Source organism: Scatophagus argus, chromosome 3 (assembly GCF_020382885.2).
Source record: "Scatophagus argus isolate fScaArg1 chromosome 3, fScaArg1.pri, whole genome shotgun sequence".
Classification (NCBI taxonomy): Eukaryota; Metazoa; Chordata; class Actinopteri; family Scatophagidae; genus Scatophagus; species Scatophagus argus.
Genome location: NC_058495.1, coordinates 25914000 through 26043126, shown reverse-complemented (window position 1 = coordinate 26043126; position 129127 = coordinate 25914000). Strand labels below are relative to the sequence as shown.

At 43.9% G+C, this 129127-nt stretch overlaps 2 protein-coding genes across 9 annotated transcripts; one reads left to right on the top strand and one right to left on the bottom strand.

Moving 5' to 3' along the window:
- Positions 1-13665: 13665 nt before the first annotated feature.
- chd6 (chromodomain helicase DNA binding protein 6) lies at positions 13666-89409 on the top strand. Of its 8 annotated transcripts, none has more exons than XM_046385034.1 (46): positions 14745-14929; positions 30562-30611; positions 46001-46637; positions 48455-48572; positions 52225-52378; positions 52519-52668; positions 53177-53242; positions 53406-53467; positions 54962-55079; positions 55643-55729; positions 55901-56038; positions 57058-57179; positions 58230-58473; positions 60142-60318; positions 60700-60843; positions 61058-61156; positions 61329-61485; positions 61652-61862; positions 62010-62205; positions 62307-62471; positions 62607-62786; positions 63174-63284; positions 63801-64003; positions 64438-64518; positions 64614-64732; positions 65315-65474; positions 65567-65656; positions 65895-65998; positions 66745-66874; positions 68643-68721; positions 69436-69493; positions 70903-71275; positions 71705-71913; positions 72808-72905; positions 74270-75097; positions 75410-75664; positions 76032-76332; positions 76730-77377; positions 77561-78172; positions 78709-78860; positions 79277-79540; positions 80971-81621; positions 81864-82103; positions 82196-82336; positions 82452-82556; positions 82749-89409. In XM_046385034.1, the coding sequence occupies exons 2-46, from the start codon at positions 30582-30584 to the stop codon at positions 84015-84017; spliced, it is 10536 nt and encodes a 3511-aa protein (XP_046240990.1). In that variant the 5' UTR covers positions 14745-14929; positions 30562-30581; the 3' UTR covers positions 84018-89409. The 8 variants fall into 8 exon arrangements, with proteins under 8 accessions (XP_046240983.1, XP_046240985.1, XP_046240984.1 ...); XM_046385033.1 differs by having other exon boundaries at positions 77558-78172; XM_046385032.1 differs by having other exon boundaries at positions 76730-77416.
- Positions 89410-90767: 1358 nt separating this feature from the next.
- Positions 90768-124469, bottom strand: rspo4 (R-spondin 4). Its single transcript, XM_046385035.1, has 5 exons — positions 124000-124469; positions 115297-115485; positions 114037-114174; positions 111191-111397; positions 90768-93141 (listed from the first exon to the last, which is right to left on the bottom strand). The coding sequence occupies exons 1-5, from the start codon at positions 124082-124084 to the stop codon at positions 93008-93010; spliced, it is 753 nt and encodes a 250-aa protein (XP_046240991.1). The 5' UTR covers positions 124085-124469; the 3' UTR covers positions 90768-93007.
- Between the last annotated feature and the right edge of the window lie 4658 nt (positions 124470-129127).

The following is a 129127-nucleotide window of genomic DNA, read 5'->3' as shown; positions in this document are numbered from 1 at the left end:
CATGTGAATTAGCAGTACATCTGCTCGCATGTGATTGGCTAAAGACAACAGAGTCAGAGTAAATGCGCTTGCTTTGGTTCCGATATGCTCTTGTTTTGAAATGCTGGCTCTCCGCTTCCTGTCACATTCGCTTTTTGTTTGTTATGAGTTTTTCCGTCATCGTCGCGGCCACACGAGACACTCGCACAGCCGTCACACAGAAATGCTTCAACAGAAAGTAAACTATGCAGGCTTGTTAAAAGCAAGAAGATTTCCCATGATGCTGTGCGAAATGTCCTTGAACTCGCTGTACTTGTCAAATTCAGCCTGCGGGGACGAACTGATGCGGGGACGCTGACCCCAGTTTTAGGGCCCCTGTGGGACACATTCATGTTCTCATCTTCTGTTGGGTTTGCTGTGTGATGGCTGCTTTGGTATTTAGCAGAACACCTCAGAATCTGAAGAAACTTGAATGAAGTTTGGTGCAAAGTCGCAGGAAATTTAGCTTGTGGTTTCTCCACGAAGCAGATTAATAATAATAACAATTTGAATGTCTTCCTCACACACATGCTACATGACCAAAAGTATGTGGACTCCCAAACAAAGAATGTGTGCAGTTCAACATCACAGCAGAGATTGTTTTTATCTGTGGATATGCACAAACAATAAATGAATGTAGAAGCAGCTTTTGTCTAATTTTATTTAAAGCACGTACGACAACTGGAGCAGGTTCATCTGAATGTTATGTGTACCTGTGTTTGAAAAGTCAAAATGTCCAAAAAACACTCCATCCAGGTTTAAAGGACCAAACCGACTCTTTTTCCATGTTTAAATATGAATTACATATAAAATGAAATATTTCATGAGAATAAAAAGTTAACTGCGGTTAAGTTTGTCCTGAGGTGAGGCAGCTCCAAAGCCCCGTCGGCTGACAATTTCCAGCCGTCTCCATGGCAACCACATCTGATATTTTTGACGTTTTCCATCCATTGTTGTCACTTGTTTAACAGTTTTCATTTTACTTGTTTTATGTCTAAATCTAAATGTCCATCGCTCCTCGTCTGACTTCACTAAGAAAAACAAAAACACTTTTATTTGTCCGATCATCGTCTGCGCTCTCAGACCAAAACAAAGTGACTGAACAAACCAACACACTGACTCCACAGTACAATAATCAGTCACTAACTGTGGGGAAACAGTAAGCAAAGGTCAGTACATCCTGGAAGTCCAAATGATTTGTGGTTAATTGGCTCAAACACAGCTGATGTGTTGACAGAATGGATCAGTTCTGCCAGTCAGACACACACACACGCACGCACGCACGCACACACACACACACACACACACACACACACACACACACACGCACGCACACACACATATGGAAGGCAGAGATAAGAAGGAAGAGACGAGTGCATCCTGTATATCTGGAGGCGTCTGCTGCTCCACTCCCTCATCACACACACTCACAGCTGACTGTGCATGTGTGTGTGTGTGTGTGATGACTGTGCCAGCTGAAGTAAATATCATTTGATATTTCTGTGTTAGCAGCCAGCTGAATGTGTGTGTGTGTGCGGGTGTGTGTGGTATGTGCATCTGTGTATGAATGTGGGTGTGTGTGTGTGTGTGTGTGTGTGTGTGGTATGTGCATCTGTGTATGAATGTGGGTGTGTGTGTGTGTGTGTGTGTCTGTGCGCACACACTGGTCTTCTTGTCTCGGTTCAGGATTGTACTTCTGAGTTACACTGAAGCGTAATCACAAAGAGCCCAAACTTAATGTGGTATTTAGACTGAACTCAGTGAGCCAACAGACAGACTGAAGCGTCTAAATGAGCTGCTGACAACATAATGACGTAAATTACAATTTAAATAAAGTTGACAAAACATTATATAAATATTATGCAGTGAAATCAATATGACAGTCTGGATACTCTGGATACTCGCACACACTTGCACATGCATATTTATGCTGCTATATACTAAAACCAGCTTCTTTATTTAAGTGTTTAGTTTTTATATTCTTTTTTATATTCTACTTTTATTTAGCTTATATTTCTATTTTATTCAGCTCTTTATCTCGTATTTTTATATTTTTATATTCTACTTATTGCTCCCAGGACCTGAGTCCTAATTTCGTACCATAAACGTGAATGTGAGCTGGTGAAGTTCCTTGAATCCCTTGAATCCCTTGGATTAGTAGGAACCACCAGCAGCAGCTCCACCAGCAGCTCCAGCAGCTCCACCAGCAGCTCCAGCAGCTCCACCAGCAGCTCCACCAGCAGCTCCACCAGCTCCACCAGCAGCTCCACCAGCAGCTCCACCAGCAGCTCCAGCAGCTCCACCAGCAGCTCCACCAGCTCAACCAGCTCAAATATTCAGGATATTTTGATTCTGAAACATATTAAAGCTCTAACAAAGAATAATAAAGTGTTCCTTCTTCTTTTGAATCTTATCTCCACCTCTCAGCCTCCTCTACAGCAGCGAGGAGGTTCCTTCTGCTCCTTCTTCTCCGGTATTGAGGCTCTGAAGAGGGATGAACTGAGCTGGTCCTCCTCCTGTAGCATGATGCCCTCTGCTGTCACTACGGTGCTACTGAGTGAAAGTGTCTTTTTACAGCCAAAGTTCAGCATGTCAGAGGCTTCAGGCTGAACACTCCCACTGTCATCGCTGAGCTCTTTCATTATAATAACTTCTAAACAGTCGCAGAGCGAAAAAGCTTGTCAGGAACCAACGAGGCCACAACAGGTTCCACCAACGCCTGTTTCAGGACAACAGCCTGATTGATAACGTGAGCTGACAGGAGCAGTTTTCTTCTTGAACCGTGAGTTTTGTTTTTGGTGGGTTGAGAAGGTCAAACCACAAACTTTGCACTCGGCTACCGCACAGCAGTGAAAACACAACTGATTTGGTTTAAACGGTTTAGAAAGTGAGGCCTCTTCCTGATCTGAGCTCTGCAGGTTCAGGATTTTCACTCAGAAAGCAGTTGTTCCTCAATCTCATCGTGTTGCTGCTGTCGCAAATATGTTCCAGTGTCCTCCGCAGCGGTGCCAGGGCGAGATGCCCGCCACTCAGCAGATCAGCATCAGTTACCATGGCAACAGCCTTGGACCAGACTGTGGAGCCAACATGGCTGCCAAAGGGGAACTGCAGCAGCCAGGCTGCGTCTGTCTGTGTGTTTTCACACATGAGCGACGAGCACAGCGTCTTGGCACGGACGTCTGTAACCTTCATGCGTTTGGAGGGCCTTGTTCTGTCCTCTGTCTGCACAACGCGTGTCTTCACGCACATGAAAAGAGCCAAAGTCTTCTGGTTACACATTTCACCTGACACGTAAGAGCCACGCGACACGTAGCCGGAAACCTCGTGGTAAAATTAGAACTGTGCTGCTGAAACTGTTCAGCCTCAGGGGGTCTCGCTGGTCGGCTGGGTTGAAGCACGTGCAGTGATGTTGAGTGCTTTTACACACACACACACACACACACACACACACACACACACACAATTCAGAGCACAAAATGAAATACCTGTTTGATGATAATGAGCTGGCAGATCACACCTAAATATCTGCTCAAGTGATTTATGCAGCAGGTCTCAAACTTCTCTTTTACAGAGTTAATCAAGAAAATGTGCCTCAGACTGACTGTGCACACAAAGTACGTTACGATCTGAGGCTGTGGACTAAAATAACGCTGGACGTGTGAAGGATCTTTGGAGCTCAAGCAGCCCACTAAAAATACATGCGCCGTAGCGTGAGTGCACATTTTTAGCATGTGAATGTGAGATGCTGACAGCGTTAGCATGTTAGCACCAGGCTGGCTCTGCCACGGTTTGTGTGCCGCTCCACCTGGACGAGCGTGAAGCCGAGATGAGTCGAGCTGTTCGGCAATTCTCGGCAGGATTCCCTCTAACGTCGCCACAAAACATGAACTCAACAGCTTTCAAGCTCTGAGGACTGAAAATGACTTCAGCTCGTTCGTGTTAGAGACGCGCCGCGGAACGATCGTGTACAGAAGCCTGCTGAGATCTGAGACACACCGAGTCAAAAGTCGACGTTATCATCTCACACTTGGCTTGTTTTTCACAGCATCCAGCTGCATCAGAAAAGACTTTCAGCCCAAATCACACAGCAGAGAAGTTTCAGGTCTTCAGCTCTTGTGTGGAATGTTTTCAAGCTTTATTTCTGCCAGACCACCACTAACACTTTAGATACAGCAAAGGTACAATAAATAATAAATAAACATGCCATAATGTACTGTGTAATGAGTGTTCAAGTTTCCTGTTTGTCTGAAGCTGATAACTAAAGTTGATAAATAAACGTAGTGCAGTAAATTTCAATCTGAACTGTGGTTGAGCAGCAGTATGAAGTCCCTCAAAGCTGTGCTTAATTACTTGAGTAAATGTACTTACTTACCAGCACTGAAAGACCTGAAAAGACTTGCAGAAAGGTACACTACATAGACAAAAGTAATGGGACACACCTCTTTATTATTGCATTCAGGTGTGGTGTGGGTCTGTTTCTCAGGGTTTGTTCTCGGCCCCCGACGTCCAGTGAAGGGAAATCTTAATGCTTCAGCATACCAAGACATTTTGGACAATGCTATGCTTCCAACTTTGTGGCAACAGTTTGTTGAAGGCCCTTTTCTATTCCAGCATGACTGTGCCCCAGTGCACAAAGCAAAGCTCCATAAAGACATGGTTGGATGAGTTTGGTGTGGAAGAACTTGACTGGCCCACACAGAGCCCTGACCTCAACCCCATCCAACACCTTTGGGATGAACTGGAACGGAGATTGTGAGCCAGGCCTTTTGGTCCAACATCAGTGTGTGACCTCACAAATGCTCTACTGCATGAATGGGCACAAATTCCCACAGAAACACTCCAACATGTTGTGGAAAGCCTTCACAGAAGAGTGGAAGCTGTTAGAGCTGCAAAGCTGTCTGTGTGTTTACAATGAGACGTCATTAAAGTCCCCGTTGGTGTGATGGTCAGGTGTCCCAGTACTTTTGTCTGTATAGTGTAAGTTATATTATTTAGGATAACAAGACTTTACTTACGATTGATTATCAAACAATACTTGGACCAAATAATGGAACACCTGACTGTCTCATCTCATCTGTGGAGCTCTAATGTGCTCCCACCTGGACTGTTTCATACCTTTTCCAGTCAGCTGATCACTTGGTTGTGGTTGGTCTCAGACTAATCCGCGTATCGATTCAAACTGCCCCAGCAGAAAGTGACAAGTTAAACAAATTTTGAAAAACAGATTAAATTTATTCTCAAGTGCATCATTGTTTATTTAAACGGTGTCTTCAGCCGTACTGATGTCTGGCTGTGCTTCAGGAGGCTGTGGGGGACATTCGTTCAGCAGGAGGTTGATGGTTTGATGCCCCGCTGTGTACTTGAGCAAGACGCTGACCCCTGAATCGCTCCTGATGCTGCACCATCAGGGTGTCGATGGTTAGGTCACGTCTTTCTGACGGATAGCAGCTTCTGTGTGAATGTGACGACAGTGTAAAAGCACTTTGAGTGGAATGTAAGCACAGTTCATTCATTTATAAAATGTGTTGCATCTTAATTCGATCTGTTTATGCAATCTCAGTCTTTTTTTTTCTTTTCATTACATTTGCTATGCTGTCCACCTCATTATTATGTTTCAGCGTTGTCGTCTTGTAGCCGAAAAGAGCAGAGAAGTACAATTACATTCTCTTAAGACATTAAGTGTTTCAGAGCTAAGGACAAACAGAGAAGATGGACTGCGGTTCACCATCACAGTAAATGATGTGTGTGTGTGTGTGTGTGTGTGTGTGCGTGTGGGAAGGAGCAGCGAGTTCACGAGCTATACGAAGCACACAAAGATGCAGAAATGGCCTCACGTTGTTTATTTCCTCCAGCGTCGACCACGAGAGGAGACGGAAACACAAAAGGAAATCAACACTAACAAAAACTCTCGAAACACAAGATCTGCGAGGGAAAGAAAAAAAAATCAGTTCCTCCTTCCAGCCTTCACTCTGGGCTCAGGGCCAAGCAGGGAGAGGAAGGAAGGAGGAGGAGGAGGAGGAGGAGGAGGAGGAGGAGGAGGAGGGAAAGCAGGCAGGATCTGTGGGGATTGCAGGGGTTCATGGAACAGATGCAGAATAATTTAACTCTTCCTCAGCCAAACGCTGCCTTCAGCTCTGCTCATCCACAAACACACCTCAGAGGTTTGTTCTGCTCCGTCTCACGCTCGCCAAACAGCCAGTTTTATCAAATTCATGTCACTTTTCACTTTCATTCCTCACTGACAAAATAAATAACAAATAAACAAACAAACGAAAACGGGGTTTGGGTCCCTGATCTGCAACATGCAAAACTCTGCAGGTTAAATCTTTCATCCTGACTGATGACCTTTAACCCTTTAACAGATGTCTTCTGAATGGATGCTGAGCTGTGGGAGGAGTAAATAAACGTCTGAAAACGTAATGACAGACTTTCTGCACTGAAACACCAGAGAGATTCAGAATGACTCATTTTCATCCCTTTTTCTGTTTTGTGAGTAAACGTCAGCAGTTTATCGGCCGCAGTGAAGGATGAAACTTTGAGCCAACATGGTCACGTCAAAGCTTTGAGCCTCCATTGAGTCTTTGGTGACATTCATGGGCTCGATGCGTCTGTCTCCTGCTGTCTCCGTCTCTCTGGAGTCTGAGACATGACATGACTTTGAAGGTTAGGACTTTCTATAAAAGACTTGGATTTGTGATGTGCAAGACAGGGCTGAGGGGACAGTGCTAACCACTGTTAGCACTGAAACTCGTTTTATGTTAAATAAAATAATGTTTCAGGTTAGCCTGGCGCCCACTGAATGGCAGTCGGGATGTTGTGAGGCCTCATTTGTCTCCAAATAATCCCAAAAATTATCTTCACTGATAACTCTGTGATGAAGAGTACGCAGAGAGTCCACGCTGACCTTCTCATGGCCTTCCCGAGCCCCACGAAGTACTGCATGATACTTCGAAAGTCACGAAAACAAGCAGCCTAAACAATGAAGTCATGTGTCAAACTGATAATACTGACAACCTGCTCTGGAAAAAAAAATGTTTTCTTCAGTAAAGTATCAATGAGACAATGTGAAAATACTCCAAGTTAAGCAAACAAAGTACCAGTATTGCAATCTTCCTAAAAGCATGAAGGTACTGTGAGCTAAATGTACTTCAAAGTATTCATTGTTCACTGAAAGTGTTTTATGTTTGGATTCATTTTCCTGCTGCATTCATGTGTCTGTTTGGATGCTTCCTGTCGGATAGACAGACTCCTGGTCACCTGGTCTGACTGCTCACCTGTTCGTCAAGTGGAGACTGACTGAGTATATTTCAAGCTCCAAACCACAGAACAATGTGAAATGAAACTTTTGCAGCCCTCTCACCACTGGATAAACTACAGTGTGACAGGCAGTGTTTCAGTGTGCGTTCAGCTCTGTCAGACGTGGTTGTGTTCAGTGTGAGCGAAGGCTGTCGAGCTTTTCTGATGCCTTTTGTTACCAGACGCAGCAGGAAAGGCACAAAGATGGCAGCACCATTGATATTCAACGGGAATGGGAGATTTTTGATGCAGCTCCGCTCTCGTCTCTCCGCCCGCCACAGTCAGGTGACGCCATGCATGCATGCGTGGATGGATGCTCGTCTGCCTGAAACCGCACTGAGCTTTGAAATCTCATCCTTCACTTTTGTACAACGCGTGACGGTTCTAAAACTTGAATGAAATGAGATTAGAGAGTTGAGCGTGTGATCAGTTTAAAAGCTCGCAGCCACACTTTCATTAAGCAGCAGGTTTCCTTAATCCATCAGTGTGGACTCGGTTTTTCCAACTGTCCCTGAAGCAGTCAGCAAAATCACTTCTCGAATGGAAACCATCAGAACTTCAGTCAATGCTTTGGTGTGTGTGGTGTGTTTGTGTGTGTGTGTGTGTGTGTGTGATGTGTGTGTGTGATGTGTGTGTGTGTGTGTGTGTGTGTGTGTGTGTGTGTGTGTGGTGTGTGCGTGTATATGTGATGTGTGTGTGTGTGTGTGTGTGTGTGTGTGAGAGAGAGAGAGAGAGGATGTTGTGGATTTGAGATCTGTTGCACATGGTGCAGTTCATGATTTGATGTTTATTTTGATGTGGTTTGATTTATTTATTATTTCAATTTATTTTCAGTTTATTTATTTTATTACTTATTTATTTATTTAACACCAGCTGCCGCGTGTTGCACCACAGTCACTCCGACTGATTATTGTACAAATGTTATGTATGAAAAAAGCCCCCTCCTCCTTCACGGCTTCTTTACTGTTTGTACACAACATGAACTGCTCACACGTGTGTCATTCACTTCTACTGTGATACCAGTTTGAGTACATTCACTATCAGACAGTTTCAGAATTTAAGAAATACTTTAGTATTTTGTATCTTTGCTTTTACTCAAGTAAAATGTCAATAAGATCAAACACTGTAGATCAAGAGAGGAAATAAAGATTTAAATCTTGTTATTTCACAGAAATTGAAAGTCAAGATCGGGACACTTTTACTTTAATTCTTTTTCTGTTTGACTAACATGATATTAGTGATGACACACTTGACTATTAAACTGTGTAACCTCCCAGTGCAGACAGGCAGACAGACAGGCAGGCAGATGGACAGACAGGCAGACAGACAGGCAGACAGACAGGCAGGCAGACAGACAGGCAGGCAGGCAGGCAGACAGACAGGCAGACAGACAGGCAGGCAGACAGACAGGCAGGCAGATGGACAGACAGGCAGGCAGGCAGGCAGACAGGCAGGCAGACAGACAGGCAGATGGACAGACAGACAGGCGGACAGACACCTGTCTGTTGGACAGCACAGAAAACAGAAGTGGAGTTTCTGCATATTCTGTCAGGAAGTAATGAGTCACACTGATAAGACTGTGAGAGTTAAACGGTGCTGATTACTGAAAGAGGAACCAAATAAACTGAAGGCTTCACAGGCGTGTGGGCGGGGCTTAAAATCTCTTCTCAAATACAGACTTTGATGGGCCTTCCATGAGCCTCCTACCTGTGAGACGATCAACACAACCGATTAGCCAGGTGTCTCGATAAAACAACTAGTTAACAAGTTGTTTCAACCAGTATAACAAAAAAACGTCACTCACAAACATTAAGATAACAAGATTAACAAGCACCTGAGTACCTGTTTTCCTGGCTTTTAAATCACATTTAGGTGATAAAATTGCAGCTAATTTTATCTGATTTGTGACATCACAGGTAGTTTGGTAGCCAATCCTGGTCCAGCGTTCAGCGCGCACACGTGACGTGGAGACGTGAGGCCTTGGGTGCCATTTTAGGGATTTAAGTCTGCTTCAATGAATGCGTGGAGAAATAATGTTTTTTATTGTTTTGTCGTTGTCATCGTGGTGCCAAATCTTCTGAAAAATCCTTGAACAGGGACAGATGAGAGTCGACATTTGTTCTTGCCGGTGAAGTTTAACACGAAGGCCGATGCTTTTACAAAACGTAAGCAAAACTTTATTTTATTTATTCAACAATAAAGCGTGAGTGAGTGGAGACGCAGATGGCAGGGCCTGTAATCAGGGCAGTCGGAGGCCTTTTTTGTGAAGCAAAAGGCTGAAAATGTAAGCTCTGTGTTCAGTTAGCAGGCCACACATTTCCCACATGCACATGGAGGGAAGTTCTGTTCCCTCCATCAGCTCTACACTTAAAGTGAGACCCACTGACACGAGAGACAATGTGGGACATCTGGACAGAATGAGCTCAAACACACAGACTTCAACAAAGAAGTGAAGACTGTCAGCTGCTCTGCATGTTGTTCATTCATTTCAATGAATTCAGTCTCAGTCTGTTGGTTGATGAGGGTTGAGTTTCTGCAGGTGGAGCTCTTTTCTTCTTTCTTTCTTTCTGACGTTACATTAGCAGGAAACGCACAACGCAGCACTTGAACCAGAGCTGGTCAGGTGTGAGGTTCAGTCAAACCAGGCGTGGGGTTACTGGACCGTCATTTAACATTAAAAGTGTGTTAATCTGTTTTTGACGTCACACACTCTGTAGCTTCACATGTGAAAATTAAGCAAAGCAAGGCAAAACTACAGGTTTGAAAAATGTGTCTCTTTTGTCGTTTTTTCATCGGAGTGTAAAAGAAAACTTCCATCATCACCCGGGGAGACGAGATCGTCTGATTGTGTTAGTCTCTGCAATGACTACATAATGAAATCTAGCAAAACATTTGGTCCTAATGAGGCCTCTCAGATCTGCAAATGCTGATAAACACAGATCTTGGAGTAACAGTCTGTGGACATCAAAAGACAAATGCGAGTCTTTGAAAAGCTGAACTTTATTGTGTTATCACGATAATCCCATTTAGAGTAATAGTGTTTATACAGTGCTTATGAAAAATCAGAGTTAACTAAGTGCATGTTAATGTGAAATCAAGGCAAAGTGTTGAAAAGAGTGGGGATTAAAAAATGAGCCTTTAGAAACAGAAAGTCTTTGTTGAGCCCTGAAAAGGACCGAATGTGTTCTCAGCAGAGTTTACTGGCAAGTGGCGGAGGTGTGCGAGATTTCAGAGTTTTCATCCGCACATTCACGTGGATCACCGCTCGCTTGCTTTGTGCAGTATTCTTATTGTTCACCGTGCAGGTCGGAAAGCCCACTGAGATTCTGGCCTGGCCAGTTTGTGCCGTTGCCACAGACTGAAGAGCTGAGGCTCAGCACACGACTCATCGCTGATCACCTGACAACCCGCTACGCAGACACAAACCTCCCAAAACGCTGGCCTCAGGTCAGACAGGTGAACAGGCAGCATCTGCCTCAGCATGCAGTGAGGGCAGCAAGCTGTGGCGACAGGAGCAAAACGGCTTTTCCGACCGGTTTCACTGTGCTGTGAGTGATCAGTCAAACTATGAAGAAGGGAAATTTAAAAATCTAAAATCATGAATATGAAGAGATGATCAGTAGAGACAACTGTCATGTGATCTCAGCTTTGCTTTGGCGAGGAGCTGCCTGTCCAGACGTCACGGTGTGGATACCTCCAGTTTCAGATTTATACTCACTGATTGCACCACTTCAGCACCTGACGGTGACGGTGGGAAATTGGACCTTGTCTCATCGCTGAAGAGCAGACTACTGCTGTGCAGTAGCTGTGATTACGTCCTTTCATTCACTGTGAAGAAGAGTCAGATGAAGGCTTGTTGTTTTTGCTAAATGGGTGACACTGAAAAGGAGAAGATCTGATTCTCAATCAAGTGGCACCACATTGTCTTCAATATCAGTGAAGCTAAGGACACGAGGCCTCATGTTTCAGCTTCGTAATGCTCTGACCTTTAAATGAACAACCATGAGTCCAGCTTTTGTTCATCATTTGGTTATTTTTCATTAATACACCATATAGACAAAAGTATTGGGACTCTGAACTCACAGACAGCTTTGCAGCTCTAACAGCTTCCACTCTTCTGTGAAGGCTTTCCACAACATGTTGGAGTGTTTCTGTGGGAATTTGTGCCCATTCATGCAGCAGAGCATTTGTGAGGTCACACACTGATGTTGGACCAAAAGGCCTGGCTCACAATCTCCGTTCCAGTTCATCCCAAAGGTGTTGGATGGGGTTGAGGTCAGGGCTCTGTGTGGGCCAGTCAAGTTCTTCCACACCAAACTCATCCAACCATGTCTTTATGGAGCTTTGCTTTGTGCACTGGGGCACAGTCATGCTGGAATAGAAAAGGGCCTTCAACAAACTGTTGCCACAAAGTTGGAAGCATAGCATTGTCCAAAATGTCTTGGTGTGCTGAAGCATTAAGATTTCCCTTCACTGGAAGTCAGGGGCCGAGAACAAACCCTGAGGAGCAGCTCCATACCACACCTGAATTCAATAATAAAGAGGTCTGTCCTAATACTTTTGTCTATATGGTGTAAGTCAGAATCTCCGCAAAGTATTTCAGCCATCTGGTTCTCCTGGTCTTCATTCCTGCTCTTCCACCTCAGTAGACAACGTAAGTGTGTTTGTTGGGCCGTAGCCAACAGCACGGATCAATTTTATGAGGCAACATTTTATTAAGCTGTTAATAAGCGTTGCCTGGTGGATGATGTGTATGTCTAATTTAGAAGCCATTAATGATGCAGCGAGGCTTTCAGTTCGTGTTCTCTGAGGTGGAAGAAACTCACCACTGCGAGGTTATTCTTCCATACACAAAGAGGTCGTGTGGGTCGCACACCCAGCAGTCACACACCTGACGGGTATCACTACAACGAGCGTTTAATGTTGATTTTGTAGAATCAGGTCTGAGAAAATACAGCAGGACATAACAGCTTGGAAAAAGTCAAATCTCAGTGCTCAGAAACTGCATGAAGCGAACTGCAGGCAGCGAGCTCAGGATTACCACCTGCCACGCTTTAAACCAAGGCTGCCCAATTAGACACTCTATTGATTTAAAAACCAGGAAATGTAGACGGGGACAGACACTTTCAATGCCCGTTTAAAATGAATAAAATAAAATAATGACAACATGCAAACAAACACAAATGAGTGCGGTTACAAATGGAGATGTTCATTCTGTTTGTCCAGAAAGTTTGATGTTTCTCAGTGTGGCGTCTCTGAATTCCCGCTGCTCCCTGCGAAGTGGACGCGCTTTGGGTTTGGAAATGGCGGTAAAAGGAACAAGTACTTGCCGGTCCAGACAGGGAGACATATTACGCAGACATGCTTTTAGAAGAGCACTTGCCTGCTTGTGACTGTCAGCTGCCAGATGTTTTGTTACTAAAAGCTACTCGTCACGGCTGGAACTGCATCACATGACAGAGTATTGATTTGTGATCCGTGCATCCTGTCTGATCGCTACTGAGGCGAGAAATAAGCGAGATGGCTCACTCATCAGCTGCCGTCGTCTTCAGCTCAGGAATAAAGCTGTTTTTAATTCAGAGTGTTACTGATTGAGACCATTGACACATGTGAAGATGGATGACGCATGTCCACTTCCTCCCACTGTACAAAAACAAAGCCAACAGATCCCAGATGCGAGCGCTGCCATCTTGTTCTGGTGACTTCGTTTGGAGCCAGAGTGGCTGGTGGAGCTGCAGTATGGAGCTCCTGCCCAAACACCAAACCATCTTCAGACTGTCCGCCTCCACAAACCAATCAGATTTTTAAAATATCATAAATTATCCAGATGTTTCACTGTAAACAGATACAGCGGTTTGTCACTATATAAATCTCCAGTCTTCATGAAAAATGTTTTGGAATAATGCAAACTGTGGCAGTCAATGGGAAATAGAGCAGCTTTAAACATCAGTTTTTCACACATGGAGCGACCAATCTCTGTCAAAATAAATTACAGACAAGAACTGAAGTCCTGACACTAATTTGATTAATTTTGGGTGGTTGTCTACGGTCCTGTCCAGACCTGAACATCTGTCCTGAGTGATCCGATCACGAGGACAGCTTTAAGTGCAGGCCAGGAGGGCTGGAAGGGGGACATGTCAGGACTGAGACACACTGGACAAGAGACAACTGGATTTCAAAGAATTTTATGTCACAAAAATGTGCCTTTAACAGTTTGAATTCTTCCAAAAATAACAGGAGACAGTGACAAGAGGGTCGAGAAGAAAGCCCAGACTTCAGGTGAAGTTTGAAAAGGGAGACAAGTTGTGCGTCAACCCACCCACCCACCCACACACACACACACACACACACAAACAAAAACAAAACACGACAGCTTTAGCCCAAAAGACTCCTGAAAAAACAAGCGCACATTGCATCCAGAAACACCGCAGCCCGCGAACGTTTGGTCCAGCAAACAGACTGAACATCCGGGAAACGCAACCTGATCTGCAAAAGACGTGGAATGTCTCGTTTCTTTTCTTCCGCCCTTCAAACCCGGTAATGATGGAGGAGTAAAAAGCGACATGATTGGTGGATGCAGCCAGTGGAGGAGAAATGTAAACCCCTTCGTTTTGTTGCATCGGGGGGGTTGAAAGCCGAACGCTCCCCTCTTGTTTTTCCCTTTCCTTCAATGACAGCAGGAGCCAGCCGGGCCGTGCGGTGGGAAGCCTCCCCCAGTACGAGAAGGATTTCCCTGCAAGTCTGCGGTAAGGACAGCAACAGAACAACACGAGCGCCTAGAATAAACACCAGGCAATGTGCGTGAGGCTCGCATCAATGCGAATCATCGGGAAGGGAGGAAAAAAAGCACACAATACACAATGGTGTTGCCTGGGGCTGCCGCGATAGCTCTCAGACAAACCCGGGAGAGACTCGCTCGCTTTGCTTGCTTGACAGCTGCAGGGCCAATGGAAATATGCATGGGGCCAGCTGCGCTAGGCTGCAGCCAATGGAAAAATCTGAAATGCTGAGCTGCTACTGGATCTCAAATGGTAAGGTTAGGCTGGCTGCAGCAGCCACACCGCCGCCGCTGCTGCTAAACTTCCACCAAATGAAAAAAGCTTGTGTGTGTTTTGGCTGCTGCAGTGGCCATTTTAGGTAAGAGGCGCCCTTTAACTTTTGGATGCGGCTTGTGTTTGTGGGTACGTGTGAGCCGGGAGGAGATGTGAGTGGTGTCTAGACTGGATTTGACTGTGGTAGCAAAACAGTGCAGGACTCCGGCATCCAGACTGAATAAACTCCGCGGGGCTGGAAGCTTTATGTGGATTAAATAGATATTGCACGGAGTTCCACTCCTCCGACCTCCTCCTCCTCTTTCCATCCCTCCCCCTCCTCCTCCTCCTCTTCCCTCACCCCTCCCTCCTTCCTCTCCTCGCCTCACCTCCCCATCTCTCTCTCTCTCTCTCTCTCTCTCTCTCGTCTCTCTCCCCTCCCTCCCTTGCCTGCTAATTTTTTATGCATTTTTCTAAACTGTCATGGCGATTTTGTGTCCTTGGAAATAAAAAGCGCCAGTGTTTTTCGGGCTAACCGGGAGGATGTCTCGCCGGTGAGAGCGTGTGTCCGGTGTCCGGAACAGGTGAGCACTTCGCCGGGGAGGCTTTTTCAGTGGAGAGATGTCTCCGAGAAGGAGTTTTAGAGGCTTGTCCGCACGTGTAAGGAGAGGGCTGTTATAATGTTATTTACAACAGCGATGCAGTGACATTACAGCGCTAGCGGAGAAAGCTAGCTCGGTAGCAACGGGCGCTAACGTGAAATAGGACACAGTGTCTCATTGTCTCCGTAGGGGTGTGTTGCTTGTGTGTGTTTTTCATCTCAAGTCGCCGTTTTGCTCGCCGGGAACTTCTTTTTTCCCCCCCTCCAAGCTAGCTCTCCCAACTTGTGGCAATCCGGTGGCTTGCAACAATCCAAGCTAGCAGTGCGTTAGCCCCTGCGTCTGCTAGCCTTCGTTACAGCCAAAAGCCTCAAAGAGGTGTAAGCTAGGCTGCTAGCCCGTTAGCCCCTCGAAACATTTGTAGCTAAAGCAACCAGGTATGTGTGCGGACATGCAGTGAGTCATGAAGTCACAGCGTGTCCGTCTGTCCGCACACTTTCACCTGGCCAGGTGTAACGCCCCCTGGGAAACAGACAAAGGTTGTGCCAAGAGAAACCCCAGTCTGACTAATGGGTAATTGTTCTAATTGTGAATAAGAAATCAAACGCTGAATAGGTTATATTTAGACTCCAGGCTCAAGACCTTGTTTTTTTTCCATACCTGTCAGGATGATGTTTGGCTGGAAATTGTCCTCCACTGATTTTTTTCCACAAATCCTCTGTATTTGGCATGATCTCAAGTCTCTAATCTGCAGCTGGAGATGGGAATGTGTGGAGTTTTCATGCCTAATGTGGACGTTTGGGATGAGCTGAGAGGTTGCCGGTTCGATTCTCAGGTCTACCTGGGAGCTTCCAGGTCGACAGTGTTGCAGTGTTTGATCAGCAGGCGGCACGGTGACCCAGCAGTTAAACACTTCACAGCATGAAGCGCAGCGGCTTTGCTCCAGTCTTGTTTGCATGTTTGTCTTGTGTTGCTGCGTCTGTCCTCCCACAACAATAAGACGTCCAGCCGAGCCTATCTGGAGACTAATGAATGTGTCTGTCTGCCTGCCTGTTCGCTCATTGTGGTAGAGTTTTTACCAAGCGTTCGCAGAGCTGCTGCACTTTGACTCCATCATCAGAAGTTAGTCTGGCCGAGCAACAAAGAAAAAACTACTTTTGCCTCCCTTTCAGCTGAGACAGTCAAAAGCACGGGTGGAGGCAGCAGTGCACATTTCTGTAATAGCACAGAAGGTTAGTTATACTGTATCACATTAATTAAAAAATAATAATTAAAGCAGTCATTTGCAGTGTCATGTTGATGCTGAAGGATAAATACACGGTGGGATGTGTTTTCAGCTGCTGTTTGTAGAGAAAACACTGAGATCATAGAACCAACAGAAAGTTAAATACCAGCAAGTGTTGACATTGAGTGTGTGACCTTTCTGCTACAACACACCTGGTAATTTATTTGGTCATAATAAGTGTGTTAACAATACTTGCTCATTTTTGTTTGACTAATTTGAGCACATAAAGTTCACAGCTGACTCTGTGTGCATTTCTAAAAACCTCTTGTGATAATTGAAGGGAGTAGAAGACCCTTTTTTGTTATTGTAGAGAAACGTTCACTTGTGACCACCGTGTGACACGTAACACGCGAAGCTTTCAACATCCACCTGTTGTGCAGAAATGCAAGGGAGGGCAGCGATGTTTGAGCACGTTCTCACCAAACTGCTTTGACATGTCTGCCCCATTTGGAGTAAGGTGGACGAGATCATATCCTTAAGTGATTAAAAACCACTTAATTAATAAGTCAGGACAGAAATTCATAAGCAGCGACACCTGGCCACTTTATTAGGTAGACCTGCACAGTTCAGTTCAGTCCAGTCCAATGCAAGACACAAATTCTCTATTTAGGAGGATTCTGATGGTCAGCTTTTTGATGTTAGTTATCGAGGTTGTTGTTAGTGCGTGACGTTGCACTTTTCCAGTACCAAACTACAGCCTTGATAATAAACTTGTAGTTAAATGAACATCTCTCTCTGACAGCCCCGCTCAACACTGATCATTGTTATCTTTGTAAAGGTGGAGTGTAACTTCAGTTGATAAATCACTCTTTGAAGTTACATGCATGATATTTCTGTGGTGAAATGAAAACTGATTCAGTGTCAGAGTGACAAAAGAAGTTATGGGATGTCGATATGTAGGGCTGAGCAGTAAGGTTTTTTGCAGCAAAAGCATGTTATAGTGGTTCACTCTAAAGATGCTTCACAGCGAGCGATAACCAGCAAAGTTCCATACTAAATTACTAAATAAATTCCATACTACCTACTAACTGCTATCAGTCAGATGTCATGAATGAAGAATGACACTGCCTATTAAACATCTCAAAGAGAAAATTCTTTGGAATTGCCAGTCTTCTTCTTCCTCCTCTTCCTACCATGAAATCTACCTTCCCATGCATGAAAATAAATCAGACTTTGCACAAAAGGTCCAGTCCCATGCTGGACTTCCTCAGCTGGCATTCCGGGCTAATAGACCTGATTGTGGCTTGAAAATTCATAAGAAATCAGCCGTATGTGTTAGGACTTTGCAGCTTTCACCAAAAAGTCGGCCCAGCTGAGCGGAAATGTTCAGATGCTTTGAGCCGGCAGGACTTGTTAAGTTTGTCGCTGTGTTTTTCTCATAAACTGTAGAAGTAATTAAAGCATCCGCTCCTACTGTTTTTATTCAGTTGACACCAAGCTTGTTGCATCTTCAGACTGTCCTCCGCAGATGATCCAGACAGATTTTTGAATGATGGAAAATTTGCCACGGTGCATCAAAATGTTTGACTGTAAACAGACACTCCAACTCTGTGCTAATTAAATCACCAATCTTCATGAAAGAAAAAAAACAAAACAAACTTTGATAGTATCATAGATGAAGTTTGGTACACTTAAAAATATTTTTGACAATATTTTGAATTCCATCCTCAAGTAAACTGTTGCAGTCAATGGGAAATAGAATATCATCAGTTTCAGTTTGGAGCGATTCATCTTTGTAAAAATTACAGACATCTCCAATTCATTCTCTTAATTTTTCCTTAATAACTGGAATTGTGGCACTAGTTTGAAATTTGTCTTTATGCACAGCCCTGGTGATTGTCTAAGTCACAATGTGAAGTCACCTGTGAGTCTTCTCTTGGCAGGTGTATGAACAGGTTCATGACTTGTCCTTGGTGTCAGGGGTTGTGGGTTTGAGTCCTAATTTATACACAGCTATGTGTTGTGCTGGGGACCCCTGCCTTGCAAATTTCGCCAGATTGGATTAGAGGAAGTTGATTCGATGGAATTATTGAATTTGAGAAATTTTAAATAATTATGGTCTGAGTTGTTCCGCCTATGGATCACTCATGTATTTGTCATAATTACACATGAAGCCACCTTATAAGTCCTGCCAGCCCACAGCTCTGTTCTGGGCAGCTCAGCGTGATCACAGTGGTGAGTTCAAGACCCCATGGACATCTTTTTTCTACTCGGGGAGTGCACTGTGTGGATTACCTGGACTTGAAGGTTTAATAACTTTGGGCTGGACAGTTCATACATTCAGTGTCTGATAAGTTATGATTCCATATATGTATATATAGATATCTATATGTATATATAGATATCTATATCTATATATACATATAGATAGATGTATGTATCATGATTTTATTTTAGAGATGCACAGAATTTATCAGACCAATATTTTAGCGTCTTTATAATGGGAAATTTCATATTAATACAGTTTTTACAATTGCATTACATGCTCAAAGACAAAGGAAAAAGTCTGCAAGTCTTTTTTAAGAACCAAAAATATGACTCTACCTGTTGTATTATCTGCAACTGCCAGTAAGAAGCAGGAAATGAATGATTATTGGTTGAAAAAAACACGCATCATGCTAAAATGTGAGTAAAAGCATACATACATAACAAGTTCTTGTTATGTAAAAATCAGTCGCCTTTTTGAGAATCAGTACAGCATCATGAAACGCCATGATACCCCAGTGTACCAGTACTTTGTTACTCCTCTTGTATTGACTGTTTTAGATGAACTTCATTTTGTAAGCAGTACACACCAAAAGCCTGCTCTGAAGATGAGGTGGAGAAAATGCGATTACATAATGATGAATGTCCTAACTTTCCACCTTATATATTGATGTATCTAATCCAAACCAATAAGTGGAGACATGATACCGTCAAAGGGCTTTTGGTTCTCAGGCTGCCTTCCCCGATCAAACTGTAACACAAGCCTTTATTGATGGCTTATCACTTAATCAAAGTGTAAATCAACCAGAAAATTGAATAACTGCACTAGTTTGTCTGAAATCCCCGTAATCACCGACTGAGTGATGGAGTCCTTCCAAACAAAGCGACAACAGATTATATAAGATTAATAACATTCAGAAATATGTAGTGTAAAGTAGAGGTGGGCGATCTGGCCAGAAATACCACCACCATCGACTCTCAGTCCAGTATAAGATATTGCAATTGCCCTGCTGTTGAAAACTGGGCTATACCCACTTAATCAGTATTAGTCCTTCACTTTGGTGTCGTAGGGACAATAGGAGGGCCTTGCTTCAAGTACCTCTGGTCTTGGCCGACTGTCCACGGCTTTATTGACAAAGCAGATGCAGTCAAATGATATGTGTTATAATCTTGTCTACGTGGCCCACAGACACCACAAACTCTGTCAGTAAAAATGTTTTTAATACATTCACCCTGGCAAAGCATCATTACATGCTCTTTAATATATTATCCCATTATTTTTCCTGGTGTTTTATGTTTTTGTCATGCTATTGTTTTCATATTTAGCGACGCGTTGTATGCGAGTCATAATTTTGTTATGGCGACAGCTCTGCTGTGCTGTGGACCCCTTAAAGATGGATCTCGAGCTCTTCAGAGCTGTAAGAGCAGGTGAATGCATGCAGGTTCCCGTAAACTCACAGCATCGTTTATTCTCTCGTGGACACCATCCTTTCATTACAGGGTCGCAGGTTGGTGTACAGATGTTGGTTGAGCCACTCTGAAGAAGTTTAATTCTGTAAAATGACACACAGTTCACACAGCAGGTTTCACCTGGCCAGATATGAAGTTTTCTTGGAAAACCAGAGGGGGAAAAACACACACACACACACTCAGCGCTGTTTGCGTGACAGCTTTTCACTTTCAGTTTGTCACTCCTGTGGGTGGAGATGAAATTTGTTTAAAGCAGATGGGGTGAGTCTCAGCTTAGCTTCAGCCCTCCTCTTGTTTTGTGCTTTAGGCTGAGAATGCAGCTTTACGTTTACATGAAAAGTCCAGATGCAGCAGTTTGTGTTATGCTGATGATGTGTTGTTGGTGGAAAAATGCCACGTGTGGCCCTGTTATAAAAGCTGTTGATTACCAGTGGAGGTTGAATAGGTGTTTACTTAAGTTTCATCATTACGCAACTAAATAAGAAGAATCATTGTGTGAATGTGAAGTGTGTTGCATGTGCTTGATGATTTAACTTGTTCAGTAAATGTGGCAAATGAAGGAAGCTAACAGAGCAGGTCTCCAACTGTCAATCATTTTCACTGCTGATGAATCTTAATTCGTCAGTTAGTTTTTTGGTTCATAAAATGTCATAAAATGGTGAAAACGTTTCCAAGGTGTCGTCTTCAGGTGTTTTGTTTTGTCCTCAACCCGAAGAAATTCAGCTTCAGGGCTTATGAAAGCAGAACATAAGAGAAGTTGGAGATTTTTTCTTCAACTCAGAACAACTAATCAATAATCAAAATAGTTGGTGATTAATTTAACAATTGCCAACTAGTTGATCGTTCTGCGTTTTTGGTGCCTTCGTTTTATGATCAACCACTTCATCCCCAAAATCTATAAAGGGAAGCGGTGCTGAAATGATTAGTTCAATAACTGATTGACATGTAGGGGCCCTACATGTCAATCTCCCATAAGATTACTTTGTGAAAGAACATTTGATCCATTTGTTCCGATAAGATTTTGAACTATAGAAGAGCCGCATGATTAAAGTAGTAGTCCAGTGTTATCCCCACTCAGGTCAGGAGTGGGACACAAAGGAAGTTGGCGTGTCAGCTGGCGGGGGTCCCTACAGTGTGGGATGTATGTAAAAGATCCTGGTAATTGTATACCTGGGAATGTGTTTGGCTTCATGTGCCACTGAGCAGCTTTCATATGAATGGGATCCCGCCTCCGGTGCTCTATCAGGTTTTCCCTTAATACATCTGTGGGAAATCATGGCACTTTTTGTACTCTAAATGAACATTTTGTTAGTAGTATGGAGGTCTTCAGTGTACCAAGACCCCTTTTTTTGTCACAGGGCCCCATGTCTGATAAGAATTGTACTTTTAGATGTTTTACTACAGAAAGCGTATGGAAGTAGTAGTGAAAAGAAATTATTCCCCTTCTTGCCGAGGACCCCCTGGAACCTGCTAAAGGAGCCCAGACCCCACTTTGAAGACGGAAAAACTAAAAAACTGACTCGGGCGAATGGTTTCCGTGTGATGATTTGGTTTAGCGAGTGGAAAAAGCTGGATGACTGAGTTGTGACCTTAAATATAGCACACAATAGTCTAAATATGTCAATGTCACAGAAGCAGCAGACGAGGTCAGCTGGATGCTCGGCATGAGGAAAGGAGGAAAAACGTGTCGGCGCCAGGCAGGAGATGCTGCGGAGGTTGGGATTAGGAGGTGATTAGTGATTAATCTAATTAATATGAGAAGTCTGAGTGTGTTGTAGCCCAAGCGGCCAGTGACAACGCTGTCTGCTCCTTTGTTTGTTCCCTCATGGGAGCGTCGTAGAGCCAGAAGAGCAGGGATGGAGCGAGGAGCAGCCGCGTTCCATTTAAAGATGCACTCCCCTCTTTTTCTGAAAACACACACACGCACACACACACGTTTGGGAATAATGGGGCTGAATTTGGTTCCGATTTAGCACAGCCGTCCCTCAGATGAGTGGACTCCCGATGATTTTTCCGACGCAGCGACCGTCAAGGCTCTTCTGCTCTTTTGTGCAAGGGCAGGTGGCTGAGCGAAGGGAATAAGGTCATTGAAAAGAGAACGTGTGTCTCCACCGAGACGGCCAAGAAGGATTTCTGTCTGTCGCTGCTTAGCACAGTCTGCTGTGGCGCCCACTTTCACAGGTGACAAAAACACGTCCCAGAAGCTATTTATTTCTCAAAGAGGTTTCACTAGCAACGGAGAAACTGCACATAAACAAAGAGTGCATTTAACAGTGTTTTATCTAAAATAGTCTGTTCCTTTTAAAGATATTTTCACTATTGATAAATCCAATGACATTTCAAACATCCTGTCAAAACAATTAAGATCCTGTGAAAATTTGAAACATTTTTTGCGTGTGTGTGGCTGCTGAGTTTTCCTGCTGAGATGAGTTTAGCTTTCAGACGTGGTCTTCCTTGTAGACATGCGCTGTTTGTTTATTTATGTGTTTGTATGTGAGATCTGCCACATAAGGCTGCAAAATGAGTGAGCAGCAGACAGTTGTTTCATTTCTGCAGACGGCGTCCTCTCGCATCAATATTCATGGGTGACAGGTGTGTTGGGATAAAACAGCTTGGCTCACATTTTTCTGTGCGTCTTTGTCCGTCTTTCTCACTTAGATTTAAATCATATTGTGGAGTCTTTTGGACTGGAACAGTGAGTCCACGCGCCTTTTATCTCGTTATTTTCCTTTTCTTAAGAGGCCACATGAGCATTTCAGTGTGTTTTACCCTTACGGCATTAAGGCTGTCAGTGTTGTGCTCTCATTTGTGACGTCAGTGAGAAAGTTTGTTTGGCAAGCAGTGGGGAATGACAAACAGGAAGTAGCTCTCGCAGTAGCAACGGCAATTTCATGACGTCCAACGCAAAATGAGACAAATGCAGATTGTGATGCGACGTCTCCTGTTTGATGTTGCCTGGTTGCTGTGATGTCACTTGGTTGGTTTCGTTTCGCTGTGTCCCTCCTGTACATGCGGATGACCTGCTGCTGAAAACTTAATCCTGGCTGATTTTTTTTTTTTTTTTTTTGTAATTTCAAAATTAAGGAATGAATATGTTTTTTAAGTAACAAAAGATTTTTTGGTGTTCCTAGTCAGCCTGTAAAATTATGGAGGGAAACTCTGCGTGAGACTTTGTCATTTTCAAAGGTCATTTTATGGCATTTAAACTTTGTGGATTGCTCGCCTTAAACATGGACTGACAGTAAAGATGAGGGTAAAAGGTGCTGACATGCTGTAAGGCTGCACAGTTGAATCCAAAATTGTATTTTCTGCAAACAAAATGCATCCAAACTGAGGATAATGAAGAGGTTTTTATGTAGAACCTCTGCAGTCCCTGGAAGCGGTTGAGATTCCTGCAGTGTTAATTCAATATTTGTGTTTATTGTCTCTGTAGACAAAAATACAGCAACAAAATTCTCACATTGAGTTATTGTCATTCACAGATCTGATTTCTTTTAATTTACATATTTAAAGTCGTTGAACAGAGGCACAGCTCTGGAGAACAAACTGGTACCGTGTCTGTTTCTCACTTGTTTGGCGGCCTTTATTCAATCTTACATCCTCTGTCCAATATCAGATCTTACATCATGTACCCGATCTCCCCCGGGATCGATAAAGTAGTCTGATTCTCATTCTGACTTGGTGTTAAGCAAATATTAATTTGCAGCACTCAACAGGTGTACAGTTTTGACATTATTTTTCATTGACCCCGCAGAAAACAAATGGACCTGTTGACCTTGTTCCACACACTCCTGGTCTTTCACACCTGGACAGTAGACAACAAGGCTCAGGACAGACAGAGGCACACATTATTACTTACATATTGGATGTGTTAGCATTAAGGACTTGCCTACTAGCCAGTTTCTCCAGTGTATGAGCAAATGCTGGAATACAGATTGTCGAGATGAGGAGGGATAAACCTTGGCCAACAAGCTAATATAAAATGAATACAGAAATGCAGCAGTGGCAGATCAATAGCAAAACTAATTCAGGATAATACCTGTTAACGTGAAATAGATTTGTGGCTGAGTTCGTTCGTACCGTTCATATACACAGTGCTTGATTGACAAATTGCACACAGTCACTTAGTGTCTCTATGGCAACAGGAGGTGAAGTGATGGGGGTGTGATGCTGTATTGTCCTGTTGTGATGCTGCTTTACTCTCCATCTGTGTTCATTTTCACTCCGTGCCCTCAGCATGATGCATCCTCTCACGTGACAGACGTAACGCATCACGCAGGCCCCGCCCCCTCCCGCGGGTGTTAGTGTTTGCGGGCCTCAGGATGTGGAGTGTCTCAACATGTCCCAAAAGCTTTTAACCCATCGAACTGCTTGTTTTAGTCACCATATATGCGGTTGCTGCTGTGGTGTTTCTGCACTACATTTCCCAGAGTTCACCTGGGAGTTTGTCAGTACGGGTGGTTTGTGTGCACTGGTCTTACGGACAGGTGTGTATGAGAAAATTAACTGGCACAGTCGTCACAGGCAGACTGTCTTCTTCACTTGCAATAAAATCACTTCATGTACAGTGTTTGGTTTATGGATGAAGTGTGACACTTTTAAAGACGGCAGTTTGTGCAGATGCTGCAGTTACCATAAATGTTACAGGGAGACAGGTGGAGGAAGTGTCTGCTGCTGCGGAGCAGTTTTTATCGTCCATGTGTCGAGCAGCGAGAGGGCGATTGTGCTGAATGTCATGTACAAAATATGAGGAGCGCCTGTTCTTTCCGTGAAGTCAGTGAAAAGAATGTCACCTGTTATGAATCTGCTCCGGCGCTTTGGTGGAGAATCTGATGGGGACGGGAGAGCGAGTGGGAGGCGGTGGCATAGGAAAAGACTTTGGTCACATCGATTGTGCTTAAAGGTAATCCACGCTAACATAAAGGTGTCTGTAACTGGAGAAAAACTGATCAGCTGCCAGAAAGGCAGTAATAAAATCTCTAAAAGAGTCTCATATCTGCAGTGCCGCTCGTTAACCCCTCCCCCTCCTCGTTAGCAGGTGGACCATGGGCCACTAAACTAAAACCTCAGAGTACACGTCAAATACGTTTTTCCCATGAAAAATTTCTGTCTTTTCAGGTGGTTCTTATCACACTGATTTGCGGTTTTAATTAGTTATTTGATGCTGTGATTGACAGCTGAGTGCTGCTCCTGATTGGCTCAGAGGGTTGTATGGGCGGGAACTCGATACCATGGCTCCACCTCCCGATCATTACTGCACAGACTCTGGCTCCAGATGACGTCGTCAGAAGAACATGGCGGATGGCAGAACTTGTATCCGGGATATTTGGGCATTGTGGGGTAAAGTGGAGACTCGTCGGCCATCTTTATGTATGCCAGCGCTCCAAACTCACACTTAATGTGGTTTCAGTGTGATATGATAGTAACACGTGATGTTGATTGTGCCGGTCTCATTTTACCGACCTTAAATGTTTTTAGTTAATGCAGAGCATCAGTACCAACTCCCAGATTTCCATCCAGGGGATTTGTTTGTCTGAGACAGCACACACTGTTCCATAAGACAGAGGAAGAATTGTAAGATTGATTTAGTTGTCTGTGCTGCACCTGTTCTGTGCCCGTGTGATGTATGGAGTGTATTGTTTTCCAGTGAAGTACCTGAAAGAGCACCGTGTTCCTCTTAATGTTGTAGAGAATTTGTTAAAGCAACTTTGGCAGCAGCCAGTGAAACCAGATGTGTTTGGGTACTGCAAAAAGCACAGTGCATGAACAAAAACATTTTGGTTAAAATAATGTGAGTGGACGTACAAACTAGCTACACCTGTCAGCGTTGTGGTCGGAGGAATTCGATGCAGACAAATTCCAACATCCAGTGTCTGAATGTAGTACTCATGTAGGTCACATGCCTCGGGATCTGGTTTTATGTCTCACGTCCTTGTGGTCCAGATAGGAACATGTGACTCAATGCAGATTTCTGTTGCTCACTGATGAGAAAACATCAGTCCTGCATCACATGGAAGAGGGGAAAAGGCTGAATTGTAATTCTTTCAGCTGTGTTTCTGCTGCCTCAAACAAAAATCTGTGCAAATAAAATAATATTACAGCACCACAGGGACAATTGAGAAAAATATGATTTAGTATCTTTAATAAGCAAAGTAGCTTCGATTCTTATGAAATGCGGCCACTCTGTTAGCTACATGTAATCATAATAATGCTCAGTTTTGATCGATCCAGTCAGAGGTGATTTACCTTCACTAACTGAGGTTGTAGTTTGAGGTGGAGTTGAACATGGCACACATTTCAGCATAATGTAGTCCAGTTCAGCTCCACTGCAAACTACATCCTCAGTAATAATCAGGGAGTTAAAGTGAGTGTGTCTGCACCAAGCGCTGTGTATATGTATGTCATGGCGTGTTTCGTCCTGCAGTGATTCACCTTCGTTATGGGAGAAGCACGTGGAGATTCAGCATGACAGCATGAGAGAATTCACTGAGAGAATGTGACTGAAATAATTCAGTGATGGGGAAAAAAGTTCTTATCAAAATAGTTTCTGTTCAAAGTAATTTTTTCGAGTTTTAACACTTTGCCTCGTTCCAGCTTCTCAAGTACTCATGTGATATCAAACTGCATGGCTTTAGGACATTTTAACTCCTATTTTTCACTGCTTTATGACATTTTTTTCACATTGAACAGTTGAGAAAATATGCATCTTATTCTAAAATTTAAAAAAAATAATGAGAAATAAATAAATCAGAATAATGAATAAAATGAGAAATGATGGCAGCAAGCTTCAAAGTCAACATGTTCTTCCAAACGTTTCACAATAAAAGCCTTGTTGAAACGAAGGATTTCTGTCCGCTGTAACGCTGGAGGGCTTTTAATGTGAAACTGATACAGGAGATGTTGATTTGTATTAACAGCGTGTTGCAGGGCAAACGGAGTGCATCAAAACGAGGCTTCGTATCAAAGTACTGTAGCGTGTAACGTAAGGTTGGACAGCGTTGGAGTCGCACAACAGCACTGTGTGCACACCTCTCACCTGCAGTACATCACAGAGAACACACAAACGCCTGACAAACGCCAGTGCACTTGGTTTGCATGAAATTAAACTGGTTTAATATCCTGCACCTCACCAGCTCCAAACCCTGCTGAAGCTGAAGCCTGGTGAAATACTTTAAACTACTGTAACGTTAGTGGTATTTGCCTGTCGGGCAGAGAGGTGAGCGCTCAGTGGAGTTTCACTGGTTGAGAAGCCTTGTGGAACCAGTCGACGTCCTGACGAGACTCAGTAATGTGAGCGTGACACAGACGTTGTTATACACTTTGGTGCTGGAAGGATACTTTATTAAGTGTGTGCATGTGTAAATACACCCAGCAGAGGTGAGATCTGATTTCTCCCTGAGGAAGTTAACGCTTCAAAAAACATTTACTCTTTCATTTACCTGTGTTTGAGGTTTGGTTGGTGCTTTTTGTCCCTCGATGAAGGGTTTGTTTTCTGCTCTGTAAATATTGGTTCCCATAATCTGAAGTTCATTTGAATCAACCTGTGCTGTCTGTTGAATAATTTTCTGACTGTATGAGCTTTTGGATGCTGTGTCCTGTCTGTGGCTCTGAGGTGTGCAGGTGGTGCAGGTTGGTGTAGACAGGTGTAGACAGGTGTGGGAGTGTAGCAGCTAAATTACTGGTCTAAGAAGGGGAACCTGCCAAACTAGACAAGTGTGATGGATGTTACTCAGATGTTTGTTGTTAACCAGATTGTAAGTGTCCTGTTTCTCTTTTACACCTGGCTAATGAGTCTGTTTTTGTAGACTTTGAGTCGTTGAGTGCACATTATGTGATGATGATGATGCAGGAATGCTCTGTATGAATTTTTGTCAGATGATACCAATAACTGATAATTACCTGCTTGTCATCGCTGATACCAGTCAGATAACCAATCATTTTCATTGATCATTTTTGTTCTTTATTAAGGAGTTCATAAACTGTAGTTAAGGCACACCTGAGAGAGGCTGAAGCTGAAATTATACTTTGTGTCCGCGAGTACACAGGAGTCTTCAGGGCCCGGTTTTTCAAAAGTAATCCGCTCAGGTTTTGGGTAACGGATTGGATCAAATCTTGAAAATGGGTTTTTCAAAAGAAAAAACGGATTACGTAATAGGATCAGATCACGTAATCCAATCTTGGTTTTGATCCGGATCAAAGCTTTAGTTTGGGCTTTTTAGAACCTTTTAGTAGGATTGGGATCACTTTGATTCAAAAACTCTGGTTTATACTGATCCCATCAGAAGGGTGGATTCAGCACTACTGAATCAGGCCCAAAATATAATGTATCAAATAATACTGTATTTGAATCATGCAGTATAGCCTACAAGAAGTTGAAGTTTTAATTTGATTTGTTCATCCATCAGGCTACAGTGATTAGGTAGGCTATAACGTATTCAGCCTTTCAGTACAGGCCTGCAGCAAAGTAGAAAGAGTTTGGCCTCATAAACTAATCCCCCAAACAGCTGTCAATATTGACCACAAATAATATATTTAATTCTGTCATTAATTAATGTGTATTCAGCACAATCAGAGATATTTTTGTTTTGTTTTTAGATTATTTTTTAATGATGCCTGCAGTGATAAAACAGAATAACAAAGCAATGGCATCACTGGTTTTTGAAATCCAAAACAAATCCGAATCAGAAATAGTGTCTAACTGTTGTGTCCCTTGTTGCACGTCCTGTTTGCTTGTTCTGGCAGAATGCAGGAGTCTGTAGTTCTACATTGTGATTTCCTATCCTATCTGAGCGCTGGATATCCAGATTTGGTGTTCCTGAAAAGTTTCTATCTGGATCAGATTGATCCAATCCGATGTTGCTTTGAAAATCAGGCTCAAAAGTAAAATGGATTACGTGATCATGGACAGCAGAAAAAAGGTTTACCAAATCTTGATCAAACCTTTTGAAAAACCGGGTCCAGAAGATGCACATGTGTGGACATTATTGCGACCTGTCCTTGTGTCCTTGTGCGAAGTGGAGACACGTCGTCCATCTCTGTATTTGTCACTGGTCCATCTTAGTTTTTTCCCGTTTTAGCAATCGGTTACAGATCCCCTGCTGAATGCATCCATTTCACCTGAAATGTGATGTTTTATGAGAACCATGCAACTTTCATAAACACAGGGAAACAAAAGACACATCGATATACTTTGATAAGGAAGATAAAAATAGTTAAAATCCACATCCTAACCCTGCGTGTTAACACCACGCACCACAAGGACTTTTATTATTTTATAATTATTGTGTTTCGTCACAGTCTGAAACAAACCCCAGCAATCTTCAGTGAAAGTCAAAGTGGCAGCCACTGCAGAATGGCTCTCTGCTTTAGTGTTAGTAACAGTTCATTCTGGACCTGTTCTGAAAAACTCACTGCAGTATGCTGGTAGTATCTCACCAGCATGTTGTCCTGCCAGTAGACCTTACCTTGGCATTCCTAATAATATTACTATACTTTAAAAAATGAGATTGATTCAAAGTCTGTACAGCTGTGGGTGTCAGCTCTGTCCAGTGAGCAATGAGCACATAACTGTTTAAGTGAAAATATGCCATTTCAGTGTTGAATCACAAACTGAACTTGTGCTCTGTTGCCAATTCATTAAAACGGCTTCAGTTGTTTTATTTATTCACTTCTTTTTGTGGATGGTTTCCAGCACGCTGAGATGTGTGCACGCGAAGTCGACTGTGTATTCCTGCCTTGGTTGTTTCGAGATCTGCTTGTCAGATTCCCATTGTGCCCTGTTGATGGAAAGATGTTTGAAGACTGCTTCCGTCCTCAGTTTCCTGTTTCGGGATGGGAATCAGAAACAGACCAGTAATGTGCTTACTGACAACTTTGTTTTAAATGTGGATTAGTTCAGGGTTAAGGGCAACACAGAAGTTCAGTCAAATGCAAATTTGCTAAGGTAAACACAGCAAACATTGGTGGGCTTGAGTTAAAAAACTGGACCTTGTCAACACCACGGTGGATACATCTGAAAATGCATTTTCTGTGCATAAAACATTACTCTTGTTTTTTTTTTTGTTTTTTTTTTTAAAAAAAGAAACATAGAAATATGAAGACATGACATTTCAGGGTAACTTATGTCATTTAAATGTGTCCTGTAGCAGCTGAGCTTAAACTTAAAGCCACTGGGGGGCTGCACAGACAGGCTGATAACACAGGCTGCAGCACTGCTCAGCAGAGAAACAGTGTGAAATCTATATTAATAGATAAATAGAATTCATAACCAGTGTCCATAAATCTCCATGCAGCCAAACATTTCACTGATACAACATTCACTAATTCACTAGCATAGCATCAAGAAACCACTTGTGCTCCTCCATCCAGCAACACCTGTCCCCTGAGTGGAAGTTCCCACCTGTGCTGTAAGGGAGCCAAAACACAAAGGTGACACCTGCTGGACAACATGCTTTTCTACATACAGAAGACTTCTACAAATGTCTCCTACATGGACATTAATAGAATAATAATTGTTAGTATCTGTGCTGCAGACTAGCGAGGGCAGCAGCATTTAAATAACTGGTCCTCTAATCGCACACGTCCCTTTTTAAATGGCATTAAAAGTTTTTGTTCTGTGTGCATTTCTTGAACTAATGATGTCCTTCTGTGTTAACAGATGCAGTGACGGGATAGAAGATGAAAATACACAAGAAGGACAAGCAGCAGGTTTGTGTACACACACGCACACATTAGAAAAGTAGGTCATTTATTAAAGTCTTTGTACGGAGCAGCTTTGATTCAAGACCAAAACATGACAAGAACTTTAATGTAGTTTCAACGCTGCTCATCTCTTCAGCCAGATGCTGACGTGTCCCCACACAGTATGCCTCTTGGTATAAATCCCAACATGTAATACGGTGGATTCAATGATAAATCAACCTCCCAAATGAGTTTTATCTCACTTTAAACATTCTTCCAAAGTTTTGGACAGTCTGAGAAAAGATGTGCACGCGTTCCCCAGCCTCTCCAGCATTTTGGTGAGGACCCTCCAGGAAGCCCAGACACCATTCGAGGGCTCCTAAAATACCCAACCTTTACTCTCCAGTCAGACTCCTTCCATGTTGTGAAAGTGACTTTCCTCCCATTAAGCCAGCTGGGGCGCTGACAGGAGGCAGCAGTTTTGACAGCTGGAGTTTTACTGTACTGCAGGGTGGAGTGAGAGTTAATTTGTCTTCCACTGATTCACAGAGTTCTGCACTTTTACTACCTGATTCTGACAGGAGTTTAAAACAAAATAAACCCCCCCCAAAAATAAATTAAGCATGGCAGAAAGTCTCAGGATGTGAGGATGTGGACGCCAGGTTAAAAGAAATACTGCTGTCATTGTTTACATTCTGATGTCTTTTCTTTGTTGGATTATGTGCTGCTCTTCCTTCTGGGCTTTGCCTCACACAAATTATTTGCTCTTGTGCCTTTGAAACTCCCCCTTAAACATGTGGTATTTTATAGTACTGAAGTGCTACTTTGTCTTTGGTCATCTGTTGTGAACACGCACTTCAAAATATCAACATATACAATCTGTCCTGTGTTGGGGAAAGGGAGTTTTCATGGAAGACTGTGCTGTGGTTTTAGATCCCTTCGGTAGTGCTAACTGCATCGTAATCTGGTGGTTTGTTTCCAGATGGGGCTTCCTGCAGCACAGGAAGTATACTTGTTTTCACTTCTAACAAAACACTCCTCACTTCTCTCCACATTTCTCAAACGGAGTGGAGGAGAAGATCAACACACCGATGGGACAGCTTAGCTTTACTGCTAATGTACAGTAAGGTTTTCAGCTGTTTGGGGCAAATAAACACAAACGATCTCTTGGTCAAACTCGGTGTGTTCAATGCAAACACTCGCTTTTGCTTTTTCTGAACACAAGCACAGTTTGAGTTGTTTTTTTTAAGGAGAAACGTGGTTGATTGTAAAGTCTCATTCCGAGGTTGTCGCATATCAGCACTTTGGGCTGGTGATGCACGACATCCATGAATTTCTGCGATTTATCAGCAACATCAAAATGTTGGTTTCCAGGGGACCTCTAACCTTCGTCCTCTTGGTTTCTCAGAATTTTTCTGCTCTGGGTATTTTGGTATTCCTTGCTGCATTTCCGTGATGGCTTAACTGTTTGTAATATTTATGCTGAGCAGAGTGATGAGTCAGAGTTCTGTCAGTGTGAGGTGATTCTGTAGTCTCTCAGCTGAGCGTGAGGCCTCCACACTGCAGAGACAAGCGGGTTAGCACGGTCATACCAGGAAAACACTGACTTCTTATCATCATTATTTGGTGCTTTTACAGTCGATACTTAGATGTTTGATTTTTGATCATTTCATGTTTCCTGCTGTGGTATTTACTCACAAAGAAAGCAAGCAAACAAAGAAATAAACTTGAACACTGACTGTTTCTTATCAACATGGTTCTAGTCAAATAGGAATATTCTAATATATAGAAGAAAAACAAAATATATGATAACAATAATAAAAGCAAGAGTAACATGAGGGAGGTTTTGTAAAGACGAGAATAAAACCCATCCAAACCCAGGATGTTTTTCTTATACACAATCAGACTTAACAAACGGGACATTTGCACAAATGGATCACATGATTTGGCTTTGCTGCTTGTGACAGCTGAGATTGTACAAGAATTGAATGCATTGAAATTTGAATGCCCTGAAAGTTCAGTGTGCTGATGAGTTGGGTCATAACCCTCTGAGAGCTGGTGCTCCTCTCGGCTCAGCAGGGTGACGCAGAGCATGAAAAGAGGCCACTCTAAATATCAAACTGCAGCAATAGTGAAGAAGTTTCTGGACGAATGCATTGAGCGTCTGGTTGTCTGTGATTCTGCCGTACCTGCTGAGTTGTGCCAACATGTGTGCACTGAGTACTATGGAGAAAAGAGAAAGAAAAGAGAACCAAGCGTTGGCACAGTGGAGCTTTGAGTGAACTTCAGCCTCACGAGCTGCCAGCTGTGACTCTTGTTAAATCAGATTCCTGTTGCTAAAACTGGTTTAGGGTGATGCCATCATCTTTATTTAGATATGTTTTCTCACTGGACCCATGTTGTAGTTGGTGTATTGCTGTCGGTTGCTGCATTTTTAATTAGTGTACATATTTGACTCGGGTAGAATAATTTATAGAAGCTTGAAAAGGATGAGCTCAAATCAATAACATATCAAGTAAAGTGAGTTGTTATGAGCTTGTACTTGTACTGAACATTTCCTCAATCACATGAGATGTATTGTCCCAGCAGGGCGAAGTTTGGCTGTGATCACCTTTTAAACCATTAAGTGCTGCGTTAAAACATGCTGTTAAAGGCGATGAGATTGTCACTGATGCAGTGTGTCTGTTATCTTGTCTACATTTCAAGAGGCTGCCAAGTTAGCCGGTTATCTGCCTGCCACATCAGCTTGATAACGTCATCGCTGGTGTCTGTCTGGAAATGTTTAGAGAACGCTGTATGTGAAAAGAATGATGGCAAACGGAAGACGGGGATGTTAAGATCTTCTCCTGGTGTAAACAAAGCATTGCTATGATGGTAGGTTGTTCAGAAGGAGATAACAGTAACTGTTTTTAGGCTGTGTGATAAGCTGGTGGGTCTCTTTGGACCAGCGAAAGCCCTCTGTTGGTGTGTTCATTTCTTCTCGGTGTTGACTTTGTTTGTCAATTCTGTTTGAGAAGTTGACATGTTTTCTTGACTTCTGGTCATGTCTGCGACACTTCCTGGGCTGTGGTTGAAATGGTTGGACTGTACAGTAATTTGTGTCAGCTGTGTCATGCTGTGCAGGTCTGAGGGAAATGTACTATGGAAATAATGCTGAATATCGTTCATGCAGATCAGATGCATCATTTGAATGCTGTTTTTTTTGCCCTTTTTTTTTTAAAAGGCTCAAGAATGTTATTGGTGTTTTGCATGTAGTTTTTTTTTCCAATAAATAGAACAATAGTTTCTTTTTGAACAGGCTGTGCAGTCCACTTTGCTGTCGGTCTGCACAAAAGACGGACAAAGAGTCGTGTGCTCAGACGAGTTTGTGGTGACAATGCGACACCTGCTTCCAAGAAGGTAAAGTGGATTGTGGGTACATTCAGCATCCTTCAAACATCTCTGTGCCGATGCCTTTGAGGGATCCTGGACATCTGAACAGTTCTTCAGTGTCATTGGATGACGTAGCATCCTTGAAATTCAGCTGTTCGACGAACTCAAAGTGTCTGTCCATCAGTCCAGAAGCGCAAAGATTCGCAGTTTACGGTGATTTGAAACTGAGAAAAGCTGCACGTGCTTACGTTTTAGAAGGACGAACTTTCCCTGATGATTCACTTCAACATTTAATCCATTATTTATAACAATTTATTTTATGTTGTTTGACACATTCATTAATCCACTGAATCAGCACTGAACATAAAGGCTCTAAAGATGCTGTCTGATGTTCTGTACACTGAAACATGAATTTATTTTTTCCTCCAATATTTTTTTTTTTCCCACCACAAGTCATGAATCAGCGCAGCGTGAAACTGGGTTGTCTGCACTTCAAGGTAAAGCAGAGAAAAGACTGAATTCTTTTCTGTCTGAGGCCTACATTCAGTCACTTTGATCATCTCTTCGTACTCACCCAAACAGCTGAAACGTCCGTCTGCAGCACTCTCCCCCCTCCTCTTCCTCTTCGTCTTCACATTTTTTACGCCTTCGCGCCGGTGACAGCCGTGGCCTGAGGCGTTGTGTCTGGGTTGTCCTTCCGTCCCTTTCTCTTGAATGCAATATCTCACGAACGCCTTGAGGGAATTCCTTCAAATTTGGCACAAACATCCACTGAGACTCAAAGATGAGCTGATTAGAATTTGGTGGTCAAAGGGACCTTCTCACACAGAAGAGAGGGTGAAATGATGAAGGGGTGACATTTTCTATCCAGAAGGTCAAAAGGACGCTAATCTTGGATGAGCACCTTGAAACTGTGCTGACTGCATTGAACTCGTGCAGCTGGGTTGAACATGTGTGTGAAGCCTCCATGTTCTGTAGCTTCTTTTCAGCAACATCCACACTTGAAGCTTTGTAGTCCATCACAAGCTCATTTGTTTGGGTAATGCTGAGCTTCAGGTGACAAAGCTCTCAGTCGGACCGTTTTCTGTTTTCTTACGTTAATACTATAGTCTAAATTTAATCTAGTTTAAGTTTAAACCTGTTTAAACGTTAAGAAAATTAGCCGTCAGAAACATCCCTAACAGGTGTAAAAGGCTCATGTATGCATTATGCTGAGCTTGTTGTATCTCACTTCAAGTTAATGCAAAATTCCCACAGTGGAGTCTCCATTTGTATTCTGTGTGTATCTCTGCTAAACAGGATTGTCACAATTACTGATAAGCTTACACTGAATCATTATAGGAGCCTATAAACTTATTAAACAGACTAACAGACTGACTGTTAAATGTGACTGATCCACAACCTACAGCTTATTTCTTTTCTAATATCACTTTAAAAAACAAACTGAATAATAAATAAATGAATGAATAATAATAATGATCAGAAATAAGCAAAATTAGAATTTGCTAATAAATCCGAAGCACGCTGGTGTTTGTGTGTAGAGACTCCTCACTTATTGCAGTGGTGAGTAGCTATGGCCTCATGTTACCCACTCATAGATGAGTGGTGCACAGTGCATAAGGGCGTTAGCCTAGCATGAGTGTTAGCCACATTCTCTCATCCTGCTTTCTGTTTTAGCTGTGAAAGGAAGTGACAGCATTGATGAGACTGCAGTGCTCATGGTCCATATTCGTGACAGAGACACAGACACTGTGTGTGCGTGTGTGTGTGTGCGTGCGTGTTGCTTGTTTGTGAGGCAGTGTTATTGATTCATTGGCAGTGTGATTGCAGGCAGCCTCTCGGCTGCGTTGGGTCAGCTTCAGTGGGCTGGCAGAGCGTGCTACACTGCAGCATGTCACTGGCTGCTGAGCGTGTGTGTGTCTGAGATGTTTTTGTGTGAAGAGAGAGACTGCGTGTTAGTGTGCGCATCCATGTAAGCACATCGAGCCGTGAAGCATGTGAATATGTTTGTGTCAGTGTGTGTGTGTAGGGGTTTGTGTTTATGTGTGGCTGTTGTCACGTACGTGTATGTAGTCAGTCATGTAAGCACATTGAGCCATGCAGTGTCAGTGTGGGAGTGAGGCAGAAACTCTGTGTGTGTCTGTGTAGCCAGTCATGTAAGCACATTCAACCATGACGTGATGCCTCTATATGTGTGTGTGTGTGTGTGTGTGTGTGTGTGTGAGAGAGAGACCTGCAGTTGCGCCGTTGTTGTGGAGATGGATGGCGGCAGCTTGGGTCATTACTGAGGCTGAGTTAGCTTAGGGGCTAATTTTAGCTGCTAGGTTAGCAGTAACCGTGTCTACAGAGTCCATTTTTTTTTTTCTGTCCGAGGAGGCAAAGCAAGTGAACATGGAGCGAGGTGAGTGTGGATTTGTTTCCTGTGTTAAAGCCACTCTTTATAATGCATCATCTGAGGTGAAAGGGTTAATTGACATGTAAACATCAAAGTTCCGACCTGATGAGGATGTCTGTTAAAGGGTCATTGCATCCTGCTTTTAAGTTAGCTTTTCTTCTGCAGCCAGAATGAGTTGTTTTAGTCAGAGTTTTTGTTGCCTGGTAATTATTGTTTTATTACCTGGGATGATCTGTTGAAGTCCAACATATTTAAATCTTTCTACTCATAATGTCTGGTGTCAATAATTGCCTTGTGTTTTATGCACAGTCCAAATATTCAGCCAAAGCTGAAAAGTTGAACAGCTGGAGGTTCTGGAGGGAAGAAGAAACGTAAAGTTTCTGCTCTGATGCGGAGATGTTGACAAGCAGGAGGAGAACTCAGGAGGCATTTTTTTCCACTCCTTTGCGAGTAACATGATACAATAATTCTCTTTGCTTTCTGCATGGACACAAGCACAATTTGAATTGGGTTGAGTGTGATTTCCAGGTTTTCAGATCTGGACGTTTTTGGGTTGGTATCATGGCAACGGTTTCTGTGAACTGTTTGTACACACAGGTGATATTTAGCGAGAATGTCCACCATTTGACTGAAATCTTCCAGGACACGGGGACCGGAAACTGGCATATTTCACATAAATGAGACTTATTCTATGAGTTTCTGTGTTGAGGAGAGAACGTGAAGTGTTACCGTTAAATACTGTTATCACACACTGTGGCGTAAGAGGGTCGACTGATACAGATGAGGATCAGCAGTGTTTAACATATAAAGGAGCCTGTAGTATGTTGACCCTCGGAGTACATGCAGTGAAGTGTGGTGGGACCGTTTGTACTGAAGAGTGAAACAAAGCCTTTTAAAATGGGGCGTGGGGAGATGACATTTACTGAAGATGAGTGTCATCGATTTGTAGGGAATTTGGGTCATTACGGCTGCAAGGTGGTAAAAGGCAGATAACAATTTAATGGGTAAAAGTTTAAAATAAGAGCATCCTCGTCGTGGCGTACAGGACATAGTCACCGTGTTGCTTGTCGAGAGATTCAGTTCTCTGATGTACGGCTAAGAGGTGTTCACTGGAAGCACTGAGTTGACAGAAGGGTGTGCAGGTTGCTGCTTGCTCTGTGATGCAGTCTTTGCTTTCTGTGTCAGGTGAAGTTTGTGGCATCATGCAAATGTGGCCTACTTGGCGAGCAGGGATTCTGTTGTGTTACTCGTTCTGGTGCTTGTGGCCTACTTACAGCCGCGTCCTTCATCATTTCAGACAACGCACGCATCGTTTTGAATGGCTTCACTACGTTTTCTGTGTATTTTAATTGAAAACATTGCTAATGGTGTCTCTAAATATCTTGATAAATAATGAAAACTCCTGGTGTCAGCTCTGCTCAAGGAATTCAGGTCAGATGAGCCCCAAGTAGACTTTTTGGGCTTTTCTTGGGGCCTTGTTGAAACTGGGCTAAAATAAGATCCTGAACGGGCACTATTTAGTCCTCCAGTTTGGTGGCTGAGCTATGGTGGCGTGAAGTGCAAATCAAAAAAAAAAAATACAGCAATTCACAAAACAGCAAAGCAAACTACCAATCAATGACAAATCAAAAAGTGACGGCAAGTAGGAAAACATGACAGCAACTGACAAAACGACAAAACATCTGAAAACCCGACAGCAAATCAAATGCAGCAAAAAACAAAAATCACCAAACTTATGGCTTCCAGCTTTTGCTGAAGTTGGTAGAAAGTTGTAAATTCAGTTTTGTAATTTTGTCCTTTCATATAAAAACATCTGAACGTTAGAAACACCTCTGAATATAATGCAGTCCTCCACGTATGACCTCAGTAATTTAATCAGTTAACATCATAGGCATCATAAAAGTAAAGCTAATAGCAGTTGTACTGTGTTGCATTAGATTGTACAGGTGTACCTAATAAAGTGTCCACTCAGGACCTGTTTGTTATGAGCTCTCTTTATGGCTGTCAAGTGAAAATGTAACTCTGTGTGTGTGTGCTCCACTAACATAAACAACACAGTAGTGCATACACACTTTAACGCCACTGTAGAATGTGTGAAGCAACGAGCACATGGAGATATATGGAGACATTTCACACTGATGTGTTTGTTATGTAACATAAAAAAATTCACTTTTTTTTTTGTTAAAGAAAAGCTCAGATTAAATCCTCCTTTTGACCTCCACTGGTCCTCACGCTCGTCTCCTTTCACACCACAAACGGCTCACAGTTGACCTTAGCGGAGGAGTTTCTCACCTTTTTCACCTGGCCAACTCACCCTGGGATTCAGACTCATTACTGTGCTGCTCATGTCGTGCGGGGACTCGACAGAAGTCTGCTCTCGATCCTCGGGCTCCTGACTCTTAGTTTAACAAGATCACATGGACACTTTTCCTCTGTCTCAACAGGAGCGGAAAAGTTGGCTTTGTTTTGTGTGTGTTTTTGTTTTGTGGAGGTCGGCTACAAGAGAACCACAGTTTGGAAGCCAAAGTCGTATGGACCGTTGACATGCATGAATGTGGATGATGTGTCTGCAATCTGAAGACACCACGTCAGGCTCTGAGAAATTGTGATTTGGTGCAATTTTTTTGGTTTTGTTTTTTTAAATTGACTTATTGAATGAATAATATTCAGATTACTGCTTTATCATGTTATCTTTCCTTTCATGGTATCAGATGTTTTTATTTTTTTTTTTAAAAGCAGGCATAAACTTTACTGCTTTTTTTTTCCCCTTGAATTTTTCTCTTTCTCGATCTCAGGTTTTCTCTGACTTCTGACAAATGTCAAGTCAGTCAAACCAAATGAAACAAACTGAGTAAAATACGGTTGATGTTCTTTCCTTCTCATCAGATGGTCAGACAGGTAGCTGTGCAGACAGACAGGTGCGCCTGTATGTAGATGTTTCAACAGAGGCAGGTTTGGAAACGCAGCCTGACATCAGATACAGAGTCATCGACAGTCAGGAGCCAGTGGCAGCGAAAGGGTTACCATGGTGACCGCGTGTTTACGTCTGCCTCCCCGCAGCTTTGGCACAGAGAGCCAGTTTCCATGGTAACGACTCTGATACCCCCCCACACACACACACACAGCTAGCCTCACCAGTTGGTTGGGATGGGGATGGTGGTGGTGGTGTGTGTGTGTGATTCATTGAGATGATTCTTCATACCTGTGTGAGCAGCAAGAGAGTCAGCTGGCGCATCTGCATTGGCCTCACGATACCAGGTAGTCATACTCCCTGCGTCAGAAACACACATGCATTTGCGCCATGTGACAGTGTGACACACGCACACACTTTTTGCAGACAAAAATACACATGTAGACACAAACATGCTTGGACGTCATTCCACATAGGCCTGCCTTGCAGTGTGTGTGTGTGTGTGTGTGTGTGTGTGTGTGTGTGCTTGCTGTTCTCTGGTTTCTAAATAGAGTCAGAGCATCAGATGGAGCAGCAGCCACTTTTAGCCCCTTTATCACCCTCTCTGATGTTCTGTCATGGCTGCCGTGCAGTCATTTTCCTGACATCCTGCATCGGATACGTAGGGTAGGTAGGGAGTTGAGTGCGATGGGTGGGATCCTCTAAAGCCCATCTTGTTGCTACAGGCCCTGCATTTTCATCAGCAGAGCTCTTGCTCATTCAGAATTCCACATAATCACAGTAATGAGCCGATGCTGGCTCGTTTTCAGAAACACATTCGCTGGCTTTGCCAAGCGCAAAGAAATGTGCCACAGTTTGTGGCGGTGACATTGTGACGGAAAACATACGGACGACGTACAGTCTCTCACATTGCATACAGACAGACTGAGCCCGTCAGCAGCCGTGTGAACAGGACTACAGACGACAGACCATGATGTACATAGTACTGCAATCATATGGTAAACGCTGTGTGGATGCATCTGGGACCAGGCTGCCAGTCCTGATTGGCTGATTGCTTTTTGTGAGGGTTTTGGGCTTTTTAGGGCCCATACTGATTATTAAATAAATAAATAAAAATCTTATGCATGCTTGTATATTTTTCAGGTACTTGTACTTTTCTTCAGCATTTCCATTTTCTGCTCCTTTATACTTCCACTTATCTGCACTTTAATTTGGTGTCATGTTGTCACAGCTGTGTGGACATGCTGTTTATATCAGTGTTCTGTCAGCTACCTGGTTACATGCAGAGAGTTGCATGTTGTTGTTGTTGTTTGCATTCATTAGGAACATGTTATTCTTTATGCCTTCTCTCTTTGAAGAACACAGTGTGAGTTGTTTGTCAAACATCCAGAACGCTTTGTTTACAGGATAGACTGGGTTGTATTGTTATATTTTCCATAGCACAAAGACGTCTTTTTCCAGTTGTTTTTTCCAGTGCTTTTGCATGCTGCTAATACCTGGTGGTTTGGAGGAGCGACCTGAGCTCCCTGAACTGAAAAACCTTTAACTCATAGGGAAAACGTTCCAGATGCCTTTTGAGTTTTACTTTTCTCATTGTCCAATCAGATGGCTTGAGAGGCGGGCCTTCTGCGGTGGTGTCAACAGAGTTTACTGTTGCTGGGAAACCACAGTCATGGAGGACAAACTTGTGTAGGCTGTTTTCTGTTCTCCCTGGGGTGATATCACTTTACCAAACATAAATGACGCGATTTGAACAAAACAGCAGGCCTGGAGGCACAATAGTGCGACACTTGAGGATTTGAATGAGTTGGTTTCATTGTTAGAAAAATAAAAATCTACATCAAAAAAGGCTGCGCTGTGTGCCTCGTGTTTTGTAACCTGCAAAGCATGCTCTGTGATTTGTTATTTCATAGTCAGCCATGTTTGGATTGTGTAGAACTAAGACTGCTTTGGTTGGATTTTTTTAGATCTGTTCACCCTGGTGAATCTCAGCTTTTATTGATGCATACAAGCGCTTACAAGGAGCACGCTAGACACAGCAGGATACCTGTGCTGGCCCTTATGTTGCTGAAATACATTAAAACGGTTTGATACATCAAGTTTCACATGTTGAAATGTGCAGTTGCCAGAAGAGAAATTCTCCAGTGCGGCTCCCCTTCTTGTCTGTTAGTTTAGAAATCGTATCCATACAACACTATCGCGGTGGGATTGATCAGCTGTGTATGTGGCCATATGAAACAAACCACTGTATGGGGTTATGATTCAGTAAGTTTATCATCTCCACCATGTTGGCGTTCATGTTGGCGATTACTACTTCCTGTCTCAGGTGATGTTGGGGTCTAAGGTTGCAGCCACGATTCACCTCCACACAATCCGATTGGTTGTACACATGATATTTTTGTGTGGCCTCCCCACAGGAGTCGAAGCCTTGCCTCCGCAGCCATGAGACTTTTTCATGTAAATTATTAATTAAAAATGTACACAGCCTCAGTGTTCCTGCAGAGTGCTGATGTATGTCACGATCTGCAAGACACAAACACAACAAACAGCAACAGACAACACGAGTCAGTGATTTAAGTCAAGCTGACATCAACGTTAACGTGGCCTTTAATGCAAAGTGGATTCAGTGTGGCCAGAACCAGAAGGAGATCTGTTTTACACACACACACACACACACACACACACGTACACACACACACGTACACGTACACACACACACACACACACTCTGTTGTCAATCAGAACTACAGTATCCCAGCTTATTGACTCCCTGTTGTCAATACGACCTTCAGATGGTGGATAAAGGCACATTCTCTCAGTTCTTTGTCATCCAGTATCGATCACTTTTAATTATTGATACTTTGGACGATCGTTTGATCGTAACTCTGTCAGTACTAATTATTTTGCTGTTGTTGTTTTTAGACTTATGGCTGTTCCTTCCATTCTGATGGTAGATGTCGCAGACCTGGATTCAGGCTCCATACTGTTACACCAGAAAAGCAGTTATTTAAGTTATTGCCTTAATGGCAGGTTGTTGTGCTGTCTCCTGCAGAGGTGATAATTTACTGGGGCGCTCTGTGCTTGGTAACAGAGCAGCACATTTTGCTTCGGATTTAGTTTCAAGGTTGTGAGTCCCCTTCCATCGTTTAGCTGAGCCCTACTGAAGGGTTTATGAGCAAGGCAGCAGCTTCTCACCAGTTGCTGCGGGAGGTTTAATGGTTGACCCGTTGCTCTGACCTTCCTGCCATGCAGCACAGCTAAGGGATCAATCAAGTAGCACATTATTATTCATTATGAAGCAGGGGTGTTTATACACACACACTCGGAGTGAGCAGAAAACTCTCACCTTGAAGTTTGATTCCATAATGCAGTTTAATCCAGTCTCTTAGTGCTGCGGTCTTTGAGTTAATTGAGCTTAATTCATTCAGCAGCGCTCGGACAGAGAGCTGAGATAATTACAAAAGCCGGGCATTAGTTACAGTGACATTAGAGAAATCACTGAGGAAAAACACGGGCTTTGTGCTGTAAATAAATACCTAAATATAAAGTAAACAGTAAACAGGAGTCAGTGGTGTGGACAAACATCCCAGCACAGATCTGCTGCTGTTGTCAAATCAGCATGGCAAATAAAACCTCGCTGAATTAACGTGTGGACTCAGTGACAACAAAACATCACGAGAAGCAAGATGTCGATTGACAAACTAACAATAGCGCTGAAGGTGAAGTTATGGAAAACATAAGTAACATAAGTGCAGCAGCAAATCTTAATAAGCAGCACTTTGTAGGGTTCACGCTGTTGCATATTGAGTTTGTTTGCAAATGACTGCAGTGTCCCAAGTTTTGTTTTTAAACAGTCAGGGTTGTAATCTGGACCAGGTGAAGATGGTCAGGGTCAAAACCATTTCAACACTAAACTTAAATGTTAGCTGTGGGTCTAATATTGATGATAATGTTTGTGAGGAGGGGATTGCAGCCTTTTACCATTAGATAGTTTCTGTGAAGCTTTATTTCATTTATAGTCTAAAGCAGTTCCGTGTAGCAGCCTGAAACACCTGTTGAAATGTTTCTGTGAGCTCTGTGTGGAGGCTGTAGTTAGCAGTGATGTTGTATTGGATCACACCACAGCAGTTGTTGGCTCTGATGTGTGAATCTCTGGGCAGCAGTTTATTTGCATCATGAACTTGTTCGCTGTTCATACGTTTTGTGTGATGAGTAATGATGAGTCAAACCTCTGCAGGGCGGCGTTGGGTATGGCTGCAGTCTCATTTTGCATATCCAAGGAGCTGTTACTGTGACACAATACAGAAGTGATGAAAAGTGATACATACTTAATTTTAGACGCAATTGTGATTCTGATTCAGATTCTGCAGAACTCATTACAAGCTGTATTTATCCTGGCAGAAGTGCAGCCTCGTGTACGTGACATGAAGTCACTGGTGGATGTTGAAGCACCTCTGCATGTTTAATTGAAATGGATGGTGCTGTTTGCCCACATGGTACGCTGACCTTGAGGTCCGCCTACTACTCATGAATATTTATGGTTGCAAGTGTTTATGCAGATGTCAGAGACTTGTGATATCCAGCATTTAAGCTCTGCTTCCCACCTGATGTTTTTGAGTTGACAACCTGATGTAAAAATCAGAGGCGGATGGAAGAAACTTCCCTTTCGCCGGCATCCGTCCTCCATCAGTGCATCTGCAGTACCGCTGCAGGACTTTCCCCATGGAGATGATGAGCAGGAAGCATTCATGCACCTTTTTCATGAGCATAGGAAGTGTGGAAGCACTTTGGAGGATGTAGGTCCGATGCTGTGGTTTCAGGATGAGGATGGTGGAAACGGTGATGTCACAGAGCACCGTTTGACTGCTCAACGTCTCCACCTTCCATGGCGTCTTTGTGGGCTGGAGGGGAAAAGTACACACTCAAATAGAGTTTGCTCAAACTTAATATTATGAATGGAAGCAGATGTTCCCTGTTTTTGGTGTGTTTGTGACATCAAACTTGACACACCAGAAACAAACAAACATACAACTTCCACACCAGTCGCCTGCGTTTTCATTCCGGCTTCATAATTTTAATTTATTCCTTTTTTGTCATTTATGATAGCAGAAGATGAGTCTTTGGGTTTGGGTGTAAATTAAACAGTTAATCAGCAGATGAATTGATTGAAAATAACCGTTATTTGCAGCCTTCATCACTTCTAAAGCCTTGAACGACAGCATTCGGAACGCTTGGCTTTTTCTGGGAAAATCTCTCTGTTATCCAGGAAGTGATAGGTTTCATGTTTCATGGATAAAAGAACATCAGCGCACTGAGCAGGGCAGGAGTATGTTTTCTTAACCTCACCGCTTTACCGGATTAACGTACAACACTGTGAGCTGAGTCACGTGACAGCAGCACTGATGTACAACACCACTTCCTCCTACTGTCCCACTGTGACGAGAGGAGAATCATCAGCAGAAACACACCGTGAGGCTCGTTCAACCTGCCAGCCTGCCCTCTGTGAACCGCAGGGGTTTGTTTTGTTTGGGGAAATCTGCACCGGGGCATTAAAGAGCATTAGTACTCCAGGTGTGTTGGTGGTTCAGCTGTCACTTCCTGGGGTTGTGGAAAATATTCTGCATCATTATCAATTTAAAAATAAGAAATCCATAGTTTCCCTCTGTCTAACTTCCTTTTCTTTGATATAAAATCAGAGGAATAACGATGTCCCGTGTCTCCCCGTTTCTGTTTCTCCTGATGATAAAAGTTTGTGGTTCTTATCAATGGAAATAAAGGACCTTAGTGCCGTGAGGTCCAGACGTATTGATCAACGTGCATTAGGGTTTCCTGCGTGTGGGCTGCCTAACAAGCTGTTAACACAACATTGTTATTGTTTTCACCTTATGGAGTTGATGCAGCTGCGTCTTTACAGGTCCAGCAGACACGGAGCGACGTTAGCATTTGAGTGCAGTTTATTAGTCCAGTTATCACTCTGCTTTGGTCTGCACTTACCTCTTCGAAAAATGTCTGGTTCCTTAGTTGGTAGATGCTCCACCATCTTTACCAGCTAATCACCAAATTTGTCAAAGCACAGAAGGTGACACCTACCGGACCAGTGTGGTGTCCTGCACACACTGAGCTCTAGAAGTGGCTCCTACATGGACATTAATGGAATCATAAAGATTTAGTTTAGTATTTCTGGTGCTGACTAGCAAGGGTAGCAAAGTTTAATCGACTAGTCGACTAAAAACGCACATGCCTAAATAGGTTGCTGTGAATTGTCAAGTAAAAGCTGGTATTCAAATAATGGACAGTAATCAGTAATTGACTAAAGGCTTGTTGCTAATCAAGACAAAGTAATAAAAATCATTTAAAGGTGAGGAAATGATGAGGTGAGGTCACTCACGCAGAAGCTTTGTTCCTGTCACAATGCTGACTTTCTCCCCCTAACAGAAATGTTTTCTTTCACTAATTAATTCCTGTTTGTCTTTTTTTTCCCCAATAAGTGTTAAAGTGCTTGCATTGAAACTCAACACTTCCTGCAAATGTTTCACATTAAAAGTCTAGCAGAAAATGGAGGGTTGATATCCTGCTGGAAAGCTCTTAATGTGAAACATCTGTGCAGGAAGTGATTGTAGCTAAACAGCAGTTGGTTGTTAAAAATGGTAAAACACAAGTAGCTGCAGTGAATGAATGAATGAATGAATGAATGAATGAATGAAAACAGTATGATAACGATAAAGTTTTCTTTTTCAGATGTTCACTGGCCTCCTGAAGCACACGCCACCTCCGGCCTCCGCTGCAGCAGCCTCCTCCTCTGCCTCGGACCAAAACAGCAACGCACAAACCACACTTCCCACAATCCCACGGGGACACCTGGTCGTGGGCCCCAAGGACCAGCTCCGCCTCCTCACCCCTGTGGGCAGCACGGCGACATCCAATCACTGCGCGGTGGCCGGGGCCCATGCCGCTAAGCACTCCGGAGGGGCCCCGCGACCTCCTTCCTCACTGAGCGAGGAGGATGACGGAGGAGGAGGAGGAGAAGGAGGAGGCAGGGTGAAGAAGAAACGAAAGAAAAAGGACAAGAGGGAACGGGAGAAAGGAGGAGGGGAGGCAGGGGAACGAGAAAGCAGCAAACCAAAGAAACGAAAGGAGGAGAAACAGGCGACGACGGCGGTCACGCTGAGGAAGAGCAAGGAGCCCAAGGAAAGCAAGGAGCGAAAGGAGTACCGGACCAAGGGGAAGGAGGGCAGGAAGGGCAGCGGGGCCGAGCTGAAGAATGTGGCAGGGGGGAAAGTGGCCCCCGGACCAGCTCAGGTGCCTGTTAAGGTGCCCGGCAAAAGAGGAAGGAAACCGAAAGTCAAAGTCCTACCTCTTGAACCCGCGAATGAAGGTACAGTGTGTGTTTTCACTGTGTGTGTGTGAGCATGTTGTGACGTTCATTTAAACACAGAGTTTTGTTTTTCTGTTCTGTTTGATTCCTGCCCTGTTTCACAGGCTGGTAAACTGCATATCTGTGGGTCTTTGACTGTCAGGATGTGATGTTTCACATTTCATTCATTTGATTAAAAGAAAATTATCAATCCGGTTCAGTGTTTCCCCAAGGCTGACAGCTTCGGGGTGCTAACAGTTGTGTGTGTGTGTGTACATGTAGAAACGCGTGGATGTTTGAGTTTGAAGTTTGTCTGTCTTTGGTTTTGGACAGTTTACGTTAATGATTTACTCGTGAGAAGCTTTTATTAGCCTTACAGTGAAGTAAAGAGTCAACTCCTGTCTCTCCTTTGCTCCGCTCTGTGTAGGAAAATATTGGTACACTGGTGTCGCAGTGTTTTCTTTTGTAATTGTACAGTATTGATTCTTAAATAATAGCTTATATTCAAAGATTCATGGCTGTCATTCATTTTGTGGTGTGTTTGAGTGCCCCTAAACCTGGTTGGGCCTCTGCTACATTCACACTATAGGTACACCTCATTCAGACTTTCAGTGGCCCATTAGGTGTGTGTGTGTGTGTGTGTGTTGATGATGATAATAACAGCCAAAGAAAAACAGCCAACCTGCACTGAAGCTGGAACATTTCAGCACTAATTGAAAGACACAGACGGCGACTGTTGTGTCATTAAATGTTCTAAAATTGTGATCAGATGTGTCGGGGTAAATTAATCTGCTTGCAATGTGACTGTTAGATATAATTAAGACTGAGTATGCACACCTGTGTGTGTGTGTGTGTGCGCGCGCGCGCGTGCACATGTGTGTGCGTTCAGGAGCAGTTTTTAAAGCAGGAAAACCGACTTCTTGAGAGAATCACAAATTGCATCAGTGTGTGTTTGAAGAAGACTTTCCTCATTATGATGCCCAGTGCCTTCAAAACGTGAAGGATAATGGAATATAGGAATTATTTCATATGTTTATAAGTGTGTGAGACATGGTCGTGGTCGATAGATAGAAACTGACATTTTTCAGTAATTTCTCCGTCAGTTTATCGAGAAAATCTCATAAAAATGCTTCTCAGTAGAGCCTCTTCTTTCCCGCATGCCTTCATCCAGCTGTCAACGTGTTGAGTTTTGAATATTACACACATGAATAAAAAAAGTATTTCTGAAACACATCACATGAGTAAACTTCAGAAAACATACACAAATTGTGCCTCATGCAATAAATCGATCAATTATTAAAACTCACTTACTTATTTAATGACAAAAAAAAGAGACTCTCAAAAGTCCCCTTTAATTACATAATACCATTTTTGATGGCGTTGGCGTTGTCACCTCTCGGCCAACCACCTGTCACACGCCTCTTAAGTTAGCTCAACAACTGCCACTGGAGTTAGCCAGTTAGCAGCTGTGCTATCAAAGTACGTGTTAATGTTGCTGTAAAGACACACAGAAACGAACATGTTTGATTTGTTTGGCTAAAAGGCGGGCTGCAGCTGCTTGGTTGTTAATTCAGAGTGACCGGGTCCTAAAGATCCGAGTCGGGTCCTCAGAGACGAGGACATGAGAGACAGAGTTTTTCTGTGCTTCTTTCTGCTTAAGGGAACGGCTAACATTTGTAACACAGACTCTCTTGCTGCTTTTCGTCAGCGCCAGTCGGTTTACTGGGAGACGATGATGGAGAACGAGCAGGTGCCGTCAAAATTGACTGAAGTTATTTCACATGTCTTTCTACGTTCTTAAGGAGTTAACGTCCTGTCACTCCTCTGTCCTCCAACAGCACCCACCCCAGGCCTCCACTCTAAGCTCCCTGCACAGGGCGTCGGCAAGAACCACGGCCAGTCCAACAGCAAGGCTCCCGTCCCCTCGGCGCCAAAACAGAGGGGCCGCAAACCCAGGTGAGACTTCCTGACTCGCCAGCAGTTCATGTGAAAAGAGAGAGAGGGAGGGAGAGAGGGATGTATAATGAAGGCAGAAGGGGAAAGAATTTACGGGAAAGACAGTGAAACAAGTGGACACTGATGAAGCAAAGTGAGCACGACAGACCGAGGTGGCAGTAAAGCTGTCATTCACAACAAATTATGCACTTCCTCTGTGGGCTACTTTACTGGGGAGTCAGAAAAGAAGGGAAAAAGAGTTTCACTGGGACCCAGGACAACATGGATACACGGTGTGGTACCTGCGAAAGAAGCTTGCAATTCATAGGGTCGGAAAGGCGAAAGGATGAGTTGCCTTGGCAGTTTATACCTGAGACGCTGCATGCGAGGGCGACTTCAAAGGAGATGAGTGAAAGTGAAAATGAAGTTGAGTTCAGTGTCCTGTACGTCTGCAGTCCGTTACAGGTAGACGTGCTGTGTTTGTGATGTGAGTGCATTTATGACACACACTGTAACAGTGGACAGCCCAGCCTGCGTCTGAGCTGCTTGGTTGGTTGATTAATTCATTAAAACTCCTGCGATCTTGCCTGCACTCAGAGCTCCCAACTCGTTTGCCAGCAGAAGTCTGTGCCAGATGACGCACTTCGCATGATGCACGGCTCTTTTGCAGACTCTGTTGTATGACCTGCAGATTGTCCTGTTCACTGCTTCTTTCCCGCCTAAAGTGTTTGCAGAAACATATTTTGATGAACCGCTTTTGTGTTTCCCGTTTCAAAGCTGACGAGCTGAAACCAGAATCATGTAGCGTCAGTATTAGCATCTTCCTTCAGCACTGACAGCCCAGCTCTATGACAAGCCCATCTGCCCAGCGGTGAAATACTTATTTACTCCTAACGTTTAAAATAGAGTGTCTTGCCTGAACATAACCTTCTGTTGTGCCCAAGTGTTTCCGTCCCTCGTGGTGTCGGTAAGTTCAGCAGGTGTGGACACACTGACACGCTGCTCGAAGTCTTCTGGAGGCAGGAGTGTTTTTTGCTTTAACAAACACTAAGGGTCTCCTGTCTCTGTACTTTTCTGTTTTCTTTTCATCCCCGTTTCTCTTCCTCAGCGCCTCTTTTTGTTTTCCCTCAGCCTCTTCAGGATGGCTGAGTGCTGTTTATCAGGCGGAGCAGCAGTAACTCTGACTTCTCTTACTCACTAACTGTGCTGTCGGATCCTCGAGAGCAGCAGATCTTGCACTTATTTTCTTTGCTTCTGTGACAGATAAATAATAGTTCAGCCTAGCACATAGTAAACATGAAAGTCCATAAAAGGAATACAATTTAATGTTCACTCACTGCCCTCTGGGTTGCTGTTGTGCAACCAAAGTCAGTTTTTTTTATGTATAAACACTGCATTAAAGTAGGCAGAAAATATCTGTAAACCGAGACGAGTAATTGGTAGTTCCATAACTCCCAATAACTACGTGACTTCGTCAAGTGCGAACAAAGCTGAGACAGCATCACAATACGGTGATGTGGAGGAGAGGAAGAAGCCCGCTATGAAAGAAAGTCGAAGATAAAAGTGGAGTTTGATGATTCAGATTGTGGGAAGAGGAAGAGAAAAGAGGAAAGGCTTCGTAGATGAAGTGGAGGGAGAGAGAAGAGATGAGTTTCTGATGTGGAGTTTTAGAGCGAGACAGGAAGTGCCAACAGGAATCAGACAAAAGGAAAGAGAGAGAAGATGGATTTAATGAGGATCAGAAAAGATGAAAAGCAACAGAGGGAGAAGAAGAACACAGATGAAAATGGAGAGATGCCGAGGAGGAAGAGAAGGTCACCGACTCGCGGGTCATTTCCAGGTCGGCCGCTGTTATCAGGCCACGTTTCGTTCACGTAACCTCAGTCACAAGAAGATTAGAACGTCTTTTTAATTCCATCTCAATCTGTTGCTTTGTCTTTCCTCACCGCTCGCTTGTTCAGAGACAGAAAACCACTAAGTGGGACTGTGAGCACGGTTTCGCCGGCCGCTTCCTGCACTTCACTGCACCTACCGGCTTATTTTTTAGGAATACGACTTCTGAGAGCTCGATGGTTTCGCACTAAAGTCACAACGGTTTAAAGATGTGGCAACTTGCTGCAGGTGTCATGGAGAAAAATGGAAAATAATGAAGTGCTAATTTACGCCCTCAGATTGACCCCCACGCATGTCCATGTGTCTCCGTATCGTTTCAGTAATGACTGCGTATTTTCACTCCTGTGCCTGATAGTACAACAGTTACTTGAACTAGTCAGCAGTCTGACTCATCCTTTTTTTATTCTCTCTTTGTTCTTATGCCTCTGTGCCAGCAATAGCCGTGACAGGAAGTGTTATGTTTTCAGGATGTCCTCGTGAACGTGAGCGTCACATTCAGGGACACCTTGAGAGAATTTCTTCAAATTTTGGCACAAATGTGTGCTTTAGCTCAGTTTGGAGGTCAAAGGTCACCTCACTGTCACAAAACACGTTTTTAGCCATAACTCAGGAATTAATGCACTAATGAAGATAAAACCTCGCACAAAAGGTTTTGTAGCTTCTGTGCAGCAACATCCCCATTTGCTTAAATCCTGTTTTCAAAGTGGACTTATAACTGAACATTATTTAGTATGTGTTTTGTGTGATGTGGTTGTTTGTGCATGCGAGGAAACAGCGTAGCAGTGATGTGAGACACTTCAGTTGCAGACACAGTGTGGGAATTATCAGTAACAGCAGTTCTCGGGGTCAAACGCAGGTAATGCTGCATGTGGGTCTTCTGTAGAAAGAGAAGCCTGAGTTGACCGCAGACACACGGAGAGAAGCTCATGTGATGTGTGTGCGCTTGTGCATTCATGTCACACTTTCAGTGTTTCCCATTCAGCAGGCGGCTCTCAGACACACACACATTTTAGGGACAGATTTGAATACAGAAAGAAGACTTGTGCTGTACTGTGGCCACACTTTCATGTCTGTGCTGTGAGTTCCTGGATATTAAATGTTTTCTGTTGTGGTCTCAGTAATAGTTGTTAGTGGACTGGAGTAGCAGATCACATGACGTGACTCAGCTGGGTCATAATGCAGCTGCCACAGCAGTACTTTGCACTCACATCTTAAGATTTTTGATTTGAAAGACAGTTTACTCTGATTGTGATTATCCTGATCATCTAATAACTCCCTCTGATGTGTGCGATGCTTCTCTGTCCTGAGTGCTGTTTTCTCACCTGCTCTGCTGTCTGCTGGACTGTCTGGACCAGTAGAAATATAACATCACATAAAAATACTCTAACTGCCTTACAAGGTAATCTTTGAGTTTATTTTGCTGCAGATATACAAATAGTCATTAGTTCACCTCCTCTGTGGATGCTGCTGTAAGTCCTGCTTCTTCATTAAGGTCCCCTGTCTGAGGATTGAGTGCTGCATGCGCCAGTCTCTGTGGCCAGCATTTCACCAGCTGGTTGGTCTCAGTGACTGGTTAGTATCTTTGTGATTGGGAATAACTGTACCCGGAGAGATTAGAACAACAGTGAGGATAAGATCTTTGTGTTAGATATACATGCCTCAGGCAGCCCTGTACAAATCCTCATGGTGCGGTGGAGTTTGCAGCCTCTGGCTTGGTAAGAAACCATCGCTGCAGTCTGGTAGAGCTGCTAATTACTCATCAGAATTCCTCTCCTCACAGAGATCCTGGTGCAGCGCCTGTGGAGAAGAAGAAGAAGGGAAAGAGGAGAAACCAGGTTCTGGCTGTCCCGGAGGGGGCCGAGAGTGACGACACTACCTCAATGTCAGCCCTCAACATGGGTGGAGAGGACAGCCAGGACCCCCTGGACAACGCGGTGGGTGGACAGAAAGACGCTGGACACACAGGGCTACAGGAATGACTGAGACATTCTCACTGTTTTATGTCCTCCATTTGGATGTGGTCTTCGTAACCCTCTTCTCTTTCTTCTCCGGCCGGTCTCCTTCGGCTCTTTAGAAGCGGCGCTCGGGACGTCAGGTCAAGAGGAGGAAGTACAACGAAGATTTGGACTTTAAGGTGGTGGACGACGACGGGGAGACGATCGCAGTTCTCGGAGCCGGTCGCATCTCGGCGCTGAACGCCACAGCGCTGGCGTGGCAGGCTGAGGTAACGAAGGACACTGATGACAGTTTCTGTTCTTGTTGTTGTTACACTCAACAGCATTAGAAACATTTTTGTTTTCGCTCCCATTCTGTGTTAGCTCTTCTCCTTTGCCAGATAGTCCACCTGACAGGTGTGGCAACAACATGCTGATCATACGACATGATTCCTGCACGAGTGTGTGCTCACACGGCCACTTTAGGCCGCCGGTTGGTGCTCGCTTACGGGCTTTTTAACAAATTTGTGCTAAAGTCCTAAATGTTTTAATTCAGCTTGTAAAAAATGAGGATGAAAACAAAAGGTTGAATGTAATGATAACTCGTACAGGAAGTGAGGGAGGTCAACGCTTTCCAGCCAGTCACTCGTCTCTGTCTCAGTGTTTGACTGCAGAAAATCCGCCTTCATTGTCAGTGGTTGTTTTAAATGCCAGCTTCGAGTGAAAGGGAAAACAGATGATGGTCATCAGTTTGAAAAACTGCAGGCTGCTGATCTTCTGAGTCTTCCTGTTCCCCAGGAACCTCCCGAGGACGAGGCCAACATCATTGAGAAAATCCTGTCTGTCAGAATAGTGAAGAAGGAGGTGAAGAAGAGAGAACACACACACACACTTTCATGAATGAATGAAACACGTTTGTGGATTATAAATCTATTATGTCATTTTACTCCCCTCTCCTTCTAAAATCTGCTCTCTTGTTTATTCATTTCTTCTTCTTCACTTAATCGGTTTCTCTCTTCCTCTGCAGACTTCATCATCAGAGGACCAAGCGGAGGAGACAGAGGAGTTTTATGTCAAGTACAGAAATTTGTGAGTCTCTCTTCATCATTTACGTGTACATACTCAGTGTAATGCATTTCAGTGCAACACCAGCATGAACTCTGGAAACCCAAAAGGAGCAGAATTCCGGACTGGATTCTGGATTGGGATTGGAGCCAACATATCGTAACAATTACTGGCTGAATTTTCGCGACGCTTCGTACAGGCGTTTGCGTCACCGCGTTGATGAACTCCCCCACGACTTTCCCTTTGTGCTGCTTGTCTTTGGGCCCCCTCGCAGAAACTGCAGCACGTGCAGCCTGAGAGGCGTTTAAAGTCACCCTCCTGATTGACGGAAAATATTTCATAAATAGCCTTAGTCAGTAGTTTGCATGGCATTGGTTCTGACTCAAAGGAGGCGTGTTTTAGCAGTTTCTCCAGAGTCGGCATCAGGCTGAAGGAGAGTTTCTCAGTCTGAGAATCTCTAGAGACTCCACCCTGCATCCTCCGTTTATTCCAGCACTTTGTTTCTTTAAGAAAGGCCCTACACAGACTCTGCCATCATTATGATCTAATTTATTCCCAGGGGGATGAAGAAAACATCGTTAGCTTCAGCTGAACAGAATTGTACTTTTCCACGTCTTTATTTAAAATAATGTATTCACAATTTGTGAAGTTAGAGGAAAGTGCACCAAGTAAAATATTTGTAGTGTAAAAATCATCGTTATGCATAATGCATCATGAAGTGTGTCTGTGTGGTGCACCGCTGTGACATTTCGGTTTGTCCGATTATGGATGTGGTTTATGGATCACATTGTGCACGTCAGACTGCAGCCACGCTAACATTACTTGTCCACCTTTTTTCCCCACAGACTAATGATGAGGGGAGCCTTTGTGAGCACATACATCACCGAGTGAGAAGCCTCATTCGTCCTCGTAGGTTTAGATGTTGGGGGCATCAAGATAAAAGTGATAAACAAATGAACTGAGCTCAGAAGGGCCACACATCATCTCTTTGTCTCGTTGTTTAGAAATCCTGTTTCTGTCTGTGCGCTGACCTCAGATCTCTGGTTGAGTTTCTCATCATCTCCAGAATGAAGGGAAAAGAGCAGAAGCCGAATTTCTTTTGAGGCTCGGTTGGCATTGTGTGTCCTCTGCAGTTTCACGCACACACACCGACTGCCTTTAGAAAGTCCGATGGGTCGTTTGTGTTCATGAGGGACTGAAATTGAATGTTGGTTCGAGAAGCATTCAGATTTCTGAGTTCCTCTTGGAACAGTTAAACTATCCTGTGTTGGGTGAGGGAATTTGGGTCTGTAAGTCATTGAAAAAGTCCTTGAATTTGTTGACGTTTTCACATTGTGAATTTCCCCTCTGTGGTACAATAAAGGAAATCTTAATCTTAATCTTACTTTGAAGTCATCTCAATGACCTGATTATTAAATTATGCAGCACTTAAGGTAACTAATGACCCGCAGGCAAACAAAAGTCACACCTGCCATTCAGCGAAAGCTGTGCTGATTCTGTTGTTGTGTGTTATTTTAGTTCTTACCTTCACTGCAAGTGGGCCACCCTGGAAGAGCTGGAGAAAGATCCCAGAATCCACCAGAAGATTAAACGCTTCAGGACCAAACAGGCCCAGATGAAACATCTGTTCACCGAGGTAACCTCGTCCTCGAGGTCTGCTGTTCAGGTCCACGCTGAAGGCTAACCTTCTCATTTTGAGTCATGCTGAACACATTTGGATTCAATTAAGCAGCAAAGCCGTTTTAAAATGTAAAGGTGATAACTTCAGGTGTAAAATGAGTGGGATGCACTGCTTGATAATTCACGACACACTCGTCCAGGGCTGCTGCCAAGTGTTGAAAGTGCCATAAAGATCAGCAGGTTAACTCGAACATACTTGAACCAAGGCAACACGTTGACGTTGTTAATTTTATTTATGTCAGTTAAAATCACCAGACGCCTTTACACTGTGGTGGGAAATAACTGGTGAAATGACAGTAAGCAGAAACATCCTGTAACTACACTGTTAAACAATTGAAAAAAACTGAGAAGTGAGCACACAATGTGACACCGAAAACCGCTGACGTGAGGTGTTTTTAGGGTTATTTGTTTGGCAATTTCACAGCTTTGCACAGGCTGTTGCTCTGTGATCTGATTAATAGCTAACAATCAATCATCTCTCTTTCTTTCCCTTCCACTTCTCTTCGTCTCTTTTTGTAGCCCGATGAGGACTTATTTAACCCAGACTATGTCGAGGTGGACAGAGTGCTGGAGGTGGCTGTTACCACAGATACTGAGACTGGAGAGGTGGGCAATGCACGGTCACTGCAGCGTTTGTCTGGTTTCAAAGCACTTATTACTGAAGCTCCTCACTGTGTTGGTGCACTCTTACTGCTGTGGCACACACACACACACACACACACACACACACACACACACACACACTCTCACACACTGTTTTCCTGTGTGTTGTTGCAGGAGGTGACCCATTACCTTGTTAAGTGGTGCAGCCTCTCATACGAGGAGGCGACGTGGGAGCTGCAGGAGGACTTGGACCCTGAGAAGATCAAAGAGTTTGAGGAGATCCAGAAGCTGCCGGCAGACCTCAGACACGTGGTGAGCTGGAGCATGACATGAGAAAAGGGTGGAACGGTGTGGTTTGATGTTGTGGTGCCAAGGAGGAAAACGTTGTTGGGTTGTGCCAAAAATCAGAACATGAAGGTTCAGTTTCGGGGATCAGTTTCAAACATAGGAAGAAACATAGAACAGGATTTCACCAGACTGTGGAGGGCAGACATCAGAGGGGGTCGGGGTTCATGCTGTCCAGAAGAAAATACTCCACATTTAAAGTTAAATCTGGTGCACATTAAAAGTTTAAGAGATCATAAATTCCATGAACATGAGTGAGAAACTTTAGAAAATAATCAAATTAAATAAAATATTTCATCTCCAAGCCCTCCCTACAGAACAGACAGCCCACATCTGACAACCACTTTGCCTCAGATCCACCATCTTGGCCTTGTTTACTGTTTCTCGGTGCTAACGAGTGCAAACACAATCAATGCTGTGAGGTTTTCTGTCTTGTCGTGCTGCACCGTCGGCTCTGCTTTTGTGTTTGTTTTTGGAGGTGACATTGAGGTTTTGAAAAGTCCTCACATTCATCTTCTCCACGTCTGAGCTGTAGAGTCCAGCCACAACAAAGCAGAGCCCATTTAGTGTGAGCAGAGCAGAGACGCATTTTGTGCAAGTCATCAGTGTCCTGCCCAGTCGTCGTCACCGCTGGATGTTGAACACGAAATTAACTTAAATATCAGCAATTTTCTGAAGTCTCTGTGCACTCCTGGCAGACCTGACAAAATTATTCTTTCTTCTTAGCTGTTATTTATTTCAAAACTATTATTATCACTATTATTATCACTTATTATCACACCACATCAACTACTTACTTCAGTATTTGTCCGTTCAACCTGCAAAAGCAAAGACTCCCAGAGTCCTTTGTTTGCTTTCAAAACTGGGACGACTCGTTCATTTCCATTCTGATTTATCAGCGGAACCAAACATGAGATGTTCTTCCAGCTCTTTTGTCGGTGATGACTGTGTGTGTGTGTGTGTGTGTGTGTGTGTTGTTATTGCAGGAGCGTCCTACTCCAGAGAAATGGCAGAAGTTGGAGCGCTCCAGAGATTACCGGAACGGAAACCAGCTCAGAGAATACCAGTTGGAGGGAATGAACTGGTTGCTGTTTAACTGGTACAACAGGTGAGTCTGTGGACAAACACACTGGAGCCAGTCAAAGCAATGCTATTGGTTGAGTTTTAATAAGTGTAAAACCCAAAAAAAGTGAGGCGTGATTGTAAGCCAAATGTGGTGTGAAATGAAACAAGACTGTGAACTAAAACTGACAAAAACAAATGATTCCCACTGACCACAAATAAGCATAAAGTAACCGTAAACGCAGTGAGAAGTACAGCTCAGCTACAACACTTCAATCTGAGGATCCTTCTGTCTCTCCACCGCAGCAACTCCAACAGCTTTCTCCACCATTTTAACACTTTGCTTTGGCCTCGACCTTTTATTTAGTCCCGTTGACTTCAGTTCTTGCTGTGCTTCATACGTGCAGCTGAACAGTAAAACCCAGAAAGTAAGCTGACAAAGTACGCATCAACCTCAGCATCAAACAGACCTATTATGAAGTTCGAAATTCATCCAAACTTTTGTTTTCCAAAAGAGGCTGATCGGCCAAAAAGTGTTTGTTGGGTCCAGCTTTTTGAATGTCATGTCATTCATGGCAGTAAATGAAGAGTCTTTGGACTGTCGGTTGGACAGAAGAAGCACCTGAGAAAACTGGGATGAGAAGCTTTTGACATTTGACACACAGACTGATTAATGGTCGTATTAATCGGTAATGAAAGCAGTTGTTAGTTGCAGCTCTGGTGTTCTGCGGAGGGCCGAAGCTGCTCCTCATCCAGATTCTGTTCTGATCAGGAGACCGTCGTCGCCAGGAGGGGAAGCTCACAGCTGACTTTGTTAAACTTTATCTTCATTCTGGTTTTTCAGCCCGTCTGCTGCAGCGACTCACACTGTAATGCGCTGTGATTAGTTTTTGTCTTAAATGACTTACGAGGTCATTTAATTCCATTTTTTAATTTTCTGATAGATTCGACTTTAAATTGGCATTTTAATAAGGCAAAGCTGCTTTTCTTGAAGCTTCTACAACTCGTTTATTCCTCAAGATACAAAGTTCACTTCAGTACTGCTAATGTGTTAAAAAGTAGTGCATTAATTAGCTTAACTATTGCTTCTTCCTAGAAAAAACTGCATACTGGCAGACGAGATGGGGTTGGGAAAGACAATCCAGTCCATCACTTTTCTGTACGAGATCTTCAACATGGGGATCCGAGGCCCCTTCCTCATCATCGCCCCCCTGTCCACCATCACCAACTGGGAGAGGGAGTTTCGCACGTGGACGCATATGAACGTCATCGTGTATCACGGCTCGCAGATCAGCCGGCAGATGATCCTCCAGTACGAGATGTTTTACAGAGACCCACAGGTAACGTTTGAATCACATCACACGTCACATCGTGTGTCATCGCCTCTCGCTGACCGGGTTTGGGCGGGTTTCTGTTCTTTCTAGCACGTACCCCCATGGAGAAATAAATATGAAGGAAGTGTCAACTTTTAGCTGCTGCTGACTTCTTTGAGGGAAATATACCAGTGACTCTGTTGTGACTCATCTGTCCGTTTGTTATTTCGTGACAAAGCTTAGTTAGGTTAGTCATTTATTTTACAGATGTAAGTTTCTAACGTTTTACAGACAAATCAATTCGTTGTTCAGTAGGAAGTAGAGCTGTCACGGGCTGAAATACCAAATGTTGCCACTAGGTGTCACAGTTGACTCAACAGCTGCACCCATCAAGCTCATAAATGAGAGTGTAGCGGCTTCATCAATAACAATATCGTTATAACGAGACTCAGTGATTACATGTCACTGTCATTGATATCAGTGTGATGTCATGCCAAAAGTAATTGACAGGTTAATCAGTTATGAAAATAATCATCTGTTTCATCCCTGTGCCGACTTAATTTTTACCTTTTGAGCAACTTGCCTTCATGAAAAGCTGTTTTGTCTGATTGTGGTGTAATGAGGACTAAGTGAAGATTCGGGAATCAAACCTCAGGGGGAACAAATGCCGACTGTGTGCAACAGGCCGACGCCTGTTTTCGAACACGCCTGATGATGGACTTCGCCGCGCAGTTGACGTGTTTTGTGGCTGCGTAGCGTGTTGCTTCGTTCTGTTGTCTTCTGATTACTGATGGAGACGAAGCCCTGGAGGGTCAGCGGCCACTGCACAGTGCAGTGAGGCTGGTGTCATTATAGGTGGAGATAACAGCAAGGTCACGTAGGAGAAGGACAAGGAATTCAACTTTGTGGCTGTTTTGATAAACTCCAGTTCCTTAACCCTCAGATACTGACTCACAGCACCTCATATTTACTGTTGAGATCTTGAAGAGCTTAAAAACGTCCACTTTTGACTCCTGTTTGATTGTTTGTTCTAATCAGGCAGCTTAGTCATTGTGTTTCACTAAGGTTTCCTGCTACGCGAGTGCAGTTGTGATCATTAGCTGCATTTGTGTGCTGTGTCATCATGATGTCAGGATGAGTCTTCAGATTTAAGATCCTACTGGCTTTTCCATCTCCTCCGATCCAAGCTCTTTGTCTCCTCATGTGTCCGATAGACAGAGACATCCATAGGACATTAGTCACATCTTGTCTCATTGTCCTCCTTTCCCACCTGACCTCCCTCTCCCTGCAGTGTGGCTCCGTCTCTGGACAGGAAGTGATCAGCACCTTTAAACGTTGCTAGTTAGTAGTCCTTCAGAAGGACTCTTTGTTTCTCTTTAACCTTGTCTGGTATGAACGCTCACAGCACAGCAGGGCTCTCACTGCTGCTTGAGCCATCTCAGAGGACCAGCACATTACTGCATTCAGCTAATGGTTTTGAATTTGGCTTTCTGCAGATATCCAAGGGGAGTGAATATTCATTTTGGTCACGCCTGATAAATTCCTCTGTTCAGCAGTCTCAACGTTTTTGGACTTCATTGCTTTCGCTGGAAGGTTAAAAGTGAAGGGAGGCTGCAAAGAATGCAGGAGTGAGACGTGACTTGCAGTCGAGGTCTTTGAATCCAACCCTTTCTGAAGCCCGTCTCTCGCCCGCAGGGTAACACTATCCCAGGTGTGCTGAAGTTTCACGGGGTGATCACCACCTTCGAGATGATCATGGCCGACTGTCCGGAGCTGAAGAAGCTCCACTGGCGCTGCGTGGTGATCGACGAAGCCCACCGACTGAAAAACAGGAACTGCAAACTGCTGGAGGGGCTCAAACTCATGAACCTGGTAAGTTTAGCCAAACTTGATGTAGTTTTCAGCAGTGGTTGTTATCTTACGTCACCGTTGATTGTTGTGACCAGAAGCTCTGTTGGTCACTTGCTGCAGTTTCGTGCCCTGAAATTTGGCATGAATGTTAGTGAGGGATGCCTGCCTGAACCTGCTCACAACTGCTGCAAGTTTAAGCTTATTTAGTCATGGAATGTTCTTGTTTATCTTTGAACCTGCCCTGCTTTCATACTTGTACACTTTTGTTGCTCCGTGTGTCTCTTCTGATTTGCTCTTTCATTTATTTTTCAGTTCAGTTTGAATAAATGTTGTTATAAGAAGCAGGCTCGGTGTGACGTTCCATGTTTGCATTTAATATATTAGTGTTTGTGTTTCTCACAGGAACACAAGGTTCTGCTGACGGGAACCCCTCTGCAGAACTCGGTGGAGGAGCTGTTCAGCCTTTTGAATTTCCTGGAGCCGCTGCAGTTTCCTTCAGAGAGCACCTTTCTGGAAGAATTTGGAGACCTGAAAACAGATGAACAGGTAAGTGGAGATAAGTGTTCTCACGTGCGTGCTTCAAACAGCACTACAGCCAAGCTGAAAAGCAGCTGCAGGAAGTGACTTATATGATTCAGGAAGAAACACTCATGGACATAAAGAGGACGGAAGACGCTTTGCTTTTATGCAGACAGAATGAAAATGTCTGCAGCATCTGCATTCATGTCAGTCACGCCCCCTCCTGTGTTCGCTCCGCCAGGTGAAGAAGCTTCAGGCTATTTTAAAGCCCATGATGTTGAGGAGGTTGAAGGACGATGTGGAAAAAAACCTGGCGCCTAAAGAAGAGACCATCATCGAGGTACGTGTGTGTGTGTATGAACAGTCACAAATATATAACAACAGAAAGCATTGCCACCGGCTAGTAAACAAATTGCTTTTTTAAACAGTCGGTGCATCCCAGGTGTGTGTGTGTGTGTGTGTCACCACCTACCTGTGTACTAATCCACCACATGTTGGCTTTCTTCCTGCAGGTGGAGCTGACCAACATTCAGAAGAAATACTACCGAGCCATCTTAGAGAAGAACTTCTCCTTCCTGTCCAAAGGAGCCAACCAACACAACATGCCCAACCTCATTAACACCATGATGGAGCTCCGCAAGTGCTGCAACCACCCCTACCTAATCACAGGTGAAACAACATGCATGCACACACGTACACGCCTTCTTTTGAATTAATGTGAGTGTGTGTGAAAACCAGAATCAAACAGAGTGAAGTTCAACATAAATGGTTGAATCTTCCAGGTTTTGCCATTTCAGAGAATATGAGAATATTGAAACATTTTCTTGACTTTCAGGTGCGGAGGAGAAGATTCTGGAAAGCTTCAGGAAGAGCCACAGTCCGGATGCACTGGACTTCCAGCTGCAGGCCATGATCCAGGCAGCCGGTAAACTGGTGCTGATCGACAAGCTGCTGCCCAAACTGCTGGCCGGGGGACACAAGGTCCTGGTCTTCTCCCAGATGGTCCGCTGTCTGGACATCCTGGAGGACTACCTCATACAGAGACGGTGAGGACAGGGAGCATGGTGGGGGAGGGGAGGTGGGAGGTACGAGTGAAAGAGAAAGCAGAAAGGAAACAGAGCAAAGGAAAGAAGAGCGAGGAATCTGACATTATGACATGAATTTACTTTTGCATTTTTGCACGTTTTCTCCAGCTACACGTATGAACGCATCGATGGCCGTGTGCGAGGAAACCTGCGGCAGGCGGCCATCGACAGGTTCTGCAAGCCGGACTCGGACCGCTTCGTTTTCCTGCTGTGCACCAGAGCCGGAGGGCTGGGAATCAACCTGACGGCTGCAGACACCTGCATCATCTTCGACTCGGACTGGAACCCCCAGAACGACCTGCAGGTGGGCGCAGAGCAACAGCAAGCTGTGCTTCTGCTTCATTTTTGTAACGTATCATAATCTTGTTGTATTTCGTATCTTTTTCCTGACACGCCTCACGTCAGGCCCAGGCACGCTGCCACCGGATTGGCCAGAGCAAAGCGGTAAAAGTCTACAGGCTGATCACCAGGAACTCATACGAAAGGGAAATGTTTGACAAGGCCAGTCTGAAGCTGGGGTTGGACAAAGCCGTCCTCCAAGACATTAACCGCAAAGGAAGCCTCAACGGGGTCAGAGATCACTTCCTGTTTCAGTTATTATCAGATATGATCAGATCGTTGCACCGTACAGAGTTGGCTGTTTTGTACTGTCTCAAAATGTACGTGGATTTGGGATAAAAACAGCATAAATTCTATCCTTTGCAGGTGCAGCAGCTTTCTAAGCTTGAAGTGGAGGATCTGTTGAAAAAAGGAGCATACGGAGCCCTGATGGACGAAGAAGACGAGGGCTCCAAGTTCTGCGAGGAGGACATCGATCAAATACTTCAGAGACGCACTCAGACCATCACCATCCAGTCCGAAGGGAAAGGGTCCACGTTCGCTAAGGTAGAAACCATTAAGCAAAACCTTTCACAGACGCTCAGCTTTTGTACTTTACTGACCTTCTTTGTTCTTTATGAGGAAAATGACAAAACCTGCACAGACGTTGGTTTGGTACCGCAGGATCTGTCAGTCTTTTCTTAGTGCGCTTCACCTTAAATCTCAGCTTCAGACGGTGTTTTATTTCATCCCACACTCTAAATACTGTTTCAGAGTTTTTTTGCAGCAGAGCACCGAATACTTGGAATATTTTGGCATGAAGATCAAATGTGAAAATCCGAAATGTTTTTGGAAAACATCAGCAGTTGGCAGCTCCAGTCTAAACCTTTGGTTGAATGAATCTGACTGTTGTTTTTCTTTCCTGTCTGCGCGTTTCTGTTTTTCTTCCCTCAGGCCAGTTTCATCTCGTCTGGTAACAGAACGGATATTTCTCTGGACGACCCCAACTTTTGGCAGAAATGGGCCAAGATCGCTGAGGTGGAGATCGACTCCAAATCTGAGAAGGTACAGAGAAACGGAGAGAAGAACAGATCTAAGAGGAGGAAAGGAACAAAAATGAAGAAAGGAGATTGAGCGAAAAGCTTACGGAAAATGAGAGGAGGGAACAGAGAGAGCAAAAATGAAGTCCACTGAACTGGAGATGTACTTCATCATGCTAGAAGAGGGTAGGAAAGGTAGAGGACGAGTAATGGAAACAAGGGAAGGAAAGAAATGAGGGTGAGATATCAGGGTAAAGAAAATTTCCTTCCTTTTCACTCCTCTCCCCTCCCCCCTTAACAGATGGAGTACCTTAATGAATGAAGCAGACTGCACACAAAGCACTCATACTGTCCTCATACTTGTCCTCATACATGTGTGTGTGTGTGTGTGTGTGCTGTGACTCGTGCATTGAATTCTTAATAACTGACACCCCCGGTGAACAGAAGTCCTTCTCTTCTGAAGGCATCCGAGGGATAAAATCTGGCAGCTTGTTTCTACGTCTTCACTTGTTTCTTTTATCCAAACTTCTCTCCGTTCCAGGAGTCCTTGGTGATCGACACGCCTCGGGTCAGGAAGCAGACCCGGCACTACAACTCCTTCGAGGATGACGAGCTGATGGAGTTCTCGGAGCTGGACAGCGACTCTGAGGAGCGGCCATGTCGGACTCGCCGCCTGGGCGAGCGCAGCCGGCGGTACCTCCGAGCCGAGTGCTTCCGGGTTGAAAAGAACCTGCTTATCTTCGGGTACGACCTGAGACAATTTCTTATGTCCCGTCCCAGACCTCATACCTGAGGACATCCTCAGCTCCTCAGTCAGCAGTCGTCCTGTCATGCTTGTTTCTGCACTTCGGATGAGACTGCCTGTATCCATGACAACGGCTGTAATGGACAAGAAGAGACAGGCATTCAGTTTTAGCTTTTATGAGTCTGAGACGTTATTTTTGTTGGTGGAGGAGAAGATATATACTCATGAAAACATAGTCAGGGAAGCCTTTCTGTCATTATATTTCAGTGTTTCTGTTGTTCTCCATCTTCACTCTGACTGCCTCACAGACCCAGCAGCAGTCGTGCTGCTGTTTTTGGTGATCATTCGGAGTTAAGACCAGGGTCTGGCTGTAGATCATTTCTCTTTTGTTTGTTTTGCTGCTACAGTTTTACTCCACTCTCCTTTCTTCCAGGTGGGGTCGGTGGAAGGACATCTTGAACCACGGTCGGTTTAAATGGCACCTGGCCGAAAGAGACATGGAGGTGATCTGTCGGTAAGGACAGGATGTCTTCCTACTGGGAGGGAGTGAAACAGTAAAAAGGAAAATTCCAAGTCATGCAGATTTGATTGTGGTCATTTGCTGTGCAGGGCTCTGCTGGTGTACTGCCTGAGACACTACAAAGGTGACGATAAGATCAAGAGCTTCATCTGGGATCTGATCTCACCCACCAAGGAAGGCCAGGACCAGGCTCTGCTCAATCACTCTGGTTGGCATCTCACTCTTAGCTATGACGTCGGCTGTGAAACACAACTCCACAGATGTAGTTTATTTTTTGTGGCTTGTTTTTTGAGCTTCACCTTTTCCTCTGCTCCATCCAGCTCCTGCCTTGCTGTGGTATCACTCGCACCATGAGTGTGAAGTCTGAAATAAATAAATTGGGAAATGATTAATTAAATTAGAAAATATCTATGTATACAATAAGGGTCACAATAGATGCAGCAGAATTTTCTTTCTCGTGAGAAACTTGGATTGGGTTGTGTAATTCTGTGTGAAGCTGAAGTAGCCTTGAAATGCCAGCTTCAAGCAGAGCTGAGGTGTGAGCTACAGGGGGATTGTAAGCTCACTCTTTCCAAACTCGTTGTCTTCAGACCAAACTGATGCTGACTCACTTGAAGACGTTCATCAGGTTTGCTCTGGAGCCACAGAAGACTCTGTGTTGACTTTCGTTGTGAGGTTCCCTCTCTGTGTGGCGCTTTTATTGCTCCTTTTCATTAACGTGTTGGCATGCTGTTAAAACCCGTGGTTAGCGGTGAACTCAGCGGATCTTCTTCCTTCCGGTCTGTCCCAGGTCTGTCGGCTCCAGTTCCTCGGGGTCGGAAGGGGAAGAAGCTGAAGAACCAGCTGAACGTTCCTGAGGTGAAGAACGCCGACTGGCTGGTCCACTGTAACCCTGAGGTGGTGCTGCAGGATGAGAGCTACAAGAAACACCTCAAGCAACACTGCAACAAGTCCGTTCACGAATCATTTTATCAGCTCCAATAGCGGATGATGACTACGAGTACAGGCAGTCTGTTCTTACTGTGATGATTCCTCTCCTCAGGGTGCTGCTCAGGGTCAGGATGTTGTACTACCTAAAGGTGGAGGTTTTGGGTGAGGCTGCCAATCAGGCTCTCGAGGGGATACCTTCCAGGTATGGAGCAGCAGCGTGTCCTTCATGCTATGCTAACTAAGCAGAACTTTATTGGTCATGTGTCGATCCACCAGTCAAGCGATTTGTGGATTGTTTTTTGTCTTCCTGGTGGTTTACAGTAAACTGAACCGTGTTTAGACACCTTGTCAACATTCTGACTCGGTGGTCTTGGTGTGTCCTGACTCGACACTGTCAGCACTGGCTGATCGTTTGCATGTGTGTCTGTTTGCGTCCACAGTAAACTCGAGGTGTCGCTACCCGACATCGACTACATCGAGATTCCAGCCACGTGGTGGGATGCAGAAGCTGACAAGTCTCTCCTCATAGGAGTCCACAAACACGGTGAGTTTGACCTTTTCTCGACATCGACCAAATTTGTAGTTTTTATGCCTCATAGCCGGCAGTATCTGCGACTGGAGGCATTGTGTGTCCATGTTGTCCATCCATCCTGTCCTCATCAGTGTGAAATGTCAAAGGTCAGAGGTTTTTAGCCTGAACTCAGGAATTGTCCTGTCAAAGGTCTTACGGGATAAAATGATGAAGTGATGACATTTTCCATCCAGAAGGTCAAAGGTCGGCTTCACTGTGACATCATGATGTTTCATATCCACTCATCAGCAGCAGAACTCAGGAACAGAAGGGCAGATTGGGACCAGATTCACATGTGGTCACAGACTGAACTGGTGACTCTGATCTTGGGTTTCCACCCTCAAACTGAGCTGATCGTATTGATCTTCTGAGCTGCCGGCTTGAAAGTGTGCGTGAAGCACAGGATGAGTCTGAAGCTTCTGTGCAGCAACACCCTGAAGACATATCTGAAGCTTTGCAGTCCACCCCAGGCTCACTGCTTTGGATGAGACTGAGATGTGTGATGAAGCTCTCCGTCAGTCAGTCTGATATGAGTCATGGATGCGTTTCCTTCACAGCAGGTTTCATGAGCACAGTTGCCTTACACGTTGTGATTGAAGATAATTCAGTGTGAAAAATGTGGCATCTGTTATTTATGTATGTTTATGTGGTGTGATGTGGCTCCAGCGTGTGTGTGTGTGTGGTTCTGTGTTTTAATTATGGTGTGTATCCTTGACCAGGCTACGAGCGATACAACGCCATGCGTGCAGATCCAGACCTGTGTTTCCTGGAGAGAGTGGGAATGCCAGACGTCACGGCGCTGTCTGCCGAACAGGGAGGAGGGGAGGGAGTCCCCGACCTGGCAGACAGGTGCTCACACACACACACACACACACAAGCAGGTCACAAACCTGCATCTACAGACGGTGAAATCTCACATGCATGGGATTCCCCTGTCATGTTTTCGCCACCTGTCATGTTTTTCTCGTTGTATATTAATGCAGAATTACAGTTTTTATAGAAAAATGTTTGACGCCAGCCCCTCGGCGGGTTGCCTGTTGTTGCTGCGGCCTGTCAGTCGGTCCGTCTCGCTCACACAGCACAGACAGTCAGTGAATCAGCTTCTCTGCAGACCTGCAGCAGGACCGTCGCTTCATTTACTCCCTGTAGTAGCGTTCGCAGCAGGTGCGAAAAACACATCCTGTCCCCTCTGATGACACGTCTGTTGTCGTCGACTCCGCCACCTCCCCACCCACACACCTGCTCTACATGCCGAGTGTGAAGAATGAGATTATAAACACACACTCAAGTAAGAAATAAGGATGCTAATTATGTCAACAGCAACCAGATCGGTTTTTAATGATGTAAATTTGGCAAGAGATACGTTTATTAGACCTTCACACACAGCTGCATGCTTATTTCCATAAAGTATTTGATTCTGGTCATAACCTTCCACGGATCTCTAAAAGGCACATGGTTTTTTTTCCTCACAAGAGCTGTGAAAACCATCCTCACAAGTCATTTTTCTGGTAGTTTCACTGTACTTGTGAGAAGAAGCTAAAGGACCCGGAGAGGAATAACTGACAGAGGAAAAGAGGAAAGTGAAGATGGAGTGTGGGAAATGTATTTTATGGGTGCTGCTGCTCCGGCTGACAGCTGAGCTGTGAAGATGAGACGCACGGGAAGCTTTGATCCTCTTCCTGGAGGTAATTGAAGTTGTCATTCGCTTTGTTACCTGCTCAACCCGAAGCAGCTCCAGCTGAGCACAGCGCCTGTGTGGCAGGAAGGCTTCCTGGCTTCCTGCACAGGTTCGAAACAGCTCCAAACGTGTTCACGAAAAGGATTACGCTGCTCCTCGTTGCTGTCTGAGGGTCGTTTGCCTCCTGTGAAGTCCGGCCAGATGCTGCAGAACCCCATTGTTGTTGTGATGAAGACTGAAGGTTTTGTAATTTGTGTACAAGCCATTCGTGCTAACAGAAGCGCGCAGACTTGAGCTGTAGAATGACTTTCATTTCATTGTTTGTGCAGTGTTACTGCAAGTCCATCACAAAGGTGTGGTTAAAAAGAATTAGCGTGTTTTTAAAAACGCATGTAAATAAGCAGAATACAGTTAAAATAAGAGGTTCATGGCTTCTTAGGTCCTCCTGTGTTTCATTGCCCTTCAATAGGGTTTTGACAGGTTTGAATGTTTTTAGGTTCTAAACCTTTTAATATTGTGATATTAACCGTATTGTTAGTCTGTTGTGCTTCCTGCGTCTTGCTGACACCATGCAGTAATTTAAAAACGATTGCTTTCTGGCAGAGTTACACGGAGCCTGACGTGCTGTCATGTTCAGCTGCTTCATCACTGGCTTAAAAACCTTTTCTCTTTGTAAATCTTTGTGTCTCAAAACATTTTCTTCTTTTAACACGTAACAGCAGCTGATGTTTAATCTGCCTTCTGATCACATTTCGACAGGTCGTATTCTTTGTTTCTGCTCTGACGTGAACTTCAACGGCGCTCAGTTTGTCACTTCCTGTCGCTTTATGTTGCCCCTCAGTCGTACGCTGGGGGAGGTCGATGGTAGACTGTGTGTGTGTGTGTGTGTGTGTGTGTTACTGATGCTTTTTCGCTCCTGTGTGTCGTTTCTTTTGTCAGTGTGTGCAAACCCGAGGAGGCGAAGGACGACACGGAAAGCAAAGCTGACGGAGGGGAAGACCGAGACGAGAGCAGCAAGGTGAGGAAGTCTTCTCCCGAGACGCGACATTTAAAACCTCGGAGATTCACTCTGTTCCTTCATGTACGCATCATTTCTGTAGCTCAGTGAGTCTCCACAGATACAAAGTCTAATGTTGTGGGAGCCTCTGGGAGTTTTTAAATGTTGGATCCTTTCAAGTTGATGGGAAACAGAAGAGTTTGGCCTCCAGGTGCTGCAAAAAACAATAGTGTGCAGTTAATGACGCATTTTAATACACAACAGTTTTAATAGCAGAGCAGATGATGTGTAAAACGTAATCTCTGCTATCTTTTTATTGCTCGTTTTATTAGGTTTCATCTGTCTATTAGTGTTCATGTTTTCTGCAACATTTTACACTTAATCTGCGCCAAAGTAAGAACTTTAAACATCACACTAAGAAGTTTCTCGTCTTGCTAGATTTAATTAAATTCTCATGAAAGGAGAAATTACTGCTTTTAAATATCTGCAGTGTGAGATGCGACAGCAGTCAGACAGGAAACTTCTCTCTTATTACATTTTTATGTGTTTTTTTTTTCCTTTGGTAGGGATGGTTTGGTTTGTTTTTGTTCTTTACTCAATGACACGATCCTGTCCAGTCTGAGGACGCGCTTTCCGTCCGCCTGATTGGCTTGTTTCAGGCAGTCTTGTGTCAGAGTTGTGAGCTGAAACTCCTCGCTCGTGTTTCATACTGCTGGTGTGTGTCTTCGTCCACAGGGAGAGGAGACCTGCTCCAGCACGGATACCTCAGACAAGCCTGACAGCACATGTCCAGGTGAGACACGCGGTGCACTTAACACTACATAAACACGTTCACGTGACGAATGGCGGGATGGAGCGGACTGATCGGACAGATCGGACTGTCCGAGTGTCCGTCACAAGCCTGCACGCCCCTGGACAAACAGGTCTGCTGTTTGTTAGCTTACGTGTCCTTACAGTCCTGATCGTCTCATCTTCCTGCACGCGTGTTGTTCACACATCCACCATTCTGTCATTTTCCGCGGAGCCTCGTGGGGTTTTTGTTTAACTGGAATGTCACGAGTAAAGAAGATTTTTGTTTGGAAGATGTTTGTTCGTCTCAGGTTTCTACACCCATCAGCTTTTCTCCGGCACCTTTTCCCGCCTCCACCTAACTGAGCTCTGTCACCTGGGTTGCCAGGGTGCCAGTCAGGTCTTTGTCTGACAAAATGTTATTTATTGTGTATAGACAGCAGCCCCTACAAAGGAGCTGGTACAGCACCAGCCTCTGTAACTACCAACACACACACCATCCAGTCCCCCCCCCCCCCCCCCCCCCCCCCAACCTGAGGCACCTGTGAGTCAGTCTGCTGAGTCAGTAGTGACCTCACCAGCTGATTCAGTTTTAGGAGTTTTTATTGGAGTGGTCCCTCTTGTCAGTCACTCACAGCTACGTGTGTTTATCCAGCTTTGCCTTTGGTATTCTGGAGTAGACGAGGCAGCAGGTTAGACAACCTGAACATGCAGGATGATGAAAGGAGGGAAAGTGGACCGTAAGGACAGGTAACCTGACCGACCAAATTAGGTGTCATTCTGTGTTTGAACTCAGTCGAATGACCGTTCAGGGGTGTGTGTGTCCATGCAACGTGACTCCAGTCGCTGCCACAGTCAGACTTTTGACTATGAAGACTTCCCTTGATGAATCTGAACCCATTTCCCCCTTCAGCTCCAGTCTCCATTCGCACCACTGCTCCCAATGTGTGAAATGAGTTTTGATAGTTTGAATGGTGCTCGCTGTCTCAGTGGGTACATTTAATGGACATCTAAGTGTTGAACAGCACTCTGGAGAGAGATGGAAAGACATCCACACACTTACCCATTGTTCTGGTGTAAATGAGGTAATATTTTAAAAATCAGCCATATTCTTTCAAAGTTTTCTTCTTTTCAGTATTCAGAACACGCGCTTACATTAAGGCAGGATATTTAGAGAAAGCTGCAGACTGAGTTTACATTTCCAGAGAGGAGAACGTTTCAGAACCTCAAGGCCCACAGGTACAAGAGCCTAAACGTCTGCTTTGAGTGGCAGTTTCCACCTCAAATTCTGTGATTTCTAGTAAGAATTAGGAATTTGTTCTTCTTTTTCAGAGAAACTTGGTCATAGCAGCAGCTTCGTCTCTGACAGGCTGTGCTGTTCATGATTCTCAGAAACTTTTCTTTCTGCCGCAGACTCCCAGATGTCAGGGGACTTGTGCGCTCAAGATGGAACGTTGGTCACGACCACGACGACAGGAACGGGGACCGGGGTGGCGGCTCTCCACGTCGTACAAGCCCGGCCCCTCTGGCCCACCGGCCCCGCCCTGACGGCCCGTTTACGCCGCCTGATCACCGCCTACCAGCGCTTCACGCTGCGCCGTGAGCCGCTGCTCAGGCACGACTTCCTGCTGCACGACGGCCTCGTCGGCGTGGGGATCGGGGGAGCCGGAGCAGCTCACGGCCATCAGGCTGGTGGGCCGTTGTCGTGGCAACTGGGTGAAGAGCTGAGGCGGTGTTCTGTGGTCGCCACGGAGCCCGACCCCCTGTTCCTGGAGTGGCAGAGAAGGTAACAACGTTTCAGAGAGGAGAGACTGATGGATCTTTATTGCGTCAGCTGGTGTCAGGTTTTAAGAGCAATATTTTGTCAGTTTGTTATTTTTATTGCTCATACTTTTGGATCTGCATCTGAGGTCTTTTACTTTTTACAAACTTTTGTTGGTTACAGATTTAAAACTAAAAGATTTTTGTTTGAGGATAAAAAAATCCTCTTTATTTTGAGCAACAGCTGTTGTTTAAATGTACGTATCCAAAGCAAAAGTCCTCCTGCGGCATCTTGTTTAAAATAAAAGCAGGTTGTGTTGAAGTCCTAACATTTCAGCTTCAACACTCTGTTGTTTCCTCTTACTAAACATTACTGACATTACTCTCCAGATTGCTGCTGAAAAGTACATTCAAAACACTGCATCTGACGTTGTCCTCCTCCATCGTGTTTAAGGTGGACTCGTCGAGAACAGGCGGATTTCTACCGCACCGTGTCGTCGTTCGGTGTGGTGTACGACACCGAGAGGAAGGCCTTCGACTGGTCCCAGTTCAGAGTACTGGCCCGGCTGGAGAGGAAGACGGACGAGAGTTTGGAGAGATACTTCAACTCCTTCGTCAACATGTGTAGGACAGCCTGCAAACTGCCTCCAAGGAAGGAAGAAGGTATCGTGTGTGTGTGTGTGCACGTTATTAATGTTATTTAAACCTGACAGCCAGACCTTGACAGAATTATTAGCTGAGGACTGAATGTAACACCTGGAGAAACCTGCTCTGGATTTCCAGACTTGCTTTATAGTTACAGTTGGCCAGTCTGACAACATAAGTACAAGAGTCCAACCCTGCATCAGTTACAAGTCGAGGTTCTCATTGGAGTGCGGCTGCAGATGTCGTGTCCCTCTGAGGGAACATCACTGCCCCCTGCTGGTGGGATGATTCATTTACTCTTGACTGACAGTTCAGTTCAGCTCAGTGGTCAGTTTTATTTGTGGAGTGTACGACTCTGTCCTTAGACCATCGGTTCAGATCAGAAGAACTCCCTCAATAAAGCCTGAACAGGGAAAGAAATGGAAGAAACCTCAGGAAGGAACCAACCGCAGCACAGACAGACGGACAACAGGTGGTGTGTGTGCAGAACACACCAACACGATGAAGTTACAGTACGGACAGCCAGGGAGAGGAAACCATCCGCTGTATACGTCATATGAAAGCTAAACTCGTGGAGGGTGAAGATTCACACCCAAATGTCTGGAGTGAAGAGAGAGAAAACAAATCAGAAGATTACATATTTTAAATAAAACAGTGAAAGAGTGTGAGCATGCAAACATGAATTGCGTGTTTGCTCGCCTTGAAGATGAAAACAGTCAGCATGTGCAACACACACACACACACACACACACATAAGAACATCCCAGTTCATGTCATTGATTTTCTCTAACATTCATGTGAAACTTTTGTTAAACTTACGGGACCTTCTGAAGTCCCACAGCTCCACTCCCACTCCCATGTCTCCCATGTCTTCTTCATGCCGATGTCGACCGTCTCTCTCGTTTCTTCCAGGACCTGTGGATCCAGGTGTGTTTGTCGAGCCTCTGACTGAAGAGAGGGCCGCTCGGACTTTATACCGCATCGAGCTGCTCCGCAAGATCAGGGAGCAGGTGGGCAGAGCGTCATCGTTAACACCAGTTGTTCACTGTTGCAACTCAAACCCAGCAGGTTCACTTGAACTGTGGCCTCTGGCACAACAATCGGTTATGCACAAGTGAACCTGATTCATCAGTCTCGCCTTAATCTGTCGCATCTGATTGATGCGTGTTGTGTCAAAAACACCTCCTTTTGGTGGCGTAAATGAAGGACGGACACCAACAGATCTTCCTCGAAGTCAAAAGATTCGTTCATAGCTGCAGTGCAAACAGGAGACGTTGATGTATAACCCAGACTTTCTATTCCTCGCAGCCTCCAAAATGTAAACAGCCTCAGGCTTAATAAACGGGGCTCAGGTGATGCCCACAGCTAACGCTCAGCTGTTGTTGCATCCTGTTTGCATCATCCACAGTCAGATGGGAACCAAAGCGCCAGGGCTCAAAATGGATTCGAATCAGAAAAACGTGAGGCAAACAGTTCAGGAGAGTTAGCTTTTGTCTTTGTTAGTTTATGTTTTTTATCATTACTGAGGCTCTGAATGTCCCATCAACATGGTGGTAATTGACTACAGGTGTGTTGGAGGTTTGCAGGCGTTTACAGGGCAGAAAGTCTGGTTTTTCATGCAGGCAGGAGAGCAGCGGTGAAAGGAGCTGAGCAGAAGGTGTCAGTTTAGCAGTAAGTGTACAGCACACGTTACACAGTTTGTAAATAATTAAAGGGAAGGAAGACCAAACAGTAAAGGCTTCACGGCTCAATGGATTGAAACAAACAGGAAGAAGCTGTTTGGTCTCTTAAGGCACGTGTCCTCAGGGTCCATCGTTTACATGCTTCTCACTCATTGTCTGTGTGAAACGCATTGCAATCCGTTCTGGTAGCATCAGCTTGTGTTTCGAGAGAAGGGAGCGCTGGGCTCATTTTAATAAAGTTTAATATTTTCAACTTGTTGCAAATGAGCAGCGTCTGGCGGGACAAAACCTGATCGATCTGACGTGAAAGCATGTTCAGAAACAGCCCGTGTTCAAAAACACCTCAAATGTTTTCAGAAACACATTTAGCTGAACTGTTTGAGATATGAGCAAAGGTTTCCAAACGAGCCGCCATGTCGGTCTGTTTAGAAATCCCGCAGCAAACAGCCCACACGTGAAAGCGTTCAGCCAATCAGGCGCAGAAGGTCAGAGTTTCCCTTTGTGAATTGGTTTCCGGTTTGGGCTCATCATCGATCAGTAGCACCTACTGGCCCGCCCACAAGCTTTTCATTTCAGGAAGCGTTGTGAACCCTTACATTGAAAACGCCGCCTTTAGAGCTGCGTCGATCTGATTAATGGTAGATTAAAGGTGACCACCACTTTTATTCTGAAACATTGCATCCTCCCTTCAGGTTCTCCGTCACCCGTTAATCTCGGCCCGCCTCCAGCTGTGCCGCCCCTCCCTGTACCTCCCGGTCTGGTGGGAGTCTGGCAAACACGACCGTGACCTCCTCATCGGGGCGGCGCGACACGGCCTGAGCCGCACCGACTTCTACATCCTGAACGACCCCCAGCTGAGCTTCCTGGAGGCTCACAGGAACTACGTCAGGGGACACCCCTCTCATCTTCATCCTCAAAGTCATCATCACCCTCACCATCCCGGTTTGGCGACTCATCCTGGCATCTCATCCTCCTCCTCCTCCTCCTCCTCGTCTCATCCACAGCTGCCTCATCCTCACTGCTGTCTGTATGACTCAGGACTCAGCCATCACTCCTCACAGCCTCCTGAATATCCCCACCAGTCCTCTCACCACCACCTCCATCACCACCAGCACGCCCCCGCGCCTCCATCGGCTCCGTCTCCTTCCTCCTCCTCTCACCCGCACCTCCACCCTCCACCACTGGATGCCCACAGCTCTGCCTCACCGAGTCTGGGAATAGTTTCTGGGTCACGGGGAGATTTCCTCGACTGTCCTCCTCTGGATGAGACCCTGGAGCTGGGTTCTCTGCACCACGACGCCATGTCTGCAGATGCTTTACACGGAGGGAAGGCCTCCAAAGACGCCCTCAACGGTTTCCCGTTCAATTCGGCTGCAGGGGGTCAAAGCATGCTCAACTCGTACGGCGTGGGGGGAACCGATCTGGATTCAAAACTGAGGAGCGATGTGCTCGTCGGTGAGCAGGGCTCTTCGGAGGAAACCGGGCTGATGGCGCCATCAGTGGAGCTGGATCAGTTACAGGTACACATTGTGCTTTGAATCTGCATTCTTCTACTGTGTATTAATTAGTTTAGGTTAAAAAAAATAACAATAAAAATTACAGAGCCCATGGAGGGGATAACAAACAAACAAAATTTATGAGACAAAAACTTGACTCGATTATAATAAAACACAGATTTTTTTGTCTTGTAAATTTGAGACTTCATGATCATTTCAGTATGTTGTGTTTGACCCGCCTGACGTGCTCTCATTTTGTTTCTGCTTGTTTATGGCTGCAGGTATTGATTATTCAAATTATTTATTAATCCAGACTGTTTTTTCATTCGTCTGCAGGCTCCCTGGGACGGCACAGACCACTCCAGCCCGGCTCACCACATGTTCAATGAATCCGATCCGATCCTGGGTCCTTCCACTCTGGAGGCGGGCTTCCTGGAGGAGGAGGACGAGGAGGCGCAGGCGGGGGACAGAGGAGGCGAGGAAGGTGGAACCCTGGAGGAGTGTTTGGGCCTCCCACCCTCATCCTCTCCTTCCCACCCGTCTGCAGGAGACCCTGTGGAGCCGCTGTCGTCCAGTTACATGCTCTTCAAGGTTTGTGTTTGTATCCCGAGCCATCGGGGTCACTTCAGGGATGTTTTTATGTCACGAGAGAAAACAGCAGCACTGTTTGGCACAGTGAATATTATTTTAACGTGACTAATTTTCTGAGAGATCATAACGTGACAAATATAAGCACAGTCACAAGTAAAACATTGAGAGAAATGTTCAGTGCAGCGATTCATGTTCTGCTGGTTTCCTGTCCACCAGACTAAGGTCTTTATACACACAAGACAAAAGTGGCTCATTTAGCTTTTCAATTATTCGTCTTCTCTTGGTGACTGGTGTTAAGTAAAACAATGACATGATGAGATCATCGCAGTGTGATAAGTCTGATTTTGACTTGATTTTATGTTTTCAGGACATTGGTGTGAGCGAGGAAACCAGCGCAGACCAAACTGACCTGTCGGCGAGCCCCCCTCCTCCCTACGTCCCCCCTCCTCCGCTCTCTCTGTCTGACATCACTGCCCACGAGCCGCAGGACAGGCTGGGCCACTCTGACGTCGCCGACAGCCTGACCAATCCTGTGGAGGACGCAGAGATCCAGGAAGGAGGCGTCGAGTTTGAGTTTGATGACAAAGAGGAAGATGAAGTGTCGGCTATCGAGCAGAACAAGCGAAGAGATCAAAGTCTGGACAGACAGGACTGTGATGCTGACCAGGGTATGTTATAAAGTGCTATCAGTGTTCACAGCGTATCCCCCGCTGCTCCCTAACCACGTGAAAGCCACAAAATGATCGTAGGTCACGTCACAGCAAAACACATTTTCGTCTCATGTTTGTTTTGTTCTTGCAAATTTCCTGCCTGCATCAATGCTGTGTGAAAAAATACAAAACCTTTGTTTTTAATAAATTCATTTGCTATAAAATGTCAATCAGTGTATTCCAAAACTCAAAATGATGTCCCCAAAAGTATTTTTCCTCGAAAGGCTTAAAAAACCATCAGAATAACTTCCTTCACGCAGCGGATTTAATTTAACTCTGCTTTACTCCTGCCCACACTTGAAATCTAACTTGTTTTGCCAGGCAGGTTTCACTTCTTGATGTTTTATTGTCACAGGCCAAAGTTTGGAAGTCTTGAATCCATCCATGGAAGTACCACAGATGGATGGGATAGAGCCAGAGCCAGAACAGGACGAGAGGATGGAGGTCTCGGCCCAAATGTCTCAAGACCTGCAGGAGACCTTCGACCAATCAGAGTGCAAAGAGGAGTTACCGCAAGACGTACACCCTTTTCTGGAACCGGAGGGAAGTCTGGCATGTCCCGAGTCCATCGAAGAGCCCGAGGAGGGAGTGGACGGTCTGATTTTGTATCAAGCTGTGGAGGAAGAGCCGATGGAAAACTCTCTTGACACCGAAACATTGATGGGGAACACGGCTGGAGAGTTTGTGCGAGCCAGCGGAGAGGACGGTCCAGTGGACCTTGCGGATCAAGTGGATGAGATCTCAGAAGGGCAGATGGATCACGTGTCTCTCATGGATGTTCAACCCTGTGACGAAACCACAGGAAAAGCTGGAAAACAACTGGACACCAAACCCAATGAGATGGAGATGGAGAGCATTTACTCTGAATACACACTCGTCCCGTGCCCTGCTACTTCTGTCTCATCCCCTACACTCGCGTCAAAGTCTGATGAAAGCTCCGCAAAGAACCATGACGGAGCTGCAGTCGAAACTGAAGTGTCCATGGATCAGGAAAACTCTGAAGGTACAGAAGATCTGACTTCATCAGGTGGCAGCAGAGACCGTAAGAACAGAACCTTGACATTCTCCCTTGATCAGGACAACAAAGACAATCTGCTTGAACAAAGTGAATTTGAAATGGCTCATACTCTACCTGCTAACAGCACTGACAGGAAGCCGTCTGACCTTAAATCTTCTCTTTTAGCAGACAATGGTGGGGAGAAGAAACCACAGCCACCGGAGCTGCCAATCAAAGCAGAGGAGAACAAGATGGAGACTGCTGTGGACGTCTATCCTGACAGCTCTGAAGTCAAACAAGGAAAATTCTTTTCCTGCACCGTCAAGTCTGAAGAATTGGTGACCAAAGCCGAGCAGTTTGACTATCCTGTCAAATCAGAAACACTTGAGACCAAACCTGAACATCTCAGCCTCCCTGTAAAGCCTGAGAGTTTAGACAGTAAACCTGAAGTCCTCCAGCTTGCGGCCTACTCAGATGGTGCCGAAGTCAAAGGTGAAGCGAAACCCGAAGCTCTCGGGCTGGCCGCTTATCCAGATGGAGCCAAGCTTAAGACTGAGACAAAGCCAGAGGGCCTGAAGTTCACCGCCTACCCAGACAGCTCTGACATTAAACCTGAGGCCAAGCCAGAGGGCCTCGAGTTCAGGACGTTACCCGACATCAAAGCTGAGACGAAGCAAGAGCTGCTGGAGGCGGACAGCACAGTCCTGACCCCGAAGCTGGAGCAGGTGGACGGGCTGGTGGACACCTCAGGAAATCTGGTGGTGAAAGGCCAAGTGAAGGAGGAGAGGCCAGCTACACCCGGTGAGAGCAGTCGTTTTAAAGCTCGACACACATCAGACGGGTCACTCATGCTAATTTAAAGAATAACTCGTCTATTTATTCATCATCTAATCTGTTGTTTAGTAAAAGACACAATACAATGACTGATGCCTATCACATGTTCTCAGAGACCAGTTCCACTGCACAAAAACCCATCAATGCCGGCTAACGTGGCTTTTGTCCTCAGTGGGAAAAGCTACAGGTGGCATTCAGTCGCAGCTGTTTGTCAGCTTCAAATCAAAAACTGACCCACCCTAACTTTGTCACTCGTCATTTTAAGGAACCAGCTGATGTGTGACATTCACTTGATAATCTCAAACGATAAATCCAGTACCGAAACAGTTCAGTTGGTTATCTGTCTATTGACGAATCCGTTACTCGGCTAATCGCTGAAGCCACTGACTGTATTGTGCGCTGATGTTTGCTTTCATGTTGTCGCAGTTTCGATGCGATTGTAAGACTGTATGTTTAAAAACCAGGCGCGTTGTTGAGCTTTAGCCTGTCGTCCTCTTCTGCAGTGCCTGTGGTGGAAGGTTTCGTGGGCAGCCCCAGGTTTGCAGCTCCCATCTCGGTGTGTGAGATCCCCGACAGCCTCCACGACACCAGGGAGCCGACCATCGCTCAGCTGCTGCAGGAGAAAGCACTTTACTCCTTCTCCGACTGGCCGAAGGTACTGAGGTGTCACTTACATCCACAAAGTTTGTTAGGGTATTTCTGGGACAGGCTGCATGTTAATCCTCTTCTGCCCTTCTTTTCCTTCACTAAGTTATGGTAGGTAAGGTTCATTCTTACTTTTTAATGACCATTAGGCAGAAGTTCTTGTGTTTTGACATATTCCCACCTGAGTTAGCTACAGTTCACCCACAAAGTTTTGTTTTGTGCCGCCAGAAGACATGTACAGTGCAGAGAATCCTCCTGTGACGGAAAATTAGTTGACAGAAGTGAATAAAAAGTGCTTTGATGATCTTCTAATCCAGCTTTAACAACGTTTAGTTTGAAAAACATAAATTGTGCTGTTGGTTCTCTTTTTGTTGATACACGTGTTGCATCAGACTTATCCACGCTTACCCATTCACCTCATCTTAGGACCGAGTCATCATCAACCGCCTGGACAGCATCTGCCACGCCATCCTGAAGGGGAAGTGGCCTTCATCGAGTGAGCAGTACGACTCGCCCGCCTCTCTGGCTGCCAACTCCTGCCTGGCCAACAGTTTAGCCCAACACCAGCACCACCGAGCAGGCTTCCTCCCCACCACGGCCTCGAGCTCCGTCCCGGGCCAGCCCAGGGTCCAGCAGGCCAACCCTGGGCTGGGCTTCTCCATCCCTCCTCCTCTCACAAGACTCCCCAAGGTGAGAACATCCCGGTGACCCACTGAATGGTTGAATGAACTCCCTTTGTTGTTGCATCTGTCACCTGTCTGCATTTATCTCCTCTATCTCACATCATGGTTCATGCGAGTGGTGTCCAGTTTGCTAATAGTGAAGCTAACGGAGCGGAAAAGCCTCCTCAAGGCGCGTCATCTCTTTGATGACTTTTACTGTTTTTTTCAGTCAACTGAAACACATCAAACGTACACATAATTTATGACACATCCGCGTGATGTTTCTCTTCCTTATCAGGTATTCTCATAGAGTACATCAAGTCAGTATATGCTTTACTTATATGTTAGAGGTGTAACAGTCCTGAGGTCGAAGCTGCAAAACAGTCAACCGCCGTCTACAGCATCATCCCATCGCAACTTCATTTCTGTTAGTTTTGAACACTGACAGGTGAAAAAATATGAACAGAAAAGTGAATCCAATGCCTGATTTCAAAAAGAAAGTTTATTATATTATATATGTAAGCTTATGAGACGATGAGTCTGCTTGTCAGTTGATTTATGACCTCGCTAAACGGCTTCCTAATGATTTTACAGTCTCAGTTTTCAGGTCTTCTTCAACACAGCATGCACTTAACTCTGTAAATTATGCTCCCATTTTGAGTAAAATAGACTGCGCCCTCTGTTGGCATACAGACTCAACAACAACTAGGGCACACATGGGCAAAATATGACTCCGGGGCCTGAACCGGCCTGTGGACCACCTCGATACGGCCTGCAAGGTCCCCTAAGGAAAAATAAAATCATCCACATTTAAAAAAAATAATTTAAAGGCATCATTCTGTATTACATTCACATCCAGAGGTCCAAACTGAACTGTAGATTTGGAGACTCGTCACACCCCAAATATACACTAATCAATGCAAGCTGAGCAGGTTACAGGTAGAACTGGGCACCTCTAGTTCACACCATTGCTTTGTTGCTTTTTGTAAAGTTCCCTGTGTCTGTAGTGCGTACTGTTGATATTATACATGTTGATATCAGACTTGGGAAGGTAGTCGTACTGTTTCTGCGTTAAGGAGAAAAACTGAAATGTGAAAACTACCCAGTTTTTAGTGTGACTAATTGTCTGCACACTGTGTTTTATCCTAAGGCATCGTTTCCAAAATGTAACTCGGCACAAATCAGGGAACAGATGGACTCTGAGCTACTTAATTGACTCCATATCTTGTACTTTCTGAGGTGAACGAACTGCATTGGAAGCTTCTCCAGGCGACTCCAGAATCACACAGAGAGAAATCTAATCTTTTACGCATCAGATCAGAGGTGTAGATGTTGTGTTTTTGCCCAGGTCTGGTTGATAGCCGCCACTGTGTTGTGTCTCAGTCCATATGTATGTTTAACAAAGTCATCTCTCTCCCATTCTTGTCTACCCCTCACCCACCCTGTCCACCCTGACAGTACATGCAGCGGGGCGGGGCATGCGGGCGCGGAGCTTGGCGCCTCACCTCCTTGCCTCTCTTACAGGAGAGGCTCGTGGCTCCTCCCTACCTCCCCGAGCTAAAACGAGCGGGAGGTCGGAGGTCTTTCGACTACGAGGCTGCTGCCGCTGCAGCGGCTGCCGCCAAGGCTTTAGCCAGCAAATCGGCACCGTCGTGCCATACTGCTGCCACCACAAGCTCAAGTGGTGCTGCTCCGGTGGTGGCCCCGCCCTCTCACCGTACAGGAGCCATGTTGATAAATGGCTGGCAAGAATCGGCCATTGATCTAACCAAGACGTCCGCTGAAATAAGCACCACCAGTGGCATTGGGACAGGAGAAGCTGTGGTCGCACCTGGAATGGGCCACCATGGTGCCGGTGCTGGCAGCAGTCACAAGCTGCCGCCACCACCACCACCGCCACCCATCACAGCACCACTAACGGGCTCTGTGGGTATCGACATGGCCGGGATACTGCAGGCCGGCCTCATCCATCCTGTAACGGGGCAAATAGTTAACGGAAGCCTGAGGGGAGATGACTCACTGAGGAGGAGGAGAGGCAGGAGGAGAAACGTGGAGGCTCTGTACTCTGAGTTCACCAAGAGCAGAGGACTGCACCTCCCAGAGACACAGGTGGGTAGAGGGAGGAGGGCCTGGTCAGTGTACGAGCAGTTCTAATTGTTGTCAGTGTGAGAGGGAGAAGCCGCACCGAGGGCTTTATGGGGGAACAGCACATTGCCTTCGAGGGGAAAATCCTTCTCTCTTCCTCAGAATTTCAAAACACCTGCACCTGTGTGTGTGTCTGTGTGTGTGTGTGTGTGTGTGTGTGTGTGTGTGTGTGTGTGTGTGTGTGTGTGTCTGTCTCTCTCCTGCAGGGCCGGGTGGAGGTTATCAGCCACTCCTCGGTCTCGTCCTCCACCTCCTCGCCGTCCCCCTCTCCTTCAGAGCGACCCGCTGGCCCTCCCACACCATCCTCCTCTTCTACGCCCACCCCCACCCAGACCCCTCCTCAGCCAGAGATCGTCGCCATCGACCGAGAGGCAGCCAGTAAAGGTCTGATCGAGTGGCTGCGACAGAATCCGGGCTACAGCATGGATCTCCCCGCGTTCGCTCACGTGAGTCTGACGGACTGTTGCTCTCTGTGTATAAATGCTGTTGTCAGGGAGGCGTTTCGTCAGCTCCGTCCTTTTTCTGTCCTGCTCTGCAGTCTGGAGCGGGTCTGTTACATGGTTTTGTGGAGCGTCCCAAGCAGAGGAGGCATCGCTGTAAAGACCCCACCAAGCTGGATATTAACTCTTTGACAGGGGAGGAGAGGGTGCCTGTTGTGCACCGAGGCACCGGACGCAGGGTAGAAAACACACACACACACAATAATAAAGGCTGCTGTAAGGTTGAGAAAGCAGGAAAATTCCAATGAGTTGAAATCCTTGTTGTGATATTATGCTGCTTCTCCTGCCTTACAGCTTGGTGGCGCTATGGCTCCAGCCATAAAGGAGCTCTCCAGGTGGTTGGATGCCAACTCAGAGTACTATGTAGCTCCAGACTGGGCTGACGTGGTCAAACACTCTGTGAGTCTAACAGACTGGGACAGTTTCTGTCAATCTGACCTCCTGCTGCAGGCAAAAACACTCGGGAGTTTTATTTATGAGTTCATTTGTATTGTTGTTACTGGTGTTCTGCTTTAATGTTTTTCCCTCAGTCTTTCTGGACTTAACTGTCTTCCACTGTAATCTGCTGATGTGTACCTCTGTGGCCTGCAGGGTTTCCTCCCTGAGGGGAAGTTCTCTCGGATCCTGACGGAACCAGTCAACAGAGACCCGGGCTCTCGGCGCCGTGGACGGCGGCCTCGCAGCGAGATGCCCAAGCCCCTCCTGTCCGTCTCCGATTCCGCCTCTTCTGGCCTCGGCCCACCGCTCTTCATGAATGGCGGGTTGATCGGCAGCATGGACTCCATGGTGGCCATGCAGAACCTCCGTGGCGGTATTCCTGGAATTCCCATCTCGGGGATCATGGCGGCGGGATTCCCACATGGTTTCCCCGCAGCCGTCCAGGCAGGAGGAGCTGGAGCTTCGGCAGACGATGCCAAGAACGGCTTGAATATGTTACCCATGATGCTGCACGGCATCCCGCACCCCCATGGGGCTGCGATCCCTCAGCATGCCTTGTTTAGCGTTGGTGCAATGATGGCGCACGCGCCACCGCCACCCTCTCCTCACCCCTCCTCCTCCTCCTCTTCTTCACTGTCTGCTGCAAAGGTCACCACAACAACGGCGCCGTCTACGTCTGAGGCAGCCAGTCCCTCGTCGACGACGCCTGCGGAGCGAGAGGGCGCCGCCTCTTCTGGCTCTGGTGGAAGTGAAAAGGAGAGGAGCCGGGAGGAGAAAGCGGCAGCAGAAGCCAGCAAAAGAGCGGGAGGGGCGGAGGCGGCAGCGGCAGCCATCATTACCTCCAGCAGCAGGGCACACCTTGGCTCTGCACACCTCGGAGCTGGCGCCGGCAGCCATCTTACCTTCAACCCCTTCCTGATCCCGGGCATGTCCCACGGCCTGCTGTACCCGCACATGTTCTTGCCACACGGTGGCATCATGGCGCTGCCCGCCATGCCTCCCGGCGCTGTAGACGGCTCCCCGGGCAGCCCCAAGAGGAGGAGGAAGAGAGGGAGGGAGGAAGGGGAAAGAGAGGAGGAGAGGGAGAAGGGTGCGACGGGAAAGGAAGAGGAGAGAGAAAGTACAGTTAAAGCTAGCGTTGCCTCCCACCCGGCCTCCTCCTCGTCTCCCTCCGTTCCCTCTACCTCGGCTGCAGACCCAGGCCCGTCTCCACCCGAAGAGCCCCAGACTGAGCAGGGAGACGCAGAGGATGGGCCTGCAGAGCCCCAGGAACCAGACTCCCATAACGAGCTCGACGGAGCAGCAACAGAGGAGACAGAGGAAACATTGGAGGATACAGGAGGAGAGGCAGCGGAGGAGGGGGAGGAGGAGGAGAAACAGGACACTGAGGAGCAGAGACGGGCAGAAGGAGAGGAAGCGTAGAGGAGGACAGAGAGACACCCACTTCCTGCTCCTCTCTCCTCCGTCACTCTCTTTCTCGACTGAGTGTAAAGTTTGTGCCGTGTCTGTCAGTCAATGTTCATGTAAAGACTTTTATTATGATGATGACTAATAATAACGATGATGATTATATTCACCTGGGTTATGTTTATATACCAAGACCCCACCCGTCCTCGCCACACCCTCCTTGTATACGAAAAACTAGTGTAAGAAACGATCTTCTGTGTATTCTTCCCTTTCATTCTGCATCAAGACTGAGTCGAGAGGGACATCAAGAGGAACACACACACACACACACACACACACACACACACACACACTGCAGGCGATATGTGCTAACCAAGGAGCAGCTTTGGCAGTAATATTGTTCCGTTAAAAGACAAAGTGTTGCAAAGTCGTGGACGTGCAGCTTTGGTGTGGTGTGTTTGCACGAGGATGATGACAGAGTTGAGGCTCAGCTGTCAGACGTGGTTGCCTAGAAGCCGTTCGAATTTCTTGCCACAGTTTGGGAATTCAGAGGAGCACTTGAGTGTCTTATGTTCAAGGCCCAAAAACCGAGCCGGTACTCTCTTTGTTTTTTGTTTTTTTTGATTTTCACTTGACTGAGTGATATTTTTTGGGGATTTTCTCTGTGCAATGTTCAGAAACCTGCAGGCTAGACTGACCAGTCCGAACCCGCATTCCCCCATAACACGAGACACTAAAACACTTTGTTCCCCGGTCGCTACTGAGGGAACACACTGATGAAACATTAGCTTGACATGCAAAAGCTGCTCTAGCAGGAAAACAGACAGCAGCCCAAACACGTTTCAGAGTGTAGGCCTTTTGGAAAACTGAGGCACCTTGAGGTGACATTTAGTGCATTTGAAAAAGCTGCCAAATCTAAAATTGAGAAAATAGCGACTAATATTGACCAGAAGCTGGGATTATTGTAGCTTGACTACAAGATAACTTCTTATTATTGTGGAATTGGATGTTATTGCTGCTATAACTTCTTTTTAAAAGAAGTTCTGAGAGTTAAAAGTTCATTCTCTCTACAATCAATCTGGATTCTAAGAACAGCTCCACCTTCTCGCTTGCTTTCATTGATAAAAAGCAGAGAACAATCATTTCTTCTATTACTGTTAAGATCATGTCAGTTTCTTTATTTTAAAACAAGCAGTCACTTTGAGAGATTTTCCATCAGGTTTCAGAAGAAATGAGAGCCTTCCAATGTGAGGAGCTCAGTCAGGCCACCAGGGGGCGATGTGAGGCAGATTTGATTGTATCCTGTCCTGGAAACACAGGGGTGGAGGGATAGCGGGAGAAAAGAGGAGATGAAGAGGAGGATGTGGGGGGTGGGGTTTTCCTGCTTTTATCAGAGTCCCAAATGGAATTAAGTTGCAGCAACTCAAATCAAACTCATCAAGCTCATCACAGATGACCGCTTCAAAGTGTTTGTGATTATGACCTGTAGCATCTTTGTTTTGGCCAAAATGTCGTCAGTGTTCAGAGAGATTATGTGTATGTTGTCAACCATCTGTCCAGTGAAAGGGAATTATTATTTTTTGTTTAAGAAAGAAGAACAGATAAGAGAGGACGAGGAGGCATACGAAGCGCTCGGGTTGCTGGCTGGTTTCTAAATATGTAAATCTGTCTAAGCTGTATATTGCTTTTTTTTTTAATTTCTTTCACCTTTTGTGTTCCTCCATCGGGAAAAGAAAATACTTGACAAATGCCAGGTGGATTTTTGCATTGAGGTTAGTCCCAGTGTTTTCTCTATCAAACAGACTGTACTGTACGTTAAATGGATGCAAGTCGCTGGTTTTATTCAGAACAGGGTCGTCTGTGCTCGGGGGGTTGATGTCAGATGTTTCTGTTTATGATTTCACTCTTGTTTTCATACATGAAAACATTATTTTTGCACAGTGTCTTTTTTTGTGAATGTTAACCTGTTAATCCTTTATGTGTGCGTGCGTGTGTGTGTTTTTGTGTGTGTGTGTGTGTGTGCATGCATGCGCACACCTTTTGTCATGGAGCGTTTGTTTCTTCTTCTGTCTTCGTCCTCACAGGTCACATTTCCTGTCGGGTGGGGGAAAAACGTAGTCGTTGCCTTGTCACAAGTTTGTGGCTCCATATAATTTATTATACTTTTATTTTGCTTTGCCAAACTCTCACCAAATATGACATTCTTTCTCTCTGAGTTTCATCATGTATTATTCTAAAGAAAAATGCCTTATTTAGCGACTGTGTTTTTGTATCGATGTTCTGTTACATCTCCATGTTATCGTGCTCGTGTTCAGTTTGTCCGTTGCTTGTACGCGCCTCAGTGATGTGCATTATCTTCAAAAGCGGATGCGACGGTACCGCAGTCCAAATCAACTGCGTTAATTCCCAAACGTCAATCAGAAAAGATCCTCAAAGCACAAATGGGAGAGTGACAAAAAGTGACTGTTTTCTTACCAGTGCCTCTAAAACCACTCCAGTTTCTCTTTCTGTGGGCTTCACTTTGCACTGTGTTGACATCACGTCTCTGCAGTAATGCTGCAACTTTCATGATTTATCTGCCAGTTAATTGGATGACAGAAGCAATTTACCACTTTGAGCAAACTGCTTCTTTCATGCAAACCAGCAGTCCAAAACTCGAAGATTCTTTGTTTATTGTCATAAATGACCAAGAAAGGCGGCGAATTGTGACAATTAAGAAGCTGGAGCCAGCAAATGACTGAAACGATTGATTAATGGGCTAATCGTTGCAGCTCTTCTCTAACATGTGGAAATGTAACTCTCACCATTCGCAGATGACACCATGCTGTTCATTAAAGGGACATTTTGCAGTATTTCCATCATGACTATTTGTCGATGTAACATTTTACTCACCAACTCATTTTTGTGGAGAATTCCAGCAAGATGTCAGTGAGCGCAGAACCTCCTACAGCTTTTCTAAAAACTGAAAACTTGCTCTGCTGTAAATTCATGTAAACGATGTATGGAGCTGCATGGCACTTCTGGGTCAAGCTCCAAAACAGGATGTGATGTCATATGTTTTTATTATTCACGGCTGATACCGATTATTAGTAAAGAAGGTTATCTGAAGTGGATCAACCACAGCGAGTACATAGCTGATTAGTGGGAAGAGTGAAAGAATGTGAAGCTCGGTAATGAATCGGAATTTGGCTCTCACATTTGCAGCACCAGTAGGATTCGGTTCTGTTGGGTGCGGATTTTAGGGCCGTGCAGAACTTACAGCAAACAGGACAGGATGGTTGATGGTTCTGTTGTGTTGGATTTGGAAAGCTGTAGGAGGTTCGTGCTGTGTTTCGTGAGTGTTTCTCCACAGTGAAGCCGTTGAGTAAAATGTTACGACAACAAGACGGAGTTTGTGATACACCAGAATTTCCCTTTAAGCACGGCTGTTAAATCCCATCCCGTTCCGCTCACTGAGGCCTTCTGTTTGGTATCTTCTCGGATGATAATGCGTGATGGTTCTTATGTGTTTGATCAGATCCCTGAAACTAAAAACATGTCATGAGTGAATCAGACGTGGGGTCTAATTGTTCTGCACTGCAGCTAAATTATCTGAAAGTTTTCAAAGGAAAAAGAAACACAGCCCATGTGTGCTCATCATTTCCTGTTACTGACTCATTCTCGTGTGAAAGAAACTTGAAACAAACCCGTAGGTGCAGTGTGTGACGACAGGTGGAGGTGGGTGGAGGCGATGGTTCTGTATTGTCTGTTCGTGTCACATCATGCCTTCTTTAACAGTGTTCTCTCTTTTCAGTGAAGTCCTTCGAACTGTTCTTCAGAACGGTCACCTCAATGTTGTAAACGTTATCTCTCATCATAAATAATGTATTTATTGTATAGTTCTTATCTTTACATCGTTGTCTCATGACTGATTATTGGCTGGTTTTGTTACTCTTGAACGGCTCCTGAGAAAAGAAAAAGAAAAAGCATTTTGGTTCACATGGAAGTTCAACTGTCTTTGGCTTTTCTTCGTAGCCCTCGTCACCTGCTAAACCTGCTTATGTTTATTTTTTTCTCCGATGTAATGACATGCTAAAGAGTCCTCAGAATAAGGGCTCTGTGTGCCATACAGCTATGAATTCTAAAGTGTTGAATTTTCTGGGTGAATTTTAGGACTGAAAACCAGCAGTTTCTGGTCAGAAGCTGGATTTTGTGGCCTGATTTATTTTATTCCTTTTCAAACGTTCTAGAAGGTGATAACGCCTGAGAAATGTTTGTCACCGTCTCGTACACAGTCAGCAGGTAACCAAACCATCACATACACGCTGGTTCTGCTGTTTGACCCGCACATGAGGGACCTGGTTTTGACCTCCTGCGTCACCACCATCACTCTGTTCTTGATTACATTCGGGGCTGCTGGGTTTCGTCTGGCCTTCGTTAAGTCAAAGAGTCCACGTTCAGGTCGCCCAGTTGGGAAATATCTGCCCTGCTGAAGTGTCCTTAAGCAAGACACTGACTCCCTGCCAGCTGATTTGGAGCTGACCTTTGACCTCCCTGTGGAAGGAGGCCACTTCCGCTTTGTAATGGGATAAAGCTGAAGTCTAAACATGAAGAAAGGAAAAAAAGGGGAATGCAGAGCCAAATCCAAACACACGTACAAAAGTTCAGAGGATAACACGTTAAATGTGTCAAATCTCACGCTGGTCCATTTAAGAAAATGATCAAAACCTGAAAGAGAAGATCTTTTGTAAAAGGTTTCTGTCCGGCTGGTTTCACAGACACTGGAATATTTTCTTGGCAGAGGAGATGAATACATAAAGAATTACGGCTCCTGGATTCATTCACCCCCTCCACGTAGCATTAAGATATTCTGAGGCTTAAGGCTTCCTTTGGGTTCTTGACCTTCTCTTGCTCTTTGCTTATTGTACCCATTTGTGTTCGAGAGGCACATTGAAGGGAAACAGCAGCACCATCATGCAAATTAAAATAATTAGTTTTATTTTTTGTTGTTTTTTTTTTGTTTTGTTTTTTAAAAAGTACACGTCTGCAACTGTGAGCAAGCAGGAATATCCTTCCTCCTCCTCCTTCATGTCTGTGAAACCACCCAGCTCGGTGTTAGAGGACAGGTCAAATACCTGACTGGTCACGGCTCCTGCACTAAAATCCCTGAACTGAGTGCAAAGTAATCCACGAGGACGTCCTTCCAAAAAAAGTGGAGAAAAATCCAATAACTGGCTGCTCCTTAAGCCAGAAACCTGGTCATCACTAAGTAAGTTCTCTGGTGGGGGTTTTTAATCTTTCTTTTCCTTTCTGTTTGTTTCTTATTTGTACCTATAGCTCTCTGTATTCCCATGTGGACCAATCTCATGAGTCAGAACATGGTATGTGTGATCTTTTATTGTGCAATAAAAGATGACTTTCAACTTTCTTTTGTCCTGGCTGAGAAATTCATTTAGCGCGAGGAGACTGGAATAATATTAATGGGCTTGGTGACCTTGAAGTGATCTGGCGGCTTGTTGGCTGCTGCTGTCTGCACAATGCATGCTGGGAGAACCTGCAGCGGACCCGTGATGCTGAGGATTGAGCAGGTAGACGGAGAAACCTACAGAAGTACGAGTGAGTGGCCGTCAGGTCATCTCACAGCCACATTTTGTATTGATGGTGCAAATGTTATCACAAGCTCTCATGTATTTTTCTAAAGCAAAAGTCACAGTACATTTGTGTCAAAACAATCTGTAGTAAGTTCTCCTTTCAACATTTTACTTTAGAAAAATCCAAAAATATTAGCAGCAAAATGTGCTTAAACTATCAAAGTAAAAGACCTCATTATGCAGAAATATACATCCTACTCTACAGCTGATTCTTTCAAATATCTGCAGCTCACTGGATGGATAAAAAGCAGTTAACACAGAGAGGAAAAAATTTGTACTGTTCCTTTAAAGTATTGTTGAATTTAACTGATGCATTCAGGTGTCCAGCGCTTTAATGTTAAACTGAGTGAGTAGGACTGATGTGTTCAGTTTCTTTTCACTGCGTGTCTTTGCATCGTGAGTATTTGAGATAAAGTAAATAACACTTTTCTGTGTTCTTTTGTGATAAAATATGTGTAATTATCTTTACAAAACTTTGCAGAAGACGTCTTCACTGGTCCAAAACCGCATGCCCGAATCCGAAAAGACCCGGAAAGGTACGACGTGGACCCGAAACCGGCCAGGTGACACAGTTCGTTCCGCACAGATTTCACAGCTGATTCTCATTAACTAATTAACGTTAATTTACAAGTTGCATTCACAAACCCTCATGTCTTACCTGGTGTCGCCAGTCCTCGCCCCTCCCTCCGAGCGAGGCTCACATAATGCTGCTCAGGTAACTTGGTGTCACCTTGTGGCCACAGATGAACATTGCAGCTTGTTTGCAGACCCTCCACCATTATCATCAGCCAGTGGTTCAAACAAAAACAATTTGATTGCCAGTTTTATCAGTACTGTGTTACGGCAGATTTCGCTCCACCAGCTTTAACTCCCTAAACATTTCTCCTCACTGTTACATCCACATCTAATAATAAACATTACATATTTAGAACTACTTCGCACAACTGATTTGTTTCTGGGTAGAACTGCTATGACGTTAAAGATCTTCTCTCTAACAGTGATGCCAGTGTAAGTCTGACATATTTACATCTTAATTAAGCTCTTTGGAGTTGTATGATAAGATAAGAACTGCATAAAATGACAAACCATCCTCAGGAAAAAGTTGTCGGTTATGTACTTTGAGGTTTTAGTTTGTTCCATGTCCCGTCTGCTCACATTGAGGGGAGCTGTACTGCAGCCAGCCGCCAGGGGGCGATGCACATGTTTTGACTTTACTTTTACTGAGAGCTCATGTCGTCCATCTTCACATCCGGTCAATTTTCAGATCTTTATCACCCTGAGGCTGCCATACACTGTGTTTATATTTAAATTCTGCTAAAACTTCTGTAGTTGCACTTTGTAGTCAGTAAAAATATGTAAATAAAACTGTGTACCAAAGCTGCAGCATCAAAATATACATTTATTGAAACATACATTCATGTTGTGGGATAAGATCCCATTTAGTCATAGAAATACTGATAAATATGTGATGAACAGTTGAATAGAAACACTCACACCTTCGGTCACACCTCATCTCATCTTTCCTTGTGCAATATCAGATAAGACAGGCAGAGGCTGCTGAATACAACATTTAACTCTACAACATCTCAGGCATCCAGCATACAGCACGTTTATACTGAAAAATGTGTCCATTAAATACTTCCAAAATCTGATTTAAGGGCAAAGTGTGAAGATAAATTTCTCAGTAACAAGTTATACTTTGTCAGAATTCCTTCTGTTTTCCGACAGACACAACAGATTTTTGTGAAACACAACAAACAATTTTTGTCTGTATTTACATATTTTTTTTTCATTAAAAAGAAAAAGTAAACAGCCGCCCTTGATGAGTTGATTCAGAGGCCAGAGTTTAAATCGGGTAATTAGTTCACAACTTCACTTTGGGGTTACTGAGTGATGATGTCCAGGAGAAGACGTTTTTGTCTCCGATTTGAGTCAAAAACAGCAGATGACACAAAAACGACACATTCAGAAAGCGTTCAGAGCAGACACTTATCTTCATCTTTAATTTAATAATTTTGAATCATATATCGTAAATCACATTTTGTTTTGTTCACTTATCTGCATGCAGCTCCACACAAGTGACGACTGAAGCACATGCACGTCTTTGAGAAGCAGACTGAGGACTTACTTAGCAGTTTAACTGTTATAATGCTGATGCTACTTAATAAGCAGCAGAGTCAAAGGGAGCAGAGAAGCTCTGTGCATAAGAGGGGACCGTCAGGTTGGCTGAATTACAGGTTCCCCATGGAGTTTTTGAACACTAGTAATGCTATGGTGCAATGATTTTTATGAACAAACAACTGCTAAAAGTACAGCACATCAGTGTTAGCCTGTTGGAGAAGTTAACATGGATGTTAGCCGGTTGGAGAAGATAGGTTTGACGTTAGCCCATTGGAGAAGCTAACATTGATGTTAGCCGGTTGGAGTAGTTAACATTGATGTTAGCCGGTTGAAGAAGATAGGTTTGACGTTAGCCTGTGGGAGAAGCTAACATCAATGTTAGCCGGTTGGAGAAGCTAACATGGATGTTAGCCGGTTGGAGAAGATAGGTTTGACACTAGTCCATTGGAGAAGCTAACATCGATGTTAGCCGGTTGGAGATGTTAACATTGATGTTAGCCGGTTGGAGAAGATAGGTTTGGCGTTAGCCTGTGGGAGAAGTTAGCATCCTGTTGGAGAAGCTCACATCAATGTCAGACTGTTGTAGAAACTAGCATCAGTGTTGGCTTTTTGGAGAAGCTTATGTTATCATTAGCCTGTTAGCTTTAAATATCTTGAAGATGTGTTAATGGGTATCTAACCTTTCTCCACCAACACAGTTAATGCTTCAACTTTCAGGACATGGCCATGTGTTTAGGAATTGCTTCTGTAATAGTATTTTTCCTAACTTTGAGACTTAACATAGGAGAAGCAATTATAACATTTTCTTTGTATGAGTCTGAATTTGGTATTTTTGGTTTCTGACTTTTGGAATTCTCAAGAAATGATCAATAATTAAATGTCTGAGAGACATTTGCTGATTAAAAGTCTCTTTAACTCTGCAGTGTTAGCAAAGATCAAACCATTTTTAATCCAGATTAAAGCTGGATTTCTAAAAAAGTTTTGTCTTTTTATTGGCCACCACCAAATTGCAGTATTTTTGGGCGGGATCACTGACTCACTGGTCACAATGCAAGGTATTTCTGACTCATAATATCTGCTTAACTGTTCACTTTGTGTTTCCAGCAAACACGATTGTGTTCTCCCGCAGTGTGTTTTGATAAAGCTTTGTATTGTATGGGCTGACTGGAAACACTCAGTGATTTGTGATTTCAAAGCTCCTGCTGATATCAGCTGACTGGTGTTGTGGCGAGCTGTGCGTCTCAGGCTGCGTCCTCAGGGATCCCGGTGCTCCCCAGCGGCGTCTGTTGTTCCGTTTGGCGAGATGCCAGCGTTGGCGTTGGCGACGAGCCGTAATCGCTTTCTTTCCCTCTTCCTTCCAAGTCCTTCTTTTTTATTCTTTCTTCTTTCTGACAGATAAAAACGCCAAGTGAAAACAGTAAATGGTACAAACATTTTTGGCCCGCGGTTGATTTCGCCAGGCTTTTGCTCTGTGAACATCTGCGTTTGGTTACAGTTCCATAACTGCATACTTTGTGCGATCATTTATAAACAACCTCACCTGAGGTGCACATGTAGAATAAGATCAGTAATGCTGCTGCTGTCACCCTCTCTTAGCTTCATGACCCTGACAGAGCATTTGTTGTAAAATGCTGGAGACGTATAAATGTCTCCAACACAGTAAGCACTGATTTGGCGATTTCCAAAACACATCTAGCCTGCAACTTGTAAGTTTTCATACATCTGTGTTACACAACAACTGCTTCAACAACAACGGCTTCACAGTGAATACATTTCAGGTGTGCATTACATATAGTCACTGAAATGCATTTAATACAACAGTTACTTGTTGCCAGGGCATCTTCAAAAATTGTTATCTTTTCAACCAAATTTAGTTTTAACCTTCATTCACATTCATTACAGCCTGCAGAACACTAAATCAGCTCTTACTGAGAAGGTATTGACATAACAACTAACAACATAACACAAAGGCATCACACTGTGTCAAGCTTCAGGCCTCAGGGTCGGCAGCAGTTGTAACAAAACTATGTTACCCATGATTCAAATCACCACACACAGGAAGTAATGGTGCATACCCAGTTGGAAATTCCAACTGGAACGTGAATGTCTGACTCAGAAAATCCAAGATGGCGGCTCCATGCAGCAGCAGTAGTGAAAGCTGTTTACTATGCTGTTTATTAGCATTTCTGTCTCATTGTGTCACAGTTCTGTCCAGCTGTGTTGCTTTGTATGCACAAAAAAAACACGTATTGCCTTGTTATCAACTGGTACTACTAACCATAGTCCATCTTGTTTTTCTGACATCATAAACGTCATCAATATAAGACAGTCACTGAGCAGCGCAGTGAGCGCTCACTTTACAGCAGCTCTGGTCATTTATGTGCCTCTGTGGCCCTGAGAGCGAAGGGATAATTAATGATGGGGGGGTTAAAATTTTGACTAACTAATCACTCATATAAACTGAAGTCTTAGCAAATATCTAATGTTAGTTCAAATGTAGATCTGTCTTACTGTATTAAAACAGAGCTGGAAAATATCTGAAACTATCAGAATTTTTGTCATGAAAACCTGAAAAAAACCAGAGTGGAAAGTCCTCCACTATGTGAGCCTGGTATCTCACCTGGACTACACCAGATCAGAGCCTTCAGAGCCGCACTGAACTCAAACAGCTGGTCTGCACCTTACACTTCACACTGCTCGTTACAAAACGGGAGGAAAACCACATCCTGTTACTGCCTCCATCCCGAGAGTGTGAAAAATGTGCAAAAGTGTGGGAAAGCCAGCAGCTGAATACCTTTTTCACACCCTCTGAATGTTCATGTGCTTGGGAGCCTCAGATTTTGGTCCAGGATAATTACTGTGAAGGATCATGTGGACTGATGTGCTGGATTCTGCCCGTTGGTGCTCTGTGCAGCGTCCAGGTCTGACAAATGTCAGTAAAATATTCTCAATGATGTATCACCGCTTTGAGAGGGGAATTTTGGCCACAAGTATACAGGAACAGAAAAAAGCTTCTAAAGTCTCTTCATTAACCTGATGTGTTCCCTGTTGTGAACACGCTTAACCATCAGGTTTCATGTCATTTTAAAAGCCTGAGGACTTTAGATCAAAACTTTAGGGGGTTTGAACTTAGTGAATGAATGTTTTGATAATTCACAATACATCATCATATATCAGGTTCTTAGCCATATATCTCATATTGCTGCCTCTTGCTAAGCAGGCTTTAGCATAGATAGAAAATGTGGTTTTGATGTTCAGTGATGGAGAAGAGCATTTCAGTGTTTCTGGCTCCGGTTTAAAAGGGGAATAATTTTCTGTACAGTGCTGAGGTTGATTTAAAGGTTGGTTGGACATCAGAGAGTAAAAACAAATGCAGACAGAAAAGAAGGAAAGCAAGACGAAGCCAACCTAAAACCCTGTAACTCTTCTTACTTAGAGCCTCGATGTGTCCTTTGGCAAGCTAAGCGCTCAGAAGTCACACCTGATGTGAAGGACATCAGCTGTAGTTCAAACTCCCCGAACAAGCGCACCTGGAGTTTCAACTGCTTCACTTCCAGCCCGTTTGATGGCAGGAAGGAGCGAGTGCAGACAGACCTCGAGTAAGGAAAAGGAGGATTATTACGCTAATGCACAGGATAAACGAGGAAGAAGAGCCTTTCACAACGACTCCAAAGACATGTTATCTTATATTCAGAAAGGGATGAGTCGACGGCGTCATGTCGCGGCACTTTTGACTGTGAAACCTTGTACGTTTGCTTTGCCTGTTACATCATTTATTGTTAGCTAAAATCAGCGTTTGTCATAATACACCATGTGGTGTCATGCGTCACTCTAGCTGATGAAGCAATTAGGCGCGCTAGCCAACTATTATCCTCTCTGTTGGATTGCGCTGTCAGACATTTACTATTGCTAGCAAGCACGTAAGCTAAGATTATGTAGCTAGCCGACGCTGCTAGCCCCGCGAGGCCAGCTGACAAAGCAATTAAGCAAACAAGGTAGCTAATTTAGCTAATTAGCAGTCTATCTGACATGACATGACGTGACATGACATGACGTGACATGACATCGTAGCCGTTGGTTTAGCAGTGAAAACTCCACGCCAGACGTCGGTCGATTGCTTCTCACATGTTGCTCTGAATGATATTTTGTTGTTTCCCCCCCATCCTGGAGGCCAAAGTGATGAGAAGAGGTTTCAGTTCTGTGTTTACATCAGACCATCTCTTCACCCCCCCTCAGTGTCTCAGGCTGCAGTGCCACGCCATAATGTCCCGCTGTCATCTGCCCTTCATTAGAGAGAGCCCTTTTTAGGGATGGGGTTTTCCAATCTCCTCCTGTCTCCTCTCCTCATCTTCCCCTCTAAGTCTAGTCCTCCCCTCTTCAAATCCTGGTTCGATGCATTTTGTCTTTCCCCTTCTCCCCTGCCATCCCCTCATTCCCGTAATCTGTCCTTCATTAGTGATGCTGTCACACTGGCTTTGATTCTGGATGCTGCGCTGATGATTGGGAATTAAGACAAGCTGTCCTGAAATGCCTCTCGACTTTGTACCGTATGACTTAAACAATATAATCACATGCATCCCCCTCTTGTGCACAGATACAGTATATACAGTAATGATATATGTGTATATTTGTTCATACACTCAAAAAATAATTATACCTAAAATACAGAATTAAGTATTTTCAATACATGTAAGGTTTCCATCAGTTTCATCTTGAGTCAATGTGTATAAATTAAAGTGTGATTTGTTAGAGAGAATGACTTGAATAAACACCTAAAGTCATTGAATTTCCCTCAGGATCAATAAAGTATCTATCTATCTATCTCTACCTATTTAAGACTGATGTATTTGTTTGTATTAATGTAATTTAATCACACTTTAGTTATTTAATTTATTCACATCGACTTAAAACGGAATCTTTGCATACGGAAGAAAATGAGCTGGATTACGTGTAATTAAAATACTTAAAGTCAGTGTAAGCTATGAGTTATCCCTTAATGCACTCATAAACATGAATCCATCTGTGAGGAGAAGCTCCTGGTGGGGTAGCAGGCAGCTCAGGATTGACTGGCGTGGATGCAAAGTTAAGTTCAAGCTGTGGAAAAATGTCATTTGAGGATATGGATATTGCAGTTTCCTCCAAGATTACATGAGGAAACCAGAACCCCCCCCCACGGACTGATCGTTTAACGGATTCTGAGTGAAGTTCAGGTCACAGAAGCTTAACCTGACCGATTCAGTGACATTACAGCATTTCCATCCAATCATCCGTCTAATTTCCTGCCACCTTGACGTCTGTAGCTCCCATAGGTTTGAGACTTTATTAAAGCAGAGATCACATCACCCCTGTGCTGGCCTCACTGGCCTCCTGTGCACAGAACTGCTTTTAGGGTCTTCCTCAGATCAGTTCAAAGAAGCACTGAAACAAATACTGAATATAAAATTCTAGTCAGCTATGCTAAAATAAATGAGGGTTAATGTAGCAGAGTAAAAAGTACAAGATTTTCAGTTTTTGCAAAAATAATACGAATTTTCGTGTTAAGCTGCGCAGAACTGTGGCAAAGCTCAGTACGAATGTAGCGACGTCCCACCTCACCTGTTGCCGATAAAAGGTACAGAAACTGACATGCAATAATACTCAACTGGTAGAGTACACGCACGCACGCGCGCACACACACACGTACAGAACACATAAGATGGAGACAGTGAAGCAGATGGGTTGTCGCTGGTGTGTCATGAGAGCGAAACGTCATCTTAACTGAATCAAGCGCTGCGCTGGAAAAAAGCCGTGCTCATCACATAGTAACTTAACCACAGGGTGCGCACACACACACACCAAATATATACTCACTCATCATGCATGTACACACATAGAAATACAAATGTTATCCTTGTGGCCATCTTGTTGAATTCCGTTTGTCCTCTCAAACCATAACACTAAAAGTCCGACCACATCACAAACTCTAAATGGATACACTGAGTTTCTGGAGGATTGGCCTGATGGTCAACTTTCCTGTTAAACTATGAAACTCAAAACTCCTACATGTGTTTCCATGTTTACTGCTGACCAGTTTGCCCCAACAGCAAAACGTTGGCTTGTTTCAAACTGTACGAAAACTTCCATCGAGTGTCTCGTCTTTAAAGCAATACTGGGTAGCTATTTTCCATTAAAATAAAAATTAAAATTAAAAAAACACTTTACGGGACGACATCGCACGCCACTGACAATGTTGGACATACAGGATCGTATGTTATGGAGAAGATGGTTTCTGGTTTTCCCCTGACGTCTGGTTAAGACTCTCCCTCAGCAGTGATGGTTATTTACCTAACAAGGCACCAGCTAATTTCAATTTTTTTTAAAAAGAAATCTACAAAAAGCAAAACCAGAGGCCAAGCAAACGGTCCACTGCAAACAGGCACATTTTGTTATAAAGTTTAAAAATCCAGTATGGGTCGGACTCCTGCATTTATTAACTCGCTTCTTTCAGTTGCAAAGTGAGGAAAATCGGAGGGATTTTTCAAAAATGCTGGTGTTATCCTCTTGAATCTGTAGTGACTCCTTCCACAACACACTACACTCAGAACCACATGTTGTGGTGGGGGGAAAAGCACTGTACATCCCCATAGCGGATGATGAATCCACATGAAGATATACTGTAAGCACCATGGAGCCATGTGGGAGCCTCCTGGGAACAGTAAAACCAATTGTGGGGTCACACACAAACGTGCCTCACATGCACACAAACAACTTTTTGCGGGTTTGAATTCAGAATGGATGGCATCTACGTTGCACTTTGTGGGAAAACATTTGCATTGAGCTGCTCCACTGGAGCTTCTCGCTGTCCGACCGTAGTGGTTGTACCGGTGCGGTCCTCAACAGCCAACAGTAGCAGACTGGTTATGCTGGGCGACTTTGTACGAGTGTGAAGCAGGATGGTGTTGAAAAGGAGCTTCTGGATTGAATCATCTTTCCTTGGAATAAAACAAGCAGCGCTGCCCTTGGATGCAGCAGGATCAGAAGTTATTTTGCCCTTGTCTGATGTTAGCGGGTAGTTAAGCAAAGTAGACTAAGAGCCTACAGCCATTCTAGCTCCTCTGTGAGGCTGTGCTTAGTTTCATCTCTCGTGAGATAAGTGAGGCAAGAAAAGTCGGTGCTAAATTACATGTTTGTCAGGACATTTTGACATGATTTGATCCACTTTTGAAAACGTTTCCATGTACAAAACTGTTCCATCTTGGTTCAGATATTAAAGGTCTGCAGCCCTTTTCAAACATAATGTGTTAGACAATTTGTCCGTCATTCACCCGATAAGCACACAGCTGCACAACAATGTGGTCGAGCTTTCCCAATGCTACATTTTGAACTGCATCTGCCCAAATATACCATTTAAATGTCGTAATGTGACGTCAGACCTTCACAGCATGCAAACGTTTACCAACTTGCCAACTGCCTCGTTTCCGCACAGTTTTGTTCCGAGTATGTAATTTCATGTTACTGTGATTTTCCTTTTAGTGTCCCCAGACTGCAACAGCCTGCCCGAGGACCTCAGGGTAGTGAGCCCGGTAACCACTTTTCATCTATTTTAAAAACTGTTTGGGATTTTTAACGCCGTAGTTTGGTGCACCTTTTGGTTCTGGGCTCAGTGCAACTGCAGTTTCTTTTTCACTTATTACTTTTTTAATAGTTTTCTTGATTACTTTGGTGTTACTGGTTCAGTGTTGTGTATTTGTACTGTATCATTTTAAGGTTTTTGATTTCATACTATCTGTACTGAATTTTTCCAGTTGTACAAGGAAAAATTTGTTCATGGACGTTTAGAACGTGGACGCGACCACAGCCATGGGAGAGAAACTAATTTTGATCTCTTTTTTTTTTGTCCTCTGGTTAAGCACAACAACAGGACCAATAACGCACGGCGACACATAAGCAAAGAGGTTGGCCCACTGCATGTGTAGGCCGATTTGTGAAACACCCAAACGATTGCGCACACACTCGATATGTGACGCAACTAGCACGCTACCAATGTTAGCCAAATATGCCATTGACTTGATTGAGCAAAACAGCCTGTTGGCTCATTTGTTTTATGCTAACTTCTGTCTGAATGAAAGCCACACAAAAAAACATTTTCAACGGACGGAGTTTCACCAACACAACCGGACTAACGACGCATCAGATAATCTCTCAGTCAGTAAACCGAAGGCTCGCCACAGCAGGTGCAGCTGGAGCAGGTTTCTGTAATTACTGTACCTAATTTTATGTCGAGTCGGTAAGTCTTAAGGAGGTCTACTGAAGGATAGGTGTGTCGCTTGAGCACGGCTCAGGGAGGCGTCGTGCAGAATAATTCTCTCAGCAGGGAAGACGTCTGCGAGTTATAACATAAGCATAGAAGAAGAAGTGGCATCTTTGACTCATTCAGCACTTCAAAACAGTGTATACAAGGGCCACCTGTGGAGCAGACCGAATCTCTTAACTCCTGATGGTCTGATAAAGGCTTTATAAAATTACACTGAAATGGAGTGAATCCAGCCAAATTGAATCAGTCACACTAACAAAAAAAAACAAAAAAAAAAAACATGAGAATGCCTGGAAAAACATTCTTTTCTCATCTCTGCCCACAACTTTGAGGGGGATCCGTAAAGAAAGAAAAATCTCACCGCTGTTTTTTACTTAGGCTTGCTTCTGAAATCCTTTAAGGTTTTTCAGGGAGTGAAAGTGAGAAAAAAAAGACATGTTCAGCGAGCTCCTTGTTCTCTAATGAATTCCTCTTGTCCGGGGTTTAAGTTGCCCCAAGGCTACGTCTGCACCGGGATTGCATTGCGTTAACTTAATGCATATGATACTTGGGAAAATGTACAACAGCCCTGTCTGTGTTGTGTTACACTGTAAGCTACCCAGATCCATGTGTAGCTGGATGAGAGGGCCACTGTGTTCTGCACTGACTGCATATTAAAGTAGCAGTGCCTGGAAGGATGTAATCTGAAGTAACTCCCTTTCTGTCAGACAGGATTTATCTGACTGGTTGGTGGATATAAAATTTCTTCTTTGCAATGTAATCCCGTCACATATAATAAAACACCAGTTTTCTCCCTGCTCTCAACGAATATGACAGATATTGAGTTGTGAAACTGACATGCCTCATAGGTCACAAAGCCCTTACTGTAGTCGCAGGCACATTTGGACATCTGAGATGAAATCATGCAGGATATTCCCCTAAAACACCCGCACAAACTGTGGATTGTAAACGTGCATGAATGATGTGTTTGTGACCTACAAAACCGTCTCACGACAATTCTTAAATGTGCACTAATGCTTAAATTACAAATAAATTATAATTACATGATAAAGACATGGGAATATTAAGGTTATAAACCTTTGCTCACAAGAACTTTTCCACTATTTCAGACAGAAACCAAGACAATCAAGACTTTAAAGGGACAGTTCACCCCCAAATAAATAATACTGCTGCTGCTGAGTTTTGCAGCGTTTTGGAGATATCATCTGTAGGAAATGCTGCTCCTTAAAGGAGAATTCTGGTTAAACTGGGCTCACACTTTCACTTTTACACTTCGATCTGCAGGCTTTACCTTCTGTCTTTGAGTCAGTGTGACATCCTGGACGTATTGTGGACCCTTCTGTCTGCTTCTTTCTGAAACTTCTTTTGCTGTTATTGACAGTGTAGGCTCAATGTGAGCTCCGACAATTTGATGGAGCAGCAGCCACTAACAAAAGGGTCAGGGCTTGCAGAAATCTACTTGTTTGTTTGTAGAACACACAGCAGGATTTCATGACATTTCATGACTGGTACTGAGCAGTATGAGGTGAGAGGCATTAAAGAGCTTTTAGCATCAGCACCGTGCTTTAAAGTAGCTTTGCCTGAAATGTTTTGTGGACTGACTGTTGAATATTTGGCTCCACAGGTTTGAATCCAGTGAGGGATAATTTAGAGCATGATAATCCCTCCCTGCCAGAAGTACCCACTTCATCTGATGCACATCTGTTCTCAGTAGTGGGCTGCGGCAAAAGAAAAGGAAAAACTGGCTGTGGAAATTCGAGCTAGACTGGCCAATCACCACAAACCCACAGATCCTGCCATGTCTCCTACAGTATACACACATTAGTATGATTAGAGATACAACCAATTTCTTTCACTATTGAGCCTTCAAATCCAGCTGTAACATATATCTCGATTGTTGCCATGAATTAGTACTGTTGAGGTGGAAGCTTTCTGTTGATGAACATTGAATTTCTAACTCTGCCTCACGCACTTCTGTTCAGTATTCAAGTTTCATTTATTTGTCATTTTCCCACACAGCGCTGCACAGCAAAAATGTGAGTTGTAGTCCCTTAAAAAATGTTTTTTTATGATAGAGGATGAGTTGAGGAATCTTACAGCCTTTAGTGTGCTGATTCTGTAGTGGATACTTGTGTATCGCTTGCCAGCAGACCATGACTGCAGTTAGTGTTGTCACCTCATTGATACTGCACTTGTTTAGTAAATGGGACCAGTGATCTGGTTTTAATCTCCCGCTTCAGAGCCCCACTGTCCCGGGTCGTGCGTGTACCATGCCAGTTTGTGATGTATTGCTGAACAAGAACCTGGCTTCCCAAACGTCCCTCAGTAACTTCTGAGCTCTCTTGTAGAGAGACTGGTTCTCTGTGATGCCGATTCCCGGGAACCTAAGACTGTTCACCTGCTACACCTCAATTCCACTGATGTAGAGAGGGGTGTGTGTCTCTGCCTCCTTTATCTAAGATCAACTATGAGCTCTATCAGTTTTTGTTGACATTGACACTAGTCACTCCGTGCACCAATCTGCAAGATTGTTGATTTCCTCCCCATATGAACTGTTGCCGACAAATTTCACGATACATTTCTCTGTATGTTGGGGACGGCAGGTGTAGGTATGTAGTGTTAACAGGACTGGCCTGCAGGACATCAGTGTTCAACACCAGAGTGAAGGAGGTGTGGCTGCCAATCCAAACTGTCAGTCTGTTTGTGAGGAAGTCCAATATCCAGCCTCACAGTGTGGTACTCGGGGCCAGAGTGCTAAGGTTCCCACTCAGTTCAATTTGTAGCTGTATTGAATTCTGAGCTGAAAAGTTACCCAGGCAGACGAATGCTGGAATCAGCAGCACAGCATGTTTGAGTGTATAATTTCATGTTGGTAATGTTTGACTCACCACAGCTCAGCTAGAAAATTTACACCATTCCTGACTGCTGAACAGTCAAAGAAATACATCTTACAATGCAATCCACACTGGCAGCCTTTCTGGCAAGCATTAAGACATGATCTCTGGTCCTTTTTATGTCTCCACTCCGGCGATAGCTGTCGTGAGAGGCGTTTTGTTTTCGAGGTTTCGTCCATACATCTGTACGTGTGTTCTATTCTTAAACCTTGAGGACATTTCTTCAAATTTAGCACAAATGTCCACTTAGACTTAGATGAACCTTTTAGAATTAGGTGGTCAGAGGTCATTTTGACAGGGTTTTAGCAATAACTGAAGAATTCAAGCATTATGGCAAAATTTTAAACAAATGTCTAACAGAATAAAATAATGAAGTGAAAGTCAAAGTTCAGCTTCACTGTGACATCATGTTTTCTGTCCATTATTCATCAGCAGCAGAACTCAGAAACAGAAGGGCAGATTGGGACCAGATTTCACATGTGCTCACATACTGAACTGGGGACTCTAATCTCAGGTGTCCACCTTCAAACTGTGCTGATCGTATTGATCTTCTGGGCTGCCGCTGACGTGTGTGTGAAGCCTCCATGGTAGAATTTGTACGGGAAGCTATTCAGAAAATCGCTGACAGTCTGTATGTTGTGATCTTAACCAACAACATCTACAATGACTGATCCCCGTGAGATTTCCAATTTCACTTTGGTGATGAAGTGGTCAGTACTAGAGATGATAATGAACATTTTCCCTTCCTACTCTAAGAGAGCTACGATTTTAGACCAATTATTATCACATTTTGGTTTTATTTGGGCGGCACGGTGGTGCAGTGGTTAGCACTGTCGCCTCATAGCAAGAGGGTTCCAGGTTCGAATCCTGGTCTGGGCCCTTCTATGTGGAGTTTGCATGTTCTCCCTGTGCCTGCGTGGGTTTTCTCCGGGTTCTCCGGCTTCCTCCCACAATACCAAAAACATGCACATTAGGTTAGTTGGCTACTCTAAATTGCCCCTAGGTGTGAGTGTGAGAGTGTGTGGTTGTTTGTCTTTGTGTGTTGGCCCTGCGATTGACTGGCGACCAGTCCAGGGTGAACCCCGCCTCTCGCCCGTAGTCAGCTGGGATAGGCTCCAGCTCCCCGCGACCCTGACGGATAAGCGGTATAGAAAATGGATGGATGGATGGTTTTATTTGACAATAAACATGGGAAAATGTGGGGTAATGACATGCACTAAGAGTCCCCAGTAAGATTTGAATTCAGCACCATGGTTACAGTGGTTCAAGATACAGTCCATGCTGGATCTCCAGGGTGCCTCAGGCCATGCTTTGCTTTGTGCCATTTCACCTAAATCAGATGAATTTTTGTTGTGGTGCTGAGAGTGCCAGACCAGAAAATGAGCTCACATCCCCGTATAAGCATGATCTGGACTTTTAAGTACGATCTGGATAATATTAACTGTGTCCTAAAAATTCTCCTGATAAAGTCACACGTGGTCTTTATTTATCAGTAATGATAAATGTGTTGCTTGTTAACATCCCACAGTAGAAAAAAAGTCTCTTGTGATTGTGAGAAATATGCTTGTAAACAAAATTTATGCATGAAGACAGAGAAAACATTATAGAAAGAGGGAACCAAGATGTAAGTTAATATGGTCCCCATGTGGTGAAGATTGTGGGGTTTCTTTATTATTTAATCTGCTCTATGGCTATTTGAGAGTGTAGTTTTGTAGTGTTTATCTCATCATGTTTCATGTAATGGTTACAAAGCCAAATAAATTTAACCTGCTGGTTGCACAAAACATTTTAAAAGTCTGAGTTAAGGTTAAGGTTTCTTAAGTATTTCAGGTTTTCTCCTTATCTTTGCTTTATACTTAAGGAATACTTTAAGCTGTTGCACAAGACCTTAGCAACCAAAATAAGGAGAAACTATTTAACTATTCGATTTTTTTTAAGCGGGTATAGAAAACGGAGAAGCGCGTATAGAAAACAGATGGATGGGTAGATAATAACTCTGACTGATCTTAACGGTTGCATGGGTGTGAATGAAGAAAATGGATGCATCCTGAGAATCTGTTGAATGTCCAGAGGAGCCAATAAATAAATAAATAACTCATTAAAAGATGGCGTCTTTATTATGATCAGCCTATAGAGAGAGATTATTTCACCATGAGCCATTTAGCAGTTAACTTTAAAAGTCAAAGTTATTCTTAGTTTTTTAGTTTTGTTGGATTCCTTCCTGTAATTAATCTTTTTGGCTGGAACAAAGCATTTCATGTTTGTTTGTTTTTGGTCGTTTCTATTTGGACCGACCTCTTCACCACACTTCTTGAACTGATTTCCGTTGCAGTTTCTTACCACATTCGCTATTTGCTGTTATTTACAGCTTTACTTTTTGATGTGTGCTTTTCGGCCTCCAGAAGCAGGCTTTTCCTCCCTTTACTGCTGTAAAATCTCTTTCAATGCAGTGACGACGTTAATATTTTTCCTGAACTAATCCCTGTAATGGGATTTGCGTTTCAGCAAACAAGAAGTTAAGCCTCAGGTTTGATACGTAAAGAGAAAACTTTTTGTGCACCTGTGGGTGGATGCCAGCTGAAGTCTCTTAGTCGAATGGACTCCACAATCAGGGAGACAAAGGACAGTCGCTTCTGTGTTTGCAGAGCAGGAAATGGGGTGTCTGAGAAGTCCCTTTGGGTGTGTTATACAGCACATAAAGTCACCTCAACACCAGTTGCATACGTCAGTGAAGTGTGAGTGGTTCAACCAAAGAGTGATGTTTTTTAGAGCCCTGAAGACATAAAACTACTAAGAAAAGACAAAAGGCCATGATTAGATCAAGATCTGAGAAAAGGATTTTGTGCAGCAAAAATATGCTTTTGTGCTTTCCTATCGATCAAGATTTATGACTCCCACTGTGGATCCTGACCACAAAGCTGGGAAAAACTGCAGAGGATACTGTGGAAATATGCAGTGCCAGCACCATCGTTACGAGCCATCCAATCCATCCAGTAATCCAGTGCCAACATGCACACTAGATTTGGTGTTGATCCACACTTTTGTCCCACAGCATGTGAATAAAATGACTCAAACTGCCAGTAGGAACATAGGCTTGTGGTTTTAAAACATTTCACAAGTGAGTTCACACTTTGGATCATTTCCTCTTAGTATTACAGAAATATTAGTTAGTATGGACTGAGTTCCCCCTCGAAAGTCCCAATGATCCCAGTAGACAGCCTGCTCTGTTTATTTTCAGCCTCATGTTGTGTTTTGAACTTCTTTTTGGCCAGCTAGCTGTAGCGTGCAGAACCATGAGTGTGCTCTGGGACTGTACTGAGTCTGTGCTTGATTCTTATTACTTTCAGTACATTAAACACCGAAGTACAGCTGCAGTATTCTCTTCCCAAGAGGAGTAACTTGCACGAATTAAGCTTTGCTTTCTTTTTTAGCATTCAGAGAACAAAAGTAATGACCAGGCAATAGTCCACAAGGGACTTCAGTTTTGTATTGTGACTTAAATCCATTAATTTCTACTTTACAGAATCTAAATAGCAATGCACTGCAGCACTAATGGAATAAATGAAGGATGGACATTCGACAGGAAGCTCAGTCATGGTTGTTTTACATCGTTGTAATGTAGATGAAACACAGATTTCAGACTTCCACCAGTTTTCTCTAGTTTACATTCATGTTGCACTGCATCGTAAAACACTTTCACTTTTAAGGAAGGGAAAATGCATTATGTGCTAAATAAGAGCTGCACTGCCGCTCCCTTTGCTTTGACAGAGAGACAAATAAATCAATCCAACCACGACAGATTATCACCACCATAAATAAAACTAATAAGCTTTCACACTAACACCAAACATGTGTCCGAAGCCGCAAAAGTCATTACGAATGCAGACTAAGTCTAAGAAAAGACTGAGTTATCAGCATGTGGACACAGTATGTACGATATAATTACACAGCTAGTGATTTGTTATTCTTTCCCCAGTTATCCTGGCTAAATTTACAAACCACAGTGACCAAAAAACTTTATGCTCTTATCTGTTTTCATTACTTTGTTTATGAGCTGAATACCAAACTACAGAGAGTCGGACACAAAAATACATTTTCAGAGTATTGTTGAGGGGGGCTATAGTAGGCGGGGCGCCCCCACCCCAGGGGTCAGAGCTTGTCGGAGACGTGGTGAATCCTGCTTTACTGAAATGTCCACAGCTCAGCAGGTACAGAGCCTTTTTACCCTGGTGTGAGGGGGTCCATACTCCCCCGTTTGGTTACCACCATACAACATCCTCAGTCATTTTTAGACATACTAGTTGTTGAACTGACAGCTTTAAATAGCAAGCCTGGAATCACCAGAGAAAACCGACAGCAGCCTCTATGAATCCCTGTTTGCACGCATAGACGACTTGTGGTTCTTAACGCATGTCCTTCGGCAGGGTTCGTGAGCTATCGGTCTAATTCCAGAATAAATGATATCAAATAAACAAAAAATATTAGGCCTAATTAGCACCATATTTTACACTTCTCACTTTCGTACAAAATTAATCTTATTTTTGTTAGCCTGTATCAACATAAACAGGCTAAAATCATGGGAAATCTATAATGATAATCAGATGCTATCAGACTTTCACAGAGGCAGAAGTCAGTGGAAAACCCACAGTTCAGCTTATGAGCTGAAGGGAATGTCCAGCCTGGGACAGGGGTGGTTTGAGAGGATTGGACTGGGTCAGCAAAGTGGAGAAGATGGAGCTGGAGAATAATTCTGATTGTGTAGAACAGGTGAAATATGAATAATAGACCGTTTGTCTCATTTCCAGGGGTTGGAAAGCTACCTGATAATCACTCTCAGGATGGACTGAACCTTTTCCACCAACCTGGTCTCACCAAACGGCGTATGAATAAAACGGCAGTTTTTATTTCTGTGGCTCCACCACTCGATCTCCCCTGCAGTCTCCTCTGCCAGTCTTTCCTCTAGCACCATCATGAGGTGGACCTGTGTGGTTTGAAGTACATGCTAAAGGGTACAGAAGGTACCCTGTAGCATCTCAATTAGGCACTTCAGACTTCCAATATAAACCCACCAACGTCAGTATGAGACAGAGCAAGAGAGATTTAATAGTATCGGAAGTGAAAAGACCGAAGTTTGCGTCTTTTTCCTGAACCTCCACGTTGTTTTTGTGCCTGAACTTAACCAAAGTGCCATTTCATGTCAAACGCATGGTGGAAAGGCTCTGTGGCAGGAAGGTTTTCACCTTGTGCGTCATGTACACATGACGAAGCAGCATTGGTATCCAGTGACCTGGGATGAGAACATGTTGCCTTGCAGCATCTACAACACTTGACTGGAGTTGAACCTGTGGTCACCACTCTTCAAAGTTACGGTCGATAAGATAACGTAGATGCGAATGGAAATGTGTTTGTGTTGCCAAGACATTCCCTGACAGCATCTTAACTGTCTATGTCAGGTTGCCAGGAAAGCAAGCAACAAACCAATCGGTTAGCCAATGAGCATTTTCTGCCATTGGTGAAGAGACAGAGGAAAGCAGAGAGGGGAGAGTAGATGGGAGATGAGACCATGTCCTTCCTCCCCATCTGAAAACAATAAGACAACAAGAGAGCAGGAATTAAAAGACTAGAGCCATCTAATCTGAAACAACAGAGGAATGTCAAGGAGATGCCACAGCACCCTTTTATCCCAGATGTGTGCTATTAGGTCCACGGGCCCGATCGCTCCGCCAAGCTCTGCTGGATCAGATTTCTTCCTCTGCTAATGCCACCGGACATACGATCTGACAGTGGTAATGATGATTACTTCAAATGACATGTCTTTCATTGTGGAAGAAGTGGAAATCACACACACACTGAAAGAAGACAATATTTGCAGAGCTTTTAAGAGAAATTGCTTTTGGCTTTCTCACCAATTTGGAAAAAGTTAACAACACAGCTCCGTACATTCCTCTGCACTGTTTAAATGTTTCACAGCTTCTTTTGCTGTTTGTGAAAGAGCAAGAAAATATGGAATAATCCAAAGGTCACAACAACAACTTTGTTTTGGAGGGAAAACAGAAACCACGGCCAAGTTTGGTTTTTAATGTTGTGGGATATCTGTATGAAGTTCATCATTAATTTAATGCAGAGTTAAAAACAAGAGCCAGACACTGTCTCCACTACAATAGTTCTATTGCTCATGAGTGCCCAAGAATACGGGAATAAATTATGTGTTCTTATTCTATTAAACACAGTTTTAACCAGTATTGACAGCATTTCCACAACACAGAGCTTTCAAAATCTTTTGTTGGAGTCAGAGATGGAGATTTTCAGGTTCCTTTGGATGGTCAAAAACAGAGAACACGTGACGAGCATTGTGCCTGGACGTACTTCTATCGCTGCGGGTTACACTAAATCTAAGAGGCTCATCGTCCTTGGATGGAATCAACATGAACCTCCGATGAAGCACAGGAGGTGTGATGTTTTAAGATGTTATGTCGCAGAAAAGCAGCCAAGTTAACCAAATACAAGTCCTTTTTTAGCCACGGAGAGCCGAGCAAAGAGTACAAGATCGCCCTTCTCATATCCGCACTTCACTCCCTTCTCTTCTGGTTCCAGCCATAACTGGAAAGTAAGCTTTGGAGGATGTTTGCACACAAATAAACTCTAATAATGTGATTATAGCACAGTGCCAATCAAATAATTGGTTTTGATTTTGAAAATAGTTGTGAGTAATGCTGCTTTTCAAAACCACTTTTTCCACATCCCTTCCGCAAAAGTCGCTCCCGTGGGATTTCTTCCGTTTTTTTGTTTTTTTTTTTTTAAATTAAAAGAGAAACATTGGTCATTTTTGTTCCACTGCATGCTGTCACCACAATCTCTGTTTCGTGTTACATTTGCTATTTAAAAGCTACTTGGCAGCTTTCAAACATACAAAATGTGAACTCTAAACACCAGGGGGCACCAGACTCCAACCAAGAGACCAGCAAACGGGTTCATTTTAGTATCGAAACGTAAAACTGAAAATGGTAGCATGAATAAATGTAAAGTGTCAACGTAATCCCTGCCTTCAAGACATATAAAGTGCAGGCCTTAATTCTGGTAGTTGGATGAGTCTGTTAACAGCAGTACAGAAACATCCATCCCGTCAAAGGAAAGTCTACTAAAATTACGTACATTTATGTTCAAGAAAGAAATTCCCTTAGCAGTAATTATTGGGGAAGTAATGGAGGAAGTCAAGTTACGTTACTGTAGCGCCACGAAAACGGTCGGACTTTAGCACAGAAAACACCCATTTGTTTCCTGCTTCTTACCACACATCAGCTTTGGTTCAATTTAACCACGACCGCAACACTAATTCTTTAACATCAACCAAGAGGTGATTATTGGAACTATGATGAAGCCTAACCTTAACGAAGTAAGAATCTTACTTAACCTACTTACTTACTTAAAGCTTAAACATATAGATGGCACTTTCCAAAAGTCTTTCAACAATGGTTCGGAAGAAGTTAAACGATGCTGTGCTGCTGTTAGGAAACCCTTCTTCGTGTTGTTCTAAACAACATATTTAGTTGTTTAGTTTGAAGGACACGTTGGATAATTCGTGAGGAAGGCTCAGAACAGTGGGGGTCTTTGTGAAAAGACGTTTATAAAAACTGCCTGTTTATGAGTTTCAATGTTGTGCTAAGTTTGACGTATGATGCAGTTTGACCGATCTTTTACACAACCGTAATAAAGGACGGCTGGGTGAGAGAGGTCAACTATTTCTATTTAAAATTAGTGTGGGTCAGACTTTACCTTTTTAAAAAGAATTTCCTGAAACTAAGTCTGATGTAAGCCTGACCCAACTGGTTATGAAACACCTCAACAACACACGAATGTATTCCGTCTCTACATTTTGTCTGTAAGCGTAAAAGCAACGAGAAAGACAAAATGAAGTGTCAGACCCTTTCTCCAGCACTGCTCTTGAAAGGAGAAAACTGTTAACATCAGCCTATAAGTGCTAATTAGAAGTAGCACATGTTGGAATTTTTTAACAGGGTCTGAACTCTCCCACTTGGCATTATAAATTGTACAAAGATGTGAACACAGCACACAACAACAGACCAAACAACACAGAGAATCCACAGATGTTGGCAGTTTGACGTAATAAAGACGGAATCAACTGAATGATCAGTTGTACCAGACTGTGCTTATTGGGAACATGCACTGATCGATTGATTGATCCCCATCCCCTTAATATGCCTTCTCTCTGCACCTTCCTTCCCACCTCACCTGTAGGACACTTCTTCTTCATCCTGCACCTCTGTGTCTCGCTGTGGGATGGGCAAAGTGATGCTGCTTTCTCTTCAAGAGTCCTGCCAGAATGTCCACCTCCCCGGGTCCTGGTCTGCTTGCCCCACCTGAAGCCACAGTTGGCGCCATCACGGAGACAGACGCTCCAGTTGCTCCACTCTCCCAATGGAGCCAAGACACAGTCCTCTAAAAGAGAGGGGGAAAAAGAAAAAGAAGAGACAAGCTGACCGCTGAATGTCAGAAACAAAAGACAACATAGGATTGCAGAAGCCAAGACATCAAGCCTCCAGCCTGGTCGCCACAGGTATGTTAATTAGCACGTTACGTACGTATCATATCAACATTTCTACAGTCTGCTTCACATTGTGTTCATTTTGCATGTATATGAACTGCCTCTCGTGTCAGAAAGAGGGCAAGATGGACACCAAGCAAAAGAGCAATGTTTGAGACCACCGCAATGGACAAAATCAAGCAATTTTATCGACGTTGAGACATTTTGCAGCCATCTTCGTGACAACAAAGCCGTGCGTTTTTGACAAAATGCTGGTACGTTTTCCAGCTGTCTCTCTTTTCTTTGAAACCGGGTATTTTTTAAAGACTGCCAAATGAGAGACCACTGTTTGAGACCACTTCAACCAAAATAACCAGGCCATTGAAGCTGAAATGTAAAGAAATTTTTCAACATATTCGTGTTTTGCAGAAATGTTTTATGCCAACATTTTCTCTGCTTGCCAGTTTTGTTTGTGATGAATCAAGGAAGCCTGAAGGTTCTCTTGAATGAAAAAATGGTAAAATATCTTCAAGCAATTTTAGGCGAAGAAGCAGTGAGATTCAGAGCTTAACTAATATATGCTGGACTAAAGGCCTAAGACTATTTATAATTTAACTGAAGAAAGTGACTTGACTGAATATGTCCCTCCGTACGTAGATTAAATGAATGCAAGAACTGACATCATTAAGATAAATCAATAAATTACTACCATAACCCATGCAGTGGTAACCTAAAAAGACTAATGTTTTCTTCAGACCCCTGGCAAGCACATTGCTATCATTTAAGTTAGATGAATGCCAGCTGAATCATTAATATGCGGGACATTGCACTCATATTGACTGGTTGCTGGTGAGTGATGTCACCCACAAAATCAGCCGCCGCAAGTTTTTCCAAAGGGTCCACAACGGAAAAACAAGCAACCTCGGCCAAGATAGAACAGTATTTCTTGGTAATCATCATTATCATTGTCGGATTTGGGATATGAAAGGAATAGATTTCCAGTGACTGTTTTCTGGAGTTGCTTGAGGTGTGCACAAACAGTCAGACATGAAACCTCAACATCGCCATGAAAACCAGATGTGGTCGCGCTGCCAAGAAACAACAGTAGCTGCAGATGGTGCAGGTGGACGACAGAGGGGGAATCTGGAGTCCCGAAACAGCACCGAATGATGAGTGAGTTCAGTAATATATCTCACTTACTTAGAAGGCTGGGATGATACACAATGAGATATGAAGATAAATTCAAAATCTCCTCTTGAAGACTTTTAGTGTAAATTGCGTGTTGCATTTGGAAGCTTGAGCCAACATCAGAAACGAATTCGGCGGAGGCATAAATGAAGAGAAAAAAAATGGAGTAAATGAGTGTTCATCAGAACCAGAGGAAGGTAGAGGAAGAGAACTTTGAATATTTCATGACAGAACGTCACAAATAAAGGCAGAACTCAAAAGCTGAGTGGGTCAGTAAGCTGTCAGCAGAGTTTAATGTGATCAAAAGTTTGTCGGCTTTAATAATGTTCCTTTAGAACAATGAGTTGATCCATCTGAAAGTGTTCAAAAATTATTTCAAGGTTTGTTTTCCTGTTTCATGCTCTTCACTCAAACAAATTGTATTTAACTAAAACAGGTGCAACTTATCAAAAGTCACAATTTTCTTTTCTGACTAAAAATCTGCTTAATGGAAGATAACGAAAAGACAAACCAAAACCAATGAGGTATCACTCATGAAATACTGCAGAGAAGTGGCCCCAGATAAAAGGAAAGCAGTTTGCAGGAACATGTCTGCTGTTGATCAAAGCTCTCAGATTAGCTTCACTGATGCGTCCACTGCAGAGCTGACCTGCATTTTATAGCTGGCTGGGGTCGAGTTCATAACAGGCAGTAACTCGAAACAGGAATTAAAGTAGGATGCAAGTCAGTCAGTTGTCAGACTAAACGTTGGCCCGGCCTGGTCTCACCAAAAGGTATTTGCATAACACACCAATTAAATCACTTGGTGTGTTATCAGAATACCCCCTGGCTTTTCACGTCCACATGAAGCTTTCCTCATGTCATTTTACACGCAGATGTCCTCAACATGAAAGTACAAGGTGATGCAGTACAAAGAACGAGAGCGCCCATACATGGAGGAGGATGGGGTGGTGGTTGGGTCAAACTAACAAGAAACTTTCATCCAGGACACTAGTGTTAAGAGTCAAGGTAAAGGTAACTTCTCAGCCACATGTGCATGGTTTTCATGGTGATATACAGCATTACACAAACGGCCACAGGGGGTATCTAAACGTCTCGCTCATTGTCCAATGATCTGAACAGGCCAAGTTAAGTTATTCATAGATCACAGAAAAACTGCTTATCAGTTTTTAACGCAGAGATCACAAACTAACTTACTGAAAGTCAAGAGGAAAATCCTCTCAGAGAAAACATGCCCTCTTTTTACCAGCATTACCAGATTACATGGCACTCGTACTGTAGATTTATTTAGGCGCTGCTGCCTGCTGAAGTTTGTCTTTGCTTCTTCGGATATTTGAAGCTCTAACTGTAGAGGGTCCGTACTCACCGAGGCAGTCTGTCTGGTGGGCGAAGGTTCCCTCTGGGCAGTGGGTCAGACACTTGCCTTTGTACAGCTGGAAGCCGGGCTTACACTTGGTGCAGAAGTCACGGCTGAAACACTGCTCACAGTCCACAGAGCGACACTCTGCCACCACACAAAAACAACTAATTCAGACAGAAACTCTTTTTCACCCCGATCTTTACTTCAGGAATCAGGGGAAATGCTGCGGCTCAAACAAGAAAGAGCCCATGAAATCTTTACTTCCTGAGTGTGATGTACTTCCTGTTTGAGACATTTTGCAGACATCTTTGTGACAACAAAGGCGTGCATTTTTGATGGTATGTTTTCCAGCTGTCTTTTTTGGCTTTGAATCTGGTTGTTTTTAAAGGCTGCCAAATGGGAGACCACTGTTTGAGACCACTTCAACCAAAATAACCAGGTCATTTTAGCTACCATTTGCCGCAATTTTTGTGACTACGAAACTAAAATTGAAAACTTAAATGTAAAGTTGAAAAATAAAGAAATTTTCCAGCATGTTCGTGTTTTGCAGAAATGTTTGATGCCATCACTTATTCTGCTTGTCAGTTTTGATTGTAAACTCACCAGACGATAAGCATAGAGACAGAGCTCATATGAAACGTTCAAGGACCATGGTGATGATGAGTCTTTAATCTGCCAGGAATCCGATGGTGACATTTGATGCTTACCTTTGTGTTAATTATCAAATCAAAAGTGTTTCCTTTGGCTCAAGATTATCATTGAAATGATGTCATTTTCATCAATTAATGATCTACAGACAGTTCTTCATGCCTTCATCTGCTCTCAGCCTGATATTTGTAACACACTCTACTGGAGTATCTCTCTCGGCTCACTCCACCCTCTCCAGATGGAACAAAATGACTTTTACTTGGACTGTAAGATATGCGAACATCACCCCCCGCTTCACTCCACAAATTGGCTCCTTCTAAGATTTTGAATTGATTTCCAAATTTTATAGCTCACTTTTAAGGCCTTACACGGCCCAGCCCTGAAATAAATCTCAGATTTATTGATCTGGCATGTGCCCTCTCAACCGCTGAAATCTGCAGATGGCTTTTGGAAATGGTTGCTTTTATTTATGCTGTTTAGCTTTTATTCTTTTTTCCCCTGTCTTTACTACCTCTGTGTTCATATCGCATAAAGTTTTTATATTATCATTATTATTATTATTATTAGTATGGGACTTGTACATTCTTTTCATCAAACTCTGCAGGTGTAAAAACGTACTCATGCAGCGGTTGACGTCCTTCCCTCTCTGTCCATAGTGTCCAGCGGGACAGGCATGGACACAGGTGCCATGGTGGGACATCCCCTCCCTCTGCAGGAACAGGAAGAGACGCTCGGGGCATCGCACACAGCCGTTGTCGCGGGAACACTCCAGACAGCTCCGACAGTCTTCTGACGTCTCCCTGTGAGCTGCAGGAGACAGCAGGAGGTGGATGAGGACAGGAGGAAGTCAACGAGGCTAAGACACAAGGAGAAATGGAGTGAGAGCGGCGTGAGGAGGGAAAGGAGACGCCACAAGTCCGCCAGATGCAGACGCAATTTCAGGACTGCGTGAGAAATCCACCGCTGATCCTGCAGGCAGACAATCACATGCTGCCACAGCACATCCAGTTTTCACTTGAGCACTCAGGTGCACAGGTGTTTGTTGTCTGCACATCCAAGAAGGTAAAACCAAATCAAACATTCAGCTCAAATCGTATTTTAGGATTATTTTATTGATTTTTTTTTTCCAGTTAAAATTTTAGTTCAACTGAAACTAAAAATTAATTTCAATTGAAATAGTGATCTTTCATGTGGTGTTTTCGTAAGGGTTGGCTGGAAAATCAACTTTTGCTCTGGAATCACAGACAGGAAGGCAGCAAATGTCGCACGAGGCAAAACGCCGCTGCCTGCTGTGTGTTGTGTTCATTCTGCATTACATACAAACAGAAAAATCTAAATATCTGAACTACATTTATTCAACCTTCACTTTAACTGTTGCTCTTACTGTGATGAATAAAATTAGGAAGCTTAGAATCACTGTGGGTTCATTTCAGTAAGTTACTAGAGTTAGTTAGAACATAAAATGAGACCAGATTCAAAGGTTGGTTAATAAGCTTCAAAATGGATCATATCTGAGGAAAAAAGCTGCAGTTTGAACTGAAGAAAAGTATTTATTTTCATTTTACACTTTGTGGAAATTAGCTGCAACTTTCCTAACATTATAATAAGCTCTTTCTGTTTTACATGACATTAAATACACAACTAATAATGTTTGGAGGAGAAGTACGTTAACATTTTGCTGTGATTGTTGGCTCTTACAGTAGTTTATTCAGTCCATAGTGCTCGTATGCTAATTATGTTGGTAGGATGAGGGCTTAGACGTAAACAGCAGAATACACGATAGTACACAATATGTAAGTACAGTCTGCTGCTGTCTCTGGTCTGTCTGTAGGTTTGTATTAATGTTTCTTCATGACTTTGTGGCATAAAAACACGCTGAGGGGAATGAAAATCTTCACTTTTTGTTCCTGGCACACCCAGTTGGTTTGTGCTCACTGACGCTGGATTTCACGTGTTCCTGTAGACAGTCAGGCTTATGTGTAAGCCAAAGTAAGTCTCCTACTACCACAGGGAACAGCGCTGTCTGCTCGCAGATACACCCAAGACGAAGCAGGAACGCTTCCCGTCCAACGGGGATAAAGGCGGGCGTGGTGGGATGAACAGATGGATGGAGTGAAGTAAAAGAGGGATGGAAAGGTGGTATGAACCCACAGGCGAGATGAAGAGCAGGCGCTCAGGGTGCGTGAGTCTGAGTCTGATCCTCACGAAATCCAAAAAATAAAAGGTTTGCACTCTCAGTTCACCAGAAGTCAGTTAAGGTTCAGTTCATACAACTTCACAGCCTCTGAAGTGAAAATCAGCTTTACGAACCTTTGAAGTTGCTTCATTTTTACGTCTCATTTCATGTACATTTATTTACTTATTTACAGACTTGCTTTCTCACTCATCCAACATCCACTTACGTTACATCAAACAAAGAAATGTGACGTAATCTGACATTCAGGGAAATTGATGCTGGCATCAAGAGCAAGTATTCAGTTCATGAAGGAAGAAAAATGAAGCATTTAAAGTTTAATTTGTCACATAAAAAGTGATATGCAGTGAGGAGGAAGAGCTGAAATACCAGTGAAATATAAGGATTTGAAAAGTGAAACATTCAACATAAAAATGCATGTGTGCATAGGTCTTAAATGCAAAAACGAAGAAGTAAATACAAAATAAGTAAATACTATCCAGAGTGCATGCTTTGCAATATCAAGTAACTCCTAAACGTAAAGCACATTCGATGTCACAGACTTGAATTTGGCAGGACAAACCTTTGCTTATCACAAATTCAAGAATTTTGTAAATTTGAAGTAAAAATGCAGAAAAGCACATACAAATGACCTTCAAAGCATCAGAGTCAGTGCTGTCTGATCTGCAGTGAGCAGATAAAACATGAGGAACGTAGATGTTTCTGCTAACTGTGAGTCCTGCTGAGGCTCCTGCAGAAGAATCTTATGCATCATGAAATGCACATCATGTTTTCTGTTTGAAAAAAATGAAAAGCTGTTTTAGGGATTAATCAAAGGGAAATACTGTGCACTGCAACATCAAGGTGCCGATTAGCTCCTTAACCAAACGCTTAAGCCCAGTGGCTTCAGTTTAGCAGTTCTTTGGCATGGAGGCTTTTTTTCTGGCAGCTCCTGGGTAAAAATGTAATTCATCAAATGAAAAATATGTATGCGAGTTCAGTAGAACTGACACAAACTTTCAACAAAGAGCAAGGCCTTCTTTTTAGAGCTGCCATTTCACAGATGATCGATCCTACAAAGAGAAATCCATCACAGACGAGGTGGAGTTTCTCCATCAACAGCAGTAATGCAGTACAGCCACAACACTTTGCTTATTGAGAAGTCCACTTTCATGTTTGACAAGTCGGGGAATATGTCTTATAGTACAGTATATGTAGTAGTATATGTGGGAGATGACTTTTGACTGGATGAGGGTGAATGGCTTTAATCTGTATGTTTTCTCCAGAAGCAGCTTATCTGGAGGGAAACTACAACTACAGACCAGTGATGGACCACAAAGGTGGAGTTGTCCTTCTTTTAAGAAACCTTTGCAGGTTTTCCCACTGAATACAGAGCAGTCAGGCGGTACAGAGTCTGTCCAGTAACACGTGAGCGAGTTAAGAGTCAAGATACGAGTCCTCAACAGGCAGTTAAGGACTCCATTAAATAACTCCGGTCTGAGCTAAATACAGTATGTCAGCAGGTACACTGAATGTGGTTGCAAGCAGTAATAATATACTACAGCACTAAAAAAGCATTGCAGAAAAAAGTATTCAGTTTTTAACCTCGGAGGACAACGGGCTAGTGGTTAAACTCTCCTTTAACTTCCACTCCAAGCTGCAGCAGGGTTCATGTTCCTGTGTTCTCCAGGTCACATGATCACTCACACCTAACTGCTGTGTCTTCAGACAAAACGTCACCTGTGGCTCAGGTGATCATGGCTGCTGTGTCCTGTAAAAATCACCTAAACCTCTGCAGAAGACGTAACTAATCAGCTCAGCTCATTTTATAAATCTTTTGCTGTGCATGTTCTACTGAGGACACAATAATAAAACTCCCCTTCTTCTTCACTTCATTTTTGATGTCAGAAACAGTTTCTGATTATCTGACACAAACACTCCTGAAGCTCAAACAGCAGCTGAACGAGTCAGATCCTAAGTGACACACAAAAGCCCTGGTTTTTCTGGGATTTAGACTTGAGTTGACAAGACTCCCCAGGGACCCCTTAAAACTAACTTAGGATCAGTTTTGATCTGGAGTAGGACTTAAGCACAAAACAGCGTATAAGTAGTCATTTGTAAAACCTCAGGTTGACTTAAGCAAAGTTGTTTTATGCTCAACATCTTCATGAATCAAACCAAGCACACCACTGGAAATGACCTGAAGACTAAGTTCAAGTAGAAATCTGAGAACGCACTGAAACTCTGACCAGTGTGCCGTGAAATACCAGAAACCCAGGGCAACAAAGAATACACAAGAATACACAATAGTTTGGTCGCCCGAAGAGCCTTTGAACTTGCATACTGTTCATACAGTTCTGACATATCAGGTCCAGAAATGTAAACCACGAAGAGTCGCGTGTGGAGGCACACCTTCAAAAACTCTCGACAGCAAATTCATATAGAAAAGACTGAATTCTTCTACACTGTTGGAATGACATGAGTGACATCTGGGAAACGATGCAGTGCAGAAACACCAAAGCAGCAGATGGAACAAAATCAAACAACAGGTGAAAAAGTGGCCACTTATCAAAGGCCCTTGACCTTGTTCAGAATACATTCTCCAGAAATCTCAGTCTAGCAAACTTGAGTAGAGTTACTAATAGCTGAGAATACGGATGAGAAGTTGATGATCAAGTAAATGACTAACGATGTGGATGATTAGTCGGATAGTGAATTAGAAGTTGCTCCCTCATTAGTCCATTAATGTCCTCATCATTCTTTTAATGTCCGTGAAGTATATGTAGGACACCACATTGTCCAGCAGGTGTCACCTTTGTGTTTAGCTCCCTTACAGCACAGGTGGGAACTTTCACCCAGGGGACAAGTGTTTCTGGACGGAGGAGCACAAGTACTTTCTTGATGCTACGCTAGGCTAACGCTACGTTGTTGCACTAGTGAAATGTTTGGCTGTATGGAGATCAATGGGCAATGGAGTCGAGATGCTGCTAAGCTACGTTGAACACATCAGTTATCAGCCTGTCTGTGCAGCCCCTCCGTGGCTTTAAGGTAAGGACACGTTTAAATTACGTACTGACATCATTTACACTGAAATGGCTTTATAACCAAATTTTGCTTTTGTTACTGAAGTGAACAACACCAATTTAACGTTGAGGCTAAGATCTTATTGGTTCCAAATGATTTTTGGACAAAGTGTAAAGAACATCCCCACCACAGATCGAAGCAGATTTCCCAGAATAACCTGTTTCACTGAGCTGTGGGACCTCACGTTGTGGTCCCACCTCCCTTGTCTGAAAAACACTTCAGTTCTCTACACATGTGCTATCGATCTGCGGGCTTAAGGGACTTTTAGAGGCGCGGCAGGTTTAGGTAGCGTAAAACGGTGACCTTTGACCTTGCATGGGATTGCACTGGGTTTTTAACAAGCACCAGGTGTAACAAGCTCCGCTGGGGTTTCAGGGAAACATGCTAGTGCTTAAAGGGACATTCCACCCTAAAACTGAATTCACATGATGTGATGGTTTGACGATGATTGAATGGAGGCTTATGATTCATGTTTTTTAATGGTTTGCTTTAGTGCACTGACATACAGCCCTTTCGAAGCTAATCTTGTGCACTCCAGTGATGAATCTGGCTTTCTAAACATCATAAATCTAAACCTCCCGAACTGTGAACATGAATTTAAAGATGTTTATTTAATTTTTTTTTTTACAACACATGTAAATCTTGAAAATGCATATTTATGTAAGAATCTTCTGTGAAAGTTGCTGAATATTTATTGCGATTGTTCCACTTAATTGAATATATTCTTGACAAGACTGGAAGTCCATTTATTACTTATGACAGTGTGAGTTTTCTAATGATAACCAATCTTCATTCAGTATACAGTAGATCAATATGACACCACATAATGATATTATATTAAATATCAGCCTGTGAAGTTGAGTAAACTCACATGCAAACATGAGAAGGTTACAGGTGAGTTCAGGTGGGATCATTGTCACCAGCAGAAATAGCAAGAATTCAGTTTTAGGGTGTGATTTTCCCCGTAACATACAGCAGCTGCCGCTGCTGTAGATGGGGCCAAAATACCCACAATGCACCATAATGTGTACACTAACAAGAAAAACGTGTCAGTTGGGGTGACGTGTTAAAATAACTCAAGATGTGCTGTCCCTAATGACACATAAGCGGATGTCCGGACAATTGATTAAAGATGTGCTCTTATCGAACACATTTTTCGTCACGACTTTTGAAATTTGTCCAGAGTGAAGTCATCAGGGTCATCATCATCATCATCACGTTACGTGTTCGCATTCACACTGCACAGGTTAAACTAATGGTTGTCTCCAACATCTCATATTTTGTTGGCCATATGTACATGCTCTGTAATGTTTCCCAACACTTTATTTTGAAAGTCTCAGGCTTATGTATCTTGTTTTGACACTTCCTGTCATTGTGTTTTTTTCCCCACCTTTGTGATTGCCTTGATTAGTTTCACCTGTCCCTGATTAGACTCCTGTGCTTGCAGGCTTTTTGCTCTTTTTGATTTTGCCTGCTCCCCGTAGATATAGTTTCCTGTCTTGGACTTATTTCTCAGTTTTGACTCTTGCCTTCCTCACCTCCAAATTACTGAACTGCTCCACCTCTGCCCATGTACATCCGGGTCCAATCCCTTGTGTTCTTGTTTCACAAGAATGACACTCCTGATTGACAGGTTGCCGTGGTAGCGACTTTCCAGTGACAAGGTAGCCCTGCCCTAAAACTTGCTTTATAGTATATTTTACTCTTATAATGAGAGCATAATTTACAAAATGAACATTACGATGTATTGAAGAGCACTTGGTACTATCAACTTAAACCATAAGCTCGGGAAACTGTTTGCTGAGGTCATAAATCAAGTGAGAAATAGGCTCATTTTCTCATAAGCATTTCGCATTTCTCAGACAACCAAACTTCTGCTTGAAACCGGTGGAGTCCCCCCCTGCTGGACATTAGAGAAAATGCAGGTTTTAGGCACTTGTGTGATGGTTGTTATTGTAATTTCAGACCTCGGGGTACGTCCACATCTCTCACAGGTCTTTTCTCTTGAATTAAGTGACACATCCCTGTGATATGCTATGTTCAATGTTTAAATTCTATGTTTATTTCTACCTCGGTGAAAAATCTAAGCATCTAGAATTGTATCATTCAATAAATTTACAGACAGAGCAGCAAATTGGGAGAGGATGGTGGAAAATAAAAGGAAACTGGGATACTGATGCTTTGACATCAGTCCGTCTCAGCTATTGCACAAACAATACACAACACAAGAACTCTTTCCACCAGCTACAACACCCGTGCCTGATTAAATCTCTTTGCATTTGCACCCAGGAAGAACGCCCCACCTGTGTGAGGTTAACTACACACCAGTAAACACAAATAAACATCTGAAAAGGCCCCTATGCAGTCAGTCCACACACTCATATGTTATAAAACTGAAATGGACTGTCCCTCAAGAGAAAGCTTCAGGCATCCAAAAGTCAAAAGTCAAAAAAGTCTTCAGGTTGTCTCTTCAAAATGGCAACACGACAGTCAGCAAAATGTTAAGGCTTGACGTTTTTACTTGATTGCAGTAATTAGCTGTTTAACATTTTTGACATTTGGACAACAACAACACAACTGGTGCTTTGAGTGTGCAGTAACCTTACAAGAACAGATACTCTGATACTGATTGGTTCCAACCTTCTTTTGCCTGCCCTGAAGCACTTCAAACCTTTTAAGTTGTGTGGGGGGAGGAGGGCAACATAAACCTGTTCAGTGTGAAGTGATGAATTCTGACAGCAGGTCAACCTGTCGCACCCACAACCGGGATTTGACTCTTCAGACCTATGACTGATATCTTACTTCAAGCTGTTTTTATCTATCAGCGTCAAATACCTTCATTCAAGAGTCCAAAGTGTTTAAGTCTAATTTTAGGCAACAATAACTTTGCATGCCATCTTTCTATTCTATACTTTATGTTTTCAACATATGTCCCAGTCTGTCATATTGCCTTAGTTGTCGTATGCAATACATACAAGATTTTATTGACAAATTACGTTTCTTCCTGGGATTTCCATAACTTTATGTGCTTTTAAAGCAGCAGGCATTTTGTAAACTGCTCTAATTCTGCTCTCTTCTGGCAACAGATGTCTTTATGATGGGTGAATAATATTACATTAATTATAAGTGAGGATTCCAGGTTCTGAAAAATCTTATTTTTGTGCATTACTTCATTCAGAATGTTTAAGATGTTTCGTACGTGTTCTTCTGTTCTCAGTCTGCTGTCACATGCTGTTATACTGTGAATGAGAGCCAGTGGTACTGAAAGGCCCCTCCACTCATTATCCAGTGTCTCACCTCTGATCGGGCTGTGGGGAAACATCGGAGGCCACAAAAAGTAACTGAGACCGGATACTCGTCTGTGAGTCCTAAATTCCTGAGGAAATGCCAGATGCTGGTGAGAGTGAGGGTCACAGCATACCTGTGGGTCTGTGGTCAGGGGATTTCGTAGGGACTCATTAGCCACAGATCTGGATTTGAGGAGAATCTCCAAACGCTGCGGAGTGTCTGCTGGTGTAGAGCTTAACGAGGAGTGACATGACAGTGCGGAAAAAATGAAATGTTTTATTGGTGATCTAAAATCTGCTTCTCCAGTAAACCAATATGAAATGGTTTTAGTCTCTGGATTTGGAGTGAGAGAAGGAAACGTTCCTATGAGAAATAAGACTTTTGACCGTCCGCAGCAGTTTGTGGATGCTGTACATGTTGCTTGGTTAAAAAGTCCTTTTCGTTTGCTTCATTTATTTTGGATTAGATGACATTTTATCTTTTTGTTCTGAATGAAAATTAAAAAAGCAGCTTTAGCTCTTCTTACAGACACGTGCTGGAAGCACATGGTAAACTATAATGATGCATTTTGTAAATTTTTCAATTTTAGATTAAACTGTATTTGATAAAAATATCAGCCTTTTATAACGTTACACTGCCTCCTCAATGTTAAAGTAAATTTATGACATTGTATGTATGACATTTCGTACAGAATTCAGTCAGAAACCACCAAGAAACTGAAACGAGTCTCACTATAAACCGGCAGAATCTTGATTTCGTGCTCTCGACGTACTCACCACTCTGCTTCTGCGCGACACCGGACCCCATCCTGATCACCTCACATAGCAAGGATATCACAAAGGCAAAGAGTCGCAAATGCATCTGGGCTGCTGGCAAGCGCCCGCTTCATCAGCGGACTGTGGGCATCTGAAAGGACTCCGGCGGTGGCAGGTTGAAGATTTAGTTCCACAGCGAAGTGCAGAAAGAGGCAGGAGGGGAAAAGGACAGCGACGGGTGGGGGGTTAAAAGATGATGGGACGGATGCAGATGAAGTGCAGAAGATAATCTTGTAGGCCCAGAGCAGCGATGAAAACGATGAGCGTGAGGGTGAGACAAGAGAGGAGAGACAGATGAGAAAATCCTCTTCTCCTTTGTCCTGTTTCTCGCAGAAAATTTAGGGCTGAGATGAGGAGACAGGCGGCCATAAACAACAGAAGAGGAGCACCGGAGACTCGGAGAGACCGGAGGTGAGGAGAGCAGAGAGCCTCGTCTGCTTCTCAAGACTGGCAGCTTGGAGGGAAAACTCACCATTTAACTGCCACTGTCAAATTTGCGATAAACGAGCTCCACTTATCCTGTAGCCATCTTTAACCCTTTATAGGGTGCACTCTCAGGGCCCTAAGTGGTTCCATATTTCCAGCCTGATCTTCAACCCCCTCCTCCTCCTCCTCCTGGCTCTATCTATTGTTGTTCAGTCTCTCTCTCTCTCTCTTTTTTTTATCATCCTCATATTTATTTATTTTTTTTTGCCTGGACTGGGCAGCATTGTTTACTGTGGCAATCCTATTAAATGTGGGCAGTCAATAAACCTAATTTGGCCACCCTGAAGAAGAAAGAAGAAGAAAACACAGCTGGAGAACAGCATAGATGAGAGTTTAAAATTTGATTACAGCCTGCCATGTTTTTGCAGTTGATTTGTTGTGGCTGTTTAGGTGAGGAGGCAGGTCTGAAAGCAGCCGTGTAAAGACAGTCAGTTGTGTAATTATAGCTATAGTGTGTGCACGAGCATACGACCCATCAACCTCTTTGACTGATCATAAAACTTTGTGTTGTGTTGAAAGGAACATCTGATGAATCATCTCCTCCTCCTCCTCCTCTCGGATGTGCAGGCATCTTTCTCCAAGCTCGTCTGGCTTGATTACTGCTGGAATATACATACGGGAAAGGCCTAAAAATATTCTATACTTCTGTCTTATAATTCCAAACAAATGTGCTTCTCATGATACACAGTTCATCCCCACCAGAAGGTGTTTTTATTGGCTTGTGTCAAAGCCTCCTGACGGCCTGTAACACCTGACGGAGGCCTGGAGAACACGTCTGTGTACACGAGCTTGCAGTAGTAAATGAATTAATGCATTCGTGCTGATCCTGTCCTGTAGGACGAGCAGCGTATGATGATACACTTCAGTTAATTGCATGAGGTGCTGGAGATTTTGATCATATTTATACAAAAGACATATTTAATAGAATCAATAAGCAGGATTCCTTGACTTGATTTGTGCCTAATGCACTGCATTCGTCAAAAACACACTTTCCCATCTGGTTATTTTATATGGAAATGATTTCCTATGTGAACATTAAAAATCAAGATATATGTCGCGGTCATAATATAAAACTATATAAAGTGTGATTTATACTGCCAGCCCATCGTATCCTGCCCATTGCAGACATGTTAGGGCTTTGTGCGTCAGCCGCAGACGTTGAGGGGAACCTTGTGTGCCTGGATGAGACGCCTGAGGGCGTAACAAAGCGTCATGTGACGACCTGAGATGACAACGCGTTGTTGTGTGCTGCTGTGGTGCTTTATTACTGGATATGAACAAAGTGCAGGACTTGGACACCAGAGTCTGGGGTTTGCATCCTGAGTCTTGCTTGCTGTTGGACTTCAGCAGTAAATACCTTGCAGGTGAACCTCAGGTCACTGTGGTCCTTTTCACTTTCACTAATCTTAACAGACAGCTTTGAGTGTTGGAACATAAACATAAGGATGTCTTATCAAGCTTTAGTTGTTATGAATGGGCCGTGGATATTGCGAATGAAATTAAAGCCATTGGTAGAATTTTGCTAATTGGTGCCGTATCAACACGTTAATCAGAACGTCTCTGTAATGAGCTTAGAAAAAAAACGGTAGTCTTGTCAGCATCATGTGTCTTTCAAAATGCATTATTGTCTGTTGCAAATTAGTGGTATGTAAACACAGGAGGCGGGGTTTGGTAAGTGATGTCATGTGAAAGCAAACATTTTCCATCCACTGTTGTTAAATCCTCATATACATTAAATATTCCAGCCAAGACATCAACATCAATCGCAGAATTACAGTCTTTTCCTTCAGTACGATGAATACGTTTCCCCCCTCACATGCGGACAAGTTGTAAGGAACATAACATAAAACCCTTCTATTGAAATACATATGTACGTTTGTGGGCATTAGCTCTGCGATCCAAACGTGCGCACCATGTGGTCGCAGTGCTGTGGCTTCACTTTGACTTCATGACCTTTTGTTGCATGTTATCCTCTCGTGTTTGTCCCGTCTCTCTGAGCCCCCTTTTATTCAGAACGACTTTAATGTTCAATGTCATGTCTCTATTTAGACTAATTTTCCTTTAAACTAAAACTGATTTACTGACTGACTCACTGCACCCTTCATTACCAGATCAAAGACACAGTTTTATGTACTGGAGAAAAACTGTTTTTGTACACTCTTAAAAAAACAAAACAACAGTAAAAGATCTTCAGGGATCCTGCTGGGTTCTCTGGGTGACAGTTTCTTTGACAAATCTCTTCATAGAAACATTAGGAACTCAGCGGGTGCTCTCAAAAGCATTTACTCTTTTCCATGAAATCATTTAAAGATATTTGTACTGTACTCCGAAGCCCTGCTGACCTGAGAGTGTTCCCCAGCGAGCCACAAAGCACATCACGCCCACATGCCGAAGGTATTACACGCAGGCTGCTGCTGAATGACAACCTCATGTCTCTCAAACAGCGGCGAGCGGGCAGGGTGGCCTGACGGCGAGAAAGCACCCATAAAGGAAAGGTCACAGGTTTATGGATCCACCTCTGAAGTGCCTTTGAGCAAGACACTAAATCCTGCTGCTCCTCGTAAGCCGATCAGGGTGAGAGCACCAGCTACGAGCCCGACATGAAAGTGGTGAGCCACAAGAGTCAGATCTCATGCAGAAATGTGAATGTGTTTGTCTGTAAACATGAAATTGCAATTTCAAGGTTTTTTTCCCCTCTAATAATACAACTATTTTGTATTTTCTGAATGTTATATTTTTAGTTTCACTGATCTTTGCTCATGTTTCCATGTCACACGCTTCAGTCGTTTGTGTAGCTAAAGGGGTCAAATCGACCTGAGTGGTTAAAAACAAAACTGTCAGTTTGCAGAAATGGATTTTGTTTTTCTTAAGGTGCAGCCGAGACGACTCTATCGAGATCCAAGGTTTTAATTTGTTTCCCTCCCCACACATTAAACTATAATGGGATCCCTCTAGTGACTGTCAGGCTTCCACGTTAAGCCTGGTTGTAATTTTTATTTCGATGTTTTTCAGCCACAGCCTTTTTTTTACAGGGTTGGACAGAGTAAACTGTGGCCTGCGGTGAAATTAGAACAAGAGAGACATTAAGGAAAGAGGTCTCTCATTGGTATCTGGAGCTCGCTGCCTCCGTCTCTTTGGCTCTGCTGCTGCAGACTTCAGTCCCGCTTTGAGAGTCGACTCCTCTGAACTCCTGAAAGAAAGATCGAGCAAGTTTTCTGTTTCTGTACAAACACGAACAACTGGAAAAGTCCCCCGCGGTGTGAACGCCGGGTCATATGCTTTAAGCAGATGGCCTCGGGGGTTATTTATTGGGCTGCCGAGATCGAGATCAGTTCTCTAGCTTCTGTGACTGGTGAAAGCGACTCGTTGTCTTCAGTAAACTTCATTGTGCCAACACATTGAGGAGAACTTGGTTCCTCTGGCACACCAAGCATAACGATGCTCGACAAAGTGGTCGTGATGGAGACCTGAACTGCCACAAGTCAGTTTTCCACCTGAACTCAAGTGTTCAGTTAAAACAAAAAACTGGCAAAATTTCACTCACTTTACAGCAGAAGATCTTGAGCTTATCGTGTGCTCGCCTGCTAATTTCACTTCGGCTATAGTGGACGCACGAGATGTACAAGACTTTACCGTCTGCCTTAGTTCATGGGGGTCGAGAACCGTCTGCCTACTTTATCACCTTCTTCAAGATGATAAAGTCGAAACAGAAAATGTGTTAGCAGGTATACTGTTCAGTTCATGGCAGACATTTCTGACCTGCTGCATCTGGAAGCAACACAGAACCAAAGCAGTTAAGTCGTGGATCATACAGACGATCCAAAACAATGAGCTGAAAGATGTTAGAGTGGCGATTAGCAGCTACAGATGGGACATAATTAGTTAAAAATCTAATTAAACATGTTTTAAATATTGTACATGTTGATATTTAATAAATACAAAAAACCTGCAGAATTCACTTGAAACACACCTGTAAAGTAAACCAACTCGGCAAACTTTGCCAAAAGGACTCCAGATTTTAAAAGGACCGGGTGCTGCGAGATTGTTCATGCATTAACGTAACTTAACGAAGACTTAACTGAGCCTCGAGGCTAAAGTGAAGTCTTCCAGCAGCACAAGAGACAGACCAGAGACAGACAGGATCTCCTCTAAAACTACACCGATAAAGTCAAAGGTCAGAGGGTCACACTCGGCGGTGGTTCCTCCTTCATTTGTCACTGAGAGCAAATCAAAGTGACGGGATTGTTAGCAGGTTGCACATCACTGTTAGGTGGTTTTGGTAGCCAAAGCTGTGGATCTCCACATCATATTTAAAAGCAGGAATGTCATTCGATAATGGGAAAAATATGTTTTCTAAAAAAGCAAACTCACAGACCATATAAACAGCTCACTGAAGTATGCAGAGTTCAGGGGATTAGAGTCCAAAAAACAATTAGGTGAACGGCCGTAAAAGGGTCTGCACGCTCACCGAAATAAATAAATAAATAAATAAAAAAATGCTATTTTGATCCGAGCTCTAGAAATGCTTCATTGCACGCATTTCCTGAGTCTCAAAGCTCAGGAACATTGAAAATTGCTTTGTCGAAAGAAAAGCCACTGAGAA

Bases quoted from the DNA above. Each gene is read 5' to 3' on its own strand.
- chd6 (XM_046385027.1), top strand. From the start codon at position 30,582: ATGAAAATACACAAGAAGGACAAGCAGCAG. The intron at 55,080-55,642 runs GTAACCTCGTCC...CTCTTTTTGTAG, and splicing joins TGAAACATCTGTTCACCGAG to CCCGATGAGGACTTATTTAA. The intron at 62,472-62,606 runs GTCAGAGATCAC...TATCCTTTGCAG, and splicing joins GCAAAGGAAGCCTCAACGGG to GTGCAGCAGCTTTCTAAGCT.
- rspo4 (XM_046385035.1), bottom strand. From the start codon at position 124,084: ATGCATTTGCGACTCTTTGCCTTTGTGATATCCTTGCTATGTGAGGTG. The intron at 111,398-114,036 runs GTGAGTACGGAC...CCTCTCTTTTAG, and splicing joins CCACCAGACAGACTGCCTCG to AGGACTGTGTCTTGGCTCCA. The intron at 93,142-111,190 runs GTGAGGTGGGAA...TTTATCTGTCAG, and splicing joins GAAGAAGAAGTGTCCTACAG to AAAGAAGAAAGAATAAAAAA.